General features: G+C 44.2%; 2 protein-coding genes across 6 annotated transcripts in view; both read right to left on the bottom strand.

The window, feature by feature from the left end:
• Positions 1 to 23,971, bottom strand: part of LOC310660336 (sodium channel protein type 1 subunit alpha) — a 107,762-nt gene extending 83,791 nt beyond the window's left edge. For all 4 annotated transcript variants that reach the window (XM_083404847.1, XM_083404849.1, XM_083404848.1 and 1 more), the window contains exon 1: positions 23,756 to 23,971. The gene's annotated coding sequence lies outside the window, so the exon portion shown is untranslated. The remainder of the gene's footprint in view (positions 1 to 23,755) is intronic.
• A 29,978-nt stretch (positions 23,972 to 53,949) lies between these two features.
• LOC310660475 (sodium channel protein type 1 subunit alpha-like) lies at positions 53,950 to 107,186 on the bottom strand. 2 transcript variants are annotated; one of them, XM_083405278.1, is made up of 26 exons: positions 106,264 to 107,186; positions 103,914 to 104,024; positions 103,084 to 103,178; positions 100,990 to 101,118; positions 99,771 to 99,862; positions 98,735 to 98,971; positions 96,779 to 96,851; positions 94,907 to 95,048; positions 93,418 to 93,624; positions 91,456 to 91,743; positions 89,030 to 89,368; positions 85,953 to 86,085; positions 85,357 to 85,595; positions 80,401 to 80,574; positions 78,861 to 79,217; positions 76,975 to 77,409; positions 69,975 to 70,092; positions 67,421 to 67,575; positions 66,168 to 66,341; positions 64,700 to 64,822; positions 62,024 to 62,296; positions 61,682 to 61,735; positions 60,253 to 60,394; positions 57,419 to 57,519; positions 56,981 to 57,251; positions 53,950 to 55,949 (listed from the first exon to the last, which is right to left on the bottom strand). In XM_083405278.1, the coding sequence occupies exons 1-26, from the start codon at positions 106,534 to 106,536 to the stop codon at positions 54,790 to 54,792; spliced, it is 5,895 nt and encodes a 1,964-aa protein (XP_083261404.1). In that variant the 5' UTR covers positions 106,537 to 107,186; the 3' UTR covers positions 53,950 to 54,789. The 2 variants fall into 2 exon arrangements, with proteins under 2 accessions (XP_083261404.1, XP_083261403.1); XM_083405277.1 differs by lacking the exons at positions 99,771 to 99,862; positions 103,914 to 104,024; positions 106,264 to 107,186 and adding an exon at positions 99,961 to 100,052 and having other exon boundaries at positions 103,084 to 103,281.
• Between the last annotated feature and the right edge of the window lie 36,993 nt (positions 107,187 to 144,179).

Raw genomic sequence — 144,179 nt, 5'->3', positions numbered from 1 at the left:
TGAAAATCATTTTCCCTGATTTTTGTATGGTGTTTTCACTAATACATGAATTTATATAACAGAATCATAAAATTGTAGAGTTGGACGGGACCCTGAAGATCATCTAGTCCAACCCTCTGTGGTATTTGCTTTCACAGCATCGTCCTTGCCCCTAATTGAGTATTGCAATTAAAGTCCTCATCACCTTGCCAACAAAGGTCCGTATAGTTAAAGCTATGGTTTTCTGATGTATGGAAGTGAGAACTGGACCATAAAGAAGGCTGATCGCCGAAGAATTGATGCTTTTGAATTATGGTGCTGGAGGAGACTCTTGAGAGTCCCATGGACTGCAAGAAGATCAAACCTATCCATTCTTAAGGAAATCAGCCCTGAGTACTCACTGGAAGGACAGATCCTGAAGCTGAGGCTCCAATACTTTGGCCACCTCATGAGAAGAGAAGACTCCCTGGAAAAGACCCTGATGTTGGGAAAGATTGAGGACACAAGGAGAAGGGGACGACAGAGGATGAGATGGCTGGATAGTGTTCTCGAAGCTACCAGCATGAGTCTGACCAAACTGCGGGAGGCAGTGGAAGACAGGAGTGCCTGGCATGCTCTGGTCCATGGGGTCACGAAGAGTCGGACACGACTAAACAACAAATTAAAGTCCTACAGCAGGATCTCTCGCTGTATCTCGTTGTGTTGCCCGGTGCATTTCAAAGACCAGCTGGGAATGGGAATAATGCATTCGCTGGCTATCCAGCCAAAGTTTCCTACTATCCCCCAGTTGTGTGAGAAGAACATAGCTCTTCTCCTGCATCTCCACTAAGCTACAGACCTTACATGAAAGGAGATTGCAACTTATCATAATGAAGAACTTTCTGACAGTAAGAGCTGTTGGGCAGTGGAATATACTACCCCAGAAGTGGTGGACTCTCCTTCACTGGAGTTTTTAAACAGATTGGATAGCCATCTGTCAAGGATTCTTTAGCTGCAATTCCTGCATTGCGGAGAGCTGGACTAGAAGACCTTTTCAGTCCTTTCCAACTTTACAGTTCTATGTGTCTATGATTCTATGACCTTCAGAATATACATACCTTCACCCTCCCCAATCTTCAAATTCATCCCTCCTTCAATTCCTGAGTTCTTGTCTTCCTCTTTTTTTTTTTTTAAGTCTTATTTGAAAAACCTGAAGCACAATAGGTGATTCAAAATTAGCAAATATATGTGCTTAATATATATAACTTATCCTGAATGCATTTGTGTAGGGGTGGGACATACACATAGTCCTGAGGAACACCAGTGAGCTGGATTGGCTTCCCTTGGGGCCCTTTCCCACCAAACAGCTGATTGTTAAGATTTTAGCTTTTGCATTCTCTGCTGGATCAGACCTTTGGATTTCACCTAAGAGATTACGTCAGGAGTGATTCAGAGCACTGGATGGACTGATATTCTTCAATCCCCCAACTACTCTATGGCTTGGCTTCCAGGCTCTCACAGCCTTCATGTGTTAACATTTCTAAAAACCCTTTCACATGAAATATATTATTGACAGCATGTTAACAATGGTAACTTCCAAGCACATGCTAACTTTTTCTTAGAACTTTTCTTTTCTTTTTTGAAACAAGGGTCTCTCATCTTTGATGGAGAAAAAGCTAACCTAGTTAATTTTTAAAGCAACTGATTATTCCGGCCTTCAGAAGTTTGCTTTGTTCTTTCAAGTAAGACTTGTCGGTAGAATAAAGCAGTATGCTAAATATCAGGGTGCATGTTGGGGGAGGAAGAGAGACTCACTCCACCCAGAACATTTTTTTTACAACAAATTTGAGGGTATGTAAAAATGCATTTTGCTTGCTGCTCCAAAAGAACGATATTTAGTTTTATCTGTCACTTTTGTATTTCACCCTGTAAGATTCTCCAAGCTGCTTGGAAAATGCAAACAATAGTTTTGTTAAAACAGCTTCAGCATCAGCAAGCAGTTAGGAGTGAGGCCTACCAGTATCTTTCATGGCTGTCTGGCCGAGTCTAGGTTGTGTACAAAGCGAAGCCTCCTTCAAGCATGGCAGGGGGAGCAGCACATCTGTAAACACAAACTAGACTCAAGAATGCCACCGTGTCTGGGGGTGCCCAGCTGTGTGACCCCGCTTTGTCTTCAATTCATGACTCATGTGGTTAAGTTTATCGGAACAAGAGCGGAGATAAGAAAATGAGCCCAGCTGAAAGTATGTAGAAGGTGACCGAAGAGAGAATTCTGAGGAACGAAGGAAAGCTCGAGGTCCAAGGTTAAATCTATTACCATGGGGAGCATGTCCAAAAGTCAAGCACAAGAGGGCAGAGGCAACTCCTTTCAGAGGAGTGTGCTTTGCACACAAAAAGGCCACAGGTTCAATCCCTAGCATCTCCCGATAGGGATGGGAATGTCCCCTATCTGAAACCCCGGAGAGCTGCTGGCAGTCAATGTTGACAAGACTGAGCTAGCTGTGCTCTGACTCAGCATAAGGCAGCTGCTTATGTTCCTCTGTTTAGTCAATCAAGGTCTAAGAGCTGTCCGGATATCATCTGTACCAGACACCTATGGAACTGCTTCTATAATAATATTATTCCAGGTGTCTCTGTAGGAGTATGTCACTTGCCTCCTTCTGAACTGCTACGATCAGAGAGTAACAGCCTGAGTTTTCACCCTAAAAGGATGTATTGAAATGTGCCCCTTCTCCAAAGTATAGCTGTGTGTGTGGCATGTGGGTGTGGGGTGTGGGTGTGTAATTCTCAAGGTAGCAGTGCCTCCGGGATTGAGGGGAGCCTTGGGTAAAGCGCCATCCAATCAGCCCTCCTTCCTCTTACAATGGTAGGCTTTTAGGGTTTTTAGTAGGCCATAGGGGGGCAAGCCTTGTGGCTCTGGTCACCCAAGATAGCAGCCATCCCCACCCAGAGCTGTCTGTCCCATTGGTCTTAGTGGTTCGTTGCTCCAGGGCACCGGCCTCTCAGGGGCGCCCTAGCGAGTGGGGGAGCTGCGTGGCTTTGCCAGCAGCCTTCCCTTTCCCTGCATGCCCGCCAACTGCGCCCTGCCAACTATATGGCTGGCGGGCATACAGCTTCCTTCCCTTCTTCTCCACAGGAGGAGAGCGATCCCCGCAGAGGCTTAGGATGGCTTCCCTCCCAAGCCTCTGCATCTGCTATAGACGGCCCTGCTCCTGGTCATTGTCCTCCTCCTGCTTCCTGGCAAAAGGCAGCGCGCAGCCTTCCTGGGCTGCCTTCTCGGGTGCCCCAACACCAGAGAGCATGTCCGCCAGCTTGTTTTCCTGCTTGATCGCCGCCACCACGCCGGGGATCGGGGCGGTGGGGGAGGCAGAGGACATTTTCCACCGCCCCTCCCTTGTTTTGGGGCTGCCAGGGAGAGATCTTTGCACCACGGTGCTGGATATGCTTAAGACGGCCCTGTCCCCACCCGCCCACCCTAGACAAGGCCCCATATATTGAGTCAACCTTTGTGAGAGTGTGTATGCGTCTGGGGCGGGGGTTGGCTGGTAGCACAAAAATGCTTGGCTTTTGTGCTGGCAGCTATTTTTATCCCTTCACATTGCACTGGAAGTAGATTGATCTTCCAGGCATTGTTGAAAATCAACATGGTGGCTGCTGGAAACCAATGAGAGAGATTTAAAGAAGTCAGTTGTCAACTGTGGCTCTTGGACCCTAGCCTGTCAGGTACAGACACAGGCTCTGCTTATAACATCATAAATTAATTCACCAATCAGGTTCCTCTGTACATTCATCTTTTTTCATGATAGAAAACCTGAGCTCTAACTAACTGGTGAGTGGGGGAAATAGCATCAGTTACAGTTCTAACAGGCGCAGGAGATCTGCAAGGGGGGCAAGTAGGCTATAAAAAGGGAAAGGAAAGTGGGAGAATTGCAGATGAGAATAGCCAATGAGAGATGTAGCTAACACAAACATACCCAAATTGCAACAGTCCCTCCTGATGACACTCCCACCCCACCGGCACAATGTGCAACATACCCACCCCATTTTGGTTAACATCTCACCAAAATGGCCATAAAAAAGGATGAGCTACAGCTGAAGGGAAGAGAGGGAGGAATAACAGGACTGAGGTAAGAGGACAACTGAGGCAGAAATGTCCCACACGAGGAAGCAGGGGTCAAGGGGAAAGGAGGGAGAATGTCAGCTGGAAATAAAATGAGGGCTGGTTCACCCACTCAGCTACAGGCCCTGTTTATGACCACATTTCCAAATATACTTCCGCCATCTTGTGGGCATTGGTCTAGCTATGAATATAATGACAAAAACAAATGAAACACATTCTAAATGGGGTTTTCTGTAGATTGCAGACCCTTATTTCCCCTGTAGTTCTGTTTTCCGTAAAACAAAAAAGGGCAACTCTCTATATAACAAGCAGAGAATCTTTCCCTAAGGAATGCTTCTAATGTATTCCAAGGTGGATTACGACACAGAGCTAAACTGATTGTAGCTTGTGTGTATTGGTTTATCCTCCTTAGCCTGGCATTTAGCATGATTATCCTAAAAGGGATGTATTTGGGGGAGGGGGGGGAATCTACAAATCACTGAGTTCTTTAGTTTGAGATTATGACACTGGCAGATCTTATACATCAGCACAAAATGAGCAACATCCAACAGTGCTGCTTCACCAGCAGAACAGACTTCCGCTTGTGCAACAGGACTTACCTTCCCTTCCTCTCCCCTTTAGCGCCCATGTACCCCCAAAATATGCTATGGAGGGCTGTGAAGGCCCTCCAGAGTAGATTTGGGAGTACAGGTTGCTGCAGGAGGATGGAGAGGCCATTCACAGGTGTGGATGTCTGTTCTTGTGGCATTGGATTTCATCCAGTATGAACTTCTTCCACATTGGTAACCAGCAGTTTGGGGATCTTCCTGGCTGGCCACTTTACTTGACAGGCTTTTCCATTGGCCATTGGACCAATCCAGCTAAGCCATGTGGACGTGCTTTGTGAGTGGCCCAGAGTGGAGCAGGCTTCACTCTGGTCCTCCCCAAAAGAGATTTTAACCAGTGAAGTAACTTTTTGCTTAAATCCTAAATACTGTATGTAATAGTTCTGCTGTCTCCCACAATGCATTTCTCTGTACTAGGGCACCCAGGCTAACATGAGAAGTGTGCTGGTCGGACCCTGATTTATCTGCAACGGCCTTCTCTTATTTAAAATATCTTTGCACTGCTTTTTGTCTGTTAAATCAAGCAATTAAAACATTTATTACTTATCCTTAAATAATCTCGTAGTGGAGAACAATAAAACTTCATTTTAAAACCACAACCCACTCATCAGAAAGAAAAGCAGATAATAATTAAATGTTAACCAATCATAAAACAACACAAAACGTATCTAAGGACTCTGTGCTGTGTGCTTTCCCCATTTGTGTGTTAATAACTATTAAACCCATAGTCCTATTTACAGGATTTTGGGCTGATCTGAGATACGAAGAGCTTTTGTGTTAATGACCATACCACAGTCATGGCACCTTTGTGAGAATGTCAGCTTGCCAGGGCACAAGTCAATTTGATTTAGTCCATGCAGGTTAATCTGCAACCCCACCCCCACCGTATGATACGTTGATGGAAACAATTGCAACTGCAATTCTAAGAGTGGGGGGAATGCAAAAAGAGCTCTTTGAAAGTTCTTTTTAGGAGAGGGCAAGCAGGATATATGTATTTTTTTTCCAAGTATCTAGAGACTGCTTGGTATTTTAAAAATCTCTCAGCTTAAAGGAGATATTAAGTTAAATCTGAGTGCTTAGAGCAAGGAAGCGACAATGTTTTGAGTGCTGGATAAATTGACAAAAATGGTTTGGAAGCCAATTTTATAGCTTGAGTTTTAATTTTTTTAAAAAATAATGTACATTACAGGCTGATTAAGTCTCGTTGTACTCAATGGTACCAAGAGTAGACATACGCAGGATTGCCTTGTTATGAAACTAGTGTTGTTCAGTATTAACAATACAGTGGTACCTCGGGTTAAGTACTTAATTTGTTCCAGAGGTCTGTACTTAACCTGAAACTGTTCTTAACCTGAAGCACAACTTTAGCTAATGGGGCCTCCTGCTGCTGCCGTGCCTCCAGAGCACGATTTCTGTTCTCATCCTGAAGCAAAGTTCTTAACCCGAGGTACTATTTCTGGGTTAGTGGAGACTGTAACCTGAAGCGTATGTAACCTGAAGCGTATGTAACCCGAGGTACCACTGTATAGTAAAACTGTTGGCTTGAAGCCCAAGAAGTGTGAGTGGCTCACCCATTTCCTTTCTTCTTGCCACTACAGCCCTTTGAAAAGCTGCTCCATGGATCCCTTTCTTGCCCTGCACACCATACACTGTTACGGATGTTCCCCCGACCTTGAAGAGTGGCTTTACAGAGCAACGCAGGGAAGCCCCCTTATGTGAGCTAACCAGGATCCAAGCCATTGGGAACAGTTTGCTAATTCGCATCCGCTTGTGGTTCCTACAGCTTCTAAAGAATGAAGACCACTGTAGTCACAGCATCTTCCTCTTTGGGGTATGTTTCTGCTGTCTTCAATATCCCTGTATAGATTTATGATACCAAACTGGACTGCGTAAAAATTAAAAATTCAAAGAAGCAAATGCCTTTAAACAGCAGGCCAAGTGTTATCAAGAAGTGCTTTAAAAAGAAGAGGCAACAATGTGCTCTGCTTGGAATGTGCTCTGCTACCATGCATTTTTAAATACCCTCAAATAGACTTTAGAGCAAGTCCGCCTATTACATTATTGATGTGATAATTCGAGTTATCACTTATAACCTGAATGTGCAAATGCCTTTCCATTAATCTTCCCGTTCACAAAGGGTCATTTCTCCTCATTGCATCAGGATAATGTGGAAGAAAATTGAGACCTGCAGAGTCAACCTGTACAGGTCTACTCAGAAGTAGGCCGCATTGTGTTATTCTCAGACAAGTTGTGTATAAGCAGCAATCCTATCCACACTAATTAGGGAGCAAGTCCTATTGTGACCAGTAGCATACCCTCCAACATTTCGCCAATGAAAATAGGGGCATCCTATTCAAAAACAAACAAACAAACAATAATAATTAATACCCTGTCCATATGACTGGGTTGCCATTCTGGGTGGCTTCCAACATATATAAAAACATAAAACTTTTAAAAACTTTCCCTAAACAGGGCTTCCTTCAGATGTCCTCTAAAGGTTGTATAGTTACTTATCTCCTTGGCTCGGGGGTCCCATAACTCCATACCCTCCAACATTTCTCCGATGAAAATAGGGGCGTCTTAAAGAAAAGCGGAACTTTCCGGGATCAAATAAAAAAACAGGATGGCTTCTGTAAATCTGAGATTGTCCCTGGAAAATAGGGACACTGCAGTAGGGCTTACTCGTGAGTAAGGATTGCGTTGCAAAACTCAAAAAGCGCATTGCCCAGGACTTGTTAGAAGTAACATCTGCACTAGTTGTTTTGACCACTGTAAAGTTGGAATCAGGCCTAAGTTTTCTCTTGCTTGTTTCTTGTTATTTTTATGTAAACTTTGTAAAAAAGAATTCTCAAAATAAACTTTGTATGCGTGGAAATGATTTTAGGTCCCATTCATGCTATCTGAGCTCAGTCTCACCATATTGAACCAATTCCGTTTTGATAGAGTGACCCACATCACACAAAAGGATATCTAAGGGTATTTATTACTTGCTAGTCTACCCCATATTTACCTTGGCTGGGAATCTATGTAGTAGTGAGGGCTTTTCAGCTCCTCTCGTAGTAAGTCAGACCAGTGGTCCCTCTATCTCAGGATTGCCTACAATGACTGGCCCATCTCTTCAGATTTCAGACATGGCCCTTTGAACTGAACCTGGAACCTTCTGTATGCAAATCACCCGCTTTACCACTGAGAGATAACTCTTCCTATGGCAATTCCTCAATGAAACTGAGGGGCACACTTCTGATGTAACCATGTTTTAGAGAGGTAGAAAATCTTGGAAGGCTAAGGAGAGGTTGTTGGAGAATCACAGCTAAAGGAAGGACAGGACAGAAAACTGGCCAAAACATTCTGAACAAATATGAGAGGTTTGGGCCTGAAAGATAGACCAGGAAAGAGTTGGCTCTATTCATTCTAGCAATTGAGATGGGTGATAGGTTGATGTTAACAGGGATTTGGAAGTACAGAAGGCATGGAAAGGTTGGCTGGATGGTAGGTTAACATCAGAGCTGTGAGGTGGTTGGCACAGCATGTAGCAACTCAGCCAGCAATTGGATGAACAGGTAACCAATCAAATAAAACAAGCAAACAAAAACCCTCTGAAAGTGAGGACTGTGGGCAAAGGGAACAAGCAGCAAGCAGAGATGCTGACTATCTAAATGATGAATGAAGTGACAGGGGATTGTCTGTAGGGACAAGGCTCTCCTGAGAAAGAGGAATGGGATGAAATCCAGTTGGCACCAGCAACCATGTATTCACAGGAGAATCACCAGTTACAGATCTGGAAGCCTTGAAAAGACTGGTCCATAGAGTAAATACCTTTAACTTTTGCAGGATTGCCAGAGTACTTAGTTCCACAGGATGTGTTTCAGGGTTGGTTAAAGGATCACATAGGTATCTTACCTTGCAAATAAAACCACAGAGCTAATCTAGCATTCAGTTTTCTCAAAATCCATTTTGACATGAAATACATTATCCAAAAAGCTCACTGCTAGATTGAAAGTAACGCAGGTGAAAATTGGTACCATCTAGGAAAGCTGGGCCCCTTCAATGTAATTGTCCATTCTGAATATACAATTTCCTCTCCCCTGTGCATGGTTTGATTCAATCTAAGTGATATTATTAAGGTGAGACCATAAAAGTTTAAGAAAAACCCTTAACACTGTTCCTAGCCAATGCTCCATAGTAAAAAAAAAAAAAAGTGACAGAGATCTCACTATAGAAAACACATCATTTATAGTTCAGCACTCTGGATAAAATATACACACACCATCTTAATACATGTTCAATTACACAACGTGCCTAGTCTGTCAACTAGCATTCTGCTTCTCATTCGCATCAAGGGAGCGTGATCAATGGACAGTTTACAGTGGATTGTACCCTACAGGTCCAAACATCTCTCTCCATCATTGAGCTGCAGGATGTAAGCCTGGCCTGTGCTTCTTTTTCCCCTGTGGTGAGATAGTGGCTTTTTATCTCACTGCAATGTCTAGTGCGACCGAGCAAATCAAACATCAAAATGAGACAGAGGGTTTCTTTGCCACCAATGCATACTCCCAGGAACATCTGGCATGGGTGAGAAAACTCTCCACGCAACCAGCAGTAGCCACAAGAAAAATGGACCAAGGGGGTAAGCTCCCATGCCAGCTGGTCCATACTGGGACTTGTGGGAAGTTCTGCACGCAATACAATGGTACAGTCGGTTACATAGCAATGAAGTCAGCCATAGTACTTGGAGGAGTGAAATGAAACTGATGCAGCCTGCTCAAGATCTGTGCATTAGAGAAGCAAGTGAAGGCCCATTACTTTTTCTAAAGGTCTGCAAGGGTTTTGTTTTTAAAATGGCACCAGTCTTTACAATGCCCTACTTTGGTCTGTTTTCTTTTACATGGTACCTAGCTGGTTGTTTCTGGAACTTACACATTTCAGGAGAAACAGCTCCCCTGCCAACTCTCAGAGGTGAGGGACTAAGAGCGTCAGATGATTCCACAGGGCTGTCATCACACCTGTGAAATCTGTGCCTTGGGACACAGATCAGGAATCATGACCTTAAAGGACCCACCTCAGAACTTCAGTCAAGGTATCCAGCCAAATATTAAAAGAAGCAAACAACCACCACAAGAACTCTCTTGCCAGGTGAAAGGGGTTGGGGGAAGGGGAGACCAAGCCATGCCTGATGAATCTGATCGAGCCTTAAGCACATACCTTGCACAAGAAGCCCCCGACAAATCCATCTTAGCATAGATGCTGAAAGGAGGACTTGTCGTTCACCTGGCAAGTCCCCTGCACTGTTTAATAACGCATTTTCGGATGATGGAAACAGAGCTGCGTCTGCAACACTGATCACCAGGGATGCTCTTTATCTTAACCAAAGGCTTGTCATCTCTCCACCTCATTAAACTAGTGATTCCCTCTAGGGAAGGGGGGGGAGGTTTGGAGGGAGGGGGAGAGAAAAACAACAAATAAACCTTGAAAAGACATTGGGCCTATGAAACAGAGCCTCTGTTGGAATAGGGTGAGGGAAGCTATTCACCCCTGCAGTGCTAAGACTCTGGAAACCCTCCTGCCTCGCTCCTTGACTTCAAGATAAGTCCAGAATATCCTTCACACCAAGGAACAACATGACCTCCAAAAAAAAGAAAAGGAGAGCATTCCTAAATGACGACTGGGAACATCTAGGCTGTGACAACAATTAGTAAATAACCAAAAGACCTGGCATGCACCCAGCAAAATGTAAGGTAAGTGAACCCCAGCTTGCAACAGAATGCTCCGCTGCAATAACGACCTCATTTCAGTCTCTACTAAGATTTTTTTTAAAAAAAGCAAATTCCCAACTGCATTGTCTTTTCTATGCCCGGAGTAAGCATTTCCATGCGACTGAAAAGGAAAAAAGCAGAACAGATGAAGTCTCTTAAACAACAAACCAGACTGCTGCCTTACCTGATCTTTAACAAGCGTTATAAATGTGTCGTACGAAAGGACCCCCCCCCCTTCCCCACCTTCCAAAAAAAGAAAAGAAAAGGGATCTAGGAATAACAGTTGTGATGAAATGCTACCTAAGCCAGCTCTTCTGCTTGCCGGTTCGGAAAAGATTCCCAAGTATTCAAAACTGCTGCATTTCCATTGTGATGGTGGGGGGTGAGAAAAAGGAGAGGGAGGGAGAGACCTCTGCAGTATCCTTTCTGCTTCAGCCTCGGCTTCCTGTTCTAAGGCTCACTCTATGGTACCTAATACAAATCAGCAAATAGCTTGGGAAAAAAGTGAGGGGGGGGGATGGAGGAGTGGGGGGGAAGGAGCCCATCATCTTTACAGGACAGCTCCATCTACTGGCAAAATGAATGAACCTGTACTCTGTTTATTTATTTATTAAATCTGAAAAGCCTCTTCAGCAGAACGGCATCTTTTTCTTTTTTTCTTTTAACCAAGGCTATGAATAGCCACTGTGGGCCACAATCCAGAACCATTTCAGAAGAGACGGACTAAAAAGAGGTTATTGTTATTATTACTATTTAAATGCTAACATTTCCAGAATCTTTGCTTTTGTATTTTCAGTTGTTTCCCTCTCCCGTTATTCGAAGGGTTACTTTTCCTCTTCTCGACGCCCAAAACATCTGCAAGCGAAATTAACTCTTTGGATGGTTTCAGAAAACTGCTAAAGGTTGCCGTGTGCCATAAGACTGACCCCTGCCCATCCCAAAACAGATTCCTCCCCCCCCCCTTCCTGTTGTGTTTAGTAGAGTGCCACTTCACTTCAGGGACAATGTACACATGCAGTAGAATCACAAAACGCTGCTTTTTCTGGACTGTTCCACATTACACTGCAGGTGTGAGGGGTGGGGGGAGAGATTCCATACTTGGAAAAAAACAAAACTCTTACACACTGAAAAGTAGGCTAGTCCAGAAACCTTCTCCCTGATATGATAGTCTGAATAACCAGGGAGATTTCTGGGAGCTATATGACACACAGCTATATGACAAGTCTGAATGGGACAGTGACTGTCCAGGAAAACCTGATTCGGCTACTCATATATAGTTCGGCTGTTACCAGCAGATTCAGGAGCAGCTCATGTGGTCGGGTGGAGCTGTCCTCTCAGCACCAGTTTCACTACAGTTTGCGTGGAAGGAGCTGGGGGTAGGACAGGGTAGCAGCAAGTTCAGAGCTGTGTGGGTGCACCAGTAACTGGAGGGTGGCTGCACAGCTCCACCTCACCCCATGGGCCTCTACTGAGTTTAATTATGCGACCAAAGGCAGGTAAAGTATCTATTTTTGCATTAATATCCCAACTTTCCTTCAAAAAGAGCTCAAACTGGTATACATGATTCTTCCCTCCACGACAACCCTGTGAGGTAGGTTGGGCTGAGAGTTGGTGATTGACCTTGGGCCTTCATGACTGAGTAGCAATGTGAAACCTGGTCTCCCTCACCACCCATTTCCACACAAATAGCGCCATGTAATGTGACTAACCATCGCTTGTCACATCTGTATGTATTTCAAAGCATTCTGATAGCTGCAACCTGCTGCTCCACAAATCGATGGTGTCTAAAGCATTTCCCCCCCTAGACACAGCTTAAAATGGACGGCACAGAATAATTAAACAGTGACAACGACGACAACAACAACAACAACAACAGGTAGTTTCATTTCCAGAACTTCTAGACACAATGTCAGACACAGAGTATCATTATGATCAGAAAAGTGTTAAGTTGCGAAAAGGCTGCCCTCTACTTCTGTATGCTTGTGAAAGAACCAGTCACAGAAACGTGACAGACTCTAAGCAAGTGTTTCTGAAAAACCAAAACTTTCATACATATTAGGGTAAAAATAACAAGAACACGAGCAAGCCTGGCGTGCTCTGGTCCATGGAGTCACGAAGAGTCGGACACGACTAAACAACTAAACAACAACAAACAAGAACACAAGGAAAGTCCCAAGCCTGGCCCAAGACGTTATGTTGTCCTGAGGTGAAGGGCAAAGATGGCACCCTCGGCTATGCCACATGCAGAATCCAACAGGAAGCTGAATCTTGCTTCAGTGCTAACACTCAGACAATACCCTCCATCACACCTGAGGGCACCAGCATAAAGCAATTTCAAACACTCTGAAAACAGTTTAAAACATTCAACCAGGAATTTCAGGTGTGCCAAGAACAGTATATTTCAGCCATCAAATGCCTGGGTAAAGAGGAATGTTTTTAGATCAAAGTCAAGAATGAGGGAGACAAATGCACCTCACCAGAGAGGACTGTCCACAAATGGAGAACTGCCCCTGAAAAGGCACTTCTGCCCTCCAGCCTCTCCCTACCATTCCCTGTCCCTCAATAGCTGCCGCCAAATGGTATGGTTGACCCTGGGAAGTTGTAAAGAAGGGATGGGGAGCTTAGGACCATCCAGGTGGTGCTGGACTTCAGGTCCCAGCAGCCATGTCCAGTGTGGCCAACAGGAATCATAGAAACTATAGTCCAGCAACATCTAGAGGGCCACAAATTCCACACTCATGTAAAGCAAGTAAAAGTTAAAAAACACACAACAAAACACAACAAAACAAAACACAATCTTGTGCATGTTATACAGAGGTAAGCCTCACTGTATTCAGAAGGCCTACCCCTAGGTAAGTGTGCATTAAGTTACAATGTTAGTCTCTCCTTCTCTCCAGCTGTTACCTCTTGTAGAAGGAAAAGGTTTCATGAGAATTGGGGTTCAAGCTTTGTTCCTGGCTGTCTCATCCCCTATAGATGACTAGGACAGTAAGGTAGTAGGGCCACAATCCCTTGCATTTATACTCTCGCTTATTCAAAGATGCAGGAACGGCTCAGCACACACACACACAGCAGCCTGAACATAGTAAGTGAGGGAGCCAGGATTGAGTTCACTTCCACATCCTGGGAAATCACCTGGTGCAGAGATTGAGTGAAATTAAGGCAATGGGACAAATCAATACGGAGACATGGCAAGTTGGGGCAACATAGCATCCATCAACTATAGAAAAAGAACTGGACTCATCAGATCTGATAATCTTGTGGTATCCAGTATAATGTTACAGCCGTTTGGCAGTTTCCTTTCATTGGGTGAATTGTGGGTTAATAGTTCATAATGGCCCGTTGATGTTTCCTCCATGGGAGCCAATTTTACAGAGATGGCCAACTGATGCCTGGCGATCTCTCTTGAGTGTTTTGAAGGAGTGACAGTGACTTCCCTGTCTATTGGGGATGTAAGGGGCCCATAAAAAGTGTATGTGCATGAGAGAGGCTGGTGGGTGCTGCCTGCAGTTTGGAATAAGAAGAGAGAGAAGCACAGAGAGCTGGCTAAAGGCATCTCTCTTCGGGACTCTTTCCGTGGGATCTGGTGTAGCAGATCAACTACCAATTAGGAGTGTCAGTTGTTTGCCTCCACTTGGTTCTCTCTTTGCACATTTGTAAATAAAGCAGATAATAAAGCAAAAAGTGGTATCAGACTCCAGGGCGCTCTCTCTCTCTCTCTCTCTCTCACTCTCTCTCTCTTCCCCAAAGGAAACACTGCCTAGGTAGCACTGCCACTTGGGACTTCTCCTAAGGGAAGTGTGGCACGTGCAGCAATATAAAATCACAAATGCCTGATGCTTGCTTTAATCAGTCTGACAAAGCTATGTCACAGACCCAAATGCTTTAAATGTGGGGGTTCTTAGAACTGAGTGATAAGTGCTTAGCACCCCATGAGATGAGTTAGACTATTAAGACAACTATGCAGCAGTTCTAGGTTAGGCAGAGAGCCCAAGCATAAAAATAAACTTCAGCACCCAAAATCTGTAGGACCCAATGGCCCCCGAGTTACCTATACACATGTACTGCAGACAGAGCTGAGCAGAGAGAGCCTGATTGGAAAAATGCAGTGATGGTGGTGATAGGGCAAGGAAAGCAGAGCAGACTATATCCAGCCTCTCTGAACAGCTAATAAGCACAATTCTTGCTCTACAGAGTGGGCTCCATGTTCACTGCCCTAGAAGCTGAATCAGGAAGGGAAACACATGATGCACAGCACTTTATTTAGCTTGGCATGCATTTTCCAGCTTTCGGTTCCACCTGCCTTAATGGAGACAGCCCCCACTACAGAGGGGAATCGTCAGCGAACCAGTTGCTGCTGTGAAGGCAGTAGTGTGGGGTTTCAGTGTGGTGTGGGTGCAGTGGCAGTGGTACTGAACTGGCTTTGCCACTGCACTTGCACCACACTGGCCCCCTCCCTCCTAGTAAGCACAGCAGCATGGCTGACAGCACCCATCCAGGCTGGCCACCCCTGCCAAGTGCTGATGCCAGTGGTCCAAATGTGGAAATCTGCATCCAGAGTTGCAGGCAGGGGTGGATGTTTCTCCCCGTTTCTCAATTGTCTCATCTTAAGTTCAGTTCTCCCCATTTCCATGTCAGTTTGTGGGCTAGTTTTTCTTCAAGACAGTCCACATGAAAAATTGTGCGAACTTTTGTGTACATTTCTCCTAATGTATGGATATTTGAATTTTGTCAAATAGGTGCATTTTTCTTAACAAGCTTTCTCTAATACAAAGCACAATATATCTGAATATTCTTTTCACTAACCTGCATATTTTCTGGTGCACTTTCCACAAATGTGCACTTTGGCTGGTTGCAACATACTTTGGTCGCTTACAAAATTCGGAGAAGTGTGGATTTTGAAGGACAGCTGCATTTTAGTTCACATCTTGGTTCAGGAAGTGCAGATTAGGTAAGATCACTTTCAAATGTGAACTGGATTAATTTCCTTCCCATCCCTACATGCAGCTAAGGACATCACCACTAACAGGTGATGGATGGTCTCAGTAAGTGCCTGGATTCAGCCCCATCACTCCCCCCCAAAGTGGACCAGCACCGTATCAGCTTTGAGTGGTATGCCATTGGTACACTCCCTCCACCAGTGTTGTGAACCTGCAGTAGATCAAAATGCCAGGGAACAATCTGAGCACAGAGCCCTGTTCATACATATTGTTTGCCCTTGTGTGAAATGAGTGGATTTTACTTCACACATCTCTTTGCCAGACAACATGAACTTATTTACTGTGTTACTTGCATTAAAAAAACAACAACAAAACTTACGAGAATTAGATTTAATACTTTATACTCTACTGTGGGCTACTGTGTTGACAGGGGAGTTAATTTCATCACTGCTGCTTTAAATTCTCCACTTTCTTTTCACATTATTTCTTCCCCTGGGGCTGAATGTTTAGTAATTCGGAAAAGCCTGAGCTTGGCAGCACTGGAGACTGAAGCCTTTTGTGTGGCAGGACAAGTGCAGTATGGCAAGGAACATGACAAGCTTTGGCTCTGATAGGGAATGACTGAAGGGGAGGAAGGAAAATATGGATCACCTTCTGTGTGCATTTACTCAGTGACCTTTGTGCTGAGGCTGCAAGTTAGGAGCCTGGTACTGAGGTCATTTTGCATGAGGAAAACCAGCATCTTATTTTGCTTGACTTGGGACACTCAGTTAATAATAATAATAATTAGTAATAATCTGCCCACATGGCCCCTGCACAACTAGAGGTCAAAAGTGGACTCTTCCACTGAGCAACCTGAATAGCCATTTGTGTGTATCCCTTATTGTGTGGACAATGTCATTATGCCATTTAGCCAGTAGGTGGCACTGAACTCAGGGTTATCTGGGTGGAGGTGGGAGCTGCTTCTTCTTGCTCTGTTCTTCTCAGAGAGAGAAATAAAGACAATAAATTTATTGTATAGCTTTCTGACTGTGTCATCTAAGCCTTCCACCACACTAATTCCTCTCATTTGTCAAAGTTCTGAACACAAACAGTAAAGCACGGCTAATTCCACTCAAGTCACAGAATCTAGAGAACTGGGAGGGACCTCAAAGGTCGTCCTATCCAACGCACAGCCAATTCAGGAAAGCCACCACTACAACATTCTTGAAGAGTGGCTTTCTGCCTCTGCTTAAAAATCACTTAAAAAAGAGAGTCTAACACCTTCTGAAGCATTCTGTCAAGCCACCCATATTATCAGGAACCTCTTGCTAATGTTTAATCAAAACCCAGACAGTCCTCACCAACTACACAATATTCCCCTGCTGGATCAGAACACCCCCCGTCTAGTCCAGCATCCCATTTCCAATATCTGGCCTTTGACAATGTATTCCACAAGTTAACCAGGCATTGTTGTAAGTGTGGGATGTGAAACACAAGAGCAGGCAAATACAACCTTCCTAGAGTGAACATGTTTACACATGGGGAGGAATGTTTGTCCAGCCAGCTGGTAAACTTCCTGTTTCCTTCTGGGCTGGGACAGACTTCCTCTGCATGTGACTTGAGGTGGGCATGGCCTCACCTGTGCAGGTAACAACAAAAGCACAGGGCAGGGCAGCCATCTCTCTCTTTTGACTACATGCATCGAAGAAGGAACATCTGCTTAGCCAAAGATGCTCTCTTGGCTCCAGCCAAGAAAGGACAAAGGAACTGTTTTCTTATGAGATAGTTTCTAGGTATATGTTACTTTTCTAAGCTAAGTCTGCCTTCTGGGATCCTATTGTGAACAGAATGATGTGTGAGTAAACCTTTTTATACTTTTATACTGTGTTGTGTCTTATCTTTTATGAGGGAATAAGGGGAAAATACCAGAACAGTTATTATAGAGGCTTTAGCGAGCCTGAGCAAACACATCCACTGCAAGTTTAAAAAGGGGGATGTTACTCTGCTAAATTGTGGAACTTGTTAACACAAGTTGGAAAAGGATACAATCAAACAATATATCCTCTCCTGCATCCCTGAACATTCCCACTGTAAGTGCCTGCTCCAGAATGGGGGTGGGAATGGGGAGGATGCTCTCAGTGGATGCCCTTGCCATGGTCACCACTTCCCATTTTCTTCATCTCTTCCTCTGAATCCAATCTGCCTCTGCTGCTCCGAAGGAGAGTGCAAAGAAGGGGAGGCTGCTCCTCATTGGTCCTCGTTGACCAGCTTTTGCTGGGCTAGCAGACCCACTGGAAAAATCAAACCAGGGCACATTTAACAGGTCTTGCAAGATCACAGTTATGGCATTCTGCATAAAGATGTGGGGGTTTTTTTGGGGGGGGATGCTTTGGGAGGTGTGGCCTCACTCAAAAGATAAACATATTTACCAAGAGCTGATTGACACAAGACTATTTCCCCATCTTCTAGCCCAGTATTACGAATTCTGACTGACAGCAGCTCTCCAAGGTCTCAGGCAAAAGCTTTTGTGAACTTTGTCACCACTTTGGCAGGAATTGGATCTGAATCCTTAGCTGTACAAGGTTCATATGCACCAAAAATTTAGGTGCCCTGACCATAAATATCTCAAAAACGTTTAGTACAGTGCAAAAATGTGCTAACAAACTGCTAAGCATAATTTACTATAGATTGACATGGGAGATTGTATATAAATTGACCAGCATGTTTTCTTCTATCAGCCAGTACCAAATCTGAGGCTGACCTTCCTCCCCTCAGAGTGTAGAGGTAGCCCTGATTGCTGGGAAAGGGGCTTTTCAGATGAGGAATTACACCCAAGCAGACAGTCAAGGCCTGCCCAAAATACTGGGCAGGTCAAGCAGGCCTCATCTTCCATCAAAACTCCTGACAAACATGCCAGCATCCCAGTATAGAGGTTGTTCCAATGCCTACCACACACACACACACACACCCTTTCTGAATCAATGAGGGGAGCTGCAAGATGCAACTTTTCCACGAGAATCAACCCAGCGTCATACATTTTGCCTACACCAAAAAGCAATTTTGTTTGTTTGTGCTGCAGTATGCAAGACAGGGAAACCTCTTTCCATCCAGCACAACGCATGAGTAATCAGGACAGTGGACTGCCTTGGTCCCATGAGCCCAAGCAAGAGAAGGAGTCCCAGCAGGCCACTTAACAGCTGTGACAGCATGTCTGTTTGATCGCTTACTGCCACCAAACACTGCCTGGTTCTGCATCGTTCTCAGGCTTCTGGGGCATTAATCCACTATGAAAATTTGTGTGCTATCACCATCTCTCTCTTTTTTTTATCCTACGCTTTCTCCAATTAGCTTAGGAGGGCACTCATTCTTTCCACCCCTCGTTTATGCTCTCAACAACCATGTGGAGTAGGTTAGCTTGAAATACAGTGACTAGTCTTGGGCTGATTGACATCAGGTGCTCTTTTAAAATGTGGAAATGGGGGGAGGGTTATTGGGTTGTTCTTGTTTTTGATATCGTGATTTTATATTGTGAACTGCCCCAAGAGCTATGGATATAGGGTGGTATACAAATTTAATAAATAATAAATAATAAGAACAGTCCAATGAGCTTTGTGGCTATGTAGGAGGAGACTCTTGAGAGTCCCATGGATTGCAAGAAGATCAAACCTCTCCATTCTTAAGGAAATCAGCCCTGAGTGCTCACTGGAAGGACAGATCCTGAAGCTCAGACTCCAGTACTTTGGCCACCTCATGAGAAGAGAAGACTCCCTGGAAAAGACCGTGATGATGGGAAAGATTGAGAGCACAAGGAGAAGGGGACGACAGAGGGTGAAATGGTTGGACAGTGTTCTCAAAGCTACAAACATGAGTCTGACCAAACTGCGGGAGGCAGTGGAAGACAGGAGTCCCTGGCGTGCTCTGGTCCATGGGGTCATGAAGAGTCGGACATGACTAAACAACAACAACAACAGGAACTAGAACTAAAAAATTAATAAATCACCATCAGTCTTCCTACTCCAGGGATGGGGAACCTGTGGCCCTCAATATGTTGTTGGACTCTAATTTCCACCAGCCCCAGTCAGTATGCCCAGTGATGAGGCTTGATGGGAATTGTAGCCCAGGAACATCTGAACAGCCACCATTTTCTTATCCTTGTCTTAGCCCAACATTCTATCAACTACACAAAACTGACAGTCATGTTTATGTCTCTCCCGCACAGTATTGCACCAATGTTACAGAGGTGGGCACAAATGCTCTGGAAGTTTTGGGCTTGTGGGGAGGGAAGTGGGATGGATTCATTTACTTTGACATTTGACGTTTGCATTGATTCCTCTTGAAACAGCACCTGAACAAAGCAAGCTGTTCTCACAGGAATCCCAGGCCTCCTGATACACCACGAAGTGGGGCACAGATACAGAAGAAATAAAATAACAGTTTGTTGCTTTCTTAAATTACTCCGATCTGTGCAAAAGACTACAGGGACGAATCCAGATGCTTAGATGAACCTACAGCAACAATGTCCAGACGGATCTATAAAAACAATGGCCTGGTCACAGAAAGAACTTGGGCCTGCATTTCCATTTGGTGTTGGCCTCATTCAGGCACCCAAGAAGGATGTGGAGAAGGGGAGGTTTGTAGGAGGCATGTGCACTGACCCTGGCCCCAGTGTTTTTGCCCTGCATGCACTGCTCCAACCTTTCTGCCACACTAAAAAAATAATGTGGCTCTTCTCAGGCTTTAATCTGGGTTTTGCCAGTGAGATTTGTCAAGGCCATTGCCAGACCACAAGGCCACCAACTTCACCCATGGCACTGCCAAGCACGTGGGAGCACTGATGTGCCAAAAAAGCGCATCTGTACACACATAGACATTGGTGCATCCTTACAATACACAATGAGTTTCTTCCCAAAGCTGAAATTGGGAAGGATGATCACCTACATGGTGATCCATGTGTACATACACTGCTCTGTGCATGGAACCAGGAACAGCACTGAATTAATATTGAAATTTGCTACTGCTAGGTACTTAAAAGGGCAGAAATATCAGGTGACTCCTGAACAAAGAAGCTAGAACACTTACGCAACAGTGAGTTGTTTCCTGAACCTCTCTGAAAAAGCAGTGCTCCTTTAGGAATGCCACACGTCCACTTATGAACATAACCCTGTGAGAACTCTGAAAAGAATGAAATGCTTGAAATTCTAATTGCACAGAAGATCTTAGAGAGCCACAAGAGATTAAGATAGGTCCTCTTGGATCAGACCAAAGGCCCATGTTGCCCAGCATCCTGTTCTTACAGGGGCCAACCAAATTGCTGTGGGGAAACTCACAAGCTGGACATGAGGGCAACAGCATTCTCTGTGTTTGCATTCCCCAGGAACTGGTATTCAGAGGCGCACTGCCTCCAACAGGAAGTAGTACGGAGCCATCATGGCTAGTAGCCTTTGATAAACCACTTTGAAGTTTTATTTCTGTAAACCACCTGGAGGTTTTATTACATGGGATAAAGAATGAGTGAACAAGGAGACAGTTGAATCCTCATAAGCAAGGGTGGGGAACCTGTGGCACCCCTAGATGTTGCCGCACTCCAGCTTCCATCAGCCCCATCCAGCATGGCCAGTGGTCAGGGGAGATGGGAGTTTTACTCCATCAAATCTGTGTGTGTGTGTGGGGGGGGGGGTATCAGGTCCTGTACCCTTGTTCAAAATGGCCTAGACTCTATGCACTTTAATTGGCTTGCAGTGGTCACCATAAGGGATTGCTTGTTAGCTTTTGGCTCTTTGGGGAACCAAGAAAGGCCTGACATCTAAAACAGCATAACAGAACTTTTTTTAAAAAAACCAAAACCAAAACATAATTTTATTCATTCATTCATTCATTCATTCATTCATTCCCCGCCCATCCGGCTGGGTTTTCCCAGCCACTCTGGGCAGCTTAAAAAAGAATATTATTATTATTATTTAAAAAGCGATAAAACATCAAACATTAAAAACTTCCCTAAACACGGCTGCCTTCAGATGTCTTCTAAAAGTCAGATAGTTGTTTATTTCATTGACATCTCATGGGAGGGCGTTCCACAGGGCGGGCACCACTACCAAGAAGGTCCTCTACTTCTTTGAATCCTATATTTAATAAAGATCAGCTGGCTACAATTCTTTGGCTTAGCAAATTGACTTTGATGGTTGTGTTATATATTAAACTTGCTATCCCAGGCATACGCATTTAGGAGAAAGTTCCATGGGAACCAATGAAACTTATTCTATGCATGTATAGGAATTTACATCACACTGTTGTACTGGTGTAAATGAATCAGCTTAATTGGCAAGAGGTATGAAACCTATATCCATAACTTCCTGCTGTATATACACAAATACACACACACACACACAGTCCTCTCAGTTACCAATAGAGAACAAGATACTGTCTCCTTCACTGCTGAGAGTGGCAAAAAATATGAAGATGAAGAGAGGGAGGGGGAGGGGAAAATATACCCAAACCCAAGCAAAGCCTAACACTATAATCCTATGAACACACTAACCCTACAAAATCCAATGAGACATACTTCTCTGTAAACATATATAGGATTGGGCTGTAATATACGTTGAACAGGGAACTAAAAATACACCAGATTAATAGCACAAGTACTTCTATTTTATCCAAAAGCCTGTGTTGCTTACAGCCAATATAATATCTTTTAAATATAACTTTCAGAACTAGCACAATGAAGCTACCCTTTTATACATTGCACAACAGTATTTCCCAAAGGATATAATGACAGATATCTAAGATTAGAATGGAAGTTCTTTTCCCTTAACATTTGTTATTGGTTGTATTCCCTACCCCCTCCTTTGTGTTATGACTATCACACAAGTATCTGGATATCCCAACAGAAAGTATTTTCATTTTTTTTAAAAAAAAGATAAATGGTAATCAGGCAACTTACCCCCTCCACTGATAGATGTGAAAGGATAGCAATGATGAAAATGACTTCATTGTGGATATTGAAAAGAAACAGCAATGATTTACTATTTTCATAAAAAAAGTGATATAAATGATATGAACAAGTGAGATCTCACTGTTACAAGCCAGAACACCCCTTTAATATCTTCATATAGGCTAAAAAGAAGCCTAGTCGTTCTGCAAGATAAAGCAGTATGAACGCAGCCAATCTTTCTAGAACCCAGATGCAAGCTAGCAGAATTTAATGAGTCAGTGTGCTGACTGAAGAAATTCTCCTTCCCCCCACTCCAGGATGTGTAACCGTAGCTAGCTTAAAAATAATAATAATTAAGCAGCATACTTGAGCTATGGTTGCACAGAAGTTTTACAGATGAGCAGTTCTTTTAAGGGACTTCTGCCCTGCTTCTTGTTTTATATATGGCCTGATTGAACAGTGCTTTGTTGCTGTCCATGGTACTGAACAATGCCTCCGAGCTTCAGGGTACAGTCCAATGTATCATGCAGCCTCATTAAGTGGTAACACTCCAGCAAAATGAGTCTGTTTGCTTGAAATTCTGTCCACAAGGCGACTGCATCAATATTGTGCTCTTCACTACCCAAGGCCTGCTCTGCTGCAATCCAATACTGAGATTCTCCCCCCTCAAAAACAACAACCCAAATCCATCATTGGTAATAGAATCCTATTCAGGGATCAATATCCCCCCCCCGGACTCTTGGAATAGACTTTAGCATATTATTTGAACCCTTTTGGCTACACAAATCCTTCGACTGCAAACACCATCAAAGGTACTCTCTCTGGATATCTGCAGAGCAGTCACTGGGTACAGTCTTGTCCGCAGTACACACACCCCTGTGTGTATATTGTGGGGATATAAATACACAGAGGTAGGAAATGACTGCTAGCCAAGTATCTTTTCTTGATTATTACCATGAATTAATACTACAAAGAAAGAAACACACACACACACAGGCACAAGCTCAAATGCAGACACAAAGCAGCTGCCTTATGAAAGAAGAAAGCACGTTTTTACACATTTGGAGTCCCAGGCAATGCAAAGATCCACAAACTGCAGTAAATCTGCCACGCTGAATAGCCATTCCCAACAATATTCTCCCGCAACACCTCGAAGGAAATGGATTTTCTTTCATAGCTTAATCAGTCAAATCAACAGTAATTCCCCCATGGAGAGAGATGTTTGTTAAGCAAGCCCTGATGTATTATTTATTTGTTTGCAGGGTGTTTCAAAGCTGGAAAAGGACTAGCAAGAAACACACAATGCTTTTTCAAGCAAAGAAACAGACCACAAATTTCCTTTCTTAGCAATTTCTCCTCTGCGTCCCAGTGCATTGCTGATAGTCATTGGTATTGGAGGGTAGGGGGTGGGGTTGAGAATCCCTCAGCATAGTTACCAGTAAATCATGCATTAAAAAAAAAATTACCCAAGTAGATGCAGCAAAAGGTCATAATCCAACTTCCATGCCCCCATGAAGCATTAAGCTGAAGCAGGAAACCCACTAGCTTGTTCAGGCCAGTAGACTCTCTCCTACACTTGACCTAGACTGCCTTACATAATGTGGAACCAGCGCCGTATCCTGAATGTCATCCCTGGCAGGAGTAGCAAGTGCTGGCAGCAGGCGGGCTGGTAGTTTGCATGAAGATCACGGAGCTTCTCTCTCCCTCTCTCCCTCTTTCTCTCTCCCCACCCCCCCTGAAAACTGGGCTGCTCAAAGAGAAGAGGGACGATTAGCTCAGAAAAGCTGGTGTCATTCTTCCCCTGGAACGAATGACTGGGATAGACGAGAGCCTTAGCGAGGCAAGGCAGACAGCAAAAGCTGCATTTGTCCTTACAGCCAGCCTCACACATTCCCTGTCGTATTGTCTCGAGGACTGCATAGCTGCAGCTCATGTGAGCCAGAGAGAGGCAAGTGAGGAAAGGATATGATGCTTGCCTGTGTTTTCTCAGTGTGGTGAGTAGAAGGCAGAGACAGAGGAACGGAAGGTCAGAATCTTAAATGCTTTCGTTCAGTAAATCGAGCTCAGTGTGCATGTCGCCGTTGTGTCACTATAAGAGTATTCGTGTGCAGATACGGTCTCTCATGGCATGTTGAGCTGAATGCATTCGATTGATTTGTATTTTTTGCCCATGCAAAGCATGTGTAAACCTGATTCTAAAGAGGATTTTTTTTTTTTGGTAATTGTTCTTGTTCAGGGGGATTCCTGCCTTTAATTATTTTCTGAAGATGAGCATCTGAGAATTCCCTATATTGCAACTGTGTTTAGAATATATTTGCACTTTCTCTGGAAGAGAGGCAAAAGGAACTAAACAGAAATAGGCACTTGGCTTGCAAGAGTTGGCAAAGACCTATACAGAATTCTATCACTGGGTAATAGCGAGGATTGCTTGAAATACTGTATGTGATTTGAATTCCTCCTCCAATTTACTTGACAAGTTTGTAAATAAGTAGGAATGCAAAAAAGAAAAAAACAAGACCCAAGAAAACGCAACCCTGTTTAACAACAACAGGAAATGAGGAAATGTTGTCAACATGGTTACTGAACTTTACTATACGGCTCTGTTGTGGGTTGCTAACGTGTAAAGGTGAACCAGGTGATAAATAATGTAATCCTGTAATAATGACCTTCCTGGAACAGACCAAAGGTCTCTCTAGTCCAACACTCTGCTTTCAGCAGTAGCTAAAGAGACACCCCCAGGAAGCTCAAGACCTTCCACTGCTGTCAGCATTTGGTAATTGTTGGTCTACTGCCTCTGAATATGGAGGCTCCATTTCTAGTAAGTATAGTTGGTAATCATGAATGGATCCTTCTTCCTTACCCTTTGAAAAGCCTTGTATTCTATTCTAACCGCTGTGCGAGGAAACACTTTTAGGGTGTGCCCAAAACTTACCAGTCAGTTTGGTTGTTTGATCCCGAGTTGCAGTGCTTTGAAGAAAAAAAAGTGGGCAGAATAATCTGCATGTATGCACACACTCTCCATACCAATTTATAAATCTGTTTTGTCCCCAGCTTAGTCATTTTTACCTAACCTAAAAAATCCTCCTCCTCCTCCTCCTTTCTTCCAATGCTCCAATAAATTGTGCTTACTATTTTATGTATGTTCCACATTCTAAATGATGGAGATTATATATATATATATATATATATATATATATATATATATATATATATATGAGCAATGAAGATTGCACATGGTGTTCTAATGATGGGTGCACCATATGTCTGCGTAATCTTAATAAATGCAAGTTGCTGTTACATTTCCAGTCCTTTCCCTAATATTTCTACCACTCAGGGCTTGGCATTCTCATTTAGCTTTTGACCTGACATCATGACCCCAAAATCTGCTTCCTAGGTAGCTGCAATCAATGTCCCTTAAGTCATAACCCATACCTATCATGCTGCCTCTGTTTCCTTCAACCTCCTCCTCAAAACTGACTTATCCCATGAAGCCCTTGACAGAATCTCTCAACCCCCCCTCTCTTGTGTCATACCTGAGATGTAAGCTCATTGAGGGCAGGAGCTTGTCTTTTTGTTTGTCACTCTGTAAAGTGCCATGCACACTGATGGCACTATATAAACAAGCAAACAAACAATGTGGCAAGTATTAGGAGCATTGTAATTAGCTTGCTGTTATTCCAGTACACTTTTATTGCATCTCATCTGTCGTGCTATTGCACATTCACCTAGTTTGGAGATCTCCTTTGAAAGCTCTCTGGTGTCTTCTTGTTGGCATCTATCTGTCTCAGGAGACAATGGAGTGTGCATCAGGAGTAGAAGTCAAAACCGATGTGTTAGCAGCAATGAAGTGACCTCCCCAGGGTGCAAGCCTGGGCAATGTGTATGAAGGTCCTGATAGGGATGTATTTGGGTGTCTGCTGTGGACCAGAACCATCCCTACTTTCATTCCTCAGGATTTGCCACAGCCCAGTCAGAAAGCCAGTTTCCAACAGTATATGCTTGTATGTTCAATCCTCCTCTTTGGAAGAACTAATGTCATTTGGTTGTGATTTCCCAACAATAAAACTTACAATTTTACTTCATTAACATGCCAGTGGATTAAAAACTTCTCTGCCTAAGCATGATCAAATGCTCTGTAGGTCACAGACTATTGGCAAGTAGATACATCTTGGCTTCTGGTAAGAGAAACTGCAGCATCGCTAAGGACTTAGGGAAGTTGCCTCTTTGGTGCTGCTGTTTAACCACCCTGGCATCCAGGCACGTCCAAGGGGTGGGATAGCCAGGTACACTTGCCCCAGGTCTTGGAGGGCTACGTTGGCCAGGGAGTCCTGCCAGGGGCCTCTCAGCCTAGTGGGGAAATTAATGGGTTATCCCAGGGCCTCTGCACAGCTCTGCACAGGCCTGCTGGAGTCTGTCTAATAATGAAGGCAACACACACTTGCATGCATGCACACCTGTTTAGTTTGCACAGCAACAATTATAAAAACATGAGGTTGGAGCTTGAGAGTGATGCATTGCTGTCAGATTCATAACCTTTGCAGAGCAGTCCAATCCTTTGCTGAGTGGGGATGAAGTCACTACTAAATTCTGCTGTGAAAGCAGAACAAAATTATGTGCCCCTATGGAGGATTTACAACAGTTTGGCATTAGTGATGTGCTAGAAGTACTCTGCCAGTGAAAGGGGTCAAAAATGGGTAGAGTTGTGCTTGGTCAGAATCCTATGCTTGCTTAGAGCAGTGTTTCCCAAACTACAACTCCCATCATCCCTAGATAGCAGGCCCACTGGTCAGGGATGATGGGAATTGTAGTCCAAAAACAGCTGGAGGTCCAAGTTTGGGAAACACTGGCTTAGAGTTTGGTCTGGCTCCTCATGGAGCATATGCTCATGCCTTCAAAGGAGGTGTCAAAAGTGAATGACCAGGAAGAGAGCATTGTACATATAAAGATGTGCTGCATGGGGACACAGCACACTGCCCTTGTGTTGTGAGAGCTTAGTGCAAACCAGCAAGAACTTTGGTGTAAGGAAGGGCTTTGCACAAGCAAACAGTCAATGTTAGCTACGAAAGAGGAAGGGCGGATAATTAACTCTCACCTGGTCTCAGAACCTTTACAGGTACTTTGCTGCAGGACTAGAGACACGAACCCTCAACAAGAAGCCCAGCTTTGATCCCACAACTAGGCTACAAGAATAAGCTGTGCCACACAGGTAAGCAAAGAAGTCACCCGGTTAGGGTTAGGACTCATACTTCAAAGGGCAAACTGTGAACATCAGCCATCTCTTCCACCTGCTCTCCAAGGAGAGAGATGGTTGTGTAAAACATCCACTCTCATGATCACAGAGTGTCTTCTCCCTCCAGCCCCATGCAATTAGAGGCAACTGACTTAGCAGCCTTCTGCTACTCAACAGAAGCATCAGAGTCCCTCACACAGAGGATAGGCAAAAAGTATGTCTCGTGCCACAAAGCCACAAATCTCCTAATGCAAGTAAGTCCACCCCGCCATCCATGCCCAGGTCTTTGCATCATTTGGTGATGACTATTAGCTACTACTGGCACAATGCTCACTGTTATTATTCTTTTTTAATATTTCAGGTAAGAGCAAGGGCACACAGCATGGAATTGGGATAACTGCAGGCAGCATTCAGTGCAGTTTTTCCCAGTGGAGAGATGAAGGTTACTGCCATGACTACACAGCCTCCCCCAACAGGTGGATCTCCAAATGTAGACCTCAGGAGAACTGCCAGTGGGTAAGTAGGGACCCAAGCTGTGATGTGACAGCCCTTTCTCAAGCCCTGACTCAGCAATGAATGAGCACCTAGTCATCAGAATTATCCATGGCAGCTGCTTCCCATTCTTCCTTCCCACCTCCATCTTTTTCTTGTCTCTACCCAGGCAACCACTGAAACTGTGCAGAGGAAAGGATACTTCTCACACCCAGTGCCATGTAGAATGCAAGTGAGGCCTCCAGCAGCAGCAGCAGCAGCAGCAGCAACAGCAGATCAACGTGACCAGTGAGGAGAATAAACCCAGCTGTTTCTTTTGTGATTTATTTGGTCCTAGCAGGGTTTCTGCACCTACCCAGAGTTTATTAATTCATTCATTCATTTACACACCACCTTTTTCTCCAAAGAGGAAAAGGGGGGGGGGGGAGAGAAAATTTCAAAGGTACACAAAATGAGGTTTGATTGGTTAAATATGTTTTGAAGTACATTTCCTTTTCAGGGCACGTCCAGCTTACAGATGTTCTTCAGTGTCCTTATCCGGCTACAAAGCACACTGAAGAGCACTGGCGTTTTTGAGATGCCCCTGAAGAAGAGTACTTCTTCCAGACATGTTGGGAGTCAAATCAATATTGTTTGGACACCTCTTAAAGTGTAGTAACCAAATTTCACAATTTTTCTTGAGGCGTTTCCCCACCCCTCCTCATTTCAAAAGAAGCCTGGATTTTTAAAAAAATCCACCTTGGACCAGTGGGCAAAAATAGTGCTGATCTATTATTGGCAGAGTTCCCATCTCCTGCTCTGGAAAACAAAATGTTTCCTGACAACCGGGGGGGGGGGGGGGAGGTTGGAATGAGGTGTGTGTGTGTGTCGCACAATGCGATTGTCTCTTCTGAATCACACTTGCTTATACTGCAAAGGATGGTATGTAATTTGTGGTAAGAGAGAGATGCTTTGGCTGCAGTCCTCAAACCACTTAACGGTGGAACTCCCTCATAGGCTTCAGCCTGCCCCCGTTTTGAGTAAATGAGTTAAAGAAGACTGTGGCCTAGCAAAACAGCAGAAACAGAACAAGTGTTAAGTGGCTCACACGTCTCCCACCTTCCAGAAGCTGCCCAACTCTGCCCTTGTTTATGGCTACAGAATATCACCATCAGTTAGGAAATGTAATACCCTGGTGAATATCAATATACTTTTAGTCTGCTCTTGGTTTTAGTCTGAATGTATATGGCTGCACTGCATGTTACAATTGGTGCTGTTGAATAATAATAATACTATATATACATATATCAGCCAGGTAGTTCAGAGAACCAAACACACCTCATAGAATCTAGTCCAACCCTCTGCAATACAGGAATCTCAACTAAAGCAACCACATTCCTTTGTGATCAGTTAGACAGAAGATCAATTACTGAAATTGTTTGGTGTTTACTGGAAAATGCGTAGACAAATGCCTTCATTGTTTTGAGAAAAGTCTTGCATTCTGACCTCATGCTTGCTTATTCAAATACTTCCAGCTACAGTCCAGTTTGGACATCATGCCAAACCATGGTTTGCCAAGGTTTTACTGTGATCTGGCATGACATCTGAATTGGCAAACTAAGCTGAGATTGGCTGTCAACTTCCCTACAGTGGCAGGTTGATCACGTGAAGTTCTAGGAGGAAATGAAGTAATGTTGTAGTGGAAGGATGGGCCTCCAGCTATTGCTGGACTACAACTTGCAGCATCCCTGCTCATTGGGGTTGATGGAGTTGGAGTCCAGAGGACCACAGCTTCCCCATCTTGCTATGCACGCCTTGGTTCAATTCAGATATGCTACAAACCATGGTTTGTGTTAATCATGCTTTCGAAATGAGCATAGAACCAATCCATGGTTTGTGCTCTGTTCCTCGCTTCCCCAAGAGTCCCTTGATGCTGTCCCAAACCATTCTGCTGTGTCTTGCTTTTCACAAAGCAATACCATGTGTGAAGCTTTGTTAGTATTTCATTTATTTACTTGCAGACTTTCTAACCAGTGTTTTTTCTTCTATGGTTAGGGACGTGGGTGGCGCTGTGGTCTAAACCACAAAGCCTAGGGCTTGCCGATCAGAAGGTTGGCGGTTCAAATCCCCACGACGGGGTGAGCTCCCATTGCTTGGTCCCTGCTCCTGCCAATCTAGCAGTTCGAAAGCATGTCAAAGTGCAAATAGATAAATAGGTACTGCTCTGACGGGAAGGTAAACGGCATTTCCAGAAGCGGCTTAGTCATACTGACCCGGAAGCTGTCTCCGGACAAATGCCAGCTCCCTCAGCCTATAGAGTGAGATGAGCACCGCAACCCCAGAGTCGTCCGCGACTGGACCTAATGGTCAGGGGCACCTTTTTCTTTACTCACCATGGTTACAGTAAGTGCCACACTTTAACAACAAAAGGAGTACCTTGAGTACCCCCCTCCAAAAAAGAGCACTGTACTCTTCACCAAGTAGTCACGTTGGTCAGTTATCTCATGGGAGCAGTGCAGCTGAGGATTCTCCTGCCCCCAAAGGCCACAGGATCCTCATGCCTGGCATATACAGAATTGTGGCTGAAATCTTTTCTCCCCAAGTCCGATACAAATGCCATGACTTGGCAGCAGATGGCTTGACAGCATGAAGATGCTGAGTTAGCAGGAAAGGATTGATCACATCATTGTCTTACTTGGACTTAGGGGAATTCTGATCCGTTAAATGCACTGCTTTCTCATGGCCATTTCAGGCCTACATCCCAGCCCTAAGAGTTGCTGCCCTGGCATAATGAATACTCCCCTCCCAGTGCCACGATACTATTTGGGCCCCATTTCTTCAGTCAGGGCCAGCTCCAGATTTGGGAAGGCTTGCGGGGGGGGGGGAGTTCTCATTGGTGGACCCCTTCTTATTTTAATGGGCTCCTTTGGTCTTACCTGGCAGTGGAGACAGCAGGATGGCTGGGAGTTGCTGCTTTAATTTCCCACAAAGGACCAAACACAGTGTCACTCTGGGTGTCCTAAACCCCTAGCTTACCTGGGGCCAATATGCAAAGTCCAAAGTCCAAGGGTCAATCCACACAAGCAAAGTCTAAAGGTCAGGAAATGCAGCCCAGGGTCCAGCCAAGTAGTCAGGTCTGAGGTCCAGCAGTCAGGATCCTGTCAAACCTGAAGGACAGTCCTGTAGAGGACCAGAAGCATCCAAGCCAAAGTACATCAACATGGGCAGTTGAGCAGACACAACACCTCAGCTCTGCTTCCTTGTTATACTTTGCATGCTATTTGCAGCTTCTGGGCTTGACGAGGCAGGTGACCCTCACCTGTTCCAAGCCCACTGCAGCTGAAGAATCACACACCTCCTCCCAGAGCTAGTGAGCCCCACCTGGCCAGCTAGGGAGCTGGGCTGTGGGCCCTTGCCTGCCTCAGACTCGGCACCCCTCCTGCTGCTCCCTACGCCTCAAAGCCCATCGTGTTTGTGGAAACAGCCCTCCCCCCAGCATTTAGATGTCCTGGATCCAGTCATAAGAATGTTGGTGGGTGTGAGACTGGCTGGTTAAAATTGCACAAATTAAATGCATGGAAGGCGGAGAGCTTAAAAGCTCTTTTGTACAGGGTTTTTCTGGTGCAGAAATAGCTTTCAAGCACTCAGACTTGCTTACTGGGCTCTGGGAGGCTCTCGTGAGATCTCGAATGGCCCCAAAAGATCTTTCTAGAGTCTCCCAGAGCCTAGTATGCGAAACAGCAAACATTTAAGGGGGGTGGGTTTGCAACCCATTTGGCCCACTGCCTCTGGCAGGTAATATGTCTTGTGCAGGGATGGGTCCAAGGGGGTGGTTTAATGACACACATTTTTGTGTATGTGAAGCATCCCCAGAACATAACCTCAGTGCAAGTTGTGAGTTAGTGTACTGTTCTTATTCTATTGCATTTGGAATGTGAGGTCAGTTACATTTGTGAGAGAGACCCCTCAGAGTCTGCTCTAATCCAAAATTAATACAGTGGTACCTCAGGTTACATATGCTTCAGGTTACATACGCTTCAGGTTACAGACTCCACTAACCCAGAAATAATACCTTGGGTTAAGAACTTTGCTTCAGGATGAGAACAGAAATTGTGCTCCGGCAGTACAGTGGCAGCAGGAGGCCCCATTAGCTAAAGTGGTGTTTCAGGTTAAGAACAGTTTCAGGTTAAGAACGGACCTCCGGAACGAATTAAGTACTTAACCCGAGGTACCACTGTAAATATATTTATATGGGTAGGCAATATAAAGAATGCTGTCCTGTATTCTATTATTTGGGTTTCCCCGGTAAAAACTGAAATAATATTAGTTAGTAATGGCAGGAGTGAAATTTATTTGTGTGGCCGCGAGCTATCACAAAGGTAGAATATCAATAAAAAATAAAATGCTTGAACAGTACCTACAACATTGATGGGAAAAGTAAAATAGCACCACTTATGTGTCATTAAAGACTGGCACATTCCCAACCTAGAGGTGTCCTCTTACAAATAGTTACATGTGTGTGTATATATGTGTTTATACATATATATATATGTATATTTTGTCACCCTGGCCTTCTTTGGAGGAAGGTGTGGAATATAAATCTAATTCATCATCATCACCATCATCATCATCATCATCATCTCTCTCTCTCTCTCTCTCTCTCTCTCTCTCTCTCTCTCTCTGCGTGTGTGTGTGTAAATTCCTTTTCTGTTAAATATAAAGCAAATCTGTATAATAAAGACAACATCTAGGGATGGTTTATTTGGATTCTTTTCCTCTTCAAGATGCCACGTGTGATCTCAACCTTGCACCCTCAGCATTTGCTGCTGCTGCTGCTTTTATTCAGCTGTCAGGTCAGCATCCCTGCTTCACCCAACTCCTTCTGTTCTACAGCTGGGCATTTCTCCTGATGGATTGCCCCCAAAGAGGAAATGAATCACCAAACAGAGGACAATGAAATGCAGGCCTGTTTCATGGCAGCCGCCCTGCAGATAGCTATTAGCTATCAGTTATCTTGGAGAATTCTTAAAGAAACCCTAGAAAGTAGGCCAGTATTACTCTCCCTGTATTGGAGGTGACTGCCCTCCATTAACATGGATTATAGGAGTGACTGTCACTTTCTGTCCAAGAAAGACTCTCCTCCCTGGAAGAGAGGAGAGTGTTTGTGGGCGGGAGCCCGAGCACCGCCCCTAGCAGGGGGCGTTAGCCCCCTGCCTTCCCCTCTCACCTGGCTGGCGCCCACGCCCATCGGCAGGCACCCAACCAGGTGCTGCCGAGGGGGCGTGTACAGCAGCCTATATGCTGCAGTGCCAGCCCCTCTTCGGCCTCACTCTTCGTTGTCCCGTCGCGAGTCACCCACCCTCCACTCCCTTTTAGCTCAGGGTCTAAGTTTTTCCTTGGCCTTGCTATGGACCTTAGGTTGGTCGCCCTGGTTGTCTGGGGGGGGGGGGGGCCTGGTAGGAATTTTTCCATTTGGCATTAGGCTTTTTGGTTTTTTCGCCTACCTCGTAGCAATCGTCACAACTTTCGTGGTATTGGTGGGTAGGTTAGGCATTGGAATAATGTGTTGTGGTGTATCGAAGGGCTAGGTGTGGCCATCGCCTATGCCTTCAATTTTTGGGTATTCCGTTAAAGGAATCTGGCGCTCATGTATTCTGTCCGATGCCTGCTTGGCGGGAGGCCATGGCACGACCCTCGGTGACATCAGGGGAGAGCCTATAGTTGGATTAGCATCAACAGGCTCCACCTACTGGTGAATAAACCCCCCTGTTTTGGACATCCAATGCCTAAGCCAATACCTTTTCACTGCTGTAATCAATAAAGTTGTGGCCTTTTCTTGCCCATAAACCTTATATCACGTGTCCTTGTGTATTCATTCCCACATTGCGGGGGTCGGGTCCTCGAACCACAAATAGGAGACCTCCAGAATAGGTAGATGCCGCCTTCACTGCCCCTTTCTGAATGCAATCAAGTTATCTGGGCACATGCATTATTATTTTTTGCTCCTCCCGCCCAATTTCTGTCTGCATTGGCTCAGCCTCTCCCACAGTGAAAATGCCCCCTTAAACATGGCCATATTTCATTGGATCCACCCATAGCTGTCAACATTTTCCTATTTTTAAGGGAAATTCCCTTATTCTGAATAGGGTTCCTTGCAAGCAAAGGGAAAAGTTGACAGCTATGGATCCACCTCTGAACTGAAGAGAAGTGAGCAATGATGACTGGTGTTGGGGCCTTTGCTCCTTTCATTGGGGTGGTGGCTGTTGGGGAAATTTTTGTGGCCCTCTCTCTTTTTCTGCTCTTTTAGGTGCAACAACCCTTTGGTGTTATGCCACATCCTCACAGGAGCCATTTAGTGATTGATGACAATTGCACTTTCTCAGAAATGTGTCCGTTGGCCCAGAAAAGTTGGTATCTGTGCTCTGGGTTTGTTTCGTTTCGTCCCCCCTCATTATTTTGATCCCAGCCCCTCTCTTTAACTCAGTTTGGCTCTCCACATGTCAATCTAGCTTCTATTATCTTTCCCTCTCCTAATTTGGCACCTGGTTCCTCCCTCCTCAGCCCTTCTGTACAGATTACTTACTGTTCTCTCTCTCCCTCTCTCTCTTACTCCCTAACTCCCTCTACAACTTTAACCAAATAATTGCCAGTCACAACGGACTATTTCCGTAATGAAAATCAATATTTTCCATAATGAAAATGGCCCATTTCTGTAATAAACCACATATTTGATCATTCTGAGCTCTGGCTTGTCCCTTATGGTAGACCTAGTTTTCCTATGGCACAATGTGACTATTGCTTAAAGGTCTGAAAACAAGGAATCGGGTGTATGTGTATATTGTTATACATGTGTTGACAAGGACACATGGTAGAATTTGCAGAAAATGCATTTTCCTTGGCCAACAATGATTTCAATAAGGGTCTTCTCTTCAACGAACTCAAGACAAATGCAAGATCTTCCCGCAAACACTACCTTTTAGTAGCATCACTGCATCAGCCAGTATCACACTGTTTCATCAAAATTGCATGTGGCGCTCTGTGCATTCTGAGGACTTTAAATCATAATTCATGATAGAGAGTTTTTGATGTTTCTGCTGTTGGACTCGCACATAACCTTGGGAACCTATTCCAGAAAATGCAGTGGTGGTAACACCATGAACTCTCTTAAGTGTTCAAGTTGACCGATGCCAACGCACAGTGCTGTAAGGAAATTGCTTCTCCTGCGACCACGTTACACAGATTTATGGTTCAGGATTATCGATGCAACCTCAGCAGTAAAGGCAGTTAAGGGCTACTTTCAAAAATGCTTTTGTACCGCCCTAGGCATACATCATTTGTGATTCTGATTTATCACAGGTACTGAATTGCAAAACCTTGGAAATAAGACGTGCTGCCGAGACATTTCACAATACTTTCTATACCCTCTAGAAACACATCAACACCATGCTAAAACACTAACATTAATCTTTGCCACACCATTCAGGAATGTCTGAAACAATGCTTCCCATTCTCTCCAAACATCAAACAGCCTTTTGGTTTTTGTCATCTGTTCAAGCATAATCATACACCTCTGTATCGATCAAATAAGAGAGGGGAGCCCATATTTACATTCTGATCTAGGAAACAAGTTGCTGACCAGTAATATCTGCCTCCAAAAAACTTTGGATTGTATTCCTCATCCTATAGACAGATGATAGCCCTAAAATCTGTATGCTAGTACAGCTCTACTTATTCCAATCAAACAACTTTTTTCTTTCTTGGAGCAAAGTTAATCAATTACCATAACTGATGTGTAGTTGGTTACAGGGAACCATGCAGAGGGCCTTCTTGGTAGCAGCGTCTGCCCCATGGATGTCGAGGATATAAGTAACTATGTAACCTTCAGAAGAAATCTGAAGGCAGCCCTGTACAGGGAAGTTTTTAATGTTGAATGTTTTATTATGTTTTTGTATATGCTGGAAGCCGCACAGAGTGCTTGGGGCAACCTAGTCAGATGGACGGGGTAGAAATATATATATATAATATTGAAGTGGAGAGTCTGACAGTCCCCCACAACAACTTTTGGGAAGGGGGCCACAGTGTGTGGGGAGGGGGGGGGACACTGGCCAGCCCAGTCCTACAAGTGCATCACCACTTGCAGTGGTTAGGACTGAAGCCATAATGCTTATGGGAGCCAGTGTGGTGTAGTGGTTAGGAGTGGTAGACTCGTAATCTGGTGAACCGGGTTCGTGTCTCCGCTCTTCCACATGCAGCTGCTGGGTGACCTTGGGCTAGTCACACTTCTCTGAAGTTTCTCAGCCCCACTCACCTCACAGAGTGTTTGTTGTGGGGGAGGAAGGGAAAGGAGAATGTTAGCCACTTTGAGACTCCTTCGGGTAGTGATAAAGCAGGATATCAAATCCCAACTCCTCCTCCTCTTCTTCTTCTTCTTCTTCTTCTTCTTCTTCTTCTTCTTCTCATCTCTTTTTACACTATCTTATAGAGCACCACTCTTTATATTAAAATATAATCAGAATTCCTTTGGCTGCTTGGCCATCCGGCAGGGTACTAAAGTAAACAACCTCCACCCCCTTTGCTGGCTGGCTATAAGTCAGCTTGAAAAGGTTGCTCTTAAATGTATCGATCCCACTCAGCTGAGTTTCACACCACCTTTAAAAGGGATACACTAGAGCAAGCAAAAATCAATCCAGCATCTTCCTCTTTGTTGGCACGGCTGATCGGTGATTCTCTGCGCTCCTGCATAAAATTGCTTCTGAATTTCAGAGCCAAATGGAATAGCCCATCAAGAGGAGATTGCAGTTGGTCAACATCAGGGCTTCTCTTTAGGAAGTGTTGTGGCGGTGATGGGGAAGGAAAGCACCCCTTGTCAGCACAGACGCTTAAATAAGGCAGAGTCCAGAGAGAAAGTAAATCCTTCTAACACTTTGCTGAGGAAAGCTGAATAAACACGGTAAAAATCTGAAGAGAAAGGAAGAGACAGGTGTAGGCTTTCTTTCTTCAGGTTAAGAATAGTTTCAGGTTAAGAATGGACCTCCAGAACGAATTAAGTTCTTAACCCAAGGTACCATTGTAGTTGTTTATTTCCCTGACATCTGACAGGAGGGCATTCTACAATGCATAGCATTTAATTCAACATTTGTTCTAAATTCCAATGGCTAAAATGAGTGCTTTTTCTGGGGGGATGCAGGGGGATGCATACCCCTAAACATTTTGTGAATCTAATGGGAGATTCATCAGTTCCGTTGCTACCCACGATGGCAGCCTCATTTCCTGTCACAGTGTTTCCTGAGTCTCAGATGGAATGAGATTACCCCTAAACATTTTTTTAAAAAGAAAAAAAAGCACTGGCTAAAACGATAGCTTGCATGAAATATTGTTAATGGGACATTGGCCTGGTAATAGATATTGTCAAGACAGCCAGTGTGATTAAGTGGCTATCAATTACTGCTAGTCATTAGGCCTGTGTATTGCCTCTGTTATGGGAAGCAGTGTACCACTGAATGCTGGGAACCACAGGTGGAGAGAGTGCTGTTGTGCTCAGATTCTGCTTGTGGGCTTCCCATTGGCACTGCAAGAACAGGATGGACTAGATGCTCTTCTTATACTCTTATCTCACAGGCCTCTTGTGAGGATCACATGGAATCCTGCTCTTCTGTTCCCCCATGACCGGCAACAGTACAAGGAAGATCAGGAAGGTAGGGCAGTTATTTCCATCCTTGTAGCAGCAAAAGCGAGAGGTTGCTGTGAGGGTGAGTGAATGATGGTGTCAGTCAATCTCCTCTTGCCAAAAGGAAGGACCAGGACTGGGAGTCTCCTTTTGCCTGTAGGGGCCTTTGAGTCAGAGGGAGCCACTACAGGCATAGAGAGGCTTCAGTGCACACAGACCCAATACATGAACTCACTGTGATCAAGGGATTGGAAATGTTTGTTTGTGGGGAAGCCTAACAGACAGAAAGCAAAGGAGAGTTTAAGCCAATTTCTTTTAACAGTCAGCAAATTAGGAAGTCAAAATATAGGCGTTCTGATGAGTCCAATCCACTTGGGCTTTGATTTAAGGTGTAACTGGAAATGCTTCAGCAGTAATTTGCATCTTCCTAGCACTTAGGTTTATGCATATTTAATGATGACGTTGAATAATTTTGAATCATCCTGGATCGACAGCACACGCCTCTACTTTCTGCAGGCAAGCTCTAAATAACCCAGAAATGCTTGTGTTTATGGGGGAGGGGGGGAGTCACAGGGAGACCATGACTGGTCCGGTCAAAACAAGGTGCCAAGAAGGTGCTGCATGTGAATAGTTTCTAATGTGGAGGCAGCAGCCACAAGAAGCAATTCAAAGTGGGGTGTGTGTGGTCCACTTGTGGTGTCGGTGGCAGGGCAGAGCTGCACTACCAACACCAGAATGGCTGTTACTGATTTTGATAAGGATGGTTTGCACCAATGGGAAGCCCCATCCAGGTAAACAGCAGCAACACCTATGTTGGGAAGCTGGCTCTGTGACTACGTCAAACCACTTGCCTCAATACTGGTGTGGTCCAGGGAGCATGTGTGTACACAGGGGAAGAGGGGGTGCTCAGCATGTCTGATTACATTTGGGCAGAAAAAGTGGCTCAGATTCGTGAAACCCAGGTCACTGAAACAATTACTAATAACGTTTGGCATCCCACATGGCACACAGAAAACATAGAGCCTCAAGAACATTCGCTATTGGATTTCCCGCGGCATTTTGCAACATAGCACACCTGCCATTGCAGAGGGATTTGCCATTTGATTGTTCCAGTCACGTTTCCTGTTGGCAGCTTTGGCCTGCACTGTATTTTGTGTTTGATTTGTGTTCTCCAGGTGGCATACAGAGGATTTCTTATTTAGCAGGTATTGCTGAAGCTTTTACAGTGTGACGCTAGTGAATGTATGGGCTGCTTTGCTTTCTCGTTATGAGATTTATTTTAAAGATCAACCATCAGATTACTTTCTTTTTTCCAAAATAGTCAACAATTTATAAGGAAGAGGCTTATAACGGAGCTGCTGTGTTCAGCTGATCAGTAGTTAGATTAAGGAATTTAAAACACTTAAGAGTGACAATTATTAGGCAGGAGATTGTGTGGGGGGAGTGCTCCTGTTTAGGTTGCCAGCCAGCCGATCACACTGTCCTTTAGCATGTTCCTTCCCCCTACCCCAGTCATCTTTTCCCCTACAACCAATCAGCATTCCATGCCCATTGAGCATGCTCAGTCAGCATGGGGTTTTATTTGTCCCCACCTCCATTAGGTAAAGGTAAAGGTAAAGGGACCCCTGACCATTAGGTCCAGTTGTGACCGACTCTGGGGTTGCGGCGCTCATCTCGCTTTATTGGCCGAGGGAGCCGGCGTACAGCTTCCGGCTCATGTGGCCAGCATGACTAAGCCGCTTCTGGCGAACCAGAGCAGTGCACGGAAAGGCCGTTTACCTTCCCGCCAGAGCGGTACCTATTTATCTACTTGCACTTTGACGTGCTTCGAACTGCTAGGTTGGCAGGAGCTGGGACCGAGCAACGGGAGCTCACCCCGTCGCGGGGATTTGAACCGCCGACCTTCCGATCGGCAAGCCCTAGGCTCTGTGGTTTAGCCCACAGCGCCACCCGCGTCCCCCACCCACATTAGCTTTAAAGGTGTGTGTGTGTGTGTGTCTGCGCAGGCACACAAGACCTCAGGTTCCCCATAGCTTGCCGATACCTCCTTCTTTGGGCTTCATAAGGACCCATACTTGGAAAATTACTTTAATATTAGTATGTAGGATACATATATTTATAAAGATTGCAGGTGTCATGTGCCATATTGAATGAGGCATCCCTGCTCTTCTCTCACACACCTAAATAAAACTATAGAACCTGCCAGCATTACTCCAAGGGGAGAGGGGGGAGAATACTGCTGGCATCCCAAAGTCCATTATTCACAGCCACACAGGACTTGGGAGATAATACATAACTGTCCACCCAAGCAACTGCTAGCATTTCATGAAAAGGTTCAAATAAACATGTCCCCTTTTATGTGTTAGCTTATATGTGGCCACAGGTATTCACATTTTGAACCCAAAGCCTGAACATCAGTTTTTTCTTTTGTCTCGACTCTACCTGAATAAAACATGCAGCGTGAGTCCCTTTTCTAAGGCACCTGCGCGCTTTGAAACAAAAATATTTCGCTCTTCTGACTGAGCATAGATAATAACATCTTCCAGTTTGAACTGCCAGCGCTTCACTCCACCCTGCCCCCAAGAACACATTTGCAAAATCAATCATTCCTTCCTTTTGTATTTCACTTGCAATAACTCGGATGGAAATGACCTAAAACATCCTTGGTGATGATTCCTTTCTCGATGATTAGGAGTGCTTCACCCTCCCCAAGAAAGCCACATTGTCGGCTTATAATTATTTCCAGCAGTCCCTCTTGGCTCCGTTTGGTATGGATCTTAGATCAATGGCTTCTGGTCTGCAACAGCTCTGCAGAACTCCACTGCCAAGAAACCTCCACCTTCATCAGGAATCCAGACTGCAAATTGTCAGTAATCACAGTGGAAAGCTACATTTAGGCTCCCACTTTCCCATAAGCTCTCTGCAGCCCCTTCCATTCTAAAATTCTTATGTTAGCATCAGACAGGCCTCAAAAATATGTCTCATCATAGGGAAAGGGGGCGGGGAATGAAGAAATTGGCTCCGCCCTCCCATCCTCAGATACATGGCTCACCCGTTTAATTTATAGTGCTGCCCACATTTTTCTCTCTCCAGCAGACAAAATATTTAGCCCCTGAAATCTCCCTCTCTCCCACCCTTCTCTCTCTCCTCTTAGAAAAATGCCTATCATGACAGGTATATGTCTGTGTTGCAGAAGGTCACATCTGTGGTCCTCCAAATGTCATTAGACTCCAAACTCCTATCAGCCCCAGCCAGGGTAGTCAAGGGCCAGTAATGGTGGGGGTTGTTCCAACAACATCAGGAGCACCACAGATTCCCTGTCCTCTGGCCTACTCGGACTACCACTAGCTCTCCAGGGTCTCATGCAGCTTCTTTGCCATCACCACTTGAGACCCTTAAGCACAGATCCCTGGGACCAAACCAGGCTTCTTCTATATGCAAGGCATAGTGATGGATCATTTTCTACCAGAAGTCTTATACCCTGCACCGCTTGGAAATTCAGGTGAGGAAACCCCAAAATCTGTGCCATTTTGAAAACCGTGGTGAAAACCAGTGCAGTTTTGAAAAGTTCAGTTCGCCATCTTGATTCAAAATGGTGTCCAGTTGAATCCAAACAAAGAGGATAACCTGCTTCTTGTTCTGCTTGATCACTTTCTTTAATTTTCTAGCATTTCTTGAAAGGCAGGTGGCACCTTATTTTACAATCAGCAACCAATTTCCCCCCTTTCTTTTAGCATTTATGGGGAGCAGGGCAAAGATGCAAATAATAATGCAGAATTGCTCTGCCTACTTTTGCAAGAAGCTCACAATTCTCTTTATCCTCAAAACTGGAAGAAAGCACCTGATGGCATAACTGTAACATCTCAGCCACCAATACCATTTATTTTCACAACACTCTTGCTAACATCTACTTGATTTAAGACATTCATAGGTAAAGGTGTCTTAGTAAGACACAGCAATGTGAATTGGAACATAGAAGGGTGTTTACTTCTCACTGTTTACAGTGGTACATATATTTATCCAAATGTTGTGTGGGACATTCAGAAAACTAGGAGCTATAAAAAAGGAGTGTGTGGATTAAATTTGGATGACAAAATCAGTCTGATTTGGAAATAGGACTTGCCAAAAGCAAAGCAGGATCCTTCTAAATTGTTGCAAACAGAACTGAGGTCTCCAAGGCAATTCATAGTTATTTTGAGATTCAGACTTTAAAATAAATGTGCAGTCAATGTATCTGCAAAAGTTGACAATACCATCTCTTCCATTCATTCCTCTCACCTCACCTTTCCCTAGCCTCTCAGAAGTCAAATAACCGCTGCTGGAAAATTCTACAATGGTGGGACAAAACTGACCATGGAGCCTAGTATTTTTATAATAGGTTCATAAGAGAAAAACTGTATCTATTTATAGAAAACAAAACTAAGAAATTCTCATTAATAACATTTTCTTTGGCTGCGTCCCAAGGAGAAAGAGTACAGACTCCTTGTATCTTTAAAATATATTTAATCAACACTCACATTGGTAATAAACAGATTTGTGATGTTGAGCTGACGGTGTTTTAGCAGATGACTCAGTCTTTTTAATTATAGCCTCCAAATGTATATTAGAACCAGGGCTGAATGCAATCCCTGTGAGAAATGTCATTGGCATTATCAAAACTCCCCATAGTTTCCCCTCAAACATTCTCTGACATTCACCCTAAGTAGGAATCTCCAAATCAGCCTCACATTCTTTTTAGGCAAAATCAATGCTAATCAGAAGATGGTGAGAATATGCCTGTGTCTGTCTGTACTATGGATGGGGGAGAAATCTGGTTCAGTTGATGTTTAAAGGTGAATCTACCTCATTCTCACTTTCTAAAACACACAAATCAAAACATAGCCATCCTTTTAATTTGCACATGTACAAATTTTGGTAAAGTATTGTGTTTTCATGTTATGCTTTATGCTTTTAAATTTTTCGGATTCACTTGTAGTAGTTGTAATAGTAATGCCCCATTGATTTCACTGCATTTAAGCATGACTAAGATTGGATCAAACTCTATGTGGCCAATAGCTTTTTCAAACCAGCTTGCCTTAGTGGTGGCACACAAAAGAGAGATTATCTAGGTGGGTACTGTGTATGTTGGTGTGCTAATGTTGTAAAGGTAAGGTATAGGACCCCTGGATGGTTTAGTTCGGTCGAATTTGATTAAGGGGTGTGCTTTCAGGCTGAGGGAGCCAGCGTTTGCCTGTAGGCAGCTTCCAGGTCATGTTTGAATCCGCACGACGGGGTGAGCTCCCATTGCTTTTACCCAGTTTCTGCTAATGTTGTATGTATGAGGATGAAGGCAAAGCCAGCCAGGTGGAATGCTGTATATACTCATTTTCCTTCATGTCTGGCAGTGTCATGTTTAAATCTGGTGTGAGCTCTTTGGATACTCAAAACAAACAAATGCCTGAACTTACCATTAAGGTCTTTCAAGATCTGAAATTATTTCCACATGTATATTCATTATAATTGATTTGATTGATTTTCGCTGTTGCCTTTAAGTTTTATTATAGCGTTTCATATTTTTATGCCGTCTCCTACTATTTATTGTTTTGCACATTGATTTTTATGTTTCAATAAGGTCTGTAATTTGCAAGCTGCTTTTGAATTATTTCTATCCAATTCAAAGCAGGAATACTTGGAATACTTCAGTATTCTATTGTAATAATGAACAAACATGTTACCCAAGTTGGGGTGTTTCTTGTCATCTGGGCAGCCCAGGACCTCCATACGCGCTGCCCAGGCTTGCACCCCAGAGAGAACACTTTGGGGCTGGCAACACAGAGGTTTGACTTCAGCCCTGGAGGGACACTGGTCTCTCGAGATGGATGGATGCTAATGACAACAATAATCAGCACATCCAGAACATAGGAAGATGCACTGTAAAGAGTGAGATGTAGCAGTCCATGTAGCTCAGTCTTGTCTGCACAGATTGTGGCTCTCTAGGATTTCAGAAGGAAGTCTCTCTGAACCCTACTTGGAGATGCTGAGGTCTGAACTGAGGATCCTCCTGCTGGTATGAACACCACAGCACATTTGAGACACATTTGTGTCTTTGTAGATTCCTATGTTTGCTTCATTCACAGTGCAGTACTAGGCATGTTGATGCATTTTATGGTTCCTGTTCTGAGCTGGCTTGAATGGTAAAGGTAAAGTGATAAAGGGACCCCTGACTATTAGGTCTAGTCGTGGACGACTCTGGGTTGTGGCGCTCATCTCGCTTTATTGGCCGAGGAAGCGGGCGTACAGCTTCCGGGTTATGTGGCCAGCATGACTAAGCCGCTTCTGGCGAACCAGAGCAGCACATGGAAACGCCGTTTATCTTCCTGCCAGAGTGGTACCCATTTATCTACTTGAACATTGACGTGCTTTCGAACTGCTAGGTTGGCAGGAGCAGGGACCGAGCAACGGGAGCTCACCTCGTCATGGGGATTTGAACTGCTGACCTTCTGATCAGCAAGCCCTTGGCTCTGTGGTTTAGCCCACAGCGCCACCCACTTGAACTTTTTCTAAAAAGAAAAAAGCAGGGCAGAATTGTTTTGAATAAGCATTTCCTTGGGGTTTGTGCCATGTCTGGAGAATGGCAGAAACGGCTGCAGACTACCCAGACCCTCTCTGCATTGTGAAATATTTATTGCTGTAGTGTATTTTAGATACTGACAAGTGTACAATGCGGAAAGGCTGCCATGGAATGTATGCCCGCCATTTTAAAAAGACGCAGCTGAAACATAGATGCACATCTTATTCCTCGAAGATGCAGATTCTTAAAACCATCAGTGTCCTAATATGCATGTTGCTTTTCAGCAGATAACAATTTCATACCTTTAATACAATATGCCAACAATCACATACCTTTCAACACAATGTGCATACCAAAATGGGTTGGTGGGTTAAACAGCAGCTGCTGTCCAAGTGTAGCTTTCATTGTGTCTCTTGATTCAACTCCAGCAAACTTGCAGCATCAACTGACTGAACGGAAAGGGGGGAAAGAAACAGTCCAAAATGCAGAACTTGGCTGCCTTTTGGGTTTCTGATAAATTGTTGATGAGGTGCCTTTCCCTGTTTCCATCAAGAGCTGCTCTTGCAGCAGGGACCATGTGTGAGCCGGCATGCAATTTCCCTTCTCTCCCCAGAGATGAGAATGTGCCGCAGTTTACTTTGCTTGGGTTGCACTGCAGTGTGATCTATTTTCTTAAGACAGGCACTAGGTGGATCTGTGTTTCGTGCTACAAAGCAGCTGTCGCTCCACAATAGAGGTGTGTGTGAGAGAGAATCTTTTTTTTTTAAGGGTACCTGCATCACTTCAATAGAGCTGTGTGCTAAAAGAAGGAAAGCAGCAATGTGCTCCCATCATTTCTCTCCTGAACGTGTTGTTAATAATGCAGAGGTTTGCCAGCCATTATTAATTCTTGTACTGCAGTCTTTGCTACGGTGAGATTTCTCCTAATGTACTTCAGAGGTAGATAATTTTTTTTCCTGGATGCATTCTGCAATGAGAGCAATTTAGTTGTTTCTAGGGTATGCAACAACCAATACACTTGGGCCCTTGGTGGTTGGCTTTTAGAGGTATTCTGTGTTATTTTTATCTGGTACAACCCTCGGCTTGCATATAATATCCCAACTTACTGCCACTTTAGCACATTGTGGTCTGCTTTTGCACTGACGCATGGAAAAAATGTGCATCTTCTCTCCAGCAATTAAAGACAAAGCTTCATGTGCAAAATGCCTAACATGCTCCAAAGAAGATCTCAACAAGATGCAAAATAATATTAGGAATTCCCCCCATCCCAGACACCTATTGTCTGCAGACTAGGTGTGAGACAATATGTCAGTGTGGAGGCTGGTCATTTAAGGTGAGTGGCGCACCACCCCACCAACCTTAGTCGGCCTTCAGTCAGCCCACACCTACCTGCTTGTCGACATGCAGAGGGCTGGGAGGCCAGCTGGTTAGCCCCAGCTGGGCCGTCACCTTCCAGTCATCCCGCTGTGAAGACCATCGGCCTCTGCTCCGATGTAAATCAGGGACCCAGGCTTCAAAGCCAGGGCACACTATCAGCAGATCGTACTGTGCACACAGAATAGGCATGAGGCTTGTGAAAGCATACAACAACTACAGATTTTTTAATCATAAATCAGGACAAAGAAGCATGTCGTCTCTCTCTTCGTCTTTCTCAGTGAGAACGGGAAAAGCAAAAGCTATACACACAATGGAAGTTCCCAGCAAGCTGTGCTGGAATGTAAACAGACATGTGACACGCAACAGTTCCACACGTCTGCTTCTTAAGGTGGAATGGAAATTTCAACCTGCCTTCTTACTTACAGCCAGCACACTGAGGTGGCCCTGACCCTTCCTCCTCCATCTCAATTTTGCTCTCCCTCAGCAGGGAGGAGGATGGGAACAAAACCAGAATTAGTTGGCTCCACCTGTCATTGGCTCTGGCACCACCTACTGATGGACTCCCTTCCTTCTGCCCTACCAGTCCCCATGGGCATGAGGCACCACTGCAGCCAGCCGCTGAAAATCAGCGTCTAGGATTGTGGTGAGCCAGAGGCAGACATCAACAATGGTATGGAGGCTGCAACCTGGAATCAGCCATGGTGATACCACTAGACTGATGATCTTGAAAGATAACACTCACATGAAATGTTACAAGGACTCCGAGTGGCGAATGAAGCTTTCTTCCTCCATCATCTACATTGTATATGATTTTTCACCCAAGGCAACAGGCAGGTAAGAGAAGCAGTGGTCAGCTATCAAAGCACAGTAAAAAGCTGTTGGAAGAGAAGGAGTGGGAAGTGGGAAAAGGGGTGGAAACATACTGAGGAAGGTATGAAGCGCTGGTGGAGAAATCTCTCTGATCTAGAAATGTATTTGTGAGCAGAACTCTAAAGCAGCAAACCCAAACGACGAGTTTTGCAATCCAGTTTGTGTGTCAGCGGGCTCTTTGGCATCCAGTTCATAGGAGGAGTTACATGGTGGACCATATGTGGAACAGTGGTGGGAAAAATTAGGAAAGATGTAGTATAAAATTACCCTGTGCTGACAGAATTCTAGCAACTGTGCAGTGCTCCAATGCCATGCTTCAGCTTTGACAGGCATCGAGAAAGTCCACAGTTTGTCCGAAATTCCTATATTTCCCTAGTAAGAACATTATATATGGATTATTAAAGCAACCAATAGATTGCTCCTTCCTCCTGGGCCATGTTCAGAAAGTGGTGGTGGGGGATGAGGTGTTCAAACCCCTGGGCTCTCACTTGTGGGGTGCCTCATGGTTCTGTCCTCTCCCTCATGTTTTTCAACATCTACATGCAGCCGCTGGGAGAGATCATCAGGGGGTTTGGGCTGGGTGTTCATCAGTATGCGGATGATACCCAGCTCTACCTCTCTTTTAAATCAGAACCAGTGAAGGCGGTGAAGGCCCTGTGTGAGTGCCTGGAGGCGGTTGGAGGATGGATGGCAGCTAACAGATTGAGGTTGAATCCTGACAAGCCAGAAGTACTGTTTTGGGGACAGGAGGTGGGTAGGTGTGGAGGACTCCCTGGTCCTGAATGAGGTAACTGTGCCCTTGAAGGACCAAGTGCGCAGCCTGGGAGTCATTTTGGACTCGCAGCTGTCCATGGAGGTGCAGGTAAATTCTGTGTCCAGGGCAGCTGCTTACCAGCTCCATCTGGTACGCGGGCTGAGACCCTATCTGCCCGCAGACTGTCTTGCCAGAGTGGTGCATACTCTGGTTATCTCTCACTTTGACTACTGCAATGCGCTCTATGTGGGGCTACCATTGAAGGTGACCCGGAAAATACAACTAATCCAGAATGCAACAGCTAGACTGGTGACTGGGATTGGCTGCCGAGACCACATAGCACCGGTTTTGAAAGACCTACATTGGCTCCCAGTATGTTTCTGAGCACAATTCAAACTGTTGGTGCTGACCTTTAAAGCCCTAAATGGCCTCGGTCCAGTATACCTGAAGGAGCGTCTCCACCCCCATTGTTCTGCCCTGACACTGAGGTCCAGCGCCGAGGGCCTTCTGGCAGTTCCCTCACTGCGAGAAGCCAAGTTACAGGGAACCAGGCAGAGGGCCTTCTCGGTAGTGGCACCCGCCCTGTGGAACACCCTCCCCCCAGATGTTAAAGAGAACAACTACCAGACTTTTAGAAGACATCTGAAGGCAGCCCTATTTGGAGAAGCTTTTGATGTTTGACGGACAACTGTATTTTAATATTTTGTTGGAAGCCGCCCAGAGTGGCTGGGGAAACCCAGCCAGATGGGCGGGGTATAAATAATATGTTGTTGTTGTTGTTAGGATGGCCAGAGCGAGCTTGGGAGTCTCAAATGGCTTGCAAGGACATTTCTCAAGTGTGGCTCTCAGTCAGCTCAGCTATTGGAAGTTGTTTAACAACTGCCATGGCTTTGACCTGTGCCTTTTTCCAGCCACTCCTTGGGATCAAGGCAGCGCCTCAGAAATATATGCCAGGGTTGCTGCCAACATCCTTTTTTGGATGATGCAAGTCAAGAGCTCAGGGGCAGAGTAATGGGAAAGAAGGAAGGAACTATGAACTAGCAAGAGAATAGGGGTGACAAGTAAGAGGAAAAAGTAGCTGGGAGAAAACAGTGCTCAGGAGAACAAAAAGCAGCAGGGGGCTACCTGAGGCATTAGTCGTCATTCACTGCCCTAGGAAAGTATTGGCTATCCAATGATTGAAGACGGGGGGGGGGGGGGGGATTTGTAATGGCATTTGTGTGGGTAATGAATCGAATCTTCTCCATGTAAAACAAGCTGACAATGACTGTTCATTACATTTTAAGACAACAGAGGCACAAAATGAATCTGCATTATGATAAAAATTATTAGCTTTATTTTTTTGGCTTGTTAGTAATGTAGTTTGATAGTTATTTATGCTAAAATAGTCTTCTACATGCAGTTCATCAATATAGATTACTAGTCGATAGCAAAAGTAAAAGAGTAAGTTTCGCTTTTTCCCTCTGTAAGAAACCGACAAAACAAAACAAAAAATGTCCTGATAATGATTTGATTCTAGTATTACTGTTTTGTTCTTGTGGAAGGAGGAGATGAAATTACAGACTGTGGGCCCCATGCAGGACAGTTCAAATACAGCACGGATAAAAAATGAGTTATCTATGAAGAAATACTGCAACAGATGGAGTAGTCGATAAATTATAAGATCAAAATGACTGATCAAAGCAATGTCAGGAGGGAAAAACAATCATTTACTCTTTTTGTCAGTTACAAAGATCAGGCCATTCAGAGGCAAGTGAACATGGTCCCCTTGTAATGTGAAATTGTTTCATCTGCAACTTTGTTCAATTTTTCTCCTTACATGACCCACTGAAGAAGAGGTAACAAGGGGACGGGTAGTGAAGAAGTCAAACTTGTTTGTACCTGTTAAATGTTGTACTGTGGTGATATAAAACAAATGGTCTAATAAATACATACATAAATAAATAAGTAAGTGATTATTGCAGTCACAAATCCTATTATAACTGCAAACTGGTAACATAAAGCAAGGTGACTTTGAGAATATAAAAAGGTTATATAAATGTATATTCTTAAACCAATTAAGGCTGCCATCCACACTTAGCCAGGAGCATGTCCAGCTGAAAACAAAAGGGACTTGCTTCTGAGTAGACATGTAAAGTATTGCACTTGTTTACAGCACATCTTTATAGAAACGATTTTGCATCACATGACTGCCATTAAAAAGGACACTTTTAAGCGGCATCAGGTTGTTGCTAACTTAAAAAAAACCTCTTGTCTCTACAATGGATTGGTTTCTGCCACTGATGCATGATTTCCTATGCTAGGACACAGGAAAGAGTACCAGAATACAATCTTCTTCTGAATGCCCTGTGCAAGGCTGTATGTATTCTAAACCAGCTCTAGATGCTGCACAAAATCAAACCTAAATTCTGTAGCCAATATATACTGCAGAACTTCATTGCCTTTGCACATGTCAACCACACTTCAAAGAACGGTATTTTAGAAGGATTTGGGATTTTTCTTTCTGTAAAAGACTGGAGAAGCAGTAGGCACAGAGGGAAAGAGGCAGGGGATGGCAAAGCATGATGACTTATATATCTGGGCCTCCAGGTGTTGTCGAACTACCACCAGCCTCAGCCAGGATAGCCAAGAGTCGGGGATGATGGGAGTTGCTGTCCATTGACATCTGGAGGACTGCAGGTTCCCCAGCTCCTGGCTTATACTACCTGTAAGGAATACAGGTAAGGCTGCCACCTGATTAAAGAAATATTCAGTCAACTGTAAATTTTATTAGTGAAGTAATGAAGTGATCACATTTACGTATGGCTAAAGCAATAGGCCCAAAGCAAAACGCATACATTTGCTTTTAGAAGATGCCTGCAAGGTATGTGATTTGTAAGAGAGGCATTCGCTCCTGTGTGACAGTGAATGGGGAAAGGTTCTTCTAAGGCGGCGCTTGCCATCTGCAGTTTGGGAGATTATTTGTAAATTACAGTAAAATAAAGTAAATTTGCCACCTGATTAACTGCAGGCACTTGTTGATGAAAACATTTTAAAGCAAAAAAGCAAAAGATGTGTTATGTTGGCCCATAAGAAAACAAACAAACAAACAAACTCCACAGTATGGCAATGTCTTTATTGGGCCAACCAAAATATCACAGTAAGGAAGCTCTCCAGAACTCTTCATTGGGTAGGAGCGGGGGAAGAGAAAATCTGGCTTGCTGTTAAAGCTATAAAGTCTGCAATGTTGCGGACCCTGGGAAGAGGTAGCAAACTTCATAGATAAGGCTCTCCAAGGTGCCATGCAGGTTGCAAGTTACACCCAGGGATGCTGGGATGAAGAAACACAGTCAGAATCGCCATTTTTTTTTTCCTTTTGGAAAATATGCATTCCAGCTGTTCTCTATATCTGTCGATCAGTTAAGCTAACAGGTTCATATTATAGACCCGGGCTGCAGGGAATAAGCATCACCTAAGAGACAGCCAAATAAGGCACTCAAGCTCCACTCTCTGGCCGTATTAAATCCACAACAACCGTTGCCCCTCACAATCCAGTGGACTATTTGGTTTTCAACAAGAGAGAAGGGTGGGGAGAGAAAAAGGCGAGGTCCTCAGAACACCTGGCTCTGACCCCAGTATCAGAGAGGATGCTTCCACCGCAAACCCACACTTGCACAGAATACACACAGCCCTTGCTTTATTATCCAGCTGATAATGTCATAGAAAAGAACGTTAACAGCTGCTGGAAGATTGCACACTAAACAGAAGGCTCATTTCTTGCAGTAAATGCTACCTGTGTTAAGGCAATCATTCCTCTCTCTTTTTCTTTTCATAAACAAATGCTACTTTTCAAAAGCCCAAGGATTTATTCAAAAGGGCAAGCACTGATACACACAGTCAGTTTTGCACAGGAAAGAATACGGTTGTTTCAGGACAAGCAATACGCTACATATTTGAATATTCCCTCCAGTACAGGGCACTACAGAACAATGGAGGCCAGATTTTGTCTTGGCTTGTGGCTCCCCCTGGCTACAATTTCATATCCTGGAGGGATTTAACATTTGGTTAGGATTCTTGGCTACGTTTGTCCAAAGCATAGCAATATAAGGCAAGTAAGAAATTACCAACTGGTCCAGTTCAATGGATGAATTGTGGAATGTACTGGTTAGAATGCAATATTTCATGATAAAAGAGGGAGGAAGGGGAGGGGAAATCCACCCAACTACCTTAAAGTGTGCAGCAAAATTTTTAGCTGCACAAATACAACTTCATCCTGGCATTTCAATCTGCAAATAGCTGAAGTGATGCAACCCTGAAACCTGATGTTAGGCTTCTCTTTTTGGTTATTTGCAATTTTTTTCCTCTATGCATGAGCTATAGAGTAGGGCACGGCTACATGCAAATCTCTTATCTGTACGTGAGAGAGAATCACGGTAAACTAACTTGCCAAATAAGCGCCAGAGGGGCAGCCATGCTAGTCTATTGCAGAAAATACACATAAGATTCTTGTGATGCCAAAAATAAAATAAAATAAAAACGAAATGAAACACTTTGTGAATCAGTTAGTCTTTTAATGGTGCCATTATTAAACTTCATTTTTGTTTTTGCCAAATCAATTTTTAAGAAGAATATGTAAGTTAAAGAATATATATTTTTAAAAAATCTAACCAAAACAACTACTGGACAAATAAAAGCTACATGGACTGTGTAGATATTAAGTGCAGTTTTGAAAGCAAGCTTCCACCTATATTTTGTCATGGTCAATCATGTTATGCGTGCATGTGCCTAGTTTCTGAGATAGAACCTAGGCACGTGCATACCTAGGAAGAGCATATTCCATGCCATATTTTAGAATATGCATAGCCCTATTCAGGCATTCAAACTGAGGCTTAAACATGTGGGGAAAGGGAGTGTGGTAGCTCCACACCCATCACTCTCCAGGTGTTCAGGGGTAATGGTTTGCACCAAGTAAGCCTCCTGTCCTTCTGCAGGCTCACACACATTTTAGAACCTTGAAAAACCAAATGTACAAGAATCTCCACCAGCATAGGAGGCTCCCCCACCGCAGACAGTTGCCTTTAAACATGTGGGGGGAAATGGGGCAAAGCTAGCACACTCATTAAACACCCCCCTCCTCACATGTTAAAGCCTTGTGATAAAGGCCTGAATAGGATGTATATGTATTCTGGGTTGATTCTGCCAATGGCACCCTTCTATCCTTAGGGAGGAGAAGTGTGGAAATTTCATATTCTGATCTACCATGTGGCTTTACCATATTTCACAGCAATTCCTGGAACCATTCTTCATCTGAAGAAGGAAAATATCACCTCAGCATTCCCTCTCTAGTATAAATGCGCATGCATGTGCGCACACACAAACCAAAATTACATCCGAATACAGTGCTACCTCGGGTTAAGTACTTAATTCATTCCGGAGGTCTGTTCTTAACCTGAAGCACCACTTTAGCTAATGGGGTCTGCCGCAGCTGCTGCGCCGCCAGAGCACGATTTCTGTTCTTACCCTGAAGCAAAGTTCTTAACCTGAAGCACTATTTCTGGGTTAGAAGAGTCTGTAACCTGAAGTGTATTTAACCTGAAGTGTATGTAACCCGAGGTACCACTGTAGTAGAGCTGGAGGAAGGGGAATTGGCCCAACTAGCCTACCCCAGCCCATGGTCAGCAATGCTGAGAGCCACAGTTCAACAGCATCTGGAGTGCACCAAATTGGCGAATGCTAGGCCCAAACCATGAGAATCTCTCAGGAGCAGCCATTGAAGTTTTCGGAATTGACCAAACTAAACGATTTTGGAAAGGGGAAGCGACAGAGGGATCCTTAGAACTACCAGGTGAAAACAGTGCCTGGTGGCTTTCGATATTACTATCTCACCTCTTTAAGGGCACTGAGCAAGTTTCAGGCAATTTAAATAAGCCAATGGCCTTATCTGTGAGATGCACTGGTTCCTTTCAAAGCGGAGGAGCCTGGAGTCAGCAGCAGCCAGCGAAGCAGTTCAGTAGGCAGAATTACTGGTTAATTCTGCAGAGCAAGGGTGAATTCCTATCCTCAGCTGTAAGTGACAGGAAACAGCAAGCATCACAGCCAACACCATGGAAGTGGACAGTTGCAGTCTAGCAGCCCCACCAAAATCAGAGAGCACATGCCTTTATGGTGTTGGCTGCAATGCCTCAAGTTTTCCCTTAGGGATTATGGGTGAGGGTTGCACCCCTGTAGCAGCTGTTGGCTCTCCCTGGAGAACCACTTCATAGGCCACTTCTGCCTGGATTGGACCTTCCTTTGCAAAGATGCTTGTGCTTCCTCTCCAGCCTGCCAAGTGTTGGCTGATGCCATTCTCAGCTACTGCTTTCCACTTGGGCTTTTCTCTTGCCTTGCATCTCCTCCTCACTGCCCCTTGTGTTGAGGAGCTGAGCTGAGCACCTGTCGGTTGTTCAGAGGAGTCGCTCTGAGCTTTTCTTTTCATGCTGGAATTTTGAATTGTTCACCCTCCTGTTTCTTTTCTCACAATGGAGCTCTCCGGAGTAGACTAAGGTAGGCCAGATCATTTCATAGAACCACAAAATTGTAGAGCTGGACTGGACCCATTAGGGTCACCTAGTTCAAGCTCCTGCACTACAGGAATCTTTTGCCCAACGTGGGGCAAAAATTAATTTTTTTTAGCAGTGGCCATTATTTGTTCTTGAGCCAGAATTTGGGGACTGCAAGGATTGTGTGTGGGGTGTGTGTGTGTGTGTGTGTGTGTGTGTAACTTTTAACTAAACTTGTCCTTTTCTGCATATCTACAAAGGCAGTTTGATTTTTAAGCCCTATGCCATGTCTATGCAAGCACAGCCGATGCTTAACTTAATATCTAAACGGAACCTGGCACATACACAACAACATCCTTTAACCACGTTGACACTTCTTCCTTTCTTCTGACTGTTCCGCCTACCTGACATGCCTCTTTAGAACGCCATCTCTTTGCAGCGGACCCAGGGTTTTCTGCTAAATGCTTGTATTGGACCACACCCACAATGAGTAGAAGTCCAAAATATCACATCCATATCCTAAGTTATAAAGGGTGGTGTGTTGGTGGGGGGGGGGGGAGGGAATGCATGTAAACAAATATATGAGAGAGAGCACCTTGCTCCTTTGCTCAACATATAATTAAACAGTGATTTGTAAACAGAAAAATGGCGGCACCAAGAGAAATTTGTCAAACAGGACACATGTGGCGACTGGGATGCACACAGTGGATACAATTACTTCAGCAGTGGTGGGTACTTTTTTTGTTATGATAGACACAATTATGGACGTGTCCTGACAGTTTGTAGCTATTTTGCACATCCATCTCCATCCGCGCCTCTTGGTTTGAAGCACAGCATTGTCCTCACAAGTCTGCTACCCTACTATTCAGCCAACAATAAGATGACGATTGCCTTATTCATGTTCAACGCTGGCCTTGGGTGTGCAAGTGTACTATGTTGGATAACTGTAGAAACAGGCAGTTTGGCATAAACTTCCAGCACAATCCCTATCAGTTATCAGTGGTAACTTCCTTATGCTGTAAACAAATTTGCTATAGACAGGATCACACGTTCACTTTCGTTTTTACTTTTTGCTCTCCTTGTCATCTTTGTCTTTTTCTTCTTTTTCTGACTTTTCTTGTTCGTATTTGTCTGGCTTTGTCACACTGTCATATGAAGGTGGTGACGTGGTGGAGCAGCTCCTCTTCCTCGTTTCCAGGGGCAAGTTCAAACTCAACTTATCAGGGTCCATTTTGTTTTTGCCTTTGTCATATATGAATGAAGGTTTACGCACCGGGTTTGAGGCACGGTACCGCCTGTAGGCTCGCTGGATGACTTTAGCGGACTCCAGCTCCAGTTTCCGCCTCAGAGTAGTTGTAATGGGTTCGTAGGAGACTTTGGAAGGGTTGGCAGCCATAAACCGATCTTCCATTTGAACACGGAGAGCATCCATTTCATCACTTTCGCCCAAGACACGTTTCGTGAAAGCAAACAAGATGTCAAGGCAGTGAATTCTGTCGCCGCTGACGATGGGAAGATCCATTGCAATAAGCTGGAGGTGGTTTGGCTTTGGTATTAAAAGAGGCGGCTCCAGAGAAGCTGCAAAATCAAAGAGTTTGCAGTACTCTATAAATTGGGTTGCATCCGGATCAAACTTTTCCCAAACCTCATAGAACATCTCAAAATCGTCTTCACCTAAAGGCTCAGCGCTTTCTTCTGTGGCAACGCTGAAGTTCTCCAGAATGACAGCAATGTACATGTTGACCACAACCAGAAATGAGATGATAATGTAGCTGACAAAGAAGAAAATCCCAACAGAAGGATTGCCACAGTCTCCTTTGGTTGTGCTTCCTGGGTGGACTTTTTCAGGGTCACAGTCTGGCGGCCCACTGTTGAGAATGGGGGCCAGCAAGCGATCCCAGCCCCCAGAGGTGGTGATTTGGAAGAGGCAGATCATGCTGTTGGCAAATGTTTCAAAGTTGAACATGTCATCAACCCCAATTTCCTTTTTCACATAGGCAAACTGGGACATTCCAAATATAGCGTAGATGAACATGACCAGGAAAAGGAGGAGGCCAATGTTAAACAAGGCAGGGAGAGACATCATCAAGGCAAAAAGCAGAGTGCGGATCCCTTTAGCACCCTTGATGAGACGCAGGATGCGACCTATCCTGGCAAGTCGGATCACTCGGAACAAAGTGGGCGACACAAAGTATTTTTCAATGAGTTTGGACAGGAAAAGACCTGTTTTAAAAAAATACGGCAAACCATTTTATAATATTACATATTAATGTAATACACAATCACATCCTTTTCAATCAGGGGCTGCAGTGTGAGGTGGAAATGGCAAATCAGTATCCCCATGTTTTGCTTTTTTACCTGGAATTGGCTCTAGTTCACATATTGTGGTTATTTTCTGACTCAACTGTCCTGTGAAAGATCAAGGGGAGAATGCTAGGCTAGGCTGACATTGGGATGTCTACAGCTCCTGCCGTCACTGGGATAATTAATTTTCTCTGTGTATACTATGGGATGGATTCAAAAATTCTATCCTGCTCACAGGATGTCCATGCTAGATGAAGGGGGTATGGGTAATTTTGCTGAAATTCTCCCCTGTGGCCACTAAACATCTGCTCTGGAAGGGTGAGGGAACCTTCAGACCTGTAAGGCAGGGTAACTGCAGGGGAACAGACAAACATGGTCCCCTATTTCTGCCAGTAGGAGCTCAAAGTCGCCCCCACAAGCAGAGGAAGGCCTTGTAAGCCACCTTGGAAAGTTTTATATCCTGAAAGGTGGGATTTAAATAATAGTGATTTATGAAATAATACTCCTTTTTGAAAGCTGCCTGACCTGGTGGTTATCACTGCACCTTGCAGGAACGAAGTTAATTGTTAACTGTATGAAGAAGTGTTTTTATTTTGCCCATTCTGACCCTGCTGCCAATCAATTTCATTGGGTGCCTCTGATGTGTCATGAGAGGAGTTGACATAGGTTTTTCTCCATCCACTCTTCATACCATTTCTGACCCCACTAAATTGAATCCCCTGCATCTACAAAGTCTCAAGTACTTATAAAAGACCTTTATGTCATTTCTGATGCAATACAATGTTAAAACAATTCGCCATGCATGCTACAATGTAGACTTTGTAGTCTCAAGTGGAGAAAAAGGGAATTAAGTGGGTACCAGCAACGTTTACAACAGTTTATGCCAAATCTCCAAAATACTTTCTTTAGCTGACCCTTTTCTTCACTTATGAGCCCCAAATATTTCTTACCTATAATAGAGATAATGACGACCACAAAATCAAATATATTCCAACCAATAGTGAAATAATAATAGCGGAGTGCAATCAATTTCAGGAGAAACTCCCCAGTGAAAAGGATGATGAAAATCACATTGATCCAGTACAAAGTGTCTTCCACAGAGGGGTCCTGGTTATCTGTTTCTACCATCATGGTGATCATATTGAGGCAGATGAGAACCATGATCCCGATGTCAAAGGCTTGTTTGGTTACGAAATCAAAAACAAAGCCTTGGAATTTATTCTGCAGAAACAAGACAGAGAGAAATAAGACAGGAAAAGGGTGTGAGGTCATTTCATGGGCAAGGGAAAGCTGTTTTTCTCAGTGAACTTGCTTTTTAAACTTCAATGAAAGCTTTTGTCTGATTAATGCAATTTTTGTTTTTTAAAAACGATACAAGACATTCTTACTGCTGGCCTGGGTATGGGTTTCTGCGGTTTCTTGGACCCCAGCTTTTTCATTGCATTGTAATATTTCTTCTGTTCTTCTGTCAGAAAAATGTCTTGTCCTCCTAAGTAAAGGAATTAAAAAAAAACCACTGGTTATAACCATAACTTTAGACTCATAAGTACACACTTGGCCACTGTACTCCATGCGTTGATAACCTTGAGGCTGGATTACTGCAATGTGCTCTATGTGGGGCTGCCCTGGAAGCTCCAGCAGGTGAAAACTGCTGATGGGAGCAGATGCCAGACAGCCTGTGACACATCTGCTAAAACATCTGCACTGACTGCCCATGTGCTCATGGCCCAGCTTCAAGTTTCAAGGTTCTTGCATTAATACACAAAACCCTGAACAACTTGGATCCAGGATACCTTAAGGACCTTGAGCACTAATATCCCGGCTTGATCACAGAGATCATCTGCAGGAGTGCTGCCTGTTGTACCTCATCTTGCAGAGGCCCAACTGGCTTCAAACAGAAACCAGGAATATAGTGTAGCTATGGAACACTCTTTCATCAGAGATATGGCAGCCCCTTCACTTTTGACTTTTGTGCATTTCTTGAAGACTTTTTTATGTTGGTAGCCCTTTGCACCTGTTTAAATCGATTAGCTGGTCACTTTAATGATTATGTGACTTTTTAAAATAGTGCTTTATGTTTAATTGTTGTACACCACACTGATATTTTATGACGCAGCGACACAAAAACATTTTTAATACATATATAAATGGGTAAACCCCATTTATTTCAAGTAGATGGGCAAGCGCATTACTTCTTCATGGATATATTTTAACCACAAAACTTTGGGATTCACCTAACAAGCCCTGTGTGGAAACTCTGTGTAAGGACTTCTGCTTGCACTATGGGGTTTCCGCCCCTCTCCCTGTGCCCCTCAAATTGGCTCTGGAGTGCCTAAGAACTCCCAGAATGGACTATGGGAGGAAAGGGGGATGCATCATTCTGTCTCAAAAGCTGATATGCTCATGTAGATGGAACATCGGCATTTAATTCCATCCATAAAGATGGAACATTCACCTGCCCAGTCTACCAGTGCAGGCATTATTTTGCATTCATGTAGGGTTTGTTTTAAAGAGGAAAATGAAAATATTTGATGCGGATCATTGTTTGATGAATACCCTTTGTTCCCTAAGTGATGGAATATCCTTGAAAGAAGCCGTTTACTGGCTTCGGTTAACTCCTTCTTGAATTGAATTACTTCTGGTACTTGCTTAGTGGTGGTTTTTGGTACATATGCTGTACGTTTCAATTTAATTTATTTTCATCATCCATAGGTCACTGCAAATTGTATTAGAGGATACTGACAGCTTGCATACAGTGCAGAATGTTGATTTAATTGATTTAATTGTTGTATCAGTTGACCTCCAGCAGAAGGAATAGTAATTCTATCAACAGTTTGGATTGGATCAAAAGATTCCCTCTTCCTGAGATGGAAACAGCTTCCTTAGAAGGAAAGAGTTTCTGTCAGAGAAAAACTCGTTCCAATGAAATTCCTTCTATTCAAGAAATGGAATCCCTGATGCTCCCAAATAAAATATAGTGGTGGTTTATGGTTGGGAAGGACTGAATGGAGAACAACGAGATCCATTAAAAATCATACATATCTGTAACTAACTAATCAACTTCAGAGCCATGATGCTCTGATGTACACTTGGAGTTCCTATCCCTTCTCCCCATACATATCAGAATGTGAAGCTCCTTGTCCATTTGGGGGCAAAGGGCTTGAGTAAGTTGTGGCACCTCAGCTCCAGGTATTCCTGGATGAGGAAAATTATCTACAGCCAAGTCAGTCAAGCTTCAGGTATAGTTATGAAATGGAGACTGCCTTGGTCACCTGGATGGATTATCTATGTAGGACAATGGGGAGAGTGTTCCTGTTGGTTCTGCTGGTCCTCTCTATGACTTTTGATACCACCAGTCATGCTATCCTTCTAGACCTTATGGTGGGAATGGGAGACACAGTTTTACAGTGATTCTGGACCTTCTTGGAGGGGCAGTTTCAGAAGGAGGTGCTAGGGGACTCCTGTTTGATACTTTGGCCTTTGGTCTATGGTGTCTCTCATGGTTCCATCTTCTTCCCCAAGCTGTATCTACACAAAACCACAGGGGGAGGATGTCTGGGTTTTGAGATCACCAATATGCTGATGACACCCAACTCTATCTCTCTTTTTCCTTCCAAATTCAATAACCTGGTCAAGTTCTAAAGCAGTGTTTGTTGTTGCTAATGGACGACGTGAGGTGCACTCAGGCACTCCATTTGCCTTATGGCTTACGCTCGTTTATCCATTTGTAAGAGATGCTGGAAAGGGGCAAATGTCTCATTGCAAACTTGCCAATGAGGTTTTATGCTGTAACAAAAAGTTCAGCTGACCATTCAGAAAACTGAATATTGGTGTAAATTAAGTAACACACCAGTCGTACTGTATAAGCATCTCCAAATGCTATGGCAGTAAGAAAACATAGTGCTGATTCTGGAATGGTACGCAACTATGACATTCTGAATGCAGTGGTACCTCGGGTTAAGTACCTAATTCATTCCAGAGGTCCCTTCTTAACCTGAAACTGTTCTTAACCTGAAGCACCACTTTAGCTAATGGGGTCTCCGCTGCTGCCGCACCGCCGGAGCACGATTTCTGTTCTCATCCTGAAGCAAAGTTCTTAACCCGAGGTACTATTTCTGGGTTAGCGGAGTCTGTAACCTGAAGCGTATGTAACCCGAGGTACCACTGTATTTTCTGTGAAACACAGCTCAATGTGTGAAGTAGAAATGAATAATCTGGACACTTATCTTCTTTTTTTGCTGGTTGAAATTATCAATGATGACACCAATGAAAAGATTCAAGGTGAAGAATGAACCAAAAATGATGAAGATGACGAAGTAAAGATACATGTACAGGTTGGCCTCATATCTGGGCTGTTTATCCAACTATAATGCAAGGAAACATAAAAATAGATCAGTACCCAATGGGCTGCATAGATTATCTTCTAAAAACATGTAGGTGCTTGCTTAAACACCAATACCAAGGAAATAAGAACAAGCATATAGATGTCTGTAGAAAATACATAAGGCCAGTTCACAAAACTAGAGCATATTTTAAAAAACCCAATGTTCCCTTATAGATACTGAAAAATGTTCTACAGAATGGCCTTGGTCTTGCAATTGCTTCCTGAGAACCACAGTTGGGATTAGTTTATTCCCATGTTTCACTGGCAATTTAAACTAGGGATACATTTGTTTCTAAGAGTTAATGGTACAGTAGGACTGGAATCCCTGGCATCTCTTTGTAGGGCTGGAAGACCCCAGTCTGAAATATTGGAGGGCTGCTTCCAATACTGATCCAGATGAACTAATGGTCTTTGCAGCCTCTTATGTTCCCAGGTCTGGGCCTCTAGTGCATGAGTGCTTGCTCCCACTCTCCCTTAGCTGTCACTAAAGAGAGGCAGGGGGGAAGAGAATAGAAACAAGGACTTAAGTGAGGGAGAAAATAAAAGGGAAAGGAAGGTCAAACAGGAGGCAGAGCTGCTAAATCACTTTCCTAACCAACAGACTCAAGGTAAAGGGTTAATTTGTGGGTGGACTGGCAATGAATGAGAGCGGGGTGGGAACTAACACTGTAAACGTAGTAAGAAAGACATAAGACTAGCTTGGGATGAAAAAGGCCACAATTTTATTGACAGCAGATGTAAACTGGATTTGGCATTGGCATTGAGTCTGTGTCCCGTAACAGCAAACCCGATTGCTGGCTGATATCACCATCAGGCTTAATCCTGGTGAAAGGATTTATGCAGATCTAATGGAGAAATCCCACCAGGATGCCATTTAGGGATGTCCTATGGCATGTTGGCCCCCATCTGAGCTTTCGGACACAACCCAAACCTTGGACCCCTTTAGTAGGATACCCTGAATTGTTCCCAGATTTGGGGCTAACCAAGGCAAAAAACAGACTTAAGAGTAAAAGGTTAACTTCATGCTCTTTGGTCCTTAGGAAAGCAATTTCCACTTCCAGAATATTCCCCTACTTGCCAAGTACCAAATCTTAGACAAGATGCCCAATATTTTTTTGGGGGGGGATGATGTTTTTAAAAACAAATTGGAAAGACAAGACTATTCTCGTTGTTAAGAGAATAAATATGATAGTAAGCGCTTTAAAACACACACACACACTTATAATCAGCATTTGAGAAAGAAAAAGATACACCATCATGTACTTACACCTGTGGAATCCACAGCAGCATACATTATCTCCATCCATCCTTTAAAGGTGGCCTATAAAGAGGCAATATGTTAAAAGCTATCCACGATCTAAGTTCTAATAGATGAGAATATGGTGCAAATTTTCCAAAGCAGAGCTTAAAACTCTTGCATATACAGGTGACCATTTTAGCACACATGGACAGCTGTAGGAGGAAACTGGGAAAGATTGCCTCCCCCTCCCTTCCTAGCAGGCGTCCTTCTATGAGCGGAAGGACACCAATGGGATTCCACCCGACAAAACTGACATCCAACCTACTGCCAATGGAAGTTATTACCGGTATTTAATGGGGGATTACTTACAACCTGAAGTAGAGAAAGGTATCCGGCTCCCACATTATCATAGTTTACTTTAACATTTGTCCATCTGGATACATTTGGCATACTTTCACAAACTGATTTATTCTGAACTATTTCATGTGAAATCATCTTCTGATCTGTATTATTCATGCAAAAGTAGAACGTGCCAGCAAACATATTGACACCCATGATGCTGAAAATTAGCCAGAATATAAGGCAAACGAGAAGCACGTTCATGATGGAGGGTATGGCTCCTACCAGAGCATTCACAACCACCTAGACAAAACGACAAAAGAAGTGAACAGAAGTTATTGAAACGGCTGCAAAAGATTTGATGTTGGGAAAAGTATTTAGGTAGCTTCTGATGGTGGTGTTAGATTTTATCAGATACTTAATAGTAAACTCCAATTAAATCCCAGTCAACTGGCTGAAGCATTTTAATGAACTGATTAGTTTGATTAACATAAATGTGCATTTAAATAAAAACCACAGTTCTGGGGGAAAGTTTCTAAACCATTACCATCATGGCTGTTAAGAGGCCATGTCTGTCGCTGTACTGGAGGCTCTTAGCAACTCCAGCGAAAGCAGTGGGCTCCTGCCTTATGCCTTATTATGTTTAACCCTATCCAGTGATAAGGCCTTATGCCTTAGTCTAGTTAGTTAGGATGATGTGGTCTTATTGCACAAATCATGCTTTAGGCTAGTTCTGTGCATTATGCTCAGAAGCAGGCTGTCTATGTGCATTTCATGCTTTATTCTTGCTTTACATGTATAAAGCTTGCAGTCTTTATCCAAAGCATGTTTATTGCTGCTGAATCCACCAAGAACAGCTGCCCTTGGCAAACCCCTCCCCACACCTCTTTCCCCCAAGGCATAATCCCTTTTCTAAGATGGAATGAGTCATCTTCTGGCTCTGTGATGATGCACACTTATGTCACAGAAGACCACATCTTTCTAAGATGATATGGTCACTTTGCATTTAAAAATATGTTTAAAAGGAGGATTGTTGTTGCTGCCCTAATAATTATTTAAGCCTAATATAAAAGGTAATGTGAATATTGCGTATTCAAATAACTATCTAAATAAATATATTCCACTAGAAGAAATGAGGAAGAGGAAGTGGGATCCTATTATGTGCTTAATAATGTATTAGAGAACAAATGAGAACAGAAGGTTGTGAATATAACAGGAGAGCTAATCTCTTACAGGCGGAGATATCAGCTTATTGCAGAGTGGGTGGGAAGGGATGATATTCACTTGGGTTATAACCAAAAGAAGGAGATTGGGTAAGAGGCTATTGTCTGGGACACCTGTATTGGGGGGGGGGGGGCAGCTAGAATGCAAGTGCAGAAAAGCTCCTGGTGAATATGACTGAAGATATGTATATGCTTGTTATCAAGCCTACTCAGTCGTAGTGAAGGCACCAAAGAAGAAGAAGAAGAGTTTGGATTTGATATCCCGCTTTATCACTACCCGAAGGAGTTTCAAAGCGGCTAACATTCTCCTTTCCCTTCCCGCCCCACAACAAACACTCTGTGAGGTGAGTGGGGCTGAGACACTTCAAAGAAGTGACTAGCCCAAGGACACCCAGCAGCTGCATGTGGAGGAGCAGGGACGCGAACGTGGTTCACCAGATTACGAGTCTACTGCTCTTAACACCACACTGGCTGAATTCGCTGCCTCCAGTGCATCATCTATATACCATGCAGTTCAGTTTTATTGCATGGAACAAGTGCTCTTACATACTGGTCCAAAGGAGGTTGTGGCCTGCTGTGATTTGCTTGCTATCTGCTTGGACCTTGACTCCACTGTTGTAGCATGTCAATCTCAAGGGGTGTCCAGAATGCTGTGTTGTTCAGTTTTGTTGAATGAGTTTCATTACCACAGCCTGCGTATGTTGGTAGGGTACCTGGTGGGTGCAGGTGACCATTTGCATTCTTTGACCCTTGACCCCCATGGCTGGTGATGGGAGGAGAAGGCAGAGCTTATCAATGCCTCACTCCAAGAGGGAATGGTATTGGGCTGCCTGGAAGAGGCAGCAGTAAGACCACTCCTTCAGAAATTCTCCCTGGAGCTGAAAGATCTGAACAACTATAGAATGGTTGCAAATGCCCCCTTTCTGGGAAAGATTCTTGAATGGGTGGTCTCTAGTCACTTTTGGGTGGGACTGGTTTTCAGTTAGGGTTTCGGTACTGAGACCACCCCACTCATTCACAAAGCCTACTGGGGGAATTTCCTCTCTCAATCTAAGCTACTTGGCAGGGCTGTTGGGAGGATAAACAGAAGTGAGAACCATGTATGCAGTCCTGAGGTCCTTGGAAAAGGATGGGACAAAAGTGAAGCATAGTAACAACAATTTTTCGTGTGGATGCCACACACACACAAAAATTCTCCCCAAGTCAAGTTATGCTTGCCTTGGATTTAATGTTTACTATAATTAATTAAATGTCTATACCACTCTTTATCAAAAGACCACAAAGTGGCTCACAACACATCCCACTGACTCCTTTTGGGGCATTATGGTTATCCTCAGCCCCCCACTCCTGGTTGAAAGCAATGTTCCTGCTAGCAACTCCAAACTAAAACAGCACCGATACCCTTACATTAAGAAACAGAGATGACCGCTTGCTGTTTCTGACCACGAGTCCCTCAACTGTTATTTAATGTTGTCTTGCTCACCCTCATTCCTTCAAATCGCGATAATGCTCTCAGAGGTCTCAAGGCTCTCAGTGTCCGAAGCGATTTAATGGGACCAAGTTCGGAAAAGTTCAAGGCATTGGCTATTAGACTCACTATAGAAACCTATTCAGAAACAACAACAGTTACAGAATTATTGAAAAAGTATAGATTATATCTTGTTAACAACAAAAACAACAGATAGAATTCAAATATCAGCTCGATTGCAAACTTAAACCAGAGGGGGAACCTGCATTACGCCAAGTAAACCGAGATGAATGTTCCTTCCTTCCTCCCCAGGAACAGCTCACCTGGTGGGATGGAGTCACAACAATAGCCTGCGAACAGCAGCAACACCTCCACATACTAAGAGGGGGACAGATGAGGAGGTTGCAAGGTTAGGGCTGTGTGGATGCGCTGGCAGACCCATCACATTGCCATCGCTAGCTTGCCCACACAACCCTGTGCTCTCTGTCTCCTTGTCCCTTCCTTTCCCATTAAGTGGCAGCAAAGTTGCTGATGGGAGGCTTTTGTTGCAGCCACTACTGGACAAGCTATTTCTGTTTCCTCCTACCTACCTACCCACATGTATATCCTGCCTTTTTTCCCAGGGTGGAACTTAGGGCAGTGAAATGGGTTTCCCAGGTTGTCTTTGAGGAGACCTAGGTCTGCTTAGCAAGGTTCCTGCCCTTAGAAAGGGTGCCCTCAGATATGGTGCCTTTCAAAATTCACTCCATATGGGTCTTGCACAATCGCAGGACATAGTTCCAGCAAAGGATGCATCTAAAGTACGAATTATCTTACTGTTATTCACCTCCCTGAATTACCCACCTATACTGTAAATGACAAACAATTCAGTAATGATGGGTACAGAATGAGCCCAGCTACTAACCACAAGACCAATGCGCCAATCTGCATCCAGGCATGTTGGAGGCCAGCTTCCTGACTAGCCCAGTAGCCAAACGTAGCACAGAATCAAGCTTACATGAGATATCGAAGGAGAAGATTATGAACACATCAAGTCACATGGCACAGCACTACAACGCTGCCACATCCCCACATCTAGGCAGTCATGAGTACACAAGAACACATGGGAAGAGAAATTGATAACTGTGGGCAACACTGTAGAAAGGGCACTGAGCACAAACAGAGGGCAAAGTGTTGCAACCCAGTTCATGAGAGACCAGAACAAATCCCTATATCTACAGAACACACCTGAATAAAAAGCAAGGGACTTCTATTACCAGTTCCTTCCCATAGGTACTATGTGTTAGGTCGCTGAAGCAAACACCCACTAGGTAAGATACCTAAACTGGTGAAGGTGACTGGGTGTACAAGAATGCATCTTGCTCTGACTGCGATGCATAACTGAGCCAAAATAGCCCACTTTAAATATTATGATGCATTATGATGAAAGCATGGCTCACCAACAATTCAATGTACAAAGCTGCTAGGCAAAGGAAGTACTTACATCAACTATCAGGAAATCGAGCCAGCACCAGGCATTTGTGAAATAGGCTTGAAACCCATAAGCTACCCACTTCAGAAGCATTTCCAGAATGAAGATGTATGTGAAGATCTTATCTGCATATTCAAGTACGATCTTGATAGTCTTGCGCTGTTCTATATATATATCTTCAAAAGCCTATGAAGGAAAACGCTACTACAAATAAGGTCATATTGGCTGGGGGGGGGTGCGGAGAGACAAAATGTCACTCATTCTGCTGTGCCTGATATTTTTTAAGGCTATGCTTTACATTTATGTACATCTCAATTACATTTTGGACACTTGTGACTTGCTATCCCATTGGAACATTTTCTAACATTTGCTTGAAATGCAGAATCTACACATTATCTAAACACGTACGTGCACCAAATTGGTTTGACAAGTTATAAGACATCTAGACGCTACCAACACTCTTTAAAATACTCTTTTAAAGAAGTTTCTGCTATTTTATTTAATTGATTTCAACATAGCCTCTCAAAAATAAAATTCTTCCCAATACATCAAAATGCACCAAACAACATTAAAAAATATATCAAAATGAAATGTAATTCTGTTTCATTAAAACTACCAATCCAACACCCAGAATATGGCATAATGCAGTATAATTCATGGGAAGGAGTTTATCAAAAAAAGGCTTGAAAACTAAAGCAGGAATGTGGAACCTATAGCCCTCCAGATGTTGTTAGACTCCCAGCTCTCATCAGTCCCACACAGAATGGCCAGAGCTCAGGAATGATGGGAGTTGTAGTCCAACTAGAGCAGTGGTTTTCAACCTGTGGGTCCCCAGATGTTGTTGGACTACAACTCCCATCATCCCTGAGCTCTGGCCTTGCTAGCTAGGGCTGATGGGAGTTGTAGTTCAACAACATCTGGGGACCCACAGGTTGAGAAAGGCTGATCTAGAGGGACACATTCCCACAACTTGTTTTAAGTGAGAAGGTCAGGATTAGGAAAGGAAACTAAAATGGTAGCATGGTAATAGACAAACCCAACTGTGACTATAAGAGAATCTTAACGAATAGCTACTTGGATTTCAAAGGGAGAAATATATATATATATATATATATATATATATATATATATATATATATATAACTAGAAGGGAATAGAAGACCACCCCAAAATAAATTCATTTGTGTACAAATTGGGACAATTCCTCCCATCCCAATTAATTAATACACTCCGTTCTTCAACATAATGATCTATATTCCACTTACCAAAGCACCACTGCTGAGAATGATCATGAAGACAATGAAGGTTTCAAACCAATTGTGTTCCACTATCTTATAGCAGGTTTTGCGAAGGTTCCACCATAATTTGCCCTTTCCAGATTCTATGCTGACCTGACAGCATTTGAATCTCCGTACACAGCCTGGAATCAGAATATTTGGTGGATGAAATGAAATAATTAAAAATAAAATAAAGTAAAATATTTAGGTAAACTCCAGGATATGGATTGGGCCCTGAGCTGCCCTTCTGCAAATGGAAGGAAATCCTCATAGATCTTCATTTCTCCCTACAGCCTCAAGTGCCACCTCCCACAGTTTCCCAAAAGGCACCCCAACTCTCTAGAAGAGACTTCTGTTAGCCACAAGGGTGTGACTCCCCCCACCCCACTGCCTTTCCATTCATAGTTCTGCTCATAGTTCTCTGGATGCAGCCTCACAAGTTTTTCATGTCCTGAAGCCATTGTTGTAAATGAACAATACTGAAATATGCAACCAAAGGTATGTTTATGGAAACAAAATGTTTTGTGGCACCATAGAAACCAATGTCGGAATCTGATGACGGAGGCTATAAAATCAACCACCAACACAGGTCTTTGAGGTGTTAAGACACAAACTATTAGTTTCTGCTCTTTTGTCTTTACTGTTGCCAGATTCATTTATCTAATTAAACATTATACAACAGTATTTCTACATTCATTGTGCACAATGATGGTGATTCTTAATGTAGCATCATCAATGTGTATGGCATTATGTATTTTATGTGTATTATGAAATAACAACCATAATAAGTTATGTTTCTTGCTCTGAGAACCTGATTTCATATATGTACAGAGATACATTGTCAGGGAATTACATCTTCTTCCTCCTCTGTTGCATTTTCCCAGAACACCAATTATAGTCTTTTGTTCCTGAAAAATGTGATTCTCCTATTTCACCCTTGCAAATATGACTGTTGTGGGGAATGTGCTTCCACAAGTATAATGAGTACAGAGCTAAAGTTAAGATGTAATCAGAAAAACACGATTTTCTGCTATATGAATGAACTAACGCTAGAACTACTGCTAGAACTCTTTCATAATGAAGACTTGCTTCCGCTTTTGAGCAAACCTTAGTTTCTAGTGCAACAAAAGCAGGGAGCTGAGGTTTGCAGCAGGGGAAAGTCAGCATCAAACTGTGGCTTCAGATTGACTTTTTTCTAACTAGACTTAATGCAAACCACAGTTTCTGAGTTCCATCATAATGGGAGTCATGTTTTGTTTAAGAGCTTCTGGCCTCCTTGCAGACGGGAGAGATGTGGGAAGGAGGAGCCTGCAAGCCTGAGGCTCTCCATGGTTCATTCTCATAGTGGGAAACCATGGTTTCTGACTTTATTGGATCACTCATAATGTCTAGTGTCATATGACAGCAAGCATTATTCCCCTCACACTATTGTTACTACTACCTCTGAAAGTCAGTCTAAATTTGCATCTATACATATAAAATGGCATATGCAATTTTATTTATTTTTTGCTAATTTGTCACCAGAGGTCTGTACCTAGCAATGCTCCGGCTTAATACCTCTTTTTAAGGAAACCTTTGGTACCATTTCTACTTTCTGTTTTCTCAGACAAAGAAACAGAGTACCCCCAGGACTCTCTACCATTCTGCTTAATGACAGGACGAAAATGGATCAATGGAAAGGATCTTCCTATGGAGTCTGGAAGCAGGAAACAATTTGCTAACTGCATCCTGAATAGTAGGAAATCCTCTGGGACAAAGTCAGCAAACTTATTCTAGACTCCAATTTCAAAGGGATGGATTTTTTCCCCCCAACTGACAATCTGGAGCAGTGCAGACAGGAACAGGCCAGCATATTGATTCCCAACTCCAAAGGGAAAAACGTCACTGTAACAGATTGATAGTCTGCCATTAATCTAATATGTTTCACCACAAATGCTCATTTAAAGAAATGACTTAAAAGAGGAAAAAAAATCCTCCTGGCAATATATGAATCGGATAGCTGTTAGCCAATTTTATTATTTATGGAAAGCCCAGAACAATTGTGCAGGGTTGGGGAAGAGGTGAAGTTTCAATCCTGCAGGAAAAATTGTTGCCCTGATGGAACCTTAGCCGTAGCGCTTTGCTGAATACAACCCAGAACCTTTCAGTTGCTGCCTACATATTGCTGGTGCCAGACATTCTGCCCATCCCTACATTTGTTTGCTAAACTGACTCACACAACGTAAATTTAAAACAGCTTCATTACTCTAAGTAGAAACTGCGTTTAAAATAGCATTTCCTCAAGGAAAAATCCCAGCGGGAGTAGCTATGTTAAGTCTGTTGTAGCAAAAGAAACAGAGAGATCTGTGGCACCAATAAGACCAGCACATTTATTGTGTCATAAGCTTCCATGGGCCACAACTCACTTTGTCATAAGCATAAAGTCATTTGGCTGAACATCTCCCCCCCTGCTTCCTCACATACTCACAGGATACAGCAATTCCCAAATACATATTTTTGTCCTGCGTGCAATCCCCACTGTTAGGTTTGCTGCCCTTGATACCTTCTGTAAAGCAAGCCTTTGGTTGTGATGGGTCTTCTGCTGCATCTTCCGCTTCCTCCTCTCCCAGGGGAGCAACATCAATTGTGCTGCCTTCAGTGGTGCTGGAAATACTTAATTTCTGTAAGTAAGATCACACAATGCATTTTTTTAAAAAAGCAGTATGTATTGGATTCTGAGCTGAGGTTAATGTGACTGGGCATGCACGGGAGTATGTTCACACATCTCAAATCAGATTTCCAGAAAAGCAAAGCTGTGTTCACAAAAGCCTACTTCAGATTACGGGACCTCTACATGCCAGCCCATCTGTATGTCCACTCCACCTCCCAGCTTCCTGTGTTGAGTGGGAAGCCCTGAAGGGTTTTCGTAAGTTTAATGTTCCGAGAAGCCTCCCTGTGACTGGGAACCCTGATAATACAGGACTTCCAATAGGAGAGGCTTCCAAATGCACACAACCAAATGAACTTAGACATGCCCCCTGTTCCCTTCAGACTTTCCTGATCAGAATGGGAAGTCAGGGATGCAGTTTGGGGGCAGTGCAGGTGGGGACAGAGCACACAGCCACTCTGCAACCACCGGGTGGAAATTGCAACACCTGAATACGGTTCAAGTGCCTTAGAACATCTAAACATACCCATATGCAGCTGTGCATTGTTACTTACCAAAGGAAATTTCAAATGCTTTTGGGGCAATAATGGTAAGAATATCCCCCCCCCCCCAAATTTTTTTATCTGGTGTCAATCTGTATAATTTATCAATAACTGTATAGAGGGTGCATTTTTTCCCCTGCTGCTCTTAAAATTGTTCTTTTCAAAAAAGAACAATTTTGTCATAGTAGTTCTGACTTAACTGACATTAGTTGATTGGCAGAAAAAAAAATACTGCTAAACAGCTTTATCTATCAATATTATTTATAATGCTAAATTCAAGCTTGCACCACAGACAGGAACCACCCCCGCCCAAAAAAAGTTGAAATCAGCAGCATGACCCAAATTGCTCTCAATTTGGACGTGAACGATACCAATGATTGATTCCCCGTCACCCCCACAAAGATTGAGTTTTATCTAGGGGTGGCTTTATGCTAGCATCAAGCACTTCTGCAAAGCATGGCAACCAATTTTTGACTATCTTCCCTATCCATTCCCTCTTTCCCTGAAAAACAGCTCCTGGTGGGTGGGGGACCCTCCAGAACAATATTGGATATGGTGCAGTAAACTGGGGTTCACCAGACAACAGATAATCACAGAATACCATTTCACCCCCAAACAAACTACTTTTTTTTTTTTAAAAAAAGGAAATGTCAACAATGAAAGAAACATATTTATTTCATTCCCACAGCCTTTATTTTGCATTCTCTCTTGCAAGTGCATAGATGTGTTGGTTTCTATGCATTTTTAAACTCTTTGTTACTCTGGTACTCAGACCAACTCTTAGAAGTATTCAGAGAATTATCGATTCAGGTGCTAGAGAACTCTCATCTTAGGTTGTGACTTGGTTTGGCATCCTTCGAACCTGATCATCGAGATCAAATATGCAGTGGAATTTAAGGCAGGGCCAAAATAAACTGCATGACCCACGATAGGTCTGAGTACCAAAATTAACCAAAGTAGTTGTGATTATGGCATTCTCTGGCCTGATACAATGTTATTACCATACAGTATATAACATCAGAAATGGCACCAACAGCTGGATGAATGTGGGGAATGATGAAAGCACAGTTAAAACAATACAGGGCGATTCTAATCACAGTTATTGCATTCTGACTTACATGATTCAGGGATGATGTACACCTTTCCGTGATTTTCAAACTTTTATTCCAATTATTAAAAAACTTATTTAAGATGTTTAAAGGCACTGTTCCTAGTCATTTTTTAGAAAAGCAAATATTTTCCTGAAAGTGATAATCTTATTGACAATCTAGATATTTATCCTGAATATGGTGTTAAGTATGGTGCTGCCATGGACTCAATGGGTATGTATAACCAACCATGTAAATAATTACTCAGAGATGGACCAGTCACAAGCACACTCCAGCCCCCGCCCATATAAATGTTGTATTTGTATACAAGGAGAATGTTGCCAATTCTCAAGGAGAATGTTGCCAATTCTTCCATCAAAGCTAATCATTGGGAAAGTAATTGTCACAAAAATAATTCGTGGTTTTTCATTCTCATGAAGGTATCCTGATCAATGTAGCCTAAGTCCATCAAACTCAAGTGGAGGAAGGTCATCGTTTTGGGAGCTGCTTGGAAAAATGGATGGAACAGAACCTCTGTTGGTCCAATTCACTTTAAAACTTACGTCAAATGAAAGGTGAAAAAATACTTATTGACTGTACCTACAAATGCTAGCTTTGATTTTTCTGTTTTAGTTTCAATCTGCTGCAGATAGCATAGGGTTGCCATATTTCAAAAAGTGAAAATCCGGACACAAAAGCTATTTTTCAGGAAATTAGGCATTTCAGCGATTTGCACCCAGACACTGCTTCCGATTGGCATATTCCAGCTATGTCAGGAAAATTCCAGGCATATGGCAACCCTAAGATAGCAGAAAGATTTACGAGCACAAATTATCCCTGTGATAGACTTTCATGTTATTTGCTACTCAGGTATTTTATGAGGACAGTTAGATTGCTATTCGTTCCAGATGAACAAGCAACTGGTAAACTGCAAGACACTTGTATCCAGTTCCCTGCCTGTAAAGTGAAATTATGAATGATCTACCTCACGAGGCTGTTGTGTAAATATTGTGAAAGTCTTTATACACAAGAAGCATTATAAAAAAAACAAAAGCAACAATTAATACTCTTCTGATTATTCTGAACTGGAAAATACTAATTCAAATCTAATTAATTACATTAACATTTGCTTTCATCGTTTTAATATGGAGAGCATTTTTATTGTAAGATGCTTTAGCAGAGATAGGGTGAAGTAATTCTGAACTGGATTATAAAAATCACAAGTGATCAATATATATTACGTTTTCCTCTTCGGTTACATAACAGCCTGCCAGCCTGCCTTGTATGCAACCGTGGGGCCTGCCAATCCGGAATGAGCCACTCCTAGGCTGGTCCAATGCAGAATAGTGAAAGCAACATTACTATAGGTGCTAATCAGCAGCTGCAGCTACCCAACATCCTCTGAGCCCATGGTAGGGTGCATCTTATTCTCCTCTTTCCCTGACAGCAGCAAAATGGAGAGCGGTCAGAATGACCCTGGGAAGGGAGAAAACAGGACAGCCACACCTGGCAGGAGCAGGACACATGCCAGATGAGTGGTTAGGAAGGAGCAGCCCTTCTGAATTTTACTAAGCTTCTAATTTTGCTACACCTAAAATTTTGCTGCCCTAGGCAGTGACCTAATTTGCCTGGTGGTTAAATCAGCTCATGGTGAGAGGACACACAAACTAGCAAGTGAAAGGTATGTCCCACGGAGGACCTTACGGTCTTCAAACAAAAACATCTTGGAGGTCCCGGGGCACAGGGAGGTTAGGCTGGCCTCCACCAGAGCCAGGGCTTTTTCAGCTGTGGCCTCGATCTGGTGGAACGCTCTGTCACAAGAGACTAGGGCCTTGCAGGACTTGACATCTTTCCGCAGGGCCTGCAAGACAGAGCTGTTCCGCCAGGCCTTTGGCCAAGGCACAGCCTTTGGTAATCCTCATAGAACTCTAGCCCAATGGTTGCCATTAATTTGATTTTGAATTGATTTTAGAATGAATTGATTTTAGAATGTTGTATTACTTTTACTGTTGTTAGCCGCTCTGAGCCCGGCTTCGGCTGGGGGGGGGGGCAGGATATAAGTAAATTATTATTATTATTATTATTATTATTATTATTATTCAGCATTTATGATGAAGCACACATGGGATTGGCTTGGGAAGCCAGCCGGTTCTGTTTTGACATGAATTTATTAAATCTTCAGAACTTAGAAATGGAACTCAGCAAGACTGCAGATTCTGATGCGCTAGCTAAACTCAAGTAGGTACTCTACCAGCTTTACTTTCGGTGATTGCACCCTGTGCCTTAAAATAAGGTTTGCGAGAGAGCGGTTGTCACAACAATGAAATGTTTAGATTTTAAACGTGACATCCAACCATGTCACCTCACCTATGCAATGGATTTCTGCTTGCGCAACAGCGCTTCCTCTCTCCCCCCCCCCCAACTGCCCAGCATTCCAAAAATCTGCTCTGTAGGGTTCCAGGATTCCCCATAGCTGATTATGGAAGCACATGGGGGGGGGGGAGAACGGGAAAAGGGGCACGTCCTGTGGCATCTGTTGGCACAAAGAGTCACCATTTAAAAATAAATTACCACTTTTCATTTAAAAATCTCAAAGCACAATGTAAAACTTGAATGACAATAATTGTAAAAAAAAAAGCAACCAGTAAAACCAAACCAAAGGTTAAGAAAGGAAAGTATTCATTGCCAGCAAAATCTTGGGCGAATGAATGAGTTTTCATCAGGTGGTGAAACAGGATTAGAAGCAGAGGTACTGCCTCCTACTCATTAAACTCCGCATGGCATGGAAAACCCCCTCATGGGTCTTCCAGGGCTTTTGGCAAAGACTGTCAACAGCCACATCATTATGGGAAAGCTGCACTCACAATCACTTCCTTGGCCATCGCCATATTCAGCTGCAGCCACTGAGGTAGCAGTTAGTTTGCCAAGCCCCAGGCCTCCTCCTCATGGCTAAGAGGAAAGGTAGTGAAGGATCCTTCATCCCTGAAGGTTTCCTACCTGACTGGAATGTAGCCAGAGGACCCAATTGCCCAAACGCCTAACAGGAAACACGATGAAGTGCAAATTACTGTTAATGGTGATGTCAATGTAAGTCTACCATAGGGTATGGCCACTACATCCACTTCCAAGGCAAGATTTTTCTGCTGTCAGTTACAGAATGGCCCATCCCTGTATTTCCTAGTCTTCCACAGAAGACAAGAGGACAAAAAAGTCCACCAGTACCCAGTTGCATCTATCAAAATTTAAATGAAACACTACCATGAGCACTTAGGGAACAAAAGCAACAACACCCTCCTTTGATTCCTATTCATCCCTAAAAATGTCATTATGAAACAGAAAAGAGTTGTCATGCTTTTATACTCATGAGAAGCGAAGGAAATCCTGTTTCAAACTTACGTGTCATTAAGCCTCCTTGAGCATACTAGGACGTATGCAAATATGCATAAATATGCACTGTAAATTAATGAAGTATGCCTTAAGGAATGCATATATCAGTTTATTATATTAAAGAGCTTACTAATGAAAATGCAATGTTAATATTCATCACATTCCGACTGGTTATGTAATTTCTCAAAATTACAACTAGCTCTTACTAAACTTGAGCACGCTTGGAACATTAGAATTCAAGACCTAACTATACTGCTGGACCAAACCTTCCACCCGGCCCAAGACCACATGAAAATGGGTTGACTACTTAATTATTCTTTCTGTTGTGCTAGCAATGGTAGTGTGCTGTGCTAGATGCTATAGGGACTCTTAAATTGTATTTTTTTTAAAAAATAATAATAATCACTTCTTTTATTTCTTATATTTTACTGTATTGCAATTTGAATTCCATAGAATTGTAGAAGAATTCAAACTGCAAGTGTTCTTCATGGACACACCATAGACCACCTGAATGAGGTTTGCGGAGCTCTGGTGGCCTGCAGATCACAGCTTGAGAACCAGTGCCACAGACCATGCAGTTCACATATCAAAATGCTATGTAGAAATCATCATACACAGTGAATGTTGGAGTGTGCTGATCATGCTGGGATGAACGTTGCATGACTCCAATTGCAGATCAGCTTGTGCATATTTCTGTTGGTATCACAATGGATGAAGAGGGGAATATACAGATTAGCATGCATGCCAGTCAATCTTTGTTCAACAGTGATCATGTATATATGAATTGCTGAGGTAACCTGTTCAAAATGGCTGACACACGTTGCTGTGCCTGGTTAAAAACCACCAGAGCTGCACTCTTGGTTGATCCAGTTTGAGTTTAGTCCTGTGAGAAGTAAGAATGGTGGGAAACAACATTGAAGGCGCAAATACTTCTGGGTTTGTAGTTCTGGAAATACCACAAACATGGCTGCGAAAGTATTTTCTAATACGTTATTCACGCAAACACATTTGAAAAGGCAGGGTAAACACAGCAATTGAGCAAAGACATATAGAGATATACACACTGAGCACACCATGGTCATTTGTTAAAGTAAGAAATAACAATTCTGATTTATATGTTTAAAAATTGTTCTGCGTAAACACAATCATGTTTTCACAGGAAGACAAATATGAGCAATGGATTTGTTTTTTAAAAATTGTAACAGAAGGAAAAGAGAGAGAAACATCGTCATCTGGCATTAATGAAAACAAAAACCCCATCAATACTAACTTGAACATATGAATTGATACAGGCAGTCAGTATGTCCAAATGAGGTATCCAAACGGGAATGATTACTGTAAGCTACATATTCAAAAGTAGAATACTTTAATGATTACCATGGGCCTGGATAAGTTGAATAGTTTCGTTAGATGTGCCATTTACCAGGACAGTGTATAATTGCAGTATAAATAAGATCTTAGTATTCATTACTTCAGAACATTAACGGTAACAGATTCAGAGCTACTTCATGGCAACTAGGATGCTGATACCACACACCCAGTTTTGGCATGTGTTGGGCTCTGCCCCGCACACATCCAGAGTCCTCTAAAATGTCACTCTGGTGAAGAAATGCTCTTTCACAGAAGCTGGTCCATAACCTGCACTCAGCAATGTGAAGATGCATTGCCAGTGTCACTTCATTAAGTAATGACACCAGACTATTCCATGTTTATAGAATGGGGAGGTAGGTACGCTGCTGCTTTCAATACTCACAGGCTTTTCAGAAAAAAATGAAGATTATATTTTAAAATATGAGGACATATACATTTTATGGCACAGCTGATAATGTATAAACAGAAGGGCAAAGTGTAAATATGGAAAATTATCCCTTGCCTTACCTCTTTACTTTCCTCGAGCTCGGATATGCTGCTAACTTCCTCCGTATTCAGGTGTTCAAAATCAGACTCTCCCGCAGCTATCGGTACTGTCACTGTGAGGTTTGGGTTGTTGATGAATGACATGTGATCACCGCTGTCCACGTAGATGGTAGTTGTGGTTCTGTCATTGTAATAGTCAGCTACAGTGTGGTTGGGGACACACCCACTTTTCTTGCCATTTTGCCCATCAGCTGAGCCAATTCCAGTGGAGGCCTTACATTTTTGCAAAAGGGTCATTTGCACAAACTCATATATTTTTCTTTTGACATAATCTATTCCTCTCTGGATCCTTGCTATGGCAATTTGTAAGTTGTTTGCATCTGTATCCTGATCTGGAGCAGCGAGGCTGTCTGAACTGAAAGAGCTCAATAATAAGGCCAGAAAAAGGTTCAGGACCTGTGGGGGGGAAATAATTCAATTAGGCTCTTTCCCCCCTTTAAGTTAATTCCTAAAACCTAAAAGTCAGATTTGTTCCCATGTATTCTCAAACTGAATTCATGAATTCGTATTTCAATTTCTGAATAACTTTTTTTAAAAAAAAATTCTTTGATTAAGTGCTTACTTCCAGGGTTTAGGGATATGAAATCAGTGGTCATCTATCCTTTCTTAGTTGCTGTCTTATTTTTGACAATGCTTTTGTTTGTTAGCAGAACCAAACAATCCAGTTTGTGTTGTGTCTGCAAGTTTACCAAATGTTAGCAATTTGTGTATCAGAGAAACTAAAGAGAAGGACCTATTTATCTTGTCATCATAATTATTTTTAACCACTTCCACCAGTGGAACATACTTATTTCTTAAACAGAGTGGGATATTTGCGAAAATACACCCCAATATATTGAAGTTCTCCATACAAAGATGACAGAAAAAGCACAAGTAAATTTGGAATGTTAGGACATAACTAGAATACAGCAGCAGTGCCCTTTGGGCCAGATGATTACTGTATTATTATTTATTCAGTTTATTCAAATATATTCTATTTCTGTACACTGCTGAAGTGCTCTCTGAATGAAGTGCACATTCTGACATAAAAATAAAAATCATTAATGTAACAATATGCTTTGAATGAAGAATTGTATAACAATAAACCAACTGATTTGTTTCAGTCTATTTCAGTGGTCTTTAGCACCAGGTTATGCTTTACTCCTTGACTCACTGGGTTGCTAATTTGCAAATTCAAACATGGATTAAATGAAACAAATTAACATTGCTGTATTGGCCGGGAAAGCACCCAAACTAACAACAGGCTATGTGCCTTCTGCTGCACTCAAGGAACTCTCTTATCTGCAGTGTATCTTTAATGCTGAACATTTGTTTGCTGTCTTGTCTGTAATGCAAGGAGGGCATTACGTGTGGATTCCTCTGCCCACACTGCTGGCCACCAGCCATGAGTGCAGGCAAAAGAGCCAAGCACAACAAAATTGCTTCCAGGCATTGAAAATTATATGCCATCCCGAGAACCTGGTGACTGGGTGACCAACAAACATAGCAAACAAACAAATAATAACTTAATCCCTTTTGGTGGAATGGGCCATAAGACATCAAACTGCAGCCCAGGTGATGCCTACAATGAAAATGAAATCTGGTATTTTGGTGGGCAAATAATTAGTGCCTGTCAAAACCTTTGGTGCCTGTCAATGCGGCCAGCTGAGCAGGCTCATCCTTGAAATCCCCCACAGCTATACGATTCTATAGAAATAACACCGTGGGTGCTATTTACAGAAGAAAGGGGGTCAACAGATTTTCTAAACAAGTATTCATACTAGTTTGCCTAAATGGATCATAATAGCAGGTAATCAGACAATCAACAGAAAATACGGTAACTGAAAGGACAGTTGTTGATTACATACCACGAGGTTTCCAATCACCATGACCAGCATGAACACAATGAGGCACAAGGCTTGGCCTGCAACTTCCATACAGTCCCACATGGTTTCTATCCATTCTCCACAAAGAACTCGGAACACAATCAAGAAAGAGTGGAAAAAGTCGTTCATATGCCAGCGCGGAAGTGTGCAGTCCTCTGAAATCTTGCACTTACAATTATCATAGCTTTTGCCAAACAGCTGCATGCCAACCACAGCAAAAATGAAGACAATAATAGCCAGGACCAAGGTCAGATTTCCCAGAGCACCCACAGAGTTGCCAATAATCTTTATCAGCATGTTCAAAGTTGGCCAAGATTTCGCCAGCTTGAAGACTCGAAGCTGCAAATGACAACGAGGCATTTATTTATATGAGAAAGAGACACAGATGGTGGTTGCAATTCAGAGACTCACATCCCATCCCCAGCTATATACAGTGGTACCTCGGGTTAAGTACTTAATTCATTCCAGAGGTCTGTTCTTAACCTGAAACTGTTCTTAACCTGAAGCACCACTTTAGCTAATGGGGCCTCCTGCTGCTACTGCGCTGCCGGAACACAATTTCTGTTCTCATCCTGAAGCAAAGTTCTTAACCTGAAGCACTATTTCTGGGTTAGCGGAATGTGTAACCAGAAGCATATGTAACCTGAAGCATATGTAACCTGAAGCGTATGTAACCTGAAGCGTATGTAACCCGAGGTACCACTGTACTGGACAAAGAGCCATGAAGTCAAGTGTTTCCATAGCTCTATTTGGGAAAGCTCCAGCAACACCCATATGACACACTCACTTAGCTTACGGCCTATAGCAGTGGTAAGGAACATGTGGCCCACAAGATGTTGCTGGACTACAATTCCCATAATCCCTCACCATTGGCCATGCTGCCTGGGGCTGATGAGAGCTGGAGGCTGGAGGGCCACATGGGTTTCCTATCCCTGGCCTGTAACTAGAGTTGTCACAGTGTAAGGCAGGCTTTCCCAAGCAGGAATTGCCTGCAGAGGTACAAGTTAATGTCTCACTCCTCCTAGCTAGTGTGGCTTCTCTATTGATGTAGCTGTGGATATAAAGTAAGAATAGCATGGACACTCTTTTCCCTTCTTTAGAAGCAGACCCACATTATTGAGTGTAAGAATTCCCAGTGTCCATGCAAGAAGACATCTTGGATGGATAAGCAAAGGTGTGCTGTTAATGGGCAGCATAAATCAAAAGAAAATATGAAATTATGGTGCTCCAAGAAAAGCTTGTACCCTTTCTCTGCTGGTTATGAGACCTTGGAGAGACGAGTGAAGCTGGCAGTTTTAGGTCTTCACACCCATTCAACACGCTTGCTATTAGCTTTAGCTTGGTTAAAATTAATGATGTGGTTGGGATAAAGGGTGGAAACCTTTCCAAAGTAGGCCCAGCACTCACTGCTTTCCTGTAGATTCTGTGCCCTTCCTCAGTTCCAGTCAGAGGGAGGGTTTTTAACTATTTCCCCTCTCAAGTCTATGATCAAATGAGTAATGAGACTTTGCTTCTTATTTACCAATCTGAATGACCGTAGAACAGATAATCCATCCACATCTGAAAAACCCAGCTCTATCAAACTCAGGCTGACAATGATGCTATCAAAAATGTTCCAGCCTTCTTGGAAATAGTAATAAGGATCCATGGCTATTATCTTGAGGACCATTTCTGCAGTGAAGATTCCAGTGAAGACCTAAGTGCAGAATGAAATAAGTTAACTTCTGCATTTTATTACCCCGTCTTCCCCTTCCCATTTAATTGCATGTTTTATATTAAAAAGAAGCAATGCATGGATGTAATCTAACAGTGAAAGTGCTGGGACTGCATCATTGCCCTGCTGAAAGGGGCAGGGTCTGATTCTGAACTTAGAAGAACCAACTTGCAGTATACAGAAGACAGGGCTGGAAGTGCTCCTTAGAGGAGCCATTCTTGTTTAACTTCAGAACTTCTGACTGTGTGGAGGAGCCTATTCATACTGACTTCCCTTTAGGCTTTTGCCAAACACACAGAGGTTGATGGGATACGATATTGAAGCAATGATGCTGCAAGCTGATTGCTTGGAAAAGTCATGTGATGTTGGGAGTGTCTGTGGGAAACAGGCAGCACCGGAATTAGCTCAGAGTGTAATATGAGCTGCACAGGAAGTGCTTGTGGAGTCGTCTGCTGGAGTTTGAAGGGAGCAGACATGTTTTCTGTAACACTGCAAAGACAGGAATAAAGCCATGTAAATACGTTTCTGTCTTATCTCTTTCCCCTGCGGGGGGGGGGGCAGGAAAGAGTGGTGTGTTCTTCTCACGCTGAGAAGGATCGCCTATCGCGACCTCTGCCTGGTCCCTGCCGGGAGAGCAGACCGGGAGGTCAACAGGAGACCGAGCCGGGTGCCTGGGAGAGTTGCCAGTTTCTCCTGATAAAGGCTCGGAATCCAACATCTGGTAGCAAGAGCCGATGGTTTCATTCCATGAAAGCAGCGAAAGAGGTTGGTGGATCGTAACTTCATCCTCTGCAAAATGATAAGGGAAGATATGGTAGCGGGCGGATGGAAAATGCATAACCGGCAGAGTACCGGAGCAATCGTTTTTGCTGATAAGCTAACGAGCAACGGAACCCCCAAGGTATGCTGATTTTATGGGCTAAAAGGGTGAACGCAGATTGAAGATTCTCTGGTTCACAAGAGCTGTTACTTGGATTAGAAACGGCATTGAGAGAGAGCCACATACTTCGCATACCAGGGCATAGATAAGAAGCTTGTTGTTCAAGCTTGGAATGTCCAGTTGCTAAGCAACGAGACGTCAATCTTTTCAGCTACTTCGGAGATAGTTAGCTTGAAAAGGAAGTGGAAATTCACTGGCCACCGGAAGAGGCTGGGACTGTGAAGAGGCTGGAAAAACACTGGGTAAACATTCCAGCGTTTGTTTTGTCTTTGGCAAACTGCTCTTGGAAGGGACTTTCCAGAGCTGCCTGTGTTTAGCTGCCAAACGACTCTTGGATTTTACAAGGCTCGAGAGTGAGAGCTGAGGCTTGGATTCAAAATGGATACCAAGAAGGGGGGAGGCTTACCTTACCCACCTCCACTGACTAATGATAATTATGCCTCATGGTCTATAAAGATGAAAGCCCTGCTACAGAATCAGAGGATTTTTGGGGTGATTGATAACCCCATTCCTCCTGCACCAACGCCAGGTTGGAATTCACAGCATGTCAGAGCCAGGACGGCCATAATTCTGTGTGTCTCAGATGATCAACTCGTGCATGTTCAGGATTTGGAATACGCACGTGAGATTTGGGAAACGCTGCGTAGAATACATCAAAGAGATGCTGGTTCTTCAGCGTTGCTGCATTTTGAAAAGCTGACCAATCTGAGGCTAGCGCCTGATGGAGATGTGCAAGCGCATTTGACAGAGATGAAATTCTTACGCCAGCAGATGGCGCAACGCAATTTCCCTCTACAGGAAGAGATATTCTGCTTCATGATTATTAACAGCCTTAATCGGACTTATAAAACCGTTGCAAGTCAGCTTGGTTCCCTACCAGCGGCCGATCTAACTGTGGAAAGAATCTGTTCAGTCGTTCTGAATGAAAGGGACAGACTTGCTGCAATAGATGTCAAAGACAGGGGGAGAGAAGCTCGGAATCCTGACACCCCCACTGCTATTGCAAGTGAAGAACAGGCTGTTGCTTTGAACGTTGTCCGTTGTTTCAATTGTGGACAGACTGGGCATCTTCAGCGGAACTGTAAGAAGCCACGTCAACAGAGAGGAGCTAAGGGGAGCTCTGCAAAGCCTGAGGCGTCAGGCAAAAGTCGTACCAAGTCCCAGGTGAAACCTGAAAAAGCGTTGCTGTCAACAAAAGCCGAGTTTTCAATGGAGAACGCTTTTGTTATTGACACGGGTTGCACGCAACACATGACGTCGCGCCGAGAACTGTTTTCAACGTTTAAGAAGCAAAGCTTCACTGTGAAACTGGCCAATGGCCAGGAGCTGAAAGCGATCGGGTTTGGGACTGTGTATCTTGAAAGTCTGAACTTGACTATAAACAATGTGTATTTGGTTCCTGATTTAAAGTACAATCTGCTGAGTGTGTCGCAGATCACAAAGAAAGGACTGATTTTGTCCTATGATGAAGAAAGCTGCACAATCTACAAAGATGGAGAGCTGTATATTTCTGCCAGAGAGAAAGATGGACTGTATTTGTTGACTTTTGATGAAAGTGATTGCATAAACTGTAATGCTTCTGAATCTAACATAATCTCTCTTGCAGGTACGACGAATAACGTCAAGGAGACGAAGAGAGTAACCAAAGCTTTTCAGCGAGTGTATGCTGATGTGATTGGTCCTCTAGCACCTTCTAGAGGCAATGCAAGATATTATCTTGTGTGTGTGGATCATTTCTCTCATTACGTGTGGTTATTCATGTTGAACAGACCACAAGAAGCCTTAGAAAGGTTTAAAGAGTTTTGTGGCAAGGTTAAGAATATTCATGATGCTAACATTGATTGTCTTTTCACCGATGAAAAGCCAGTTTTTCTTTTACAGGATTTTCAGGATTTCCTGCATAAGAAAGGAATAAGGCACAAGATTGCTGTTTCAGCAGATGCATGGAACAGAAGTGTCTGTGTGCAAGTGAACAAAGAATTGCAAAATGGGATGAAGGCGCAATTGCTGAGTTCACATTTGCCACATGAGTTTTGGGCGGAGTCTCTATCGTGTTATTGTTACTGTTGGGTGAGAAAGGTTTCCAAAGGTATGGAATGTTCTCCTTTTGAAAAGCTGTTCCACAGAAAACCTTCTGTCGCGCATTTTAAGGTTTTTGGATTTCAAATCAGGACAGAAACTCCAGATGGGGTTAAGAATGCCAGAGGCATTTTTGTGGGTTATGAAAAGGGTCTCTACAGAGTAATTTTGTCTGAATCTGGTCAGGTGATTCTCACAAAATTTCTAGAGAGTGCTCCTGAACAGGAGAGAGTAATTGTTCACACATTTCCCACTGAGAACAGTTCAGATGATGATGATGATTTTGCTGATTACAGTGGTACTGAGAGTGATAGTGATAGCTCGAAGAGCTCAGTTGACACAGTCATTGAGAGGAAATCTCACACAATGGCTAGACCTTCACAGGTGAAGGATGAACCACTGTTTACTATTGGAACTGGTTCTCCAAAGAGTCCTGAGTTTGCTAACTCAGCTGTAGCGTGTGTTACTATTGTTGACAACTCAAGACAGGTTAAAGCTGTGTCTAAGTCAGAGACAGAGACACAACAGGGAGTTGCTAAGCGTAACACTACGTTCCCTAGCCAAGGTAATGCAGATGCACTCATACCTTGGAAATCAGACAACCAGAGAGGTACACTGGGGAAACCAGTGGCGGGTAGTTCCAAGGGTGGAACTGAAACAACAGGGGAGTGTTATATGTATAACAACTGTTTGTTTTCTTCTCTGGGTCAAGCTTTGCTCGCAGCACACATTGAATCAAATGGGGGAGTATGTTACGATATTGAAGCAATGATGCTGCAAGCTGATTGCTTGGAAAAGTCATGTGATGTTGGGAGTGTCTGTGGGAAACAGGCAGCACCGGAATTAGCTCAGAGTGTAATATGAGCTGCACAGGAAGTGCTTGTGGAGTCGTCTGCTGGAGTTTGAAGGGAGCAGACATGTTTTCTGTAACACTGCAAAGACAGGAATAAAGCCATGTAAATACGTTTCTGTCTTATCTCTTTCCCCTGCCGGGGGGGGGGCAGGAAAGAGTGGTGTGTTCTTCTCACGCTGAGAAGGATCGCCTATCGCGACCTCTGCCTGGTCCCTGCCGGGAGAGCAGACCGGGAGGTCAACAGGAGACCGAGCCGGGTGCCTGGGAGAGTTGCCAGTTTCTCCTGATAAAGGCTCGGAATCCAACAGTGGAGCCAGTCCATGTGGAAGATAGATACATTCGTATGAAAGCGGAAGACAGAGAAACACAGTAGATCTTGGCTATCTGAGGAAGAATTTACTGCAAGGAAGTTTCCTGGCTAAATGTTTGGTGAGGAAGCTGGGAATTTTCAAAGGGGCTTTAAATCTGGTAGGAATTTGGAGCAGCAGCAAGCAAACTCCAGGTAGATGCTTGGTTGCACAGAGCAAGGTATTCTTGCAGGACAGAAGCTGATGGAAGCAGAACTTTGGGAAGAAGGAGGTTGCAAGACTTTGGGAAGAAGGAGGAAGCAGGACCTTGGGGACATCGGTTCAATCCTAGTTTAAAGGACTTCAGATGGCAGGGCTGGGGAAAACCCCTTTACCTGCTATCACAGAGAGCTAGTGGTGATTACATAGGACTGCGCTAGATGATGTCCTGATTCAGTAGAAGGCAGATTCATATATTCAACAGGTTTAGGAACACCCAGTGGAGATACAACCATTTTTAAAAGCATTTTCAGTTGTCCAGAATTAGTTTTAATTAGAAAATGATAAGATAGGTTGAAAAGCAAAAAACAACAACCCTGACTTACCAGGTTTCCAGTTGATAGAACATTCTTGAAGGCATCATCTATGGGATGATGTTCCATGGCCATAAACAATGTATTTAGGACAATGCAGATGGTGATGCCAAGATCAACAAACGGATCCATCACAATGAAATGAACAGTTTTCTTTATTTTCAACCAAGTATCGCAGCAATTCCAAATCAAGTAACTGTGGGCAAATTTATACCAACATGGTGGACATTTCTGCCTGGATTCTTCAAGTTCTGAAGAGAGGCATATTGAAAACATGAGGACCAAATATTCACTCAATGCTGTTTGCTAATTATGAAAATACAACTTGACTAAATTATTCAATATTTGCAAAATTGATTACGTAAGTTCTGTGGGCAACATTACCTCTATGGTGATGCATTGATCATTTGATCCTGCAATTGAACATGCATGTTCACTAAAGGTTTGCTTTATTTCTGAGTTGTCTCTACCTAATAATTATAATTAGTGCTTTTCCAGATTTTACTTCTTTAATAATGTCTCTCAGAACTTCTCATATTCTTAAAAGAGTCCATTCATTTATGAACCAAACTGTCACAGTGCATTTACACCCACCCCCCCACACTTACCTTCCATGGTATTTGTGATTATGCTTGCTATACTCATTGCTCTTTGCCTTATAGCAGGATCTTCCAGTAAATCCATTGGTATCTGAAAAGAACTTGACCTCCTCTTTCTGCTATCTACTTCAGAAGCAGTGCTCTGCAGTGGAGTAAAGCAGCTAGATTATCAACATAAACTATACAGGGAAGCATACACTGTAAAGGTAACCCCACAAAATATCAAAGCATTCATGCCACATGCAGTTTTGCCTTTATTATGCCAGACTTTTTTACAATATCTAGCCCTTCCCAAAAAAAGATGCTTCATATATCTGGTTTTAAAGAAATAATTTAAATAGCGGAATGTATTTTGTACACGCCACAAAGAGCCAGCTGAACTCTTACAGCTTTTCAGTCGCTCAGTTCAGGCATCTGGCTTAGTGTAATGCATGTGTGTGAGCAGAATCGGACCCACATCTCAGGAACTCTCTCATTTGTTATCATGCAAAGGAGCATATGCATTAGCCTGGTATTTTTTAGATGTGAACTGTCTGATGTCCCTCTGCTCCTCCAAAGTGGTGTCAGGATTGTGAGTATTGCACACATTCCTGACTCATGTACAACCTCTTGAGTATGGTGTTCATGCTGCCTGTGAGCAGAACCGTACTGCTGGGTCAAACATCTGACCTGGCTGTTAGAATATTTATTAAAAAGCCCTTCAACAAATGGAGCTGTGCCTTTGCTCTTTGGACTACAACTTCCATCAGCTCCATCCCACATGGCCAATGTTAAAGGATGATGGGAGTTGTAGTCTCAACAATATCTAGGAGGCCACAGATTCTCCATCCCTGGAGAAGGTAGAAGAAACTGTACGTTATTCAAAACATGAAGAACTTGAACCAGAGCTCAGAACTCCCCAGGTTTTTATGCTTAGATATCCAAATAAAGAAAAAAGGAGGAAAAAAGGTCACATGAGAACAACAATTATTTCACTCATCAGCATCCAATTTGTGAACAAGTGTTCCTTCAGGTCTTCAATCCGTTCAGGATTGCTTCTCCTTATTAAAACATCTAGCAAAGTTAAATGCCTGATTTCTCTCATTTAGAGCTTGTCGCATTTGTCTAAATAAATTAGCAATAAAAGTCTGACTTAATTGAGCTTTACCACGCCAATCAGAACCAGGGACGAATTAGTGGGATAAAATGTTGTATGTATCTTCAGACACAATGCATAGGTGAGTGAGGAGTCCTCCATCAGTGTCTACGGACTGCAAAGAATGGTTCTGAAACAACTAAATGAAGCACTTTTTTTAAACGAAAAAGAGCAATTGCTCCCATTTTTACAGATGGGGAGCTGGAGCTAAGACAAAAAGGCTTTCTGGTGAGCAGAAGCAGCTGGTGAGGCAGCAAAGGTGAGGCACTGCTGGTCTCCTGGCTTCCAAGTACAATGTGTTGCTGGCACTCACTGGAGAGAAAAGGGGAGGGGAGCTTAGTGCTGTGTAATGGCATAATGGTGAGAGCCACTGGCTCCAGAGCTTGGCACTCCCCACACCTAACCCCATATGCGCATGCTGTGTCGGGATAGCAGCAGTGCCCCACCACCCCCACACCAGCTGCTACTACCAGCAAGTCCATTGCGGAGCAAAGTTTTTAAACTGGGGCCTTATCAGGTTTTACGTCTAGATGATATTTGTTGCTTCAAAATCCATGCAGACATGCCTAATAATTTTCTACTGCTTGGAAAATGCCATTTCCCCTCAACGTTAGGCTTCAAAATGAACACAGTGTGATTGCAGCAATGCCAGGGGCTGATGATCACCCGCGAGGTCACTAATGGAGAGCTACATGTCCATCTTCAAATGCTGCCCAGTTTCCCTCTGTTCCTTTCCCCCCTTTATGTATCATGTCTGGTCTTTCTCCAGCAGTGGAGCACACACAGAGAGACACATCCATAAACGTGGAGCTTTATATATGATAAATACAGTGGAACCTCAGTTTTCGAGCGTCTTGGCAGCCGACTGTTTCGGAAGCTGAACACAGAAAGCCTGGAAGCAATTGCTTCCATTTTTGAACGTGCCTCAGAAGTCAAACGGCTTCCGCTATGTGTTTTTCTTTTTTCTCAATGGATTTTGCCAGCCACCCATTGCTCCTCGGTTTTCAAATGTTTTGGAAGTCGAACGGTTTCTGGAACGGATTATGTTCGAAAACCGAGGTCCCACTGTAAATAAAAACCAGGGCGCTGGCTGTTGCCTCTCTCCCTGTCCTTCCCTGCTAGGCTGACAGGGGAGCTGCTTTAGGGAAGGCCACACAGCCTTCAAGGTGATGGGAGGTGCCTCTTTCTCTTTTACTGTTCTCAGGGTAATTGGGGAAGGTAATGGTACAGGTTTTGGTGAGGGAATGCAAAGGAGATCAGGTGTGTTATATACTGAGTTGAATAGGATCCAAACTGCAGCAGTCTGATTGGTCCTAGAACAATAGGATTCAGAATGCAGCAGTCTGATTGGTCCTAGAACAATGCAGCAGTGTGATTGGTTGGCAGGAACCACCCAATCATGCTCCAGATAGAAGTGAATCCACAACCTGATTGGCTTACAGTAGAATTCCGGAATTAGCCAATCATGTGCAGCCCATTGTGTAAATAATGTATATAAGGCAGATACTTTGAGGGGACTTTCATTCATTCCTCCTCACCACTATGAGCTGAATAAAGGGCATGAAATCACTTTGCGACTCTGAGCATATTTCAAGGTGAAACAGGAGGAGAATCAGGGAGAAGGATGGAGTGAGAGACAGAGGATATGCAGGAACAGGGAGAATGCAAAAGGAAAGTGGCCTCTGCCACTGAACAAGCATTTGCTGTGCACAAAGTAAATGTACATTTGGCCATATTAAACTGCCCGACTCAGGGCTGTGTTTGCAAAAGCACATGCAGGCAGAGGCAGGGCCATTCCTTTCTGTGTCGCATAGTTTTCAAAGCCCGGAGAGTTGCAGCATGAAAGCTTGCTTCCCCACCGCCGCCGCGACCCCAGGATGCAGATGCATTTAGGCAGCTTGGATTCCATTCTGTAGACCCACCATGCCTATGCTACTTAAAACATCCTTACACTGTCATCGGTAGTTGCTTTATCTATTATCACCTCTGGGAGAAGCTGTCCAGTGGGCGAGAGGAGCGCTGGGGGTCCTCCTACCAAGGAAACCACCCCGTTGCAATCCACGCTGCTGTTCCTCTTCCCATTCACTGGAAACACGGGGAACATGGTCTGGCTAATGTTACTTCCGCACCGCTCGCTGTGCCTGCGTAGGATGAAGTAGGAACCGCTACGGCTCCCGTTATCGTCGAAGGTGCTCTGTTCGCTATCGGCATCCGAGCCCCCTTCAGTGGTCGGGCCTCTGAAGCTGGAAAAGCTTGCTCTGCTGTTCCGTCTTGTGGAAAACAGCATCGACTAAGGAGATACAAACAGAATGGTTAGATGAAACTTAGGAAGCCATAGCTAAATCCTCACTGCTGTTGCTTTAAGAAGAAAACCCAGATTACTCTTCCCAGATCCAGAAGGTTTTTCAGGTTTTGGCAAACTATCAAAATATTAACTTTGTGTTTATTCACCGGGGGTAGCGGTGGGGAAAATAGTGAGCTTGATAGTATTTAGTTAAAAGACAATCTCTAAAAAAGAACATGCATTCCCCAGCTTTGTTCTCACAATGACAACAGCAATATTCATTCCTCTTCAGTTAAGCATTTATGTTATGAAAGCGAACGTATTTTTCAAAATAGGTTCAATACAATAAGCAGTGCTAGAAACTCAGATATATAAGCTAGGTGCCAAATGGCTCCTTAAACCAGGGTCACAGTCGCCAAAATGGAATGCCAAGTTGCTATTTGGGGGGCAGACTGGTTCAAAAGTCGTATTTTTCAATATAACTGTTTGGTTCCTGAAATTCATTCTGACTGTGCAGATAAAATATAATGGATGGAATTCTATAGGATGTGTTGCTAGTGTGTGAAAAAAGTCAAGATCCAAGGGTCCCCAGGCCTGCACCTCCAGATGGTGGGGACACTGGGCACCACCCCAATGCCTGGGCATCTTCACTTGGTCTCAAAGTGGTCGATAGCGAGGTGCAGAATGCGCCTGGCAAATTTTGAACGCTGATACAATTTACTCAGTTGGCACTAGCCTGCCTTTCTGAATATCTACACCACAAACAACTGAACAAGTAATGAAGATGAAAAAAGCAAAAGATAAAAAGTCGAAGGGGGGAAATCACTGAGGGAGAGGCATGTAGGGGAGAAGCAACAAATATGAGAAGGGCTAAGTCTGCTCTTCTGTGTCACACGTCCCTCTTGATGCCCTCATGTACCAAGTTGCACGATCCCCCTGCTTCTTTTTCTTTGCTTAAACATCAAGCAATTAAAAGGTGTCAAGGCCTGGGCTTCACCAATCACTTCTCTACTAAACCCCCCCAAATTATCTAATAGATTCAGATGATACTAAATCGGGTCCTCCCTTAAAGAGGGCACGTGTTGCAGTGAGACCTGGCAACCAAACCCTGTGTTGTGGGTGGGTTGATTGAATAGCCACAACACCCAATTGGTAGGTCCCCTTGATGCTGGAGTCAATCAGGCCAATGGGACGCAAGCTAAACGGATCAAGGGACCTATATATACCTATGCACGTGACCCAGAGCTTTCTCTTTCGGTGTGTGCATCAGGCTGCACGCTTGACCTTGCTATGCCATCGTGTGTCATCTGTCGTTGGGACAGGGGCACAGCAGGAATTTTCCCCATGGCTGATTGGCTGGTGCCATTTGGGTTTTGCCTGCGCGTAGCAAATCGTCACAACTTGTAAGGTTGCGGATAGGCTCTGGTTCAGGTGATAGGGATGGGAGAATACTCTCGCCATCCCTATGTGAAGGGTATTCCGTTAAAGGAATCCAGGGACTCAATGGTTTGGTCAACCCCTGTGAGGGGGTTGTGCCCGTGCCTGAGTCCAGGGGGGCATTTGGGTGGCAGAGATAGCCTGTTCCTGGCTTTCTGCTTATCCAGGTGTTCACCCTAGGCTGACCTATGCTGGTTCCCTGAGTCAGCGCTACCTGCAACAGTGCAGGGAGCTAGTCGAACCAGAGCCTGTGTGACCACTCACTTGCTGTACTCAATAAAGTTGTGGCCTAAATTCTGCCAAAAACCAAACCAAAATTTGTGTCTTGTCTGAATTTATTTAAGGGGGAGGTTTAAAGGTCCGAACACACAATCCCTGAAACCTGTGGAACAGAAGAGATTGGTAGAAGGTCTTGGTGCTTTTGCACTTGTTCCCATGGCTTTGCCTTCTTCCTCCTCCCCTGTACATGCTGCTGGACTCCCAACTCCTGCCAGCATAGCCAATGGTCAGAGATGATGGGAGTTGCGGTCCAACAACAGCTACAGGTTGCCCACTCTTGGCGTGAAACGTCAAGCCTAAAACAGATTGGTCCCATTACCCAGAGCCCGCCTGAAAGTTGAACATTTTGCAACAGCACAGCTAGTGCCACAACGTACCTGGTATGGAGAGGTGACCCTGTTTTCATAGGTGAGCCTGTTTCCTTCCAGGGAAAACTGAAACCCCTTCTTTTTGATGCTGCTATCAGACTCAGATTTTGGAAACTTTTTGCCGTTGGCTTTCTCGTCTCCTACAGACAGCTCTCTCTGCCGTCTCTTCTTCCTCCGGTTCCTTCTTTCTTTAGCGCTTTTGGAGCTCAGCCTCGACATTTCCGAAGAAGTCTGGGAAAGTCTTCCAAGTGCGCCATCATCCTTAAAGTCTTTGTAAGCGGCTGCGGCTGCTATTGCCTGTTGTATAAAGAGAGGTCAAGCTTGTCATAGCTCTGCCGATGAAGACTTGCAACTACCACATGGTTACTGTAGAACTATTTCTGGATGCTTCAAGAATACAAGAAGATGGGTGGTTTCCTCTGCCAAAGTATTAACAAAATAGCTTCCAACTAAGGATCTGGAAGGAGGAGTCAGCATGCTTGGGGGTATATATTTATTGTTCATGGAGTATTTTTTTTTGTATGCAGCAATGTAATATATACTCTGAAGATAGTATGCTGGTGGATTGTTTCCTTTTTATACCAGGGTAGACAGCATGTTGCCCTCCAGATGTTGTTGAACTAAAATCCCCATCTCCCTGACCACTGGCCATGCTGGGAGCTGATGGGAGTTAGAGTCCAGCAAAATCTAGCTGCTCCTGCTCTACACAATGCTGCAATCCACTGGCCCTAGTGCACAGAAAGCACAATGTGTAAGGACTGTTCCACTTTTCGTGTCAGAAATAATATTAATAATGTTATTATTTGTACACTGCCCACCTAACTGGGCTGTCCCACTCTGGGAGGCCTCCAAACAATATCAAAGCATCATAAGACATCAAACATTGAAAACTTCCCTGTTCCATAAACCTTACACTTAATAATAATTAAATAAAAAAAGATGCAAAAATAATTTGCATCTTTTCCTGAATCATTATTAGATCGGTGAGAGTTCTCGTTCAGTTTTCTAAAAGCCACGCTTCTCTCTCACATATATACAGTACACATACACACACACACACACACAAACAAACATACACACATATATATGAATGACAAATGAAGCTGGTTCATTGTTTATTGTCCCAAAAGAGGTTCAAATTTGCTGCTGTCAGAATCACCCTAAAATAAATTAACACCCTGAGAAATTCACAGAGGTCCGTTGAAGAATATTCACTTGCCAATATTCATTTGCATGTTGAGGTGTAGAAATATATTTTCTGTTGAAAAGCACATCTAATCTATGTATCCAAATGATTAACTCTAAGTGTCTGCCTATACGCAATGCAGGAGCAGCTCGCCCAGTGGGGCAGCAGGGCAGCAATAACCTCCTGGTGGCATCGTTGCCATTCACTGAGAGGCCAGAGATAGCAACAATTTCGGGGCACATCGGTGGAGCCAACCCAGTGCTCCCACCAGTGCACCCACACTGACTCTCTCTCTTCTAGTAAGTAGCAGGGACAATTCTGTAGGGAGGCTATTACTGCAGGTGTGCCACAGTGAAATTGTCAAGTATTTACGGTGGCACAAGACACACTGTTGTTTCTGAGCTTACACCATTAACTTCCATTTTTCCAAATTGTACACTCTACTAGTAGAGAGTTTACTTAGCATTGCACTGGAATCCCACTGCAAAGTCCCACTGGAAATCTGCACTGGAATCCCACTGCACAGGAATCCCACACAAGTCCCACTGAAAATCAGCAGAGCTTTGTGCAACTGCTGTCTACCTGCTGTTAGGGTTATCCATTCATATATATTTTCGTACAACATTTTCATCTTCTTCAGTTAAGTTGTATGCATGAACTCATTTGCACATGTTGCCTTTTGCCCAAGTACACAATGGAACTTCTGCAAGGAATCTCTGGGTAGTTACGCCTTCTGTTCTCAAATTTGTGGGGAAATGCTGTACTAGCGCAAAAGTTTCCAGTACCTGGGCTTCTTCTTGTTGCCTTTTCAGTTGTTCCAGCATCTGCTGATATTCGGCCTCCTTCCTCTCTGCTTCTTCCATGGTGGCTTGGTTCTGCTCTTCGTAGGCCATGGCAACAACGGCCAGGATCAGGTTGATCAGGTAGAAAGAGCCCAGGAAAATCACCAGGACAAAAAAGATCATGTACGTTTTGCCAGAAGCACGCAGAGTCTGGGGAAATCATAGGCAATGTAGGTTATTGGATCAGTAAGGACAACTGAAACTTACAAGTATGAGTGACTATGCCACACTCAGATTAGACTCAATGGACTTGAGGTATGAAGGCAGCAAGGCTAACCCTGCTTATCTGGGAGTAAGCCCCACTGAATTCAACAGGGCTGACTTCTGAATAGGCATGGTTAGGATTGTGATGTTACTTAAGTAAGTTACCAAGCACCTCCCCTGAAATCTGCTCTTAAGAGTTGTACAACCCTATGGAATAGTGTGGAAGTGGGGAGGAGGAGAAATCAGGGGGAGAATGCCTCTCTTCCCCTTCCGCAGACTGGAACCTACGCTAGATTGCAGCCCCTTCTGCAAACAAAAGTAGCTCTTCCATCTTTCTTGGACGGGCTACACCAGAACCAACCCAACTGTTCAGAAACACTTATGTGGTGGGAGTATTTGTAATATGTTTGCAATACAGCACAGATGCTTTGAATAACATTTCAGAATTACATTTCATTTGCAACTTCCATTGACAAGTCCAACATTTCCTGTGCAGTCTGTGAGGTTCAGCCCTTTCTCTCGGAAAATAAACTGGCTTTCAAATGCAGCAATTGGTCATTGCTGTTTTTAGTTGAGTAAGCATTTCATAGAGGCAGGAACATAGAGATACAGTGGCATAGCGTGGGGCAGGGCAGGGGGGGACCACATGGATGGATGCCCCAAGCACAAAATTGTTAGGGCCACAAAATTTCAACACCCGATGCTGCTTCAATACAGCTGTGTGCCTCCATTTCTGGGCTCCGTTGAAAATGACTTCTCCATGTGAACCAGGAAGTGACCTCTCCCGACAATGGAGCGACTCTTCTTTTCTTATCTCTGTAGCTACAAACTCCTGGGTGATGCAGATGCCTTAGGGGCAGCTGAATGTGCATGCGTACTCTATTTTCCTCCCTCCCACCCCCATCCACGTGGCCCCGGGTGCTGGCAACCCACACTACGCCACTGTAGAGAGCAGCCGTCTTCTGAGTCAGACCATTGTCCTTTTAAGCTCATTGTCCACACTGACTGGCGGAGGCTCTCCAATGTTTCAGGCAGGGTGTGCATCTTTCTCAGCCCTACATGTAGATGTTGCAGATTGGACCAGGGACCTTCTGCATGCAAAACAGATGGTCTACCACTGTGCTATGGCCCTTCTCATAGGGATGGAAAGGTGATTTTAAGGATGGGTAGTATTAGGCTTTCCCCTTACATACGGCATCAACAGAATTTGGTTTTGAGACCCTCTCACCAGCTGGTACAGGTTTTCCCAGTAGTCTTGAGTCATCAGCCGAAAGAGCGACAAGAAGGCCCAGCTGAAGGTGTCAAAGCTTGTGTAGCCATAGTTGGGGTTTCGACCAGCTTTTACACATATATATCCTTCTGGGCACTGGCTGTGAAAGAAAGCAATGGAGGGGGAAAGATGACTTGTTTCTGTACCTAAATTGACATTCCACCTACTAACTAGGGATGGAGGAGAATTTCATAAAATCCACTGCTTTCAATTTTCCACCCTCTATTGTGTGTACAGGGTGGTCCTAACCTTACCTGGTCAACTCCCCTAGCAACACCTCCCCAGCTGGGATTGGCTACTGTCTGAGGTTAGATGGGAACCTCCAGGTATCCAGCTTGGGGAGGCGAGGCCAGGCTGAACTGCTGGGGATCATGTAGTATCAGGTGGCTGTGCCCCCCACAAAAAGTGGTCACTGTAATAGAGTTCTCAGTAAAAAGAAAAATAAAGCACCAAGATGCATTAAAAATGTGTATTTTAGCATAACGTAATTTAGAAACGTGTAAAATGCATATTTAACTGCATATTTTGTGACAAGGTACATCTTTAAATATGGATTTTAGTATGGGTTTTCTTTTTAAAAAAGATGTTAACAGATTAATGCAGTAGCAGGCTGGGAGAGACTTGTGAATGAACACATGTGAAACAGATGAACTATCCATATCTGCTGCTACTACTACGTCAAATATATGCATATAGAACGGGCCATGTTAGTCCATTTTAAGTGTCTGAAGAAGAAGAAGAGTTTGGATTTGATATCCCGCCTTTCACTCCCTTTAAGGAGTCTCAAAGCGGCTAACATTCTCCTTTCCCTTCCTCCCCCACAACAAACACTCTGTGGGGTGAGTGGGGCTGAGAGACTTCAAAGAAGTGTGACTGGCCCAAGGTCACCCAGCAGCTGCATGTGGAGGAGCGGAGACTCAAACCCAGTTCCCCAGATTAGGAGTCTACCACTCTTAACCACTACACCACACTGGCTCTTGTCTGAAAGACCACAACTGATGCTTGCTGAATAGAGATGCGCTACGGTGTGTGGTATTTCTAATCCTTTTGGATGGGTTGGGAACCTAAGAAGCTGGGAACATAGGAAGTTCTGATACATCTAGCTCAGAACTGTCTACACTGAGTGGCAGCCGCTCTTCAGGGTTTCAGACAGGTCCTGCCCCAGCACCCTGGAGATGCCAGGGATTGAAGCGGAGACCTTCTACCTGCAAGGCAGATGCCCTGTCACCAAGCTGCAGCCCTTCCCCCAGAGGCTGCCACTGTCTAAATAGCAATGTTGCATCACTTAGAACACACCGCAGCACATTTCCCTTGTCTGAACATCAGTTTGAGACTTTGCCTCTCTTTTTTGTCGATTCCACCTTTGGGGGCTCCTCCTCCTCTCCTCTTTAAAAAAAAAGGGGGGAGGGAGGGGGCAAACCCTGGTTCAGTATGAACTGAGAGTATAAACAGTAAAAAATAGCTTATCACAGGACTCATATACATTTCTACAAATAAATTGTGAGAAATAAATTGAGTCCTTGTTAAACCCAAACATTACCAATGGCTTGAGTCACCCTCCCACAATGGGTGGGGGGTGGGGGGGACAGATTCCTCCCTCCAGCTGCCATGCTCCATGCTATTTTAATGTATTCCCACCCAATCCCCAAAAGTGGCTGTTTGGGGTGTGGAAGAGAAGGGCTCTGGGGGGGAAGAGACAGCAGAGAAACCCAATTCCATTAACCTCATTCGGCTCACAGCTCTTAGGTTCTGAATTATGCCATTAGATTAGCCAGCTTCACTTGCATGATCAGCGGTGGCTTCCCCTTACGCAATTTTACACTTGCTTACCCAGCATCTGTGCCGTTACCACAAAGCAAGGGATCTGGTGATCCTTCCAAAGTATAGAAATGTTTTGTTTGTTCTAAGAAGGAAGGAAAGGGGGGGGGGGGAGAGAAATGTGTTACCTTCAGCTTTCATTCAAACGATTGCTTTAAAATGATAATCCAATGTAAAAGCTTGCGCAAGTCTGCTCACACCTTTTTCGGGTGTGGCGGCATTGTGGGACGACAGAGGCTCCTCCAAGGCCCCGGCGAGGGCGGTAGCATCCTCAGAGCCCCATCCAGATAGGGGGTGTGGGCGTATCAGAGGCCGGATCCTAGCCTGCATCTCAGATTGGCAAATAGGGATGCAGGCTAGGACATGAGCTGGGCCATGGGGCAGAGCTGACGGAGGAGGAAGCCTTCCCTCAAGTCTGCCCCCATGGCCATTTAAGCAGCGCTCACCTGGGGTCCTGCTGGCCCCAGGTATCTGCCTGGTGTCAACAGGCAAGGAGTTCCAAAGTGTGGATGCTGCCACACTAAGAAGATCAATTTCTTACAAACGCGAAACAGTGTACTTACTATATGGCACCGATAATGGTGCCAGTTCTGAAGTGGCTGAATGGGCATAAATGGGGCAAAGCAATCTCGCAAGTAAACTGGCCCCGACTCGTTAAGGGCTTTAAATACTAATTAGTTACAGCTCAAACTCTACCCAGTAGCGAATCGGCATCCTGTGCAGGTCTCTTCAGCAGAGGTGATATATACTCTGGCCGGGTCTCACTCCTGTCAGCAATCATGCTGCAGCACTCTTCACCAACAGCAGCTTCCAGATCAAGCACAAGGGAAGCCCCATGTATATGTCCCCCACACTTGAGATGTCAGTATTCGGAGCTCTGCTACCCAGTAATCAAAAAAGGATTCCTAAGCTAGAAAAAGCAGTTTCTTAGTATTTTTTGCAAGGCAAGGCAATGAACCCAGGCAGTAAAAAGGTAAAGGTACCCCTGCCCGTACGGGCCAGTCTTGACAGACTCTAGGGTTGTGCGCCCATCTCACTCAAAGAGGCCGGGGGCCAGTGCTGTCCGAAGACACTTCCGGGTCACGTGGCCAGCGTGACATCGCTGCTCTGGCGAGCCAGAGCCGCACACGGAAACGCCGTTTACCTTCCCGCTAGTAAGCGGTCCCTATTTATCTACCCGAGAGTGCTTTCGAACTGCTAGGTGGGCAGGTGCTGGGACCGAACAACGGGAGCGCACCCCGCCGCGGGGATTCGAACCGCCGACCTTTCGATCGGCAAGCCCTAGGCGCTGAGGCTTTAACCCACAGCGCCACCCGCGTCCCACATCTTCTTTTGGGCCCAAGCACCAAATGAACAAAGCAGTGCTGGCTCTAGGTCTTTTTTGCAGCTGGGGGTGAGGGATATGAGTGAGTTTTGGCAAGATCCATGCAGTGGTGTTACCCAGGGGGAAAGTGCCAGGTCAGGGGAGGCTGCTGATCCTTCTCTTCACTGCTGACACTGTTTGCCTGCTTAAAGGTGCTGCAAATGTTTTGATGGTGTTTTACCAGTTTTAAGGTGGTACACCGCCTTGATATTTTATGAGACGGTGGTATAGAAATACTAGATATGACGGACAGATACAGAGAGCAGATTCACAGAAAAGAAAAGGAGTTTCAACAGAAGGGGTAGGAAGTTCCAGAAGGAAGCAATAAGCCACCTGTTAGGGCTTGAGTCCTCCTGGCAGGTGCCTAACAATGCTACCCAGATGGCCAGCCTAAAGGAGAATTCACAGGCTGCACCTAGTTATCCTGTTTCTAAGTGAGGTTGGTTCTCTGAAATCTCAGCAGTTGCTCCTGCTGAGCTCTTAATTTCTGAATAATGCCTATTATGACTTGCCCAAGAATGCAAGTTGTCTGCATTCACGGAAGCGCCTCGGTTTGTATCCAGGTGTCCGCACTGGATCACAGAGGCCCTTTCAGTAAACCTCACCTGTGTCGCCAATGTATTTATCCCAGTCGATTATTCCTGCATTGTAGTATTGTGCAAAGTACGGTTCTTCAGCTGAATCGTTACTTAGGGGCCAAAGCAAACATTTTTGCCTCAGGTGGCCCATGAACAGTTGCAACCCTATTAGTGCAAATACACTCAGGCAGAACACGGTCAGGATCATGACATCTGAGAGTTTCTTCACTGACTGAATTAGGGCTCCCACAATGGTCTTCAGACCTAAAAGGAGAGAAGAATGTGGAATCACAATATCTAACTCATTGTTTTAGGTGTTGAGTAGTTAAATATGGTTGTACAGCTGCTGAAATTTGAAAATGTCATGCAGGCAGCTCCTAGATGAAAGAAGCTATCATTTTTGTCATGAGGTAAAAAGAGAAAGCCCCTTTACCTCATGAAAAATGGTTCCGAATGTAAAATTGCAAATGGAAATGAAAAGCACACAGTCTATACTAGCCATTTAAAAGCTGGTGACATGGTTATTCATGCTTTGTATCAATCTCATGTAAAGAAAAAAGGTACTGATTGTACATTTTTTCGCTCATGAAGCACACATCCTTTCAACCCATAAGATAGTTTGCTGAGGAAAGGTATTTTTTAAAGCAATACTTCATGCAATGCTCATGCTATTCTTTATCACCATATTGGCTTAATTTCTACTAGTGATTCAGCTTTCCAAATGCTGAAATTTTCCATCCCAAATTATTTCAATAAACGGCAAGGTTTATCTTAATATGAAAGCTGCAACTACTTTTCATATTGGTGTGGGAGAGAAAATTTAGTATTTTAATATGCAAAATACAAACTTTGTATACTGTCTCATGCAAGAATATGTTAAACTCAAAGGCTGACTTGCTTTCTTTTTAAAAAAGTGTGAATTATTTTTTTCAGTAGCATCTAAAAATCTACATTCCTTAAAACAACAACCATACATGGTTAGCAGCAAAGCTTGTGCAAAGTCGTGTGACTTGCAGCTGTGGCAAATCTACAAGTCAGCCTCTGTGTTTAACCTAGCTCTCACCTGGAATGACTGATATTGTTTTCAATGCCCGAAGAACCCTGAATGTTCTCAACGCTGAGACATTGCCCAGGTCCACAAACTCTGTCACATATCTGCAATAGGGGAGTTCACACACAAACACAATGACAGGATAAAAAGGAACAGTTGGGAGGCACAAGGGACCTAACACCTTACACCACTCACTTCTTACCTGGGATTACAGAAATAGTTTTCAAAGCTCTCAACACTCTGAAAGCTCGAAGAGCTGAAACTTTGCCTAGGTCTACAAATTCTGTTATATACCTGTAGAATCAAATCACAGTTATTCAGCATCGAGGCAGATTTTACGCCACTTACCTAAAGATTTATTTAATCTACTTTTTTTTTTACAATTAAACAAGTTGTCGTCCCCCTCCCCCCCCATGTTTGCCTTCAATGCAATCCTGGGCACATTTACCTGAGATGAAGACCCACTGTATTCAATGGGGCTTAATCCCAGGTAAACATGCATAGGCTCAAAACCATTGCATTCCTTCTTTTTATATTTTCCTACCTTAACCACAAGACCCTAAAACTAGGGTGGGAAATTCAGCACCAAGTATCATGTTGGGAATACACCACAGTCTTGCTATTTGCCAAAATATGGATCACTTTTAAAAGCTTATCTCTGAAACCAGAAAGGCTTGCCACATACTTATTTTTAAAATAATAATAATAATGAAAGCATTTAAAGGATTATCCTAGGAGCAACATTAGAGTATGCTACTACTGTCAACTGTTGAATTGTTTCAACAAGAGGAACTATGCCAATTTTAAACATAAATTACTCAAATCTAAAGACAAGATTTGTAATTTGTTTCCCCAAAATGTATAATTTTTTGCACTGTTTCATAACAATTCAAATACTGATACAGTCAAACCTCGGTTGTCGAACGTAATCCATTCTGGAAGCCCGTTTAGCTTCCGAAATGTTCAACAACCAAGGCGCGGCTTCTGATTGGCTGCAGGAGCTTCCTGCACTCAAGTGGAAACCACGTCAGACGTTTGGCTTCTGAAAATTTTTTGAAAACCGGAGCACTTACTTCTGGGTTTTCGGCGTTCGGGAACTGAAATGTTCCAAAATGGAGGCGTTTTGGAACCTAGTTTTGACTGTATCTGTTAAAGCTGTGACTCACACAAGTGGAACTCATTTCTGTAAAGTCTACTCAGATGGCACACTAGGAAAATGCTGGATACTTACGCAAATGAAATGACAAGGAAATCCAGCCAGTTCCAGGGGTCTCGGAGGAAAGTAAAACTACCTATACAGAAACCTCTTGCAAAAATTTTAACAAGGGATTCAAATGTATAAATTCCAGTGAATGTGTATCTACAAGGGAGAGAGAAAAAAAAATCCAAGCAAACTTTTCAATCTAGATCACAAATTATAAATACTTGTTCATTCATTTTTTAAGAATTATATTTTTTCTTCTTCACAATTATTAGAGAGACGCTCATAGCAGCCCATTACACGAATCTGATGCTCTTCATTGGCCATATCTGCTTTTCTTTCTCACACACCCATTTTCTTTCTATATCTGTGTTGTCATTAAAATGAAGATATTACTCATAAAATATATCATTTTTTTTAAATGGGAAACTTTCATTACTGCAGAAGTGCAGACAGTCCCAGTCTTGCGCGGGGCGGGGGGTGAGCAGGATATAATGAGGAGGAGGAAGAGGAGGATGCAGTTCTTAAGGCGTCATTAAGTCCTCATTAAGCATTGGTGGCCAGAGAGGCAGAGGTCAGAAATTAAGGTACAATGCTGGGGAAGTTTATAAATGTGATCAGAGGTTCAGGAGTTCAGATTCAATGTGCCCAAGTATTCAATAAAGGGAAAATTATTACTTCCCTTTCGCTGAGTGCAGGGAAAAGAGCCTGATACATAATGAGGGAGTCTGAAAGAAGGACAAATGGTGATACAAGAGACCGAAATCCTTCATGCTTCAATATATTGTTACCAAATTCTGCAAGTGCATTTTTGCTTCGCCAACATCCTCTCATCTCTACTGTTCTCCGTGGGGTTCTATAGGACTTGGTTCTCAGTACACTAATAGAATCAAAGGACTGTGGAGCTGGAAAGGACCCTGCAGGCAAGCTAGTCCAACCCCCTGCAATGCAGGAATATCACCTAAAAGCATCCATCCATCTCCTTTCCTCTTCACTCTTTTCCCGTGACCTCATTAATTCTCACAGACTGTTTCAGCTGCTCTGCTGATGAGTCTTACGTCTACTTTTCAATCTAATGGACTCCAGCATTAATTTCAGGAATGTACAGAGGTACCTCGGGTTAAGAACTTGATTCGTTCCAGAGGTCTGTTCTTAACCTGAAACTGTTCTTAACTAGAGGCATGCTATCGCTAATGGGGCCTCCAGCTGCCGCTGCACCACTGGCACACAATTTCTGTTCTCATCCTGGGGCAAAGTTCTTAACCCGAGGTACTCCTTCCGTGTTAGCGGAGTCTGTAACCCGAAGTGTTTGTAAACTGAGGTGTTTGTAACCCGAGGTACCACTGTATACCTTTTAAAACAATGCCATGGGTTGAACCTAATTCAGTCATGGTGCAAGTGGAATGACTTCCCCTCGTGTAACAGAACATTCTTTCCTCTCTCGTGTGTTCTGCAGAACCCTAAAAATCTGCTATTGGTCCCGCCCCCCCAGGTCTCTGAAGGAGATACTGGGTGGTGGTGGTGGGAGCACGCATGTGATGAGAGGGAGGGAAGTCATTTGGCTCAAGAAGTTCCTTCACCAGACTATATGGAATTGGCGGAAATGACCGGCAGAATCCGAGACCAGGGAGAAGAGTTGGTGGAAGAAGATTGGAAGAAATTTAAAGACTATCTACAGAAATATTATAAAATTAATGAATGTTAGAAGGATGTTGGATTGAGGTTAAGGGGTTTTTAGTAACAACGGTATGAAGGAAAATGTAAAAATGGAATGTTAACAGGTGAAAATTCAAAGGTATAATATATTAAGATCAAGATAAGGATAAAGTAAAGAGGGAAAGGATTTGCTGAATAAATAAACTGAATTGGAATACAAAGAGGGGAGGTGGGGGGAGGTCCGGGAAACAAGCAAACGCAAGATATGTTATGAAAAATTGAATTGTTTTTAATTGTTTTTCTTTTATTATTATTGTATTTTTCTTTTTGTGATGTTATGGAAAATCTTAATAAAATATTATTTAAAAAAACACACCAAGAAGTTCCTTCACCAGATTCAACCCCATAGTGCTATGCAGAGCATATTCAACCAAATGTCACTGGGAAGAAAACAAAGAATGCACTTACTCTACAGCCTTTGACCACTCAGGGGGATCTTTCAAGGTCATAAACACGCAGTTCGTCAGAATAGTGAACATGATGAAGATGCCGAATAATGTTGGCTTAAGTCAAGGAACACATGACAAATGCTAGATAAGTTAGATCACACAAATGCATATAATTTCTTATGAAACAGGCTTCTAAGTGAATATGAATTCATAAATTCCATCCTATTCTATAAATTCTATAAATCCAAGATGAAAACATTTAACATCATAATATAGCATGAATTATGTGCTGCTAATTTATTTAGGGTGTTGTATTGTAATTGTGGCATCCCACTTGTGCAATGAACTTCCCATTCCTCTCCTATCACCTATAGACCTGTGCACCTCCAAAACCTGTTCCAGGGGATTGGGACACACTCCAGAGCAGATTGGGAGGCTGCAAAGGGAAAGCAGAGGAAGGGTAAGTCCCATTGTGTCTGCTGGCATGATGTTGGAACCAGTGGCGTAGCGTGGGGGGTGCAGGGAGGGCCAGCCGCACTGGGCACAACATCTGGGGGTTAGGGTTAGGGGCGCAAATCCACGGGTTAGAGGGTGCAAATTACTTGCCTTGCCCCGGGTGCTGACAACCCACGCTACGCCACTGGTTGGAACTTGACCACAGAATTCTACTTCTACTGAAGTTCAACCAAGTGATTTCATCAAAACATTTTGTGTTCACGTCAATGGTGAAATTAAGAAAAAATAAAACCACATCCAACTATTAAAATAGCCTCATGCTACTACTGAGTTTCTCAAAGAAGTGCTTTAAACAAGTATTATGTAGAAGAAGAAAAAAGGATATGAATGAACCAAAATCTTTATAGAAATTCTTCTAAGTATACTGAAAGGACTTAACATGTACAAGGCAGGTGTGGCGTTGAATCTGTAAATGGCCTTCCCTTTATTCAATACTATAAATGTCTGAAAAGAGGAAAAATACACACATGTAAAAGCAGGATTATAATAACGTTCGAGGAGATCTTAAAATGAAACAAAAAAAAAGACAATTTCATTTGCTGTGGTTTACTCTCAGGCCCAGTTCCAACATTTAGAGGTAACCATGGTTTCTAATTATGAGTTGGTACCAAAATGAACAGTGGGCTTGTCCACTATCCCCTCCCCTTCTATTTTATGAATGAAGGGATTGTGTGTGTGTGTGTGTGTGTGTGTCTCATGTGTCTTCATCTTGGAGGGTGGGCAGGCCAGTCTTGATCCACCAGAGCTTCCAGTTTGGCTCACAGGGCTATTTTGTAAAGCCATGGCTATCTGTCAAACAGGTGATGTCACCCTGATCGGCAGGATTATGTCAGTTGATGGGTGGGACTTGATGGGCAAAGTGAATCCCTGAAGGATTGAACTCCCCCAACCCTTCACCCCAGTACTTCCACTCATGTTTTCACACAGCCTCAACTTTCCTGCTTCTGATATGTAAAGGAGGAAAGAAAGTGTCAGCAGAAATCAGATTTTTTTTTTAAAGCAGGAAATCCATGTTTTCGTATTGCAACTAAGCGGGGCCTCACTGTATGACGATTTCAGTTGTCGGTTCCCGGAATGTTGTGCACTGGTTATCACAGAAATGCCAAAAGGACATGAATGCTGTCCCAACACTTATAGGCCTGCCAGATTAAATGAAGTACCAATGTATCCCATACAGCAAATGATGCATGAATATTCAGTTAGTTCTGGGGTGGGATTTAGTCACTGAAGCAACAGCAGAAGAGTTGTCTAGCATTTAATATCTTATCTGGACAGGGATAGCCTAACTACTGTCTATGCTCTAGTAATCTCAAGGTTAGATTACTGCAATCCATTATATCTAGGGCTGCCTCTGAAGACGCTTCAGAAACTTCAGCTAGTGCAGAACTCAGTGGCCAGGTTGCTCAGCGGGGCAAGACAGCTTGAGTATATTACACAGATCCTGGTCTGACTGCACCGGCTACCAATTAGTCTCTGGGCTAATTCAAAGTGCTGGTTTTGACCTATAAAGCCTTAAACGGCTCAGGACCGCAATACCTCAAGGACTACCTCCTTCCATATGAACCTACCCAGTCCCTGAGATCATCTTCTGAGGCCCTTCTTCATGTGCCTCCTCCCCGTGGGGTCCAGAGGATGGCAACACGAGAAACGGCCTTTTCCACAGTGGCTCCCCATTTGTGGAATGCTCTCCCCAGGGAGGTTTGCCTGCCGCCTTCATTATACACCTTTGGGTGCCAGGCAACAACTTTCCTCTTTAACCAGGCCTTTGGCTGATTGACATCCAACACCCTTTTAAAATGTGTTGGGGAGGAGAGGTTTATTGGGTTGCTTTTGCTTTTATTATGTATTTTGTACTTTTAGATTGTGAGTTTATGTTGCAACTGCCCTGAGACTTGTGGCCAATGTTCCCCCCCCTAAAAACATATTTAGGGGTACTCTCATTTTCCTACTCATATTGAAATACTGCCCCTCAATGAGGCCAAACCTAGATTCACAAAATATCCCCCTGCGTACCCCCAGAAAAAAGCACTGCTTGTGGCTATATGACAGTAATAATAATAATAATAATAATAATAATTTATTTATTTATTTATTTATTTATACCCTGCCCTCCCTGGCCAGAGCCGGGCTCAGGGTGGCTAATACCAGTAAAATTACAATAGAAACATAAGGGGGGGACGGGACCCAATTTAAAATCCAGGTTGAAATGCAATTTAAAATGCAGCCTCATTTTAAAAGTAGCCCATAGATCAAAACCATAAGGGGGGGAAACATAAGGGTCAGACTGAGTCCAAACCAAAGGCCAGGCGGAACAGCTCTGTCTTGCAGGCCCTGCGGAAAGATGTCAAGTCCTACAGGGCCCTAGTCTCTTGTGAGAGAGCGTTCCACCAAGTCAGGGCCAGTACTAAAAAGGCCCTGGCTCTAGTTGAAACCAATCTAACCACCTTGCGACTTGGGACCTCCATGGTGTTGTCATCTGTGGACCTTAAGGTCCTCCACGGGGCATACCAGGAGAGGCAGTCTCGTAGGTACGTGGGTCCTAGGCCCCTAGTATACAAATTTTAACAACAACAGACATTTGGCGATAATGCACTATGATCAAATATACCTTTACTTGTGTACATTGTATAGCTCCGGGACCTGAGAAACCATGTTGAAGGCTTTGGTCTTCATGAACACTTACTTTTTTATCTGCATAATAAGGATCCAGGTCTTCCAGGGGCTCCGACACCATTCCTGGGGGTACATCCCCATAAATAAAAGGCAAAGTCTTCCCTGCTTCCAAGTCATTGTTTGGCTTTGGCTTGTTTTCCTCACTGTCCTCATCCTTTTGCTCCTGATCAGTTTTCTGTTTTGCTTCTTCGTCAGCAATCCTTTGCTCAATTGCCGCAAGGGACTCCCGCGTGAATCGGAAGAAGCAGTCGGGTCCTGGCGGTGCGAGGTGTGCCTGTGCCATCTTTTCATTCTGCAAATGTTAATTACCTTTTAATTCTTAGGAAAGAAGAACCTACAAGACAGAGACACACAAAAATAAAGTTAAAGGGAGGGGGAGGCACCAGCAATGCGAAAATAAACCCTAAATCACAAAAACTGAGCTACTTGCAACAACGCCATTGAGATCCCACCCCCGCCAAATGAGACGAGACTTTTAAAAGCCATTGAGAGTCAATGAGGCATGGATGCTCAACTTCTAATTAACTCTTTCAGAAATCCCAAGCTAACATTTTCTTTTACTGAAATGATACTTAGCAGGTACTTGCAGGATTGAGCTCAACCAAGGACTTAAAACATTTGAACTATATGGGCTGGTGCCATTTCTATCAGTGCGTTAGGAGAGCTGAAAATAATGCCAATATATTTCACATCTGGCAACCCCATGAACCCCTTTGGTTTCAGATAGTACAAGGGCAGAGTCTAAAAAGCCAAACTAAGCCTCCAGAATAGAGTATACACTTCCTGAGTTAATGTAATACATCACATCTGGTAAATGAGCCATCATAGCCACTAGAGGGCTGTGAAAATTTGTGTTCCAGGGTTTTTTAGACTCGTCTACCCAAGTCTACGCAGGTGGCACTGTGGTCTAAACCACAGAGCCTAGGGCTTGCCGATCAGAAGGTCGCGGTTTGAATCCCCGCAATGGGGTCACCTCCCATTGCTCAGTCCCTGCTCCTGCCAACCTAGCAGTTCGAAAACACATCAAAGTGCAAGTAGATAAATAGGTACTGCTCCAGCGGGAAGGTAAATGTCGTTTCCGTGCACTGCTCTGGTTCGCCAGAAGCGGCTTAGTCCCGCTGGCCACATGACCTGGAAGCTTTATGTCAGCTCCCTTGGCCAGTAAATCGAGATGAGCACCGCAACCCCAGAGCCATTCGCGACTGGATCTAATGGTCAGAGGTCTCTTTACCTTTCCCCAGGTATTACCTGAAACCAAAGGGTGAGGTCTTCATAGTGAGATACAGGTTAGAGTAGCCTCCCCCAACCTGGTACCTACCAGAGGTTTCGGACTACCACTCCCATCAGCACTTTGAAGATGGCCACTCGAAAAAGGGATCATGGGAGTTGCAGTCCACGCCATGTGTAGTAGGATGCTGGGTTAGAAAAGGATCTCAAAAGAGGAGATAGACAGGGACTGGAAGGTGTTTAAAGGATACTTGCAAAGCCATATTGAAAAATCAGAACTCCTATTAGAATAAACAAGTTCCGTTTTAAATACTGAAATGCTAAATAAGATGGATAACAATGTGTAATAGAAAAAGGAGCATGAAATTAGGTTAAAGGTGTGTGAAAGAAAGTAGTAGAAGTGGAAAGAAATTGCAATTGGAAGTCTAACACAAAGGTGCGGTGAGGGGTGGTGGATGGTGATGGGAAAAGGAATTATCTGTAGGATTGAGTGTAGGTATGTTTGAACATTTTAAGGATTGTATGAAATGTATGTTTGTATGCTTGTATATTCACAATATGTGTGTATTAATGCTGAACTATTTTAATAATGGGGACGCGGGTGGCGCTGTGGGTTAAAGCCTCAGCACCTAGGACTTGCCGATCGAAAGGTCGGCGGTTCGAATCCCTGTGGCAGGATGCGCTCCCGTTGTTCGGTCCCAGCGCCTGCCAACCTAGCAGTTTGAAAGCATTCTCGGGTGCAAGTAGATAAATAGGGACCGCTTACTAGCGGGAAGGTAAATGGCGTTTCCATGTGCGGCTCTGGCTCGCCAGATGCAGCTTGTCATGCTGGCCACGTGACCCGGAAGTGTCTTCGGACAGCGGTGGCCCCCGGCCTCTTAAGTGAGATGGGCGCACAACCCTAGAGTCTGTCAAGACTGGCCCCTACGGGCAGGGGTACCTTTACCTTTATTTTAATAATAAAAATAATAAAAACTTCAAAGACATTTCTTAAGCGGAGTTTTATTTCTAAACAACGCAGGGAAGTGACCACAGGGAGAAAAAGCAACCAGCTTTTCAAAACAGAGGGGCAGCAGCATACGGTATATCAGGATTTGTCATACGAAGCAAGACGTGGGAATCCAATTTGTGAGCAGAAGGAATTTTGTTGGGTCATGGAGCAGCAGTGGGCAATGGGGGTGCTGAGAAGGCTAAACTTGCACACCTGAAACTGCCATCAGTCTGAAAAGTGATTTCCTGGGTGGCACTGGGGAGTGGGAAACTGTTGTTTAATGTTTGTAGGCAAAGCAGACAAAGGCCCCCTGGGTGGTGGTGGTGGTGGTGGGGAAGCGCCAGCTTCACAATTCTTTCAATCCAGACCATATATTTCAAAACCATCTCTTTAAAAACTTTGCGACATTTGAATTCTATTTTTAAAATAGCCACGAGACAGGCCCAGTAGATTTATATTCTATAATTGAAAGAGGCAAAGACATAAAATTGAACCAGCAATTCAGTTGGGGGCTTGGAGTGAGCTATTTCAGTAAGTAGAGCAAAGGCAGGACTTAGGTTCATTTCTTAAATAAGATGACACACACACACTGCACAACACACTTTTTAGAAAGGCTAATAAATACTATTATATCTTGCACATTTTGTGTTGATGTTCATTTGTCTTAAGCAGACCCTCTGCAGCAACTGAGATGAAAATTGAGCATATGAAAAATAGCTGTTTTGCTTCTGACAGCACCCTCCTGCCACTTTGCTTGTTAGGAAATAACCATGTTTACGATATTTCCCAATGAGCAGAAAGACTATACAGTACCGTCAAAAAGGCATTATTTTCTCTGAATGTATTCCCTGATACTGGACTTAGAATGAAAGGCATGCATTTTAAAACTACATTAAACCATCTATAAAATTAACTGTTCGCTATTTTGTTAATATGCGTGTGTCCACAAAATACTCCACAGCTTTATAACTGAAATAAAAAAATGCATTTGGCATTAAGACAGAGAGGAAAAAAGACAAGCGAGCAAAGAGGAAGCAAATCAGTGGGAGCTAGAACGTTCTGGTGCACTTTCAAATTAGGGCTGCCATATGTCTGGATTTCAAAGGTGAAATTGACATGGGGGGAGGGGGTTGTTCCCGAAATTCAGTGCTTTGTCCTGGGTCTTAGAGGCAAGTCAATTGAAAAATAGTGTTTTGTCTAAAACTCTTTAAAAAAGCAAAAAAGAAAAGAAAAAAGGTATACAGTGGTACCTTGGGTTAAGAACTTAATTCGTTCTGGAGGTCCGTTCTTAACCTGAAACTGTTCTTAACCTGAGGTACCACTTTAGCTAATGGGGCCTCCTGCTGCCGCCACGCCACCGGAGCACGATTTCTGTTCTCATCCTGAAGCAAAGTTCTTAACCCAAGGTACTATTTCTGGGTTAGCGGAGTCTATAACCTGAAGCAGCTGTAACCTGAAGCGTCTGTAACCCGAGGTACCACTGTACTTTTGGTGTGTCCTGGTTTTTACTTTTTGGAATGTGGCAACCCTACGCAGCTGTCACTTTAACAAACACTCTAAATGCTACTAATGAACTTAGGCTACTCCAGGTGCAGACAGAGAAACTAAATGTGGTGCCCTCCATGGCAAATGGTCAGGAATGAAGGGCCTTATAACCCAACAACATCCAAAGGGCACCATATTGGCTGCAACTGATCTGCACTTTGCCTACCCACAAACCTTCTCCCATTATCTCCCTGAGCACTTCTTCTGGAAGGCATCTGGTCTTCCTTACTAATTACAATTTGGGACCAAATCAGATGAGAAGCAACTAGCAGCTGTCTGAATAGCATTTCAAAAGTTAGTAGAAGGTGGGGGATGGGAGGGAGGGATCAGGACCCCGGTATTGGAGAAAGGGGGACTTTGTGCTTTGCTTCCTATTGAAGCCCCTGTTCAGATTAAGGTCTCATGTGATTGGAATAAAATATATGATCTGTGACCATGGAAGCTTTCCTTTTCATACAAATAGGGTGGATGCATTCTGCAGCAGAAAGGCAGGTACTGTTATCTTTCATTTAGCTGGATGTTATTCTGTCCAGGGTCTATATCAGGAACTTCTGTTTAGGAAAAAAGGTTCTATTTTTATTTTATTTTTTATAAACAATTTTTATTAACCGACCAATCAAATCAAATCAAATCAAATCACATCACATAAATTCCAAATTACAAAGCCGAATTTTTAATTTTTTCTTGGGGGTACCCATATTTCAAGTTCCGAAGGGGGTCCAATCATCTTCTTGCTGCTGCATTAATGTCCACAAATCTGTCCAAATAATGTTCATAATTCTATCCAATCCTATCTTGCTGTTTCCCACACCTCATCTTGTTATTTTCGTATATTTTCCCTTTCTCTAGAAAAAAAGGTTCTAAACCACTTATTGATCATCAAATGTAATCATCCCTCTCCCTCTCTCTCTTTTACACATGCATACACAACTAAAAAAGTGCAAGTACACAGCATTACAAGGGTGCCACGCTTTTACCTACACGTAGCTACATTCTGCATTTCAAAAGAGCACACTTAAAAGCCACCTTCATTTCGCTGCTTCCTGTCAGAATGTGCAACCACAGGAAACATCCTGGACAAATGCTTCCTTGCAATGCAATATGCAATTATGGTTTCTAGTTCCTCCCGTCTCATCCTGCTTCTTGGCAAACTTAATTTTGACCTACAGTCTCTCTCTCGTCGTCTTCTTCCAGGAAACATTTCTTGAAATCAGTCGTTACCCTCCAATGGAAGGTTGGATTCAACACCTCAAGAGACTTTCTGCAGCCTCCCCAAGGTCCCTCAAATTTGGCAATTTTTCCCAGTAGTGATGTATGGAAGTGAGAGCTGGACCATAAAGAAGGCTGATCGCCGAAGAATTGACGCCTTTGAATTATGGTGCTGGAGGAGACTCTTGAGAGTCCCATGGACTGCAAGAAGATCAAACGCATCCATTCTTAAGGAAATCAGCCCTGAGTGCTCACTGGAAGGACAGATCGTGAAGCTGAGGCTCCAATACTTTGGCCACCTCATGAGAAGAGAAGACTCACTGGAAAAGACCCTGATGTTGGGAAAGATGGAGGGCACAAGGAGAAGGGGACGACAGAGGATGAGATGGTTAGACAGTGTTCTCGAAGCTACAAACATGAATCTGACCAAACTGCGGGTGGCAGTGGAAGACAGGAGTGCCTGGCGTGCTCTGGTCCATGGGGTCACGAAGAGTCGGACACGACTGAACGACTAAACAACAACATTTTTTTTCAACAATGTTTAAAACATAGCTTTGCTGAGGTGCCTCTACTGTGATCCTGTGGCATTCCAGCTATGGTGCTGTAGCGGGTTCCACCAGCCCTTTAAAGCCAGCCCTTTAAATCGGACAGCGGTGGCACGGCGGCAGTGGGAGGCCCCATTAGCTAAAGTGGTGCTTCAGATTAAGAACAGTTTCAGGTTAAGAACGGACATCCGGAACGAATGAAGTACATAACTAGAGGTATCACTGTACTCAGGAAACATTTCCCCTACCCACTCCAGTGCTGGGGAGGAAAAAACCTTTTTAAATTCCATATTGCAGCTCTGAGGTAGCAGGAGAGCTTTCCTTCCCAGCACTGTAATGGGGAGCAAAAACACAGGGAATTTCCCTCCTCTAATGGCCTGCTTGAGAGAGCATGTCTCTCTCTTCCTGTTTGTCCATATGTACCTTCCCCTGCTGAGTATGTATCTGTCTGCATATCTCTCTCTCTCTCTCTCTCTCTCCCCCCCCCCCTTTATATCATTATATGCTGCCCCAATCTCCAAGCAGTGAAAGATTCCAAGGGGGTTCCAACTGGGGTTTGGTTTTCTTGGAATGAAGGTCAGCAAAGACTGTGGTGTCTTTAGGACATATGGCTTTATTTACATATAAGATGAAGAGGATCACAGCATCAACACCCCAAAAGATTTTGCTCCTCCATTAGCCACATCACAGAGCAAAACACATCTCTGTGTCCTCAGCTTCCACCTCACACATCTTCCACCGTGATATGCTACTCACAACCACAGAATGGTATTCTGTGCTGCTTTACATATACACTGTTAACTTAATTAATGGAAGTGTTAATAACAGTATGCGATTAACCTGTTTCCAAAATAAGTGTCAGGCTCCGAGATCCCACGCTCTTAAAATTTCACCGACTGCTGGTAACCATTAATACTGGCTAATTTAATTAAGCTGATAGTTGAAGCAGAAGCTTCTCCTTTCTGTTTGTTAACTGTTGCATTTCCAGCAGCCTATTAAGGTTGGAGTTGTTTCAATCAAGGTAACATCAATCGCCAAGAGGAAAGGTTGGTTTTTTAGGTAACTGGCTTAAATTAAGTTCCCCATTCTGCTGATTCATGTATTTCTTTGTTACGTGTATGTTGTTGAAACAAGCCAAATACATTGATTTTCAAGTGAACAAAGTCTTGGATTTGTGAGAGAAAATGCAAGGATCGGACACTTGCAGCTCCTCTCTTATAAACTCAACACTGGAAGATGCTGAGAGTGCTCAGTCCTGGGCCATCAGTGTCACAAAGGGCAAGGCCTCTACAGGTAGGATAAAGTGATGCAAATCGTGCTTGTTGTGTCTGCCTGCTGACAGCTGAACAACAGAGCTGAGGCTTAAGCAATTAAGTGGCGCACTCCCTCCAGCGGCTGAACTTGTTGTGGGTGTGCCCTGAGCATCATCACCATGGCAGAGAATGTACCAGGGACTCCTCTTGCTCCGAAGCAGCAATTAGAGCAAGTCATCCCAAAGGGATGTTTTCCCCCAGCTGCTTTGACACACAAGGCTGCGCATGGCTCCCTTCAGCCGGCAGCTGGCCTTTTCATATCTCACAGGGCACACTTAGTTTACATAAAGGGGCAACCTGATCAGGTAGCCGGCAATGAGGGAGAAATGTTGACATGTTCCACCGCGCTGTTTACCTTTGCAGCAGGTGGCACTGATGTGATTCTGTTGACATAAAAATACACAAAGAAGAGCATGCAAATATAAAAAAAGGCCAAGCCTAGGGAAATTGGAATCCAGGCTATCCACTGGTAATGGATGCACGGCTTGGTTTCGAAGTAGTTTCACCACACCTGCTTTTTAATCGCAGAAAGTGAAAATAGCACTGAAGCACAAACAAACTCCTCAGCAAGCCTGTTCATACTATGGCTTAAATCAACCCTTGCACACTGAATAGGAAAGAATTTATTAGTGAGATTTACTCCTCAGTAAAGATGTTTCATGTGGGTGACAAATCAAATAGACTCATTTTACTTTTAACACTTTGGCTCCTCAGAATTTATTACAAAATTAACTTGTTTTCCAAAGCCTCTAATAAACTGACCTATCTAAATTATATATATTAAAAAAACCTTTCTTCATATCTGCTTTCCTAGTTTACATATGCAGTATTTTGAATATACATTCTACTCACTTTCTGAAATCAATTTCAGCTCCAACTCCTTTAAATCAGGAAATGCTGTAAATCTAAGTTCAATTCCGTGGAGTAATTCTGACTGTTTGGAGTCTGGGTTCACCTCCTTTGGTTCTCTTCCTATTCTGCTTTCCCTTGTAACCTGCTATTGCAGCCTCTAAAAATTGGTTGCTAAGGAACAGATAAGCAAGACAAGCATATGCTCCTTTTTTAAAAGGTGAAAGAACCTTTCAAAATATGAGTTTTGTATCCCGCCCCTGAGCTGGGTTATAATTTAGGCCCTGAAATACAATTACTGGTTATCTCTGTTAATAAACTGCAGTGTTGCAAAACCTAAAACCAAGCAATTCTTTGAAATCTTCAAATGGTTTGTACTGCAATTCTCTTCTGCTTCTGAAATTACAGTATTGGATGCGATAATCTAGGGCTGCCATACATTACCATGTGGAAGTGAATTCTTGATGTCTGGGGGGAATTTTTGTCCTGGATCTTCAGCAAGTAAACGGAAAAAGCGTATTTGGCATTGTCTAAGAAAGTTCAAGAACTTTCAGGGTGTTCTGGTTTTTACTCTTTGGAATATGGCAACCTTAGAATTGGACTAATGAACCCAAGAATACTTTAGTTTTGCTCCATCTTGACATCTATCAGAATAATATTTTGTAAGGGTGTGTTAATTTGCACACAACTTGGCCTTTTTGATTTTTATCTTCTATATGAGCGTAGACTCACAAACAAATCATTTTATCTTAAGTTGGAACTCATCATTAACCTGTATTAAGGGGTAGATTTTTACTTAGGTTTACTCCCGAGGTATGGCATCAGAGCTGCTCCTTCCTATGCTATTACTCAGGTCATGTGGGTCCTCTCCCCCCCTGAATGGTCCTGGGCTTTTCATGCTAACAGCAGCTCCTAATCCAATGAACGACCAAAGAACTCACTCAAAATGATTCTGCCCCCATGAATACAAAGCAACTCCAAGAGAGTAATTGAGTTGAAACACGAAGCAGAAAGCCAGCTCTTGCTGTCTGAGTTCTTCAGCCCTGCTTGAATAATGCATCACTTTCGGGAGAAAGAACAGGAGCAGGGTTTGGACTCTCTGCACCCTCCACTGCAAGAAAAGTGAAGGAGTCAATCCCTATAAAGGCTGTTTCATCCTGTTAGCGGGAGTTGGCAAGGTTTACCTCGCCTGGGCCGGTTCACTCCAGCTGACATCCCTCCGTGGGCTGGATCGTGTCTGCGTGATTTTCAGCGCAGCAGGTTCCCACACCACACTGCACCCGTTTAGCGCAGCACACAGGGACTCACCAAGCAGGCGGCTCGTGGGCTGGTGAAAAGACCTCCATGGGCCATTTGTGGCCTTAGGTTGCCGACCCCTTCTTTAGGGGCAGACGGATTCCACACTGAAACAGACACATGTTCTCCTGGTTCTTTTGTCCAGTTCTACCAGAACTGGAAGGTGGGGACAGAAGGCTGAAAGCCTATGAATGCTTCTGGGCAGAGGTGTACTTAGGGGCTGGATAAGTTTGCCCCCACCAAGGGTGCAGATCTGGAACGTCACAAAAACTGCACCTCTCCACTCTGGCTCAGAGACTGTCTTGGAGCCCACCAGCCCAGACTGCACCTCCATTGCTCAAGAGTGGGTAGGTGCCGATGCAGCTCCTTGCTAAGAAAACAAGAGCATTTGGGTCCACCTCCGCTCCTTGGCTTTTATTTGGTTTTGTCAGGGCTGGCTCCTGGTCCCAGCTCACAGAGGACCAACGCTGGCTGGTATTTATGTACAAAAGTCTTTATTGAAGTACAGTTTCCATTTCCACGCCGCAGCGCTCCAGCTCTACGTCTAGACTTTAGACCGGCGAAGCTCCATCTGAGTCCCCGCCCCCTGTACACCAGTTTAAGACTCTGGCTTTACACACCTCTTCTTTCTCCTCTGGGTCCTGCTGCCCTCCGGGGCCCCTGTCTCCCTGGATTCCTCTGAGGCTGACGATGACCCCCCTGACTCCTCCCTCTCTCTTCGGCGGGCTTTAGGACCTGGCTCTCTTCCCGGGCTGCCCACTGTGCCTCCCTCCTGTACATTTGAACTTGGCGCGCGCGCGCGTTTAACTTTCCTGATGACCGTTTCCTCACTCCCCGACGGAGGTGTGGTCAATCCTGCCTCACGTTCTCCCGCTGGCAGCGCTCCACCTGATCCCGATGCCTGGGACTCCTCCCCCCTACTGCACTCTGGGGGGGACGTGGGCCCTGATTTCCAACTGCTACTCTCTGAGTCCCCTCTCCCCCCTTCTTCCCGAGGTGTCCCCCTGGGCACTCCCCTTGCCCTGACCATGGGAGCTCCTTTCTGTGAATCGTCCGATTCACTGGAAAGACTCAGAGACCTCGGATCGCTGTCATCGCTGACATTTCCTTCGGACTCCTCCCCTTCACTCTCCATTTCCTCCTTATCCTGTGCCTCTGCTCCTGAACCCCTGACATCCATCCCCCCCTCGAAGCCCCCCCTTCCCCCCTCCCCTCCTGCAGGCGCGGGTGCTGGGTGCTCCGTCGTTGTGGGGGTGGTTGGCGGATACAGTTCGTCCCCCTTGGCGTGCATCCAACCGGATAAGTCCAGCTCGTCCTCCGTGCTCTCGCCGACCTCGATTTCCTCTGCTTCCATCTCTGTGCCGCCGTGCTCGAACCCAAGGTCCTCCCCCAGCACGTCCGTGTCCATCTCTCCCCCGTTGACCTCTGGGGCCGTTGCCTGCCAGGGACCCCCCATCCACCTCCTGCTCCACCGCTCCTCTGGTCGATCGTCCCACCACAAAGATTGGCCTGAGGCAGACCCTGAGGGCGATCCCTCCGGGGAGCGTGTGTCCAGTGCCGGTTCGTCGTCCGAGGTGAACCCCTGGAACGTGCTGGCTGAAAGCGTGGGTGTGAAAAGCCAGTCGTCGAAATACTCGGCTGGCATGGGTCTGTGCGGGAACAAGGCATGAAACTCTTCCTTGAGAAGAGGCTCGTCCAAGGCATAGTCCGGCACCGAACTGTTGGCGCTGGCCGGGGTACCTTCTTTGGCGAGGAAATATTCTACTCCCTCTTCCCCCCATCTCGAGTCTAAAATCTCTGTGACCTGGTTGATGGGTTCCCCCCGTGGCGACCCCCTCCTTGTGTGCGTCTCCCTATACTGGTCTGGTGCCGTGCCCTGCGCCTGAAATCTGTGAGGTGCTTTGTAGGGCGTGAGCACTGACCTATGGAACACTGGGTGCATTCTGGACCCCTCCGGAAGTGTCAACCGGAAGGCCACTGGATTGATCTGTGCCTCGACTTGGTAAGGTCCTAGCTGCTTATGCCCGAGCTTCTTCTTCGCTAACGATCTGGTCGGCACTGCCTGGGCTGCTAACCAAACCCAGTCTCCCACTTGTATGTCCTCCCCAACCCGTCTGTGCTTATCAGCCTGCAGTTTGTATGCGTGCTTTGCTAATTCTAACTGCCTCCGAAGCTGTTCATGCACCTCCTGCAATTCTGACGCTAAGACTTCCGCTGCCTGTGGCTCCCCCTCCCCCAGTCTCTCTAATCCCGGGAAGGTTCTGGGATGTCTCCCGTTGTTGGCGAAGAACGGTGTCACGCCCGTGGACACGTGCTTCGTGTTGTTGTAGGCGAACTCAGCGAGCGGCAGGTAGTCCACCCATGTTGCCGGCTGCTGATTTGCATAGCATCTCAGGTACTGCTGCATGATGGCGTTGACTCGCTCTGCTTGTCCGTTGGTCTGCGGGTGTCTCGCCGACGCTAGGTTGATCTTGACGTTTAGGAAACCCATCAGCTTCTGCCAGAAGTTCGAGATGAACTGCCGCCCCCTGTCGGACAAGATAGACCGTGGCAGACCGTGCACCCGGAAGACGTGGTCTATGAACAGTTTGGCGGTCTGTTCCGCCGTGGCCACCTTCGCGCACGGAATGAAGTGGGCCATTTTGGTGAACATGTCCACCACCACTAGCACTGCCGTTTTGCCCCTCGAGCTGGGTAAATCTGTGACAAAGTCCAGGGCCACCCTCTCCCACGGTGCACTCGGGGTTTGCAGCGGTTCGAGCAGCCCCGCCGGAGGTTTGTGCACTGACTTGGCCCTTTGGCAGGTGTCGCACCTCGCGACGTACTCCGCGACTTCCACCCTCATCTTGGGCCACCAAAAATCTCTGGCAACTAATTCTGCCGTCTTCTCCTTGCCAAAGTGCCCTGCTGTGGGTGCGTCGTGCAACTGCTGCAGTACTTTCGCGCGGAGGTCGTCTCCCGGTACGTAGAGGGCCCCTCTGCGGATGAGCAACCCGTCGCGTATCTGGAACTCATCGTCCTTCGCCGTGCCCTTGTGCACCTCCTCCATCTTGGCTTGTGCAAAGGGGTCTTCCTGCAGCGCTCGACGTACAGCTTCCAGGTCCACGGTTGCTGAAGCGCATGCCCACGCTTCCGGTGCGAAAATGTGCTTGGCCGCTGCTGGTGCCGCCTCCTCGAGGTATAGCGGCTTCCTGGACAGTGCATCTGCCATGATGTTGTTGTCGCCTGGGATGTACTCTATCCGGAAGTCGAAATCTGCAAAGAACTCCGCCCACCGTATGTGCCGCTGGTTCAGGAACCTTGCCGTGCGCCAGTACTCCAGGTTCTTATGGTCCGTGCGAACCTGCACTGTGTGTTTGGCTCCGATGAGGAAGTGCCGCCACGCCTTGAATGCTGCATGAATGGCCAGCAACTCCCTGTCCCAGATGGTGTAGTTCTGCTCTGACTTGCTGAGCTTTCGAGAGTAGAAGGCGCACGGTCTCCAGTTCCCCTGCGGGTCCTGCTGCAACAGTACAGCTCCCACGGCTCTGTCCGAGGCGTCCGTTTCAACCCTCATCGGTCTGCTGGGATTCACGTGCAGTAGCTGCTCCTCGGAGGAGAAGAGACGCTTGAGGTTCTGAAAGGACTGCTCCGCTTGCTCCGTCCAGATGAATTTCTTCTTCCTGGAGCTGAGCGTGTCTGTAATGGCCGCTGTCTGCATCGCGAATCCCTTGATGAACTTGCGGTAAAAGTTGGCGAAACCCACAAAGCGCTGGACCTCCTTCCGGTTGCGCGGGCTCTTCCAGTCCAACACTGCTCGAACCTTGGCGCTGTCCATGGCTAGCCCCTTGTCCGACAACTTGTAGCCCAGGAAATCTACCTCCTTCCTGTCGAACTGGCACTTCTCCAGCTTGGCGTACAGCCTATGCTCCTGCAGTCGCTGCAGAACTTCCTTGACGTCTCCCTCGTGGGTCTCCTCCGATTCTGAGAATATCAGGATGTTGTCCAGGAAGCAGACGCATTTCTTGTAGAGGAGACCCGCCAGTACGTGATGCATGAAGGCTTGAAAACAGTGAGAGCCATTTTGTAATCCAAAGGGCATAACTCTGTATTCATAGGTGCCCAGGGGCGTGAACATGGCAGTCTTCCACTCGTCGCCCTCCCGTATGCGGATCAAGTTGTACGCCCCTCGCAGATCCAACTTTGTGAAAACGCGTCCTTTCCTCACCGTTGCCAGCAGGTCGTCTATTTTGGGCATGGGAAAGGCCGTGGGCTTGGTTCTGGAATTTAAAATTCTGAAGTCTACCACAAGTCTTTTTTGGGGCGTGTCCTTCTTCTTCACAAAGAATACAGGACTGCCCCCCACTGCCTTCGACTCCCGGATGAAACCGCGCTTCAAGTTGAGGTCTATGAACTCCCTGAGTTCCTGCATCTCGTCTTCAGACATGGAATACAGTTTCCCTGTTGGCAGCGTCGCCCCAGGCAGGAGGTCAATCTTGCAGTCATAGGGCCGGTGGGGAGGCAGCTTGTCCGCTTCTTTCTCGCAGAAAACCTCCAAAAACGCTGCATACTTGAGTGGCACTGCTTGCAGCGTTCCTAATTGTAGCTGCGGGTCATCTTCTCCCCCTTCCTGGTCAGACAGAATGCAGTTTTCCGCACAGTAGGAGGAGCCGAAGGTCAGTTGGCGCTGGTACCACGCCAGCGCTGGACTGTGCCTGTGCAGCCAACTCATGCCCAATACTACAGGCGTGTCTGACAGGTGAGTGACATTGAAGCTGATGACTTCTCGGTGATTGCCAATTTGCATCACCATGGGAGGCGTTTGGTGCACCACTTGCCCCCCCAGCAATTCCCTGCCATCCACCGTGACCACCTGCAAAGGCAGCGTGGCCGGCAGTAGTGCTACGTTGTGCTTTTGAATGAAATCCAGTCCTATAAAGTCCGCGTTACTCCCAGAGTCAATGGTAATTGGCACTTCCATAGTGAGTCCATTGGGCAGTTGAAGCAACGCTGTAAGCTGCACCACTGGTTTGGGTGGGAGGGGGTCTGTGGGCTGCAAAATCTCTGGGGATTGCTTCACTGACTTGTCTGGCTGGACCCCAGTGCTTCTTCCTCCAGCCAGACTCTGCCGTTTCCCTGCAGTGGTTCTCCCTGGTAAGCTGGGTTTGATACTGTTGCAGAGGCTGCAGTGTGCTTATGGAGCCTCTGGGGACACTCTTTCGCCATGTGCTGGGCACTGTCACAGATGTAGCACTTCCTGTTCCCTCTAGGAAGCTTCGCTTTGGCTGCTCCCGGTGGTAAGGCTGGTAGCTGACTGAGCCCTGGCACCTCCAATCTCCATCGGTTCTTCCCCCCCTCCTTGGGGGGGTGTGGATTGCGCACGCGCTGCATCTTTGGGAAAAAGGGGAGGTGCTTTCGCTGGTGTACGTCCCCAACGCCCTTCGTCTCTGTTCCATGGACGTTCTTCCAAACGCACGCCGATTTCCAGCGCCCTCTGAACCACTTGTTGAGTGGTCTTAGGTCTCTCTCCCCTTGCAATCTCATCTTTCACATTTGCATTCAATCCTTCCCAGAAAAGGTCTCTGACTGGAGCAGAATTCTTCTCCCACCCCAGCGCGTGGACTAATGCAAAAAAGCGGGCATGATACTGCCTTACACTGGCTTTGCCTTGTTTGAGACCATGTATGTCTCTTCTGGCAAGATCGACGTCTATCTTCGATAAAAAACATGAATCCATCGCTTTAATGAACGCATCCGCATCTTGGAGCGCCGGATCATTATCTCTCCATAAATTTCTCAGCCACGCTTTGGCTTCCCCATGCAAATGGGATAGGATAAACCCCACTTTTTCTCTTTCATCTCTAAAGTCCTTTTCCAGCAGATTCAGCGCAAAGAGCAAGTCTGCTCGGAAATTAGGGTACTGTGGTAAACTCCCGTCAAAATGGGATACCAGACTGCCTCCCCTTTTCCCCAGCCCTATGCCCTCTGGTTTGGATCCCGGTTGCCCTTGTCTAGTGAGCATGTCCAACCTGGCTTGGAGATCCTTGCAGACTGTATCCATTTCCTCTTCCCTTTTCCTGGAGGCACGCACCTCTGCGTTGAGTTGAACCACAGCATTTCGCAGGTCTGTCCATTCCTGTTCTGTAGTCATCTTGTCTGATTCTTGTGAGCTCGCAAAGCACCACTTCTCTCCCCTCGCTACGTAGACTCACGTTGCGAGGTTCTTGGTGGAAAATCTTTCAGGGGATGGAGCTTACTGTCAGGGCTGGCTCCTGGTCCCAGCTCACAGAGGACCAACGCTGGCTGGTATTTATGTACAAAAGTCTTTATTGAAGTACAGTTTCCATTTCCACGCCGCAGCGCTCCAGCTCTACGTCTAGACTTTAGACCGGCGAAGCTCCATCTGAGTCCCCGCCCCCTGTACACCAGTTTAAGACTCTGGCTTTACTCCACCTCTTCTTTCTCCTCTGGGTCCTGCTGCCCTCCGGGGCCCCTGTCTCCCTGGATTCCTCTGAGGCTGACGATGACCCCCCTGACTCCTCCCTCTCTCTTCGGCGGGCTTTAGGACCTGGCTCTCTTCCCGGGCTGCCCACTGTGCCTCCCTCCTGTACATTTGAACTTGGCGCGCGCGCGCGTTTAACTTTCCTGATGACCGTTTCCTCACTCCCCGACGGAGGTGTGGTCAATCCTGCCTCACGTTCTCCCGCTGGCAGCGCTCCACCTGATCCCGATGCCTGGGACTCCTCCCCCCTACTGCACTCTGGGGGGGACGTGGGCCCTGATTTCCAACTGCTACTCTCTGAGTCCCCTCTCCCCCCTTCTTCCCGAGGTGTCCCCCTGGGCACTCCCCTTGCCCTGACCATGGGAGCTCCTTTCTGTGAATCGTCCGATTCACTGGAAAGACTCAGAGACCTCGGATCGCTGTCATCGCTGACATTTCCTTCGGACTCCTCCCCTTCACTCTCCATTTCCTCCTTATCCTGTGCCTCTGCTCCTGAACCCCTGACAGGTTTCATACAAGCAATCTCACTGTTGTGTCTTTGGCCTTCGCGGAAGATGCCTCAGCTACTTAAAGCAGGGGTGAGCAAACTGTCACCCTAGGTTTGCATGCGGCCCGCAGCCTAATTTAATGTGGCCCTCAGTCCCTTCCCTGGCAGCCAGCTGAGCAGTGCAAGAGAAGGAGAAGAGGTGGCAGAGATGAAAGGATGGACCCAGCCACTTTGGGCTTTGGCGCCATTCACCACCGGCCACAACCATGCATGCACACAACCGGCATGCAACCCCTGGCAGATTATTTCTGAAGGAATGCAGCCCTTGACAGGAAAACAAGAGTTGTCTACCTTTGACATTAAGTAACCAATTTTTCTTCTCCATCAGAAGGGTTACTTTTAAACAAGGCACCCATTAAAGGGCACCTAGCACACAACTTGCCTGAAATATAAACAAGGCTCGAGAAAGCAGCTTGAAAAAAATCAAACTCATAAATTGGGGGGTGGGGGGTGGGCTTTTATAGCAGCCTAAAAGATTTTTTTAGAAGATACACTTTGTACCTTTAGATGGCAGTCAGATGCCATAAATCACTACTCTCAAAGAGAGGAACATGAGGGGTTTTTTAGATTTGAAAAAACTGAGAAAAGTTTGGTTTATATCAGGGATCAGCAAACTTTTTCAGCAGGGGGCCAGTCCACTGTCCCTCAGACCTTGTGGGGGGCCGGGCTATATTTTTTTGGGGGGGGGGTATGAACAAATTCCTATGCCCCACAAATAACCCAGAGATGCATTTTAAATAAAAGGACACATTCTACTCATGTAAAAACATGCTGATTCCTGGACTGTCTGCGGGCGGGACTGAGAAGGCGGTTGGGCCAGATCCAGCCCCCGGGCCTTAGTTTGCCTACCCATGGTTTATACTGTAATTCTGAGCTGTGGGTGCTGAGGGCTCCTCAATCCATTATATGTGGACAAAAAAAAATGCCCTATTTATTTCTTATTAATCAGGGATTGCATCCAATGTTAGCCTTCATCAGAGAAGATTGATTGAGATTAATAGAAATAATTAATTTCAGTGAGTCTGCTATCAGTAGGGCTTATTTGGATACAATCCTGTATTTTCAGACCACCCGCTTGATAGCGCTGATTTATGATCAGTGGCACTAGGTATATGATCTTTACAATATCTTTGGCAGATACAAAAGAATGTAGTGAAATACAACATAAAATCATAAAATATTCCAGCTCCTGGTTCAATCACAACATAGCAACAGTATAGAAAGTCACAGTGAACAGGAATCGGCCAACCACTCTTCAGGCCCCCAAGGCCACATGGAAGAGATATGTCTTGAACAGACATCAAAAGGCAACAATGAGGAGGACAAATGGGTCTCCAATGGAAGCGAGTTCTGATACTGGAGAACCCTTACCGAGAAGGTCCCGCATACTGTAAGTCATTGCGGGACATGCTTCAGTTAATATATGGAACTATAACCAAGGTCTTCCCAGAATATCTTAAGGCATGGGTTTGCAGGCAATGGAGAAGAGCTCCTTTCAGAACTTGGGTTCAACCCATATGGGATTTTATAGACCAAAGTGAGCACCTTCAATCAGGACTGGTGCTATGAGACAGAATATTGTGTTTTGGCTTTTTGTATGTCCCTCACAAGGAAATGGGAGCATCGTATATCAAACTAAAATAAACCGAAGCTCAATCCAAATACGACTGAGGCACTGTTAGTGGGTAGCTCCCTAGACTGGATAGATGGGAAGCTGCCTGCTCTTGATGGGGTTACACTTCCTCTGAAGGAGCAGGTATGCAGTTGGGGGCACGTGTGGATCCTTTGCTGTTGCTTAATGCTCAGGTGGCCTCAGCTGTCCAGAGCACCTTCCATCAGCTTCTGCTGGTGGCCCAGCTGCACTCATATTTGGACAGAGACAGCCTAACTTCTGTTGTCTATGCTCTGGCAGCCTCTAGGTTAGGTTACTACATCACGTTATACAAGAGGCTGCTTCTGAAGATGGTTCAGAAACCTCAGCTGGGTGTAGAATTCAGCGGTCAGGTTGCTCACCGGGGTAAGACAGTCTGAGCATATAACGCCAATCTTGGTGCAACTGCACTGGCTACTAATTAGTTTCTGGGCCCAATTCAAAGTGCTGGTTTTGTTTGTTACTATTTTTGTGTTTTTATACTGTAAACCACCCTGAGATCCTCAGATGAAGGGTACTATAGAAACTTAATAAATAACAGCAGCAGCAGCAGCAACGGCATTAGAATGCATTTTCATTGAGTTCTTAGAAATTAATTCCACCTTACAGCATGCCACCAATAGAAATATCCTTTGTTTCCACGCATGATAAATATAATCACTGTGATGTTGCCTTTTATGCATTCAAGCCAAACTTATCCTTTAGTTGCCACATAACAATGCATTTTTGAAGATATAAGACTATTTATATTTGTAGATATCACTGTGGTATTCTTTTGATCTCTTTCTTTCATTATTTTTTTAAACAACCAGAGGGGAAAGCAACCAGACTTCCAACTAAATGTTTCTTCTCCACTGCTCTATTCAACAGTGCTTAAATGGTACCCTCAGGGCTGAAATGAACTCCATCTTTTGAATCCCCAGAGGCACAGTGGCCAACAATTACTACAGGTCCCTCAGAGCTAATAATGAAATTGGGTAATGGAATTCTACAAAGCAAGAAAACACATCCAATTAACAATTTACTTCACTGAATCAGCAGTAAATAAAATAAAGCATATTTATTTGATAAACAACAACATCAGCTGGAAGTGCCTTTAGCATATGCACAAATGTGGTTCGGAAGGTATTTCACAACAGAGGTCATACTTGAAAAATTATACGGAGAGATCACATTTTGATTTGGGTTTCAAATTTCTATCCATGTTTAAAATGGTGTGTGCACTTTAATTTGCACCCAGATTTGCTTACTAGACTCAGAACCTGTTTTCAGTGTTAGATTCCGGACCTTGGATTAGGTGAATCAGTAAAGAAGACTGTGTTCTTGAGCAGGTGTAGCGTGCCTCCTCGTCTCCCATATTTGGGAAGGATTTTCAGAGTAGATGGGTGTGCCTCCCTCCCCCCCATGCTGGGACCCAGTAAGTTGTCACTGTATAAATTAAGTACCGGTACTGCCTGAATGTAACGGTTGTGAGGACTAAAGGCAAGGGCAGAGGTGGGCTGGGAAAAAAGAAGCAGGAAATGGAAAGAAAGGGTGGGGGAAGCAGGGAGCCAAGGAAAAATTAAGCAAAGCAGGATGCTGAATGGACAGCAGGTAAGAAGATGTGTGCCATTGATATGATCAGGTGTGAAGACAAGAGGAAGGCTGGTTTTAGAATGTACCATTTCAGAAAGCGTAGTAGAATTCTTCTATAAATGTATGTTGGCTCCTGCATGAAGCAACTAAATCTTATAGGGTCTTATTCTGCTCTACTACTCTTTTCCATTTAAAAATCCTTAAATTAATATTGCATGCATGTTTCTACTGCTAATATTTATAGCGTGGTCTATAAACTTAATAAGCATAGTAATTATTCCCTCTTCCAGCTGGCTGAAACCATTCAGTGTGAAGACAAATTTGTATAATAGTGCTGTCTCTTTGTTCAATGTATCATAACCAGCAGTCAGTCCACAATGCTTATATATATATATATATATGTGTGTGTGTGTGTGTGTGTGTGTGTATAATGTATATGTGTGTATATGTACAGAAGCAATCTGTAGCTAATTGCTTAAGAACCTTTGCATGGAAAGTGTGTCATAGTGCTTTACAGAAAACCACCACAAATTAGTTTTCCAGAGGGTTTTTTTTCAGGTGAGAGGGGGACCTATTTAAAACACACTGAATGGACACTGTAGTTTCCCCTCACATAAATACAGTTTTCAGGATTCTTTGGGGGAAGTCATGTGCTTTAAATGTGTGTTCAATGTGCTTTAAAAGTTTGGTGTGGAACCCCCTTCCATCTGAGGTCAGAAAGTCTTGCTGTTCACTGAACTTCAGGTACTTGAGGAATCCCCTTTCTATTTCAATGGGCACCATAAGTTGCACTGTACCTGCTTACTGAACTTAGCTGTGGATTACTATTATTTATCTTAAACACCGTATTATTTTGATATAAGGATTGTTTTATTAACTGCTGCATAAACTGCTTTGTGACCATCCATGGTGAAAAGCTGTCCATAAGTATTGAAAATAAATAAGTACAAAAACATCTGGCCAAAGCTTTCTTTTTCCTTATTCAAGGTTCTACTTCAAGCTGGTTGTGTGAAGGGGTGGGGGGAAGGTTCTCTTGCAAGCAGTAGACAATTACCGCACACAAATGATCTTTGGATCCTGGCCACAGCCATTTTAAATCTCTTTAATGATCTGAAAAGACTTGCATTCATGCTTTCAGTACTGATTTATGAGGCAGGCAGACTTCACCCTGCCTGAACATATAAATACATAAATATGCTAGGGAGGAAGAGAAGGGGGGAGGGTGAAAGGAGAATATCCATTTCTGTTATCCAAATGCATTCAAAGGAGAAGGCCACATTATTTTTTATTCAACAACAATTTCATTTAAAAATATTTATTGTCAATGAATAATTGAAAACAACACAATGTGTGGTTTCTCCAAGATGCCAGAAACATAGGAGCTTCATCTATATTAGCTACCTTTAGCAGGAGAAATGATCACTTCTACTTTATCTACATGGTGGCCAACTGAGATACACCTGCAATTTCATTTTGGCGTGAAATATAACATAAAAACAAAGCTATAATCCACTTTTGCAAGTGAATCTTTGTAAAAGAGATTGGCCATGGAGATCCATTAGAAGGCCAAAGCTTTTGACAACCCGCATGTGTGTTTGTGTAGAGTGAACATTGGGCTTGGATAGGGAATGCCCAGGTTCTAACTACTTGCTAAATCATAAGCCTCACTGAATAATCTTGGGTCACAGGGGCAGATGAGCTGGTCTAGTGTAAGAATTTTTAATACGTTCCTAGATTGTCTGGCACAGCTAAAGCAATGTTTGCTGTGTGAAAGGGGGATACAGTGGTACCTTGGGTTACAAACACCTCGGGTTGCAAACACTTCAGGCTATAGACTCCACTAACTCGGAAGTAGTACCTCGGGTTGAGAACTTTGCCCCAGGATGAGAACAAAAAATGTGTGCTGGCGGCGCAATGGCAGCAGGAGGCCCCATTAGTGAATGCATGGCTCAGATTAAGAATGGTTTTGGGTTAAGAATGGACATCCAGAATGAATTAAGTTTGTAACCCTAGGTACCACTGTATACATTTCCAAAACATGTGAGGTCACAAAGCAACTGCTTTGTGCATGTTCCCCATGGAGATACTTTTTTTTGGAGATACTTGATTCATCTATCCCAACAAACCATGGTGTGGCTGTGGCAGACATTATTGCCACATAAAGGGAACCACTGTGGTCAAGCTTTCCCATCCAGAAATGGTCATAGCTGTTCTACCAGCAGCAGCTGGCAAAAGGCACTTCCAGTCACAGGGGCTACCTAAGTCACCAGCAGAGCTCTTTTTATGTTCTGATGTGGCTCACACAATCCCCTACGTAAAACAAAGCCATTAAATTGATTTAGAGAGACAGCTGTGAAAGAGTCCTCAGAGCAATCTAAGCCAAACTGCACCCAGCCAAATAATTATTTTCTCTTTTAAAAGCTGATAAAATGGTACCTTTCACCTTCAGTTCATCTTTTTACATGCTTCTGGAAATAATTCACAATAAAGATGCCATATTAAAAAATACAGAAGATTGAGTCACTTCTGTGGAAGACGAGGAGGACATGCCGAGCATGAAACGCTACTCTTAATAGATGTCTGCTTCAACACACAAGCTTTTTCCAAGAGGGGCATCATTGAGCTAAAAACCAAAGCGAGTCCTGCAACCTTTTGCTCTGTAGTGCAGGCAACTTCTCACTATTTCCTAAGGCAACTTCATATGATATGCCTCCATCCACACACACTAAGAAGATGAGTGCATCTTTTGAAATAAACATACACATGGTAGGGACCCAGAAACTGGTCAGAGTTCCCTGCCACAATTCCCAACTTGAATCTAGGTCAGGCTCGGCCCTTCAAGATGTTTTCGGCCTACAACTTCCATGATCCCTAGCTAGTAGGACCGGTGGTCAGGGATGAGATGAATTGTAGTCTCAAATCATCTGGAGGCCCGAGATTGAGGAAGCCTGATCTAGGTCTTTGTTTCTGTCAATGAATGAAGGGGCCTGAAGCTTAAAACACCTTACAATTAAGTGTTTTAAATTTGTTGTTAGCTGCCCTGAGCCTGGTTTTCTGAACTGGGAACGGCAGGGTATAAATAAAAAATTATTAGTAGTATTATTATTATTAATATTAATATTATTGCAGTTGTTGTGAGGATAGAGCTTTGTCAAGCACTCTGTACACAGAATTATAGTGAAGCATGTCTGTGCACATGCATGTACACATAGAGCAATCTTCAATTTACAGCAAACATATTGCATAAGGAACAGGTTGTCTGGTCCTTTAAGAGTTCTGAAAAGGGCGATACTCAGCCCCCTGCAATGTGAGAAGCTGCCTTTGCAGGAATTCTGTATGTGAATCAGGGTGCCATGCTGTGCGTGATCTATTCCTTGGAGATCATTAATCTCCTTAAAATAGGAGGAAGAAGTTCAACTCTTCTAGATTAATGGGTACCCCCTCTACTTTGCAGTGAAGCAAATCAAGTGAACACAGCACGTGTATTTCCGCTGGCACTTCAGTGATGTTACATTGGTTTTGTACCCAGACATTTTGCACCAAAAGAGCAACAATAGAACAAGTGTACACTTTGGCCTTGGAGGTCTGAAAAATTATTGTTGTTGGTTCAGTTCCTAGGAAGACTGTGGGGCTACGCTGCTGCACATGTGCTAGCAAATAATGTCTCCAGCCTACAGACATTTCAAACAATATAACTGTTTAATCAATAGAAGAGGAGCTCTTAAATACTGCTTTAACTTCCTCTATCTAAAGATTCTGGCTACATCGGAGATCCCCTCTTAAGATGGACTTTCAAGAGCACACATGCACAGGGTATCTCTCTGTGGCCAACAGTTCTGTGTTTTCACTTGTTCTACCACTGAAAAGTAGTTGAAACTTGAAACATAGTTCATACAGGTTTCTGAGTTGTGTGGGGTGTCTGTTCACACAGAACAGCCTCCAACGTCAGACCTTCCTAAGCAACACATAGGGACGCAGGGGGCGCTGTGATCTAAACCGCTTGCCGATCAGAAGGTAGGCGGTTCGAATCCCCACAACAGGGTAAGCTCTCGTTGCTCTGTCTCAGCTCCTGCCAACCTAGCAGTTCGAAAGCACACCCAAAAAGTGCAAGTAGATAAATAGGTACTGCTCTGGTGGAAAGGTAAACGGTGTTTCCGTGCGCTGCTCTGGTTCACCAGAAGCAGCTTAGTCATGCTGGCCCCATGACCCAGAAAAACTGTCTGCTGACAAACGCTGGCTCCCTCAGCCTGTAAAGCAAGATGAGCGCTGCAACCCCTGAGTCGTCTGTGACTGGACTTAACTGTCAGGGGTCCTTTACCTTTACCTTTTAAGCAACACATGGACTGTGGAAATGGGCCACAAGGAGCCTTGAAATTTGCCATTTTAAAATTTATTGCTAATACAGTGGTGCCCCGCAAGACGAATGCCTCGCAAGACGGAAAACCTGCTAGACGAAAGGGTTTTCCGTTTTTCGATGCGCTTCGCAGGACGAATTTCCCTGTGGGCTTGCTTCGCAAGACGAAAATGTCTTGCAAGTCTTGAGATTTTTTTCCACTCCCCACCCCCTTTTTCTAAGCCGCTAAACCGCTAATAGCCTTTTAGCAGCTAATCCGCTAATCCGCTAAACCTTTAATAGCCTTTAATAGCCTTTAATAGCCGCTAAACCGCTAACAGCGCTAAGCCGCTAAGCCGCCAATAGGGTTGCTTCACAAGACGAAAAAACCGCTAGACGAAGAGACTCGCAGAACAAATTAATTTCGTCTTGCGAGGCACCACTGTAATTATTATTTCAGCCATTTATATGCCACTTAACATCACCATCTCTATATGGCGTACAGCAAGTACACAAAAGATAAAATAAAGATACAATCAGTTGTTGTAGCGAGTGCAAAATAGGAAAAGCTTACTGAAGGAGGCCTGCTGAAATAAAAAAAGGTCTTCAGAAGGCACTGGAGGTTCAACAGAGAGGACGCCTGTCTGACTTCAGCTGGGAGTCAGTAATTGGGTATAGGGCCATGGCCTATCAACTGAATGGTCTAAAATAAACCCTTATGTGAAAAAGAAGCACAATGCCAGGAAGATTTCCCTTAGTCACTGCATCATATCTGACATGAGTAACGTTATCAACGAGGCTGCAAAACAAAGGGTAATATCATGCTGTCCTTTTTTTAATATCTGCGCTCTGTCACAAACATGGAGCTTATCTGAGCCAGATTTGAGCGATCCTGGGATTTTCATGGCTGAGTACTTTATATTATTCAGACTGTTGTCTGTGCATCCAAAACTAGCAGTCGCAATGGCTCAGTGGCTCTTTTGTTGGCTGAGTACATCGTGGGATTGCACAAAGAGAAGAAAGAGGAGAGAAGAGGGGAAGAGAATAAGATTCTCGCTAGAGACACGCAGATGCTAATGCGTGATTGCTAGTGATTTGTTCCCTTTCTCCAGTTAGCTTTATTTTTGTCTTTCCTGTTCTGCTGTTTGCCTGCATCTCAAGACAGGTCTGCTCTTCTTTATTTGCTCTTCCTTACCCTACATTTGCAAAAGCAAATGAACAGAAAACACCATTCTACAATCAAATTAAGTAACATTAACTGAAAATCAAATTGGATCATTTGCTAATTTTCTGGCCTATATGTTCCTACAAGGAAACACTGGGCTGTATCCAGTTAAGTGCTACTCAGAATAGACCCACTGATGCTACTTGATTTCAGTGAGTCTACTCAGAATACAGCTGAGGTGGAGGCTGCTCATTAGTGGGTGTTGTCTTCTTTTTTTTTGGTAGCCATTTTGAGACAATTACATTTATTACAACATTGTATTGGGGAGACATCTAAAGCAGATCCCCAGCTCGTGTGATCCTCACTCGCTCACCATGGGAAGAAGTTAGTAGCCAAATTGGAAGATCCATCTTTTACTCATAAATCCAAATCAAGATGCCTGGGTCACTTTCAAACTCAAGCTTGGATGTGGTGCTAGAGAAGACATTTGACAGGCAGCTAATTTCAATTTGTTTCTATTTGAGAAAGGGTTTCTGATCCAGCCGAGGCTCCTAAAAATGACTTGATTTCCACAAATACCTCCAACATTCCCATGCTGTTCCAGAGGGACCCCCCCCACCTGCTCCATGGCAGCTTTTTCTCAAAGGACATTGGGAACGAGACAGTGGCATAGCGTGGGTTGCAAGTGCCTGGGGCCATATGGAGGGGAGGGTGGGAGGAAGAGAATGTGCATGGAGTGAGCATGCACATTCAATTGCCTAATGGCATCCACATCACCCAGGAGATTGCAGCCACAGAGATAAGAAAAGAAGAGTTGTACTGTTGTCTGGAGATGTCACTTCCTGGTTCATATGGAGAAGCCGTTTTCAATGAAGCCCAGCAACAGAAGCGCACAGCTGTATTGAGGCAACACCAGGTGCTGGAATTTTGCGCCCCCAACAAAATAGCACCTGGGACAAGTGACCCTGTGGCTCCTACCATGCTACGCCACTGGCACTAGAGAGAAAATGGTATGTTGGTGTAAATCACCTCCTTCTCTTCCTCCAGTGTCCCTCCATATAACAATAATTCCCTGCATGTAAAAAGTCAGCCTGTCAGTGAGAAAAGATAGGCTAGAATCCTTCTAACATCTCAATTTCTATGTAGAAGGCATTTTTTTTTTAGCAGTAGTGGCACGGAGTTGATATCAACTCCCCACAGGAACCCAAACACCTCCAATCTGAAGTGGTCCAGCCCAGATGTAGGTTTTAGTTGCCTCAGTGAGATCCAAACACTTATCAAGGTTCAGAAACTTTTGGCCCTCCATGTGTTGTTGGACTCCAACTCCCACCAGCCTCAGTCAGCACAGGCAAGGATCAGGCATAATGGAAATTGTAGTCAAAAATATGTGGAGGGTACCAGATTGGGAAACAAAATAGTTGTTGGACCAGGATCCAACAACCTTCTTCCACCTAAAATACTTCAGGTCATACTGAATGCTGCCTCGGGGCCCCCAAAATGTATCAGCAGAATACCTTTCCTGTATTTTATACAGAAGCAAAATTCTGACCACTGCTCCCTTCTAAAAATACAACGCTGAAATAGATTTTTCTCACTTGTCACACTTTATCTGCTGCTATATATAGCATTTTTTTTTAATTAAGGGATATCTTCAATGTTAAAGGCAGTAGGGGCCTGTGCCCAGAGATGAAAGAAAGGATTGCTTGATATCAGGGTGTGCACCACCCACAAAGTTTGGTTTGTGTGCCAAAGCAGCCCTTCAAAAAACAGCCTGCCTTGGTCCGATGTGCTTTGTAGGCTGCCTGATTCAGCTTGGGGTTCGTCCAAGTCTATTCCCCCACTCCCAATTCATTATTGGGAAATTTCAGCAAGCTCTCATTATGTTCTTAACTTCAAGGTCCATGTCAGCGCATACAGATCCTGCTTCATCTCTGACAAACTCCAAATCTATCCAAGGCACCTTGCTTCAGCTCGGAATTCATCCAAATCTGATACACACCCCTACCTGATTTTAATAAGTTGCATAACAAAACATGGATTTTGGATCAAATTTAGCCAAGGGACAACTTACCTCATCAAATATCCTCAAAATATATACAAGGCTCTGCAATTTGCACTTTGTTTGGGTTATTTTAATTTGTTCAAAGTGAACCATCAGTAACCCTGCAACAGTTAGGAGCTCAACAGCCTAAAATGGTACCCGCAAAATCTTGCCTAATGGCATAATGTAAACTATAGAATTGCATCTAATTCTTTGATGAAGCCCATCATTTATTAGTTCAGCCACTACATTGATTCTCAAAGGTTTTAGGCTCTGTACTCTGCACAAATGTTCTTATTCAGTGTGCATTGGCACGGGACTGATATAAAGGCTTTAAAGGACTAAGGAACCTATCACATTCACAAGTAAAAAGGTTTCAATGGTGAGTGATTATTCTTATATTAGAACAGACCTTATCATTGGCAGACATTCAAGTGCATAAGATGATGGGCTGACAGCATTCCTCAGAGTGAAAGTAAAGATGAAGTGCCTTCAGTATGGTCCATGGCAGGAGGACAGGCAGTGCTATAAAGGGAGAGACAAATCTGCCTATTGCATGTGTCCATTCCATTAAGGCAATGGTGGCAGCCAATGAAACCCAGCCAAGGCTGATGATTTTGCAACTAGACTCCACCGGAAGGCCATTCAACAACCCACTATCTTTGAACATACTTGGTAATAGTACGGCACAGTTTTGCCCGAAGAAAGGCACACCCACTCCCTCTGCTCCTACCCCAAATTACAGAGCTCGCCCAACCTAATGCTTCTATAAGCTCAGGTCTTTATACAGTTCTGCACAAGTCCCAATCCAGAAATCTTGGAATCCAGGTAACGCTAACTGGAAGGTAATCTCCCTGCATTTGCAATATACCAAGGCAATCTGAAGATCTGGGAGCTTATTCTGAAGGTTGGGCAAAAGAGAGCAATGGAAGCAGCCACAGCCTGCCTTAAGCATAGGAGAAATATACCTTGCCGTGTCCATGTATGTAGTGAGCTACTTCTATTCAGGGACTCCTCCAACACTCTAAAAGTCCCAATTAAATTATGAAAACTTTGGGTAGTATCCAACTTGACATATCCTGTAGTGCTTTTGGCTACGTACTAGAACTTCCTCTCCCTCTCTTCTCCTCACCCCACCACCCTGTACGTCTCTACATTATGTTCAGGGTTCCCCCCCCCCAACCCTCCAAAGCAGATTTAGGGCATGTGCAGGGCACTGGCAGAGGAACGGGGAGGGGGCGGGTGGAGCGCCCTGCCCCTGGCACCATTGGAGAGGGGGGTACCATCATGGCCACCGCCTCGGACACGCGCTTTGCACCCCCCTACCATGCCGGCAGCTTCGCCACTGGTGCAGGGGGGGGGGAGTTCCATTGTGCAGTCAAAACTGCTTCCACTAGTGGGAACTGTTTATTTGGAGACCACCCTTTTATCGTGCCTTTGCTATGGAGCCAACCACGTTTTCCTGCTGCATAAGCATCTACATGCCACTATCATCAAATGTCTAACCTTATGTGGGATGAATAAAGGAAACGGTGCATGACATTTAGTTTTCTATGGTTTTCCCAGTGCCTACAATTTGATTCTGAATCACAAACACTGGGCACGCTATTTCAGCAATACTCTAACAGGTTTTAGGTATGGGGGAGGGTTGAGTGAACCTTTGGTAGGTGGGGAGCAAATGTGCCTTTTCCTCCCCAAGGAGGTACATGTTGAGCTTTTCAGCCATTGTCATGTGGCCAGCATGACTAAGCCGCTTCTGGAGAACCAGAGCAGCGCACGGAAACGCCTTCCCACCGGAGCAGTACCTATTTATCTACTTGCACTTTGATGTGCTTTCGAACTGCTAGGTGGGCAGAAGCTGAGACTGAACAACCAGAGCTCACTCCGTCGCGGGGATTCGAACCGCCAAGGCCATATTACACCATGACATAAGAGGGGGAAACAGCTTAATAACAGCTATACAATATAAGAGATTTCAATATTATCTTGTATTATCTCAGTATCTGTATCAGGGATGAGGAGCAGGTTGTTGGACTACAACTCCCACCATCCCTGAAGTCCATCTCTCATGGACCACAGGTTCCCCTTCCCTGATCTATAGCTAAATCTATAAGGAAACTCTGAAAAGCAGCAGCAGCGCAATGAAATCAGTCAGTGCCACCGAAGAACAAATTAGAAGCGACCTGGCAAGGCATCAAATGCATGTTTTGGCTGCACCTTCCACTACAATGAGCTATTACTACTCTTCATCATCCCTGTGCAACTCTACTATGGCTCTGAATAGAACACAGTGCCATTAGTTCTTGGCGTACCAATGGAAGAAGGGTGTGTAGAGAAATCAAATTAGAAATTCAGATAAAGCACCTGTCATTTTGTCCCCCTTAGTGGGGCCTCAGTACAAAACGTGTTGTGAGAAACACAATCATTTTAAAACATTTTTAACCCTATCTGTAAGCAAAGTCCATATTCTGATAGTTACAGATCAGTTACAAGGTACTCATCTGCTGGAAGCCACAACTGAATGGCAGTGAAATTTGAGCAATTTCCCACTGTTTTGAGTTCATTCATTCATTCTTTCTCTCTCTCTCTCTCTCTCTCTCACACACACACACACACCCTGATATTAACACAAACGTGGATCAGCTCCTACACATCCAAAGCATATGTGTGAGGATTAAATGAATTTCATTTATTATCAGATTTCAGCAGATGTGGTACACGCTACTGCCCTCAGGATTTATGGTTCTCTGAAACCACACTTATATTCCCCATCATAGTCAGTTAAGCCGCCAGGAAATTCCACAGGCCATGCTGCACATTGTGCAAGCAAGAGGATACCACAGAAATAATAATACAGTGGTACCTTGGTACTCAAACGACTTGGCTCCAGAACAAATCGGTTCCCAAACACTGCAAACCCAGAAGTAATTGTTCCGGTTTGCAAACTTTTTTTGTAAGCCGAACGTCCGATCCGGCTTCCGCGGTTTCCAATTAAGTGCAGGAAGTTTCTGCAGCCAATCGGAAGCGGTGCCTTGGTTTTCAAATGGTTTTGGGAGTCGAATGGACTACCAGAATGGATTAAGTTCAAGAACCAAGGTAAGGTAAAGGTACCCCTGCCCGTCAGGGCCAGTCGTGACCAACTCTAGGGTTGCGCGCTCATCTCGCTCAAGAGGCCGGGAGCCAGCGCTGTCCGAAGACACTTCCGGGTCACGTGGCCAGCGTGACAAAGCTGCATCTGGCGAGCCAGCACCAGCACCGCACATGGAAACACCATTTACCTTCCCGCTAGAAAGCGGTCCCTATTTATCTACTTGCACTTAGGGGTGCTTTCGAACTGCTAGGTGGGCAGAAGCTGGGACCGAACGACGGGAGCTCACCCCGCCATGGGGATTCAAACCACCGACCTTTCGATCAGCAAGTCCTAGGCTCTGTGGTTTAACCCACAGCGCCACCTGCGTCCCTTGACCAAGGTACCACCGTAGTAATAATAAGAAGAAGAATAACCACCCTTCATTGTAAGATCTCAGGGAGGTTCACAGAATAAAACACAGAATAAAAATTAGTACATAATTAAAACAAAACAAAACAGCAAAACAATAACACCCCCCTACACATGAAAGCACTATGATATCCCTTTTGACAATCATGCGTTTCCCCCACAGAATCCTGGGAGCTGCAGCTTGTGAAGGACAATAAGAGCCATTAGGAGGCCCCTATTCTCCACACCCAGATACTATTCCTAGAGTGACTGATTGCTAAATCACTCTACTAAAAACTAGCTCCTCAGTTCTTCAGACTCTGGCCCTATATCCGGCTCACAGCTCTGTCTAAAGTCATTTGTGTTCATTTTCGACAAGGGTCACCAGATTCAAGGCCAGAGATCATTCAGATGCCTTTAAATCTCTTGACCGGTCAGGAAGTCAGGTGGCTGCAGGTTCTCCAGCATGCCCTCCCTGGTTTGCTATGTGGCATACTTGGCATTAGCATAGTGCAAGGGCAGATAACCTGTGGTCTCCAAGATGCTGTTGGACTCTGCTACCCAGTTAAATTATTGTTTAAATATGGCTACAAATTTTATTTATTTTTTAATTAAGAAAACCTGTGTGTATGTGCGTGCTGCAATTCTATGTGTACTTACCTGGGAAATACGCCAGTGAACATAGTGGGATTTACTTCCAAGAAAACATGCATAGGCTTATGATGTGCATGGGCCTAATGAAACATTAGATTTAGATGAACATACAGTAAGGTAACTGCTATTGAATGTATTTCTTACATTTATTGTAATTATCAACCAATACTTAGCAATTATATTTCTTTCATACACACACACACTCAAAATTCACATTTACTTAACTATAAAAGCAGTATCGAATTCAGTGTCTTAAGGACGATTAAACTTTTCCCTTTGTGCAACACCACAACAGAAGTTCTATCAAAATGCTAAATTGCCTTCAGGGTTTAAGCATCTAAGAAATCAAACCTTAATTTGATGTTAATTGTGTAAGTGAAAGTACACATACTCATTGGGAAGCGATAGTCTCCTGTTGAATGAACTGATTATTTTAGAACCATCAAATGCACACCTCTGCCCCTTTATTAGTAAATTAAGCATCATGCTACACTGGGGGGGGGGGCAGGGGATGGAGGAGGAATCAACTTCATAAATCTATGGACTCTTCCTGAATAGAACGAAGCAGCTTGCCCTGTTACAGACCTAAATTTACCTTCAGCCATGCAGACCTAATGTTCTCTTCTTCTTCTTTTAGTTGTGAATTATTTACACTGTGCAGCCAGACCCAAGTTACTGGTTTCAGAAGAAATTAATTTTGCAAAATAAAAAAAATAAAACCATTCAATAACTTTGGCACTTGGTGCTGTCCTTTTCTTAGCACCCAATTTTCTCTGCAGAACAAGCATGCTACAGAAAGAACGGTTCGCAGACTTCTACCATCCTTGCCCTCCAGGCATTAATTAAGAGCAAAAGATGCTTTCCACACTCCTTAGTCTTTCACACTTCTCCAAAGCACCCTGTGATGACAGTTCCAAAGTCAGCAGTTCATCTCATGAAAATATATCTGTATAATCAGAAGTGATTCCTCCCCCCTTCTTTCCAAGATAAGACAAACTCTGCCATTGGGGAATGGAGTGGAAAATTATGTCTGTTCCCAAAAGGGTAATATATATCTCATTTAGCTATACACTAAAAATCAGGATTAACACTTCACACATCTGATGAAATGGACTGGAGTTCATGGAAGCTCGCACCATAATTATGAGTGTTAGTCATCAAGGTGCCATGGGACTTATGCGACCCCTGAGCCAAAACTACAGTCCTACCTTGGATCCTGAACACCCTAGAACTCGGATATTTTGGCTCCCTAGCGCCACAAACACGGAAGTGATTGTTCCAGTTTGCGAATGTTCTTTTGGAACCTGAATGTCCGATGGGGTTTCCACAGCTTCTGATTGGCTGTAGGAGCTTCCTGCAGCCAATCAGAAGCTGCAATTTGGTTTGCAAACGTTTTGGAAGTCAAACGGACTTCCGGAACGGATTCCGTTCGACTTCCAAGGTACGACTGTATACAACCTTTCAACGAAAATGTTTTATCATGTTTTTCATATTCTGTTGGAAGCCGCCCTGAGTGGCTGGGGCAACCCAGTCAGATGGGCGGGGTATAAAGAATAAAATTATTATTAGTAGTAGCAGAGGTATGGAATAGGACGTCCCTATTGTCTTAACTCCGCAAATGCAAGAAGACACAAATCAGCCTTTATCTATTTTAAGAATTTTGATTTTGGCAGCGAAGCGCAATATATGCATTTACGCAATCGTGAATTTCACATCATTTCACTAAAACTGTACAGCGAGAGCAACAGGTTTTCCTTTTGACCGAAGACTAGAAGAGTTCTTGGATTTGGTGATCTGACACACCATGCATAATGAGGGCATTCCAGCCACTCAGTTCACATGAAGGATGACTCTTGTTAATGCTGATCCTGTTTCTAGAGCATGGAGTTCACACTTACCATCATATGCCAGGCATTAAGTGTTGCGCCTACATGCAACCAAGCAAACATCTTGGTATCACTGAATAATGCATTTCACTCTTAAGGTGAATAAATGTTTCACTGCTGACTACTATGAACTAGTTCTACTATCAAACAATTTACTACAAAACAGCTGACATAAATATTTAAAAGAGGAACCACTACAAATCACTAATTTACATTCATGCCCACAAAAGCCATATATGCTGTGTCTCTGAGGATATATATATATATATATATATATATTACTTTTCTATACTTTTGTAGATCAGATGCTGCCGCAAATATCTGGGCAGTTTTATTGGCTGCAGCATCTGGAATTGTTTGTTTCCTTGCTTGTTCACCACCAGTGTACCCATGTCACTAGGGATATTTAAGGATCTGGAAATATAATTTACTAATTAATGGCATTGACACACAGCTCAAAGATTCACCAGAATGAGCAGGAAGTCCTGGGGGCAGGGAACAACCATGGTTGATGTATTTGGGGAATGGAAACACACTCACTCAGTTCAACGGCAGAACAGGTGCAACTTTTTAAAAGGTCTTGGGGCTTTTATGACACAGCAAGGGAGAACTGTCAGCACAGCAGCACTATGCATCGATTAGTATACACTAAGCTGAAATCCTTAAGCTAGATGGCGGTAGTGAGCTATGCCAAATTCATTGTATTTTTCAAAACTTTTTTTTTAAAGCATTTTTTTTTGTGTGTGTGTGTAGATTCCACCCAGGCCACGCAACTAAGCCAAATTCATAATTCATGCAGCTTTACCACTTGGCAGCTATGCAAAGGAGAGCTTGCACACCAAAAGAAAGTAAACAGAATGAAGTGGCTTGGCAAGGGACTCTCGCTCTTCAAAGAAATCTGAGTATTTCATGCTTGTCTTTCTAAACTGCTTAACACACAGATACACTTTCCCATACCTCAGGTGTAAGTTTGTCTTGCGCAGTCATCAATTTTTATAAGACACTTAAGAAACTGCAATGGGAGATTTGTTTGTTTGTTTGTTTGTTTAATGTTTATTAAATTTGGCAAAGGACAAGACTACATTTTTGCAAAAGACAAGGCTACAAATCACAAATAACAAACGCATTAGCGAAACCCTTAGAATTACATCAGAGGTAGGTAACTAAAATAAAATGTGAAACAAAAGGCAGCATTTAGTCTGATGATTCTGTCTATCTTCACAAGCATGTACAGAGTTCACAAGCTACCAGTCACTGATCTTCCATGTCAAGTCTTCTAGCTATTAATAGTTCCATAAACTCACTCTGCTCCCTAATTTATATATTTAACAAAATTAGACTGGATAGAAGGTGTATTTTCTTTATATCCCTCTGTGTGTGTGAAGTTTTTGCATTAGCTTTTCTGGCATGGTCAGAATCCAGACTCTGTCATGCAAATTTCCACTGTGACTTTATCAGTGTACTTCCAAACGCATGTGATGGATCAGTCTAGCTGCCATTAGCAAGTAGCCAATTAGTTCCTTGTTTTTACAGCCCAAATTTTGACCATCCCAAAAGTTCAAAATTGCCAGGGTAGGAACTGGGAGTATATCTTGTTGGGTAACCACTACAGATGGAAATATGTGTCTTTTTCTTGTCTGCACCTCCAGCAAATCTGTGAAGACAACCATGAGATGCAAGACATTTTAACTGGCATAAAATGCTAGCAAAAAAAGAAAGAAAAGGTTTTAAGCAGTTTCCTATACTTTCACCAACATCAAGTGCTAGAACTAAAGGAAATCCCAGCAGCACTGTCCAGGCAGCGATTACCAGGAAGAGTCTTACCATGAAGCAATATGAAAGTGGAATCAGATACTTCAGGCTGCTGATTCCCAGAAGGGCAGTATTTTCCAGGCTTCTTCTCTGCATGCCATTAAGAAAATGACTTTTCACTTCCAGGGCTAAAATGTCTCTTGTTACTTATTTATTTTATCAGTTAAATGCTAAAGGCACATCTCTTTCAGCAGGCTTTTGGATGAGGGGTGGGGCAGGTTTGTTTCCTGCTTCCGGATTCATCATATGGAAATGATGAATAGGTTAATGCAGCCTTTTCTTATTGTATCGTGGAACTGCTATTATACTGACCTGTATTTTATTGTGTTGCCTTTACATTTTTATTTCTCGGTAGTGGCACCCTCCCATCAGATGACAAAGGAGATAAAGAACTACATGACTTTTAGGAGACATCTGAAGGCAGCCCTGCACTGGGAAGTTTTAAATGTTTGGTGTTTTATTATGCTTTTGTATGTGCTGGAAGCTGCCCAGAGTGGCTGTGGAAACCCAGCCAGATGGGGGGGGGGGCTATAAATAAAATTGCTGTTGTTGTTACACCCCTCCCTGGAGCCCTATCTCCAAAGTGTGATGTGTAAGAAGGCTGGCTAAGGGTGATGGGGACTGTAGTCACCACATTGGCTACTCCTTATTTAAATAAACAAACAAATAAATGACAAAATAAATTGGTATGCTGACCTTAACCTCTCAAGGCAGTCCATACCAATTACAAAATAAACATAGCAGAATTATGCAGAGTCCTACATCAGTATTCTTCAACCCTGGGCGCCCAGATGCTTTTGAACTACAAGTCCCATCATCCCCAGCCAGTTTAGCCTGTGATCAGGAATGATGAGAGTAGTTGTCCAACAATATTTGGAGATGCAAGGTTGAAGGAGACTGTTCTCAAACCATGCCAGGAGTATAGGAGGCTTCCCACTCCGCAAGGCTGCCCTCATAATAAAGGTAAAGGTAAAGGTACCCCTGCCCGTACAGGCCAGTCTTGACAGACTCTAGGGTTGTGCGCCCATCTCACTCAAGAGGCCGGGGGTCAGCGCTGTCCGGAGACACTTCCAGGTCACGTGGCCAGCGTGACATCGCTGCTCTGGCGAGCCGCACACGGAAACGCCGTTTACCTTCCCGCTAGTAAGCGGTCCCTATTTATCTACTTGCCCCCGGAGGTGCTTTCGAACTGCTAGGTTGGCAGGCACTGGGACCGAGCAACGGGAGCGCACCCCGCCGCGGGGATTCGAACCACCGACCTTTCGATCAGCAAGCCCTAGGCGCTGAGGCTTTTATCCACAGCGCCACCCACGTCCCGCTTCTATCTCATAATAGAAGGCCATAAACAAGGAAAGTGTCAGGCCTGACAGGGCAGGATTGCCAATGCAGTCCCTGCTCTCCTTCATGAGATTTTAAGCAGGGCGGGATTCAACTAATGAGTCCCACTAGAAGAAGCCCAGGCAAAGACTTCCAACAGTGCAACTGGGCTCCCCCCTTTTCTTTCTCCCTTGCTGTGTCCCTGAAACGTTCCTCTGATTCACCAAGTTTGTAACCCCCCCCCCAAAAAAAAGGGAATAGGATTCATTCAGTATGGCTTGTTTTTGAAAAAACCTATGCTGTATCTTAGTAATTACAGCATCCTATTCTAAGCTCTCACAGACTGACTGTTTAATTGTCTGTCCTAAGACCTTTCCTGGTATTGACATGAAGCTGGCCTGTCGGTAGTTACCTGGGTCTTCTTCCTCCCCCTTCCTTAGCTGAGTCTCCTTTATTTATACCCCTCTTTTGGTTGCCCCTGGCAAGGGAATGGGATCTTAGGGAAAAGGCAAAAGAAAGAAAAGGAATGTGCTAGAGAGTGGGATCAGACGGCCATATTGGCAGTTAGCTACTCTTGCTCTCCACCACTCAAAAAGGAGACACACAAAATAAAAAGCTGCAGCTATTTTGCACTGTTCATCAACAGAAAGATGCTGTGATGGCTCTTTATAGCATTAACTCAAGCATGCATGCTTAAGGTAAAGGTAAAGGGACCCCTGACCATTAGGTCCAGTCGTGGCCGACTCTGGGGTTGCAACGCTCATCTCGCTTTACTGGCCGAGGGAGCCGGCGTACAGCTTCCGGGTCATGTGGCCAGCATGACTAAACCATTTCTGGTGAACCAGAGCAGCGCCGGAAACACCATTTACCTTCCCGCCAGAGCGGTACCTATTTATCTACTTGCACTACGTGCTTTCGAACTGCTAGGTTGGCAGGAGCTGGGACCAAACAATGGAAGCTCATCCCGTTGCAGGGATTCGAACCGCCGACCTTCTGATCAGCAAACCCTAGGCTCTGTGGTTTAACCCACAGCGCCACCCACATCCCTCTTGGATGCATGCTTACTTGAGAATATTCCCAGCTGAATTTCAAGGGAATTACTTTCTAGGTAAACAGCTGCATATACCTTAACAGTTATTTAGCAGTAACACAGTGCAATATGAATTCCATTAAACTGAGGGTACTTGCCACAGTAAACAGTTTTAAAACAGACATGCCATGCCAGTATGATTAAAGCCTACATTATGGCAAGTCAATGGACTGATTTTAATATTGTTTAAATATATGTAGCAACTGCACGTGCTATGCTCTGGTACATCTCCATAAAAGCTTATATTATTTTGCAGGAAAATGTTCCAAAGATAGTGGGTGGAAATCAATGTTGTTCACTTCTGAATGTTCCATCTGGGCAAGCATTGCAGCTTGCCAGATGGAATGATTCCCCCCTCCCCCGCTTACTTTTCTAGGAATTCTCCCAACCCCCTCAAGGCAATTTGAGGGAGCATGAGGGCACAAGGCGGGGAGGAGAGGGGGAAAAGCTTCTCTGAACAAACAGAAACCCTTGTACAGAGGCATATTAGGTGAATCCTATCCAGTGCATTCTTTTTAGTGAAATTCCTGCATGAAAAACCAGAGTAGTTGCATAAGGAGGTACATACCTGTGGGCCACACAATACTTACACATAGAATCCTACCTATAAGAGGAAGGTGCTATGCAAATATAGGTGCATCTAATGATGTGGACTTCAGTCCATTAAAGCTTACACCACAGCTTTCTGGGACCACACAAATTTGTGAGCTCCCAGAGATCAGCTGGCAGCCACTTTGCTTTTCCCTAGTCTTTTTTTTTAGCTCCTGCAACAAGCTGTTTGGGTTAGCTTGTCATCTAGCCAAGAGTTGTTCCTTTCTGGCACCCACATGTTTGGAACGTCCTGGTAAGTCATAGTTTGGCTGATTGTGAACCAGGAGAATACATTCGCTCATTGTTAAGGTAATCATGTTACTCTGGCCT

The sequence above is a fragment of the Podarcis tiliguerta genome, assembly GCF_965153285.1.
Source record: "Podarcis tiliguerta genome assembly, chromosome: 1".
Lineage (NCBI taxonomy): Eukaryota > Metazoa > Chordata > Lepidosauria > Squamata > Lacertidae > Podarcis > Podarcis tiliguerta.
Note: the sequence above shows the minus strand (reverse complement) of the source record. Positions and strands in the feature narration are given on the sequence as shown.

What these genes read in the sequence shown, in the direction of transcription:
- LOC310660475 (XM_083405278.1), bottom strand. Translation starts at nt 106,536, where the DNA reads ATGGCACAGGCACACCTCGCACCGCCAGGACCCGACTGCTTCTTCCGA. An exon ending in TAAATACATTGGCGACACAG is followed by an intron (nt 96,852 to 98,734) that starts GTGAGGTTTACT and finishes CTTCCTTCTTAG; the next exon opens with AACAAACAAAACATTTCTAT. An exon ending in CTGCTGTGGATTCCACAGGT is followed by an intron (nt 60,395 to 61,681) that starts GTAAGTACATGA and finishes CTTGCATTATAG; the next exon opens with TTGGATAAACAGCCCAGATA.